This window comes from Lonchura striata, chromosome 12 (genome assembly GCF_046129695.1).
Source record: "Lonchura striata isolate bLonStr1 chromosome 12, bLonStr1.mat, whole genome shotgun sequence".
NCBI lineage: Eukaryota > Metazoa > Chordata > Aves > Passeriformes > Estrildidae > Lonchura > Lonchura striata.
Genome location: NC_134614.1, coordinates 849384 through 965596, shown reverse-complemented (window position 1 = coordinate 965596; position 116213 = coordinate 849384). Strand labels below are relative to the sequence as shown.

The window sequence follows — 116213 nt, the reverse complement described above, 5'->3', positions numbered from 1 at the left end:
CCCCTTGTCCCAGCACTCCTTTCTCCTTGAGCCACTGTGGTTCCTCAGAATTAGAGGAGCAACAGTGAATAGATGACAGCTGTGAGAACACACACCTCTCAGTCAGCAGCATGCTGACCTACAGCAGTCCATGAGTCCAGTAACCACTGAAACTTTGTAAAGTTATGCCTAAAGGGTGGCAGCTACAGGTCCATCCCTGTATATGCAGCACCCACCAGGGGTTTGATTCCATTGATGATCCTATGGGATATCAAGGAGAGTTTGCATTAGGATATGTATCAGAAAAGCAGCTTTTCTCAGAATAGGAATCGAGATCAGGAGGCAGAAACCCTCACTGCCTAAATGGGGCTTAAATCTGAACAAGAAGTGTGGGCTTATCTATCTGCCAGTCCTCTCCTGCTAGAGCTGTGCTGCTTGAACAAGGAATACTTTAGTTTTATTATTCATGTTTTCTTATATTGCCCCATGCCCACATGCCCCGTACACTGTGCAGGCACAAAGGAACAGGTCATTCTTGTGTAGAACTAAATCATGATCCTCATGTCCTGCTTTCCCAATCTTCAACCAGAGGTTATTTTTCACCACCAACCTAAAAGGGCTCAGAAGAAAGATCTCTTTGGTTTAAATAATTAACTACTTTGACCTGGATATTCTGAGAGGCCCCACTAATCTCAGCCTTCACAGCAGTTTCTAAAATAAAGTAAAAGCAATAGAATAAGATGAAATAATATAACAATAAATGAATTGAAATAAAATAAATTATTCTGAGTCACCATTAGTTTTATGATCAAGCTCTTCTGCTGCATTCACAGCTCCCTCTTGGGATCAGACCTGTGCTTCTCCATCCTGTTTGGTTTGTGCCCAAGGCAATGGCAAGACAGCAGTTCATTTCAGCTGAGAATTTGATGCCAGGCTATTCTGGGACTAAGTGAAACTTATCCTCCATAATTTCTTTACAATCAGTGAAGAGCTCTTTCTAAGAGTAGCCTGATGTGGTACAAAACACATATGCTTTAAATATTCGGGGCTTGTATTGTGTTAACAGCAAGAAAGGATGATGGCCTGGAGAGTGCAGGGTGTTCACTTGAGAGTCCACAAAAGTGCTATGGCTGTGACAGAATGGGCAGAAATATACCACTTAACCAGTCCTGAGGCTGCTAACAGGGGACCAAAGAAATCCACATGAGAGCTGCAAAGTTTATGATGTGTGATAACACATGTCTAGGTTCGACAAGACAGGAATCTGCGAAGGAGGGCTAAAGCCTCCTGTGCAATGGAGAAGGTAAACCCCCTCCCTCCGAATTACTAGGAGTTTTAAATCAAAAGGCTCTCAGGCAAAGATATGGGAATGGGAGTAACAATTCTTTACTAGGAGAAAACTAGACAACAATTTAAAAAAGGCAAATGCAATCGGTACAAACAAAACCAGTGAAAAAGTCCAGAACCTGAGGATTCGGGGTGCCAGTAGCAGTCCTGCTGGGACGATTGCTCCCCTTGCAATGGTTGATGAATTGCAGCTGCAGTGGTGATCTTTAGAAGGGTATAGTTTTCCTCTGAAGGTCTGGTGGCAGTGGGGCCGGTCTTCCTCTGCGCCGGGGTTGCCTCCGAGCTCCGCCGCCGCCGCCTCAGCGCGCTCCGGCTGCTTCGCTGCGAGTGCCGCCAAAGAGAGCTGCTTCTCTGGCAATCCCCCAAAGTAAAGAGCTGCTCTGTCCCCAAAAATAAAAGAGTGCTTGGCTTCCCCCTCTGGGTGGAACATCTCACAATAGGATGGTGTTATGTTACCAGCCCTGCATTGAATCAGTCAATGGCCCACTAACAAACCATTACCTCTTAGGAGCAAAACCGGTTCTTGGAAAAGATAACAAAACCTGCCCAACAGGTTTGCCTTCAACAGATGGCAAATAGAATACAAGCTTATCTTACAACCCAGGACATTATCCACCCCTTATTCTATTTCCATCTGCACACCATGAAATCTTACACCCAGTTCTCACTTAAGACCAAGTTTCCCTGTGGTACACAGCGGGTCTCCCCATCTTTCTTCATTACCCACCAAGTGTAACCAGGTCCTTGAGCAAAGACAATCCCACGAATGGGTTGGTCTTTGCCTGAGGTGGGATTAATCCAAACAGTTTTCCCTAAAATACCTTTCATATGTACTACTGGGACCTTATCTCCATCTACTGCGTGTAAGGGTTCTGACTGGGCAGGGCCAGCTCGATGGACAGACCCGTGGGTGTTGACCATCCAGGTTGCTTTTGCCAGGTTAATTTCCCAGTTTCTAAATGTTCCCCCACCAAGTGCCTTTAGGGTAGTCTTAAGGAGTCCGTTGCACCGTTCAACTTTGCCGGCAGCTGGAGCATGATAGGGAATATGATATATCCATTCGATACCATGTTCTCTGGCCCAGGTGTTGATAAGGCTGTTCTTGAAATGGGTGCCGTTGTCAGACTCAATTCTCTCAGGGGTGCCGTGTCTCCACAGGACTTGCTTTTCCAAGCCTAAGATGGTGTTCCGGGCAGTGGCATGAGGTACAGGGAAAGTCTCCAGCCATCCAGTGGTGGCTTCCACCATGGTCAGCACGTAGCGCTTGCCTTGGCGTGTCTGGGGGCAGTGTGATATAGTCAATCTGCCAGGCCTCCCCATATTTGTACTTGGACCACTGCCCACTATACCCGAGGGGCTTCACTCTCTCAGCCTGCAGCACACGTCTCACAGTCATGGATAACCTGAGAAACACTGTCCATGGTTAGATCCACCCCTCGGTCTCGTGCCCACTTGTAGGTGGCATCTCTGCCCTGATGACCTGAGGCATCATGAGCCCATCGAGCCAGGAACAACTCCCCCTTATGGTGCCAATCTAAGTCTATCTTTGACACCTCTATTTTTGCTGCCTGATCTACCTGCTCGTTGTTTCGGTGCTCCTCTTTAGCCCGACTTTTGGGGACATGGGCATCTACATGACGGACTTTCACCGTTAGCTTTTCCACCCGAGAGGCAATGTCTTTCCATATATCAGCAGCCCAGATTGGCTTTCCTCTATGTTGCCAGTTGGCCTTCCTCCACCTTCCCAGCCAGCCCCACAGAGCATTGGCTATCATCCACGAATCAGTATAAAGGTAGAGCTTTGGCCACTTCTCCCTTTCAGCAATGTCCAGAGCCAGCTGAACGGCTTTGAGTTCAGCGAGTTGGCTTGATCCACCTTCTCTTTCGGTAGCTTGTGCAACTTGGCGTGTGGGGCTCCATACGGCTGCTTTCCACTTCCGGTTCATCCCTACAATGCGACAGGAACCGTCAGTGAAAAGAGCGTAGCAGGTCTCCTCTGCTGGTAGTTGGTTGTATGGTGGAGCCTCTTCAGCCCTTGTCACTTGTACCTGCTTTTCATCATCAGTGAGACTAAAGTTTTCACCTTCTGGCCAGTTCGTAATTATCTCCAAAATCCCAGGGCGATTCAGGTTTCCAATACGGGCGCGTTGAGTGATGAGGGCAATCCATTTGCTCCATGTGGCGTCAGTGACATGGTGGGTAGTAGGAACCTTTCCTTTAAACATCCACCCCAGCACCGGTAGTCGGGGTGCCAGGAGGAGTTGTGTTTCTGTGCCAATTACCTCCGAGGCAGCTTGAACTCCTTCAAAGGCAGCCAAGATTTCCTTCTCTGTGGGAGTGTAGTTGGCTTCAGACCCTCTGTAACTTCAGCTCCAGAATCCCAGTGGTCGTCCTCGAGTCTCCCCAGGGACTTTCTGCCAAAGGCTCCAGGACAACCCATGGTTCCCGGCTGCAGAGTAGAGCACATTCTTGAACTCTGGTCCCGTTCTGACTGGGCCAAGTGCTACAGCATGAGCGATCTCCTGCTTGATCTGGGTGAAGGCTTGTTGCTGCTCAGGGCCCCAGTGGAAATCATTCTTCTTTCGGGTAACCAGATAAAGAGGGCTCACAATCTGGCTATACTCAGGAATGTGCATTCTCCAAAAACCTATGGCACTTAGGAAAGCTTGTGTTTCCTTTTTGCTGGTTGGTGGGGACATAGCTGTGATCTTGTTGATGACCTCAGTGGGAATCTGGCGCCGTCCATCTTGCCGTTTCACTCCCAGGAACTGGATCTCTCGGGCAGGTCCCTTGACTTTGCTCTCCTTGATGGCAAAGCCAGCTTCTAGTAGTATCTGGATGATCCTCTCACCTTTCTCAAACACTTCTGCCGCTGTGCTCCCCCACACAATGATGTCATCAATGTATTGCAGGTGTTCTGGAGCCTCACCCTTTTCTAGTGCAGTCTGGATCAGTCCATGGCAGATGGTGGGGCTGTGTTTCCACCCCTGGGGCAGTCGGTTCCAGGTGTACTGCACGCCCCTCCAGGTGAAAGCGAACTGAGGCCTGCATTCTGCTGCCAGAGGAATGGAGAAAAACGCATTAGCAATATCAATGGTAGCATACCACTTTGCTGCCTTGGACTCCAGCTCGTACTGGAGTTCCAGCATATCCGGTACAGCAGCGCTCAGCGGTGGAGTCAACTTCATTTAAGCCACGATAGTCCACAGCCAATCTCCATTCTTTGTCAGATTTGCGCACAGGCCAGATGGGGCTGTTGAAGGGTGAGTGGGTTTTGCTGACCACCCCTTGGCTCTCCAGCTCTTGAATCATTTTGTGGATGGGGATCACGGCATCTCGATCCGTCCGATACTGCCGGCGGTGCACTGTCGAGGTCGCAATTGGCACTCGTTGCTCTTCCACCCTTGGAGTCCTACTGCAGAGGGGTTTTCTGACAGTCCAGGCAAGGTGTTCAATTGCTTAATGTCTTCTGCCTCTACAGCGGCTATTCCAAAAGCCCACCTGAGCCCCTTTGGGTCTTTGTAATATCCGTTCCGGAGGAAGTCTATGCCTAGGATACACGGAGCATCTGGGCCAGTCACTATAGGATGTTTCTTCCACTCCTTCCCAGTCAGGCTCACCTCAGCTTCCACCTGAGTCAATTGTTGTGATCCCCCTGTCACACCAGCAATGGAAACAGGCTCTGCCCCCACATGTCCCGATGGTATCAGAGTACACTGTGCACCAGTATCAACTAAAGCATCATATTTTTGTGGCTCTGATGTGCCAGGCCATCGGATCCACACTGTCCAGAAGATCCGGTTTTCCCGTGCCTCTCCCTGGCTAGAGACAGGGCCCCTCTAACACTGGTTATCATTCCTTTCCTGGGCATACATACTAGAGGTCCCTTCAAGGGGGTCTGACAGATCGTACCCACAAGCTTGGTCACGGGAGGTTGAGGCTACCTTCACTTTGGTGGAACTCCCCCAGTTAGAGTTTCCCTCCTTAAGTTGACGGACCCGTGCTGCCAGGACAGAAGTGGGTTTCCCATCCCACCTCCCCATGTCTTCCCCATGGTCACGCAGGAAGAACCACAGATTAGCCCTTGGGGTGTACCCTCTCTCTCTAGCTGGGGATTGTTGGGTGCTGATTCTGGGGCCTGTGACTCTCACGGGTGCTGTATTAACCTTCCTTATCTCCTCCCTCATCTCCTCTTTAAACTCCTTAATCACAGCTGAGATATGAGCCTGCATTGGGCCATTAATCATACTCTCATAATTCCTAAGTTTGTTGGCAACAGAACCCACTGTCTCCCGGTGAGCGTCAGCATTGATTGTTGCAATGAAGGTGGTGTATTGAGATGGCCCCAGATTTGCCAGACTCCACAGCATTTGTCCTGTACACCTGACCTTGTCGGGGTCATTATTGTGTCGTCCATCCCTCCCAAAGAGTACCTCCAATACTGCCACTTCCCTCAGCTGTTGGATCCCTTCCTCGAGGGTCTTCCAGTGCATTCTATGATGGTGCTCCTGCATTCTCTCTCTGTGGACAAACCTCTCCCTGACACTCATTAAGAGCTGCTCCCAGAGAGAAAGGGACCCTGGTTCCCTTACAAAAACCTGATTTATACCCGAGTCCTGGGTCAAGGGTCCCAAGTTCCTTGCCTCACCACCGTCCAGCTGCACGCCTGTACCCATAAGATCCCAAACCCGGAGTAGCCAGGTAGCATAAGCCTCACGCCCTCGTCGCACAATGTCTTTATGCAGATTACGAAGATTTTTGTACGTCAGGGACTCGGTGATGATAGCAATCTCTGGCTCCCCTGTGGGTTGTGAGGTTCCTCCATTCCTGTCCCTATCTGCAGGGTGCTCTGCTTTCACCTTAGATTTCCTTGTTTCTACCGGGGCAACTGCTGCTGGCTGTGACTGCCTTTGTGGTTCAGCTGGAACCTGGACAGTTGTAACATTTGTGGGTTCCACAGCTGTACTATTAGACTGTCCCTCCTCAAGGCAAAGGGCTGGTTTCTCACCAGCTGGGGAAATGCACTCCTTCAGCATCTCTCGTATCTCCTTAACCAGAACCCTCACCCAATCTGGGCGGTTCATTTCTGAGGTCGGCTGTGGGGCAGGGTCAGGCTCTGGAGCAGCAGCATCTCGAGTCTGTGGTGTAGGTGTGAGGGTAGTTATCCAGGTTAATCTTCCCTTATCTCTGAATGCTAAATATAACAGGACTATCAGCAACACCACCCATTGTATGGTATCATTAGCACTTATAAAGGATCTTAACCCTTTGAGAACTGGTGGAGCAGACCCAAAAAGATGGTTAAAAGGTTGGGAGAAAGTTTGCCCAGGCGCTATTTCCTCGCAGTAGGTACCGTTATTAAAGTAACCCCAAAAACATACAGTTAGTGTGTGATAGCTATGAATCCATGTACCTGCCTTCCAGAGGAAATTAAAGATCCATGAATTCCTCACCCAATTAACCCAGAAGCCAAACTTGATAATGGACACCGTAGCCTTAGTTATAGGACCCATTTTTAGATAAGGGTCTGCAAATGGGAAAAGTATAGCTACGGTCACATGCCACCCAAACCAAGGTAAACTAGACCACATGGTGATGCTGAAGATGTTTTTACACGCAAAAAAAAACCCAAATTACTTAAGAACTGTTAATCCTTTTTCCCTCTCAATGCCCTCGAGCCACACGTTGGGCGCCAAAATCTGTCTAGGTTCGACAAGACAGGAATCTGCGAAGGAGGGCTAAAGCCTCCTGTGCAATGGAGAAGGTAAACCCCCTCCCTCCGAATTACTAGGAGTTTTAAATCAAAAGGCTCTCAGGCAAAGATACGGGAATGGGAGTAACAATTCTTTACTAGGAGAAAACTAGACAACAATTTAAAAAAGGCAAATGCAATCGGTACAAACAAAACCAGTGAAAAAGTCCAGAACCTGAGGATTCGGGGTGCCAGTAGCAGTCCTGCTGGGACGATTGCTCCCCTTGCAGTGGTTGATGAATTGCAGCTGCATTGGTGATCTTTAGAAGGGTATACTTTTCCTCTGAAGATCTGGTGGCAGTGGGGCCGGTCTTCCTCTGCGCCGGGGTTGCCTCCGAGCTCCGCCGCCGCCGCCTCAGCGCGCTCCGGCTGCTTCGCTGCGAGTGCCGCCAAAGAGAGCTGCTTCTCCAGGAATCCCCCAAAGTAAAGAGCTGCTCTGTCCCCAAAAATAAAAGAGTGCTTGGCTTCCCCCTCTGGGTGGAACATCTCACAATAGGATGGTGTTATGTTACCAGCCCTGCATTGAATCAGTCAATGGCCCACTAACAAACCATTACCTCTTAGGAGCAAAACCGGTTCTTGGAAAAGATAACAAAACCTGCCCAACAGGTTTGCCTTCAACAGATGGCAAATAGAATACAAGCTTATCTTACAACCCAGGACAACACATCACTCTCTAGTGCTACACGGAATTTTATTCCAAAAATATATGTATTTTAATAAATACCAATATTTAAATCAATATCAATATTCAAACAAATATCAATATTTAAATATTTAAATATCAATATTTAATAAATATCAATCTGTGATTTTATTTCTCTGTTGCAGAAAGAAAGCAAATAGGTAAGTTGTTGGGGTTCTCTGGGTGTGCAGGCACTGCCCATAGTGTGTTTAACCACGCCTTGGCAGGAGCCAAAGCAGGTTGGGCCCAGGCAGGGAGCCAGACAGTGAGGGGACAGTCGCCACATCCTCTGCTGTCACCTGACACCCAGTACCTGTCCCTTGGTACCTGAGCCCAGCATGTCCCACCTCCCTCAGCCACAGGTTAGACAGTCAGCTGTTAGGGACACCTGCTCTCCACCTAGCACTGAGTGCCAGGTGATTGCACAGACCTTGGGCAGGGGAAGGGACAGCAGGGTGACACAGCTGAGGCCCTAACATCTGCCTGCAGCTGGGCAAGAGGTGTCGTGGGCACAAAGGGTCTCTGCTTACCTGCCCCAGGCATGGCAGCGCCATGCCCTGCAGAAGAGTCTGGTCTCCTGCCTGTGACATGCAGACTCAGAGAAGTCATCAGGGTGGGTTCCTGGTGTGCTGGCACTCAGACACCCATCTGGTCAGTGGCAGATGCTGGTGATCTTTGGGATGTGTCCCATGACCCTGTACACAGCAGGACATTGGGACCAGCTCTTGGCACCCTCTGCCAAGGCTGAGGTCTGCAAGTGACAAATTCTGCCCAGCCCTGACCTTGCCTGTACTGTGAGGACACTGGGCAGCACCACCAGCCAGATCCCAGGATTTTAATGTCACTTAGCAAATCTCACTTGCACCTTGGTTCTGCCTGAGACCGATCTTCAGTGCTTGAGACAATGGGAAAGAAAAACAACCCAACGCCCATAAATTAGATAATCCACCAACAGGATTTTTTTCTTACTCCCACAGATAACCCTAGGAGTCTAGCAGGGGAAAAACAAAAAGTGCCTTCTGTTCCCAACTACAGCAGTCCACCAAATCCCTCAGGACTCACAACAAAAAGCCATTTTCTCCTTTCTGGAATTTTTACTTAGTTCCACAATCCTTCCACAAGCTTCTCAAACTATTTCTGCAATCATAAGGTACTTCAGTATTTTTATCCTCCCTTTACAATTAACTGTATTCCAATTTCCAGCCTGCATTAACTCAAGACTAATTGATTCCTGTTAAAAGGGAGGAGTTAACTTTTAGCTGATGGAATTCTTCCAGCCTGATACTTATCCCTAAGGGTATTTATCAATAGTCATCTTTTGCTGTGCTTTTTTTGGTGGGGCTGAAAAAGAGAAACTGATGTTTATGAAATCCTTAATTTACAGGAATGAGTATCTCCCTTTACCTGGGAGCCCAGAAGGGGTGCTATGAATGGGGTTCCATATGTCCAATTTCATAAATCACAGGACTGAAATTTAGCAGCAATTTTTAATTTGGGTATAAAATAATAATAATACAATCAAATATAATGAAGTGGTTACAAAGATTAATTTGGCAATGGTTCGGATAAAGCATAAGTGAAACTGATTGGGGTACGGGGAGGGCTTCTCACCCTGCCACGTGTACAAAGGACAAAAGATCCAAGAACAACTTTTATACTGTATGCTAATACATATTCATCAATAGTTCCTCCTATTTTCGTTTCTTAACATCTACATCACTCTACTGCATGGCTCCCATTGCTGCTCTGGAGTCTTCTTGTGTCTTTGGGTGTCTTCTTGGAGGAACACCGAAGGTCTTCCTTGCTGTCCTCTGAATGACCCGGCAGGTTGCACATGCACATTGAGCTTGATGCATTATTTTCCAATTGAGCCTTATTATTTCATAGATAAGACCACTATTTTAGGTTCCCTATCTGGAATGGTCCCAGTTTTATTATATTCAAGGTCGATCCTGCTCTGGGAGTTGCATTTTAATTTCAGTTGATGCCGATTTTGGTTTGGGAGTCAGTTCCTGCCTTCCTCCATTCCCAAGGCTGAATCCAGCTCTTGCATCCTGCTTTCCACATGTATTCTTGAAGAAACCCATCTGCTTCATAACACTAATCACAAATACTTTTCCAATTATTTTCCCAAATTATTGATATAAGTACAACTTATTCAGCACGAATCACATCCATTTATCACATGGGTCTGCAGTTTGCTAAAACACAGTATTCTCCCATGTAAAAGTTACTTATTTTCAGCTTGTAGTGAAGGTGGTCAGGTACCAGGGTAGGAGTCCTGGGCGGTGAATTCACAAAACCCCACGTTGGCAGGGAAGGGCTCAGCTCTGCCAGCGTCCCTCAGCAGCAAAGAGTCACTGCCACCTCCCTCTGCAGACCTGTCTCTATCACTTTCCTACAGTATTACTGCTTTTTAAAAAAAGTTTATGCCAGCAGATTTTGACTAGCAAATAAAAGAGCCTTTGGGAACACTTCCTTCAGTTTTGGTTAAATTCTCTGTGGTGGTTGCTGGGTTGCCCTGTCCCTGCCCTGCATTCAATTCCCTACTGCCTTCCTTACACCCTGCCATCTCTAGCCCCTGCGGTATTGCAGCGAGTTCTTGCAAGATCTGAGCTCAGCTGGGCAGGGCACAGCACTACCCCACCCCTCCCTCTGCCCCTGTCCCAAATCTCACGCACTTTGCACTTCCTCTACCAGGACAATGCCAGCAGTGAATATCTGTGGCATCTGGAGGGGCACGAGCTCCACCTGGTGCATTCAGCACCATAAAAAACCCCAGGCTGGAGCTGGAGCTAGAGAAGATAATCTCCCACTCATAGATTTGGTATATTTGGGCATCCATTGTATTTGCTCCCCACAAATATTCTGTCAAAATGTGATTAACGATAAAAATATTCACTAAGAAAGCAACCAAAGTAATTATTGCTGCATGTTTGTGGAGCAACAAAGAGTTGGAAGGGGCACATGTCCCCCAGACGCTGTGCTGGCCACATCCAACAGCTCCATGTAGGACAAGAGTATAAATTCCAGCTCCATGTGGGACAAGAGTGCAAATTCCAGCTCCTTTTGTACCCTGAGAAGGTCCAATGGCATCTGCATCTCCTCCATTGCTGCTCCCCTTCCTGGGAGGGTGGTGAGGGTTTGCCCTCCAAGGGCTGTGTGCCAGAGCGAGCCTGGGAGACACCACAGCAGCACTCAGACAGGGCTAAGAGAATTTTTAGGGTCCCTGTCTGGTTTTACTTTGGGCATGAGCTGAGCAGTGACCAGGACACACGTGAGGACACCAAATCTCCCAAACCCTTCCCTGACAGAGGCTGACGCTGATGCCACCGCTGCTGCCTCACACAGACAGCGGGGCTCCTTCCACCACTCCCAGGCTCACACAGGGCCTCTGCTTAGATTAGGTTTTAATAAAGAATGAGCCTGTGTGTCACTGTACAGCCAACCTTCCCCTGGCCGGAGGGGACACTGTGCCTGCCAGCTGCGGGGGTGTCCTTCTCCATCCTCGCACCCTCCCGTGGTGGGGCAGGAGTGAGGTGCTTTGCTGAGATCCTCCCCCAGGCATTTTGTCACCATTTTCTTTTTTTACCCAGCAATGCATAAACTCCGAAACTAAACATAGTGACCGGGTTCCTGCCCCGAGCAAAGCAGTGATAAGGAGTGCAGCACAGCTGCAACACATTAGCTCTCCGCCTCATCTTAGCAGCTCAAAAGACATTTTCCACAGACCTTTTCAAATTTGCAAGGAGCTTTCTGGACAATTAAATGATCAGTGAACTTTGCTTGGTGTTGAGAGGAATAGTGGATTTGTCTTTACAAACAAGCTGTGGGTCTGCTGGTAGATAAAACTAGCACTGAGAGATAAAAGAAACAATGGGAAGGATTCCACTGATTGATGAATGGAAAAAGATATTTTACAAATAAACTTTAAGGTTTGCTGATAAATGAAATTAGACATCGAAAGATGAAGGAAACAATGGGGGGAAAACCCTAAATTCCATAAGAGTTAAAAATTAAAAGGGAGAGTTGTACATTAGAGGAAAATCTCTGGTATCAGATGTTTTGGAAAGTCTGTACCTCTCAAGTACCTCAGGCAATGGGGAAAGAGAGAAGGGAAATGCGGCTGGAAAATTAGGATAAAAAGGAGGCTGCATACTCAAAAAATTTGAGAGACCTCAGGGGAATGCCCCATGGCTTCTCCCTTTATTTGAATAAAGAAAAAGGATTCCTCTGGCTCCTTTTTGGACATAAACCTCTGATGTTTGGGGGTTGATTTTCCTGACAGTGTTAAGGTACAAAACTCAGCTAAGGAGCTGAAGTGGAGTCAGACTGGATATTTTGGAGGACGGCAGGAATCGAGTCTACCTGATCCCGCATATTAGAAAATCAAGGCAGTCTGTTGACTGCTGCTTTCAGTTGACTTAATTAGTTTATACACTGAAACTATGAATAAAGGGGCTGTGCAGTTCTTTGGCTTCAGTAGTAACCCCGCAACCATGACAACAGCGAAGCATTGCTGATCACCATGACAAAGAGCCGAGGGCTGCTGCCACAGAGCCAGCTCCGGCCCATCAGGCATTTGGTGTGAGTGGAAAAACCCACCCTGAAAAACAAGCTCTGAAAAACTCACCCCGCCACTGCTGTAACCCACGCTCCAGTTCTAGGCCTCTGTAAAAATCAGTTTTTGGGAACGGGTTTGGGCCACTCACACATGTCCACGTCATTTCATGAACAGTAACAGCAGTATCTTGTGAAGCCAGGATGTAACACAGAGGTTTCTTTAAAAATAGAGATTTGAATAGTTAAGAGGCCAGTAACAGAATGCTGTGCCTCTGCCTGTCCCAAGCTCCCAGCCTGGCCTGGCACAGGGGAATTCTCCAGGCTCCAGCCCACATCTTGAACATTTTGTCCTAGATCTGATTCAAAAGGACAATAAAAAATTCCGTGTTTGCTCCCAGCCCTTCCCGCTGCTACACTCTGTGGTAAGAGACAGGCTCAGCAGTGAGTTGGCAGTCACAGGGCTGACATTATCATAGGGTGTACAGGCATGCATCCCCTCCAGAGCACAGTGTATCCTCTTCCACCCTGGTGCCCCCATGGAATAGCCCCAGTTCCCCAAGACCCTTCCCTCAGGGTGGGCACATCCCACACCCACAGGGATGCTCCAGCTTTGCAGAACAAGGAGGGGAGGAACAAAAAAGAGGGAACTTTGCTTTTGCATCTGGAAAACATCATCTCAGGCTGCCCCTCCACTGGGGTCCAGCAGGGACTCCCTGGCACAGCTGAGCCCCCCCCTCCCCTTGCCCACTGGTGGCCAGCACAGTCCCACCTGCCCTACACGGGGGCCATCACTCCTGGAGACACTGTGTTTGTCACTAGAGCCTGAGCTGTTGATACTGAACACAGCCAAAACTTTACTCAGAGAGATTAAATAAAGAAAATAAACAGTGCTGTGAGAAGGACATGGAATTGAGGCACTTTCCCAACAGGGCCAGCTCTGCATGTGTGTGAATGCAGATGAAGCACCCAGGGAAGGGAGGTAACTCAAAGCATCTCAGAGCTGATTAAAGAGATGGAGAGCCCAGCCTGACTCCAAGAGGATCCCACACCTCTGGAACAGAGGCACTTCTAATTCAGCTGGAGCTGGACACAGGAAAGCTGCTCATAGTGTCAGCTCCAGCTGAAGTGGAGCATTTGGGTTTGCTTTGCAGCAATTGTGTTTTCCCATGGAGAAACCATCCAGGCAGGTGATTTCCAAACAATTTTCCTTGTCTGCCTTTATAATAAGAGGTGGTAGAAAACAGTGAAGAATAAACATACAATCACAGAATGGTTTGCGTTGGAAGTGACCTTAAAGCTCTTCTAATTCCAACCCCCTGCCAGAGGCAGCGAGACCTTCCAGTAGGTAGAAAGAAATCAAAGGAAAAGGACAAATAAAAGCATCCAACTGCTGAACTCTACAAGTTGCATGTGGCTTTGCTTGTCTTTACTCATCAGTAAACAGAAATATTCTGCATTGCTAATTGTCAGCTTCTTCATATAATCTCTCAGTGTTGAATAAATAGAAAATAAATACAGAAATATGCTCCTAGAATCCTATTGCAAGAGCAAATGGGATACTGCCAGAGATTTTCAGGGTGTTCATCACTTCTCATGTGTGAGAGCAAGCCCACAGGGAGCGTGCTGGGAGGAGGGTGTCTTCTTCCAGATGCCTTCTTCCATTGCTGCATCACCAGCCAGCATTGGGACACAGAAAGTTCATTCTGCCACCAATAGGAAGCACAGCAATGCAGAGCTCCACTAACACCAGTTTATGGGGTTCTTTTTAAAAAACAACACATGCTCTAAGAAGGATAACAAACACGAGTTATCTCCCAAAGTGCCCTCAAACAAAAGGTTTAGAGCTGCAAAGCCCTATGGAGTCCCCAAGCCATCCCTCTCCCAAAGCACACACCACTGAGTCCAGCAGCTTACATGCCATCAGCAAACACTTGAGAATGATGTTGCATTTTGACATTTTTAACTGGCTCTGCATTTCCATGACTGTGTTACAAGCCCCTGGAATCCCTGTTAAACATCCAGCAGCCTCAATCATCACCACATGCCCCCAGGCATCACATCAGTCTCTCACCAAATGTATTCCTTCTTTTACTTTCCAGATACCCTCCTGCTCAGACAACTAAAGCACTGAGAAACTGCACAGAAAATAAACCATTTAAACATTCTCTAAGGTCTTTTAGAAATGGCAAAAATCCAGAGCAGCTTTGAAACATTTCCAGTCTTCCCTGCCCCTCAAAATCAAAAGCCACACAAACACTTCAGTGCTTCAGCAGCCCCTGAAGTCACAGGGAACTAAGCTGTGCTTTTGACATATGCAGGAATTTCCTTCCACTGCTATAATCCCCCAGTACTCACATCTCCAGCAGGGAGGCTGGGATGAAACATTGGGACCACAGAATCCTGGGATGGTTTGGGTTGAAAGGGACTTTACAAGTTATCCTTTTACACCCCTGCCATGGCAGGGACACCTCCCACTGTCCCAGGCTGCTCCAAGCCCTGTCCAGCCTGGCCTTGGACACTGTCAGGGATCCAGGGGCAGCCACAGCTGCTCTGGGCACCTGTGCCAGGGCCTGCCCATTCTCTCAAAGAACAATTTCTTCTTAGAATCCAATCTAAATTTCTTCTTATTTAGTTTAAATCTGTTCCCCCACACAGAACCATGGGGTGAATTAGCGGATCCCATTCAGTGGTTCATCACAGAGGAGCTCAGGGACCCTTGGCAGCTCCAAAGTATCAAGCAAGCAGCAAACACAGGGGTACCCTCCCAGAGGGAGCAGTCCTTCAGAGGAGAGATTATCCAAAGCCAGGTGGGCTGAGCAGATGTGGGAAGTAGCCACCAGTCAGGGCTTGCTGCAGCTTCCACTCCTGAGCTTTAATCCTGGTGCTAATCCTTCTTTTTAATCTGAATATTAATAGAATATTTATAAAATGCTGATTGGAGACAGAGGCCCCTTGGTTTCCTGCAACTGTGGAGGAGCTTACGGGTCTGTAGAAGCAGTGAAAAGGTTCAGAACAATTGATGAAGGAAGTTCTGGACTCCAGGAGACCCTGCAAGGGATTTCCCTGGAGAAAACCATCTTTTAAACTCAGGAATAAAAATCTGAGATGAAGGCACAGTGCTTTGTTTCTGTGATCACTGGAGTAGTGACTCATCCCTGGAAAAGCACCTTAGGGACATGACAACCCTGTCCCCCCACCCAGCAGGGAGCTGTGCTCCCAGCCAGGGAAAAGGGAACAACCAAAAGAGAAACAGGATGGTGCCCCACTCACCTGGATCCCCTTTCTCCCCGCTTTAGGGAAGGGACAAAGGTTGGTATTTCCTGAGAGCTGGGAAGCCCAAGGCCAGCAATGATTTACAACTTACCAGTCCCTGCTCCTGTGCAGGTGATCCATCCCATTTCCTCAGAAAAGGACAAGGCAGGAGGCACCCCAGAGAAGCAGAAAATTAACATAAATATGTATATTTTGGCCCTGGGGCTTCAAAATTCTGAATTAACCAAGTGTTTGAATGGTTCTGGAGCTTTACACGTACCTCCACCTGCGCTCTCCTCACCCCTGCTGGTGGATAGGAGGGGCCACAATGGAAAGGAAATAGGGAACAACAGAATCAAAATAAGATTTATTATTTAGAACCAAGATTTGGAAGAGACAGACATGGCAGATAACAAAACAGAACGCCTGGCTCCAGCTGCGAGGGACGGTGGCACCGAGAGGCCGATGGGCAGGGGAGGCTCCTGTGCCTCTGCTATCAAAAACAGGAGCGAGGGTGAGAACAGCCTGGCCTGGGAATGCAGGGGAACAAGGGAGGCCCGCGGGCACAGAGACTTTGGGGCCCAGATGGAACAGCAGAAGCAGCATTTTCCCACTTCTTAGGACAATGCTAACCCAGCTTTCTGAAAACCAGGTGAGTAGTCCTTGGATAAATGGTTACTCATGAGATTATTGCTACGAACTACTCCGTCCATCACCTCAGTCCAGGAGACAGCTGAAACCCACCACCAGTGTGTTTCAGAGAACAAAACTCCCACTGCATCAGTTTAGATTTTTGAAGGCACTTCAGAGTCTTAAAAATGGCTCCAATTACCCACTCATATTTGGAAGCATTTTAGTCTTACATTTAAAATCAGCAGTGACTTGAGACTGTAGTTAAATCTGGCAAGAAAATGTGGCCAGTCTATGAGAAAAAGAGAGAGGTAAAAAGGGAAATGACAAGCAGACTCATTCTCCGGTGAAGGATTTGGAGGTTTGTAACTTGATTTAAGTTGATTTAAAATAGAATCTCATATTTAAAAAAGAACTGTGATAAATTTAAATAGAACTGGAACTTCTCTTTTTCATATGCATGCCTAGTTTATCCCTTAATTGCTTAAATGACAATTAACTGTGTGAAACAAGAAGTATTTGAAGGAGTGCCTCCTCCTCTTCCTCCTCCTCCCTCTTCTCCATCTGCTGCTCACGGAAACCTGGCTCACAACAGAAGGGAACAATTTGGAACAAAATCCTTTTCCCCCAAAATAATTCTCCTTTATTTTTTATTGCATAACATTTTTGTATTTCCAACTATAAATAAAAAAAATATTAGAAAGAAATTACAAAATAGCATTGAATGGACCAGAACAGCACAGAATTCCTCACACACGATAAATCATTTCCCATCTTCCTCTTCCTCCTCCTTGGCCATGGCAGGGCCTTGCACTTGGCACTGTAGCTGTGGGGGCCACGTGTCAGTCACTGATGGTCTCATTTTCAGAATCTAAAAGAAAAAAATCCACATATGGATTTCACATCTAGGAAAACACAAACCAAACCCAAAAAGGCCATGTGAGTTAGGGCACCTCAAGTGTGTGAGAGGTGCTGCTGCTGGAGTGCACTCTGGGTCCCACTCCCTGGAAACAGAGGCAGAGATGAGCGCTTGTGCTGAGAGGTCAGGCGTGTAAATCATTTGTTTTGGTGGCAGAACCTCAGCAACTCATAGACCAGAGCTCTCATTCCTGTGGGGGGAGAGCCAGGCTCCCAGGAGGCAGAGATGGAAAGAGCCAGCAGAGACAGCTGGCATTTGGCTCAGTTTATTAGGAGGAGGGGAGATGGGTGTGAGACTGTGCTCAGGTGTCAGAGGAGGGTGGGGCTGCCAGGGCAGGTTGTGGCACCAGATCCCCACACCTGCAGGCTTGGCTCCCTTGTCCCACAGAAAGGAGCCAAGCCTTGGATCACAGGATCACAGAATAGTTGGGTTGGAAGAGACCTCCCTGCAGCAGGGCCTCAGGGGTGCTGTGCCCCACCCTGGCAGGGATGGGATCCATCGGCTGCCCCACGAGCAGAGCACGGGGAAGGTGCTTGGACAGACATGAAGGGCACAGCAATGGCAGGAGCAGGGTAAAAGGCAAGGCAGGTGCCAAGAGCAGCACATCACTGAGGCAGCAGCAGCACAGGCTGTTACCTCGTGTTCCCCAGCCCACACCACATGCCCACCACATGCACTGGCCACGGTGGGGACGTGCTGGGGGACATGCACCCCAGACACGGCTCCACAGACAGACAAACATGTGCACACTGCTGTGGAGGGACAGCACAGACAGGTCTGACACAGCAGACAGCTTTGGGAAGCGCTCAGAGCTCATGCAGGGAGTCCCTGGAGCAGCAGGGGAGGCAGGGGATGCTGGGGACAGTGCACAGTGCAGACACTGCCAGGATCTGGCACAGCTTCTGCTGGGTCTCTGCGGTCTGGGCTTTGTGTTTGTTAGACGCAACCCTAACTTTCTCCCTCCTGTATTGCCTGCTCTGCCTATTCATGGGAAGAACTGACTTTTAAGGGAAGGAAAATCATGTCTTCCTAATTCCTCCTTGAGCTTCTGATCAACATCAGCTCTGAACATCTGCCTGGATCTACCCCAGCACCTGCTCATGGTGGATAACCAGCATGTGGCGTGGAGTTTCATCCAGGAAAATAGGACAAAATTAACTATCTCCAGGTAACTGGGAAAAAAAAATCTGGCTGCTACAACACCCAGAGCAGAGCCAGCTCGCCAGGCACTTAGCTCCCAAAACGAACCCCCACAGGTGCTCAGCCGTTTGTTCGGTGACAGCAGAACTGTGGGAAAAGGCAGCCATGGCACACCCTGTAGCTGCTGCCTAACAGGGACAAAGATACCAGATTCAGTCTGTCTAGTCTGATAAACAAACCAGAAATGCTGAGGAAGTTTTTACTTTGTTTGCAAAGTCATTGGAAAAAAAACACCAGAGTAAATAAATACTTTTTGGAGCTATTTTATGTTAGACCTGAAGAATCCCCATTTGAAAAGGACTGGCAGCTGGTTATTTCCTTCTAAATCTCCTAAGTTTTTACAAGGTGCCAGGGCAATAAATGCCTCACAAAAACTGCAACAGGCCCAGAGAAGTCCCCTGAAGAGTGTCTGGTGAGACTCTCATCATGCCCAGCTCTTCAAAAGCCACAGTGCCATAGCTGGTGCTCAAGTGGTGCCTCAGTCATGAAAGGCAAAGTGTAGGAATATGCTCCTTTCTAAGGGGAAAGAACAATCCTAACTTTTCCCTCTGCCTTGCGACTACAACAATGTGCTCAATATTCACCACGCATTCATCCTGTTGCACAAAGAAATTCATCCAAGTGCTCTATGCTTACCAGATTTAGAAAAATCAAGAGCTTCTCACAAGAATTTCACTGTTGTAACACATACTTTATCAAATCATAGGGCATTGTCTATGAACAGCTTCTCCACAGTGACCAAGTGAGCCCTAAAGCTTCCTGAGACTTTGTGTGTCAGACTGAAACAGCCTTGATGGCACACAGCTACCCCTGAGAAGGGAGCAGAGAGAATCACATCATTCCCAACAGCAGCCACCTCCTGGTCCGAGCCTGACTTCCACCTGAATCAGGCGTAAGTGGTCTCTGTGCTCACACAGCCACTGCTCACGCAGTCAGCAGTACAGCACATCCAGACCCCTCTGAGCAATAAATTCCTTCATAAAGCAGAATTTGCAGCCTGACAGGCCCTAAAATCTATCTCATTACAATGCACTTCTGGAGCCCGGCAGCAGCATGGCTGGGGCTGGAACATCCCTGTCTCCTGCTGAATCTACAGGGAGCTCTCCATAGCCAGAAATGCTGCCCCTGCCAAAAGGCACACATATGAGTCACAGCACAGCTCCCACCAGATCAACAAACTGGGGTATTCATTTCTAGGGTATACAGACAGGAAACTGACTGGCAGGGATAAAATAGTTAACAGAGATCAGCACATCGGACAACTCCACTGAAGCTGAATCTGCCCAAGCACCAGTCAGGTGCCCAGCACCACGAACCACTGAGGTGCTCCTCAAGGACTCAGTCCATGATAAATAATCATAGCCAGAAATAACACACAATCATGGTTTTGTTGTTTTATAAATTCAATCCAATATCAGACATTCATCCAGCCATGACAACAAGAGTGTGATCTCCCTGTTATACACTCTGTAGAGAGATTGTGCCCACACTGTCCCACAGGAATCACCCAAAATCAGGACAGAGGAGGGCAGACAAAGAACTGGAGAACACAAGGAAACCTTACTGGACATGACACACAGTCAGAAACTGTTTCACGTGTGACTGTCTCTGAGACAACAATTTCAACAGCAGCAATGGAAAACTTGGGGGGAACCAGTTGGCAGCAAGGCAGAACACAAGGCAAGCTTTTGCCATAATAGCTGATTTCTGATGATTAACATCAATCTCACTCCAAAAGCCTTGAACCTTTTCCTACATTACAGTGGGGGTGGTGGGGAGAACGGGCATGACAGGGAAAGCAATATTGATGTAATATAAATTTTAGAAGGGAGACTCCTGGTTACAACTCTCCAAAGCCAACTTCCAAGGCATGTGTGAGGACAGATGTTTTTCTTGCTTAAATATGCACAAACAGAACAAAATTAACACAGACCCACAAAACGCCCATGGGGCTTCTCTGGAAAAATTCTGCATGTTCCCAGACCAGATAGTAATGCACTGGGATAATGAAAAATGCTTGAAGGGAAAGAGCTACCATTGGCAAAGCCAAGTTAAACTAATGATTAAAAGTATTAGTGATTTCCTTCCACAAACACCAAACAGCAAAACCTGCCCCTGGAGGAAGAAGCTCACTTTAGGAATCCTGACTCTTAGCACCCTGTTCCAAACACAAGTAACTCTGCAGGAGCACAGAGAATGCCACATCTCACCCATTCAGTCCCTTGTCTTGCCCTCAGCTAATGTTAAGGATTTCAGAGAAAAGCAGAAGGCACTGATGGAGTGGTGTAAAGACAGATACGGAGCAATGGGGTTAAGTAATCAAAGAATCCCAGAATGGTTTGAGTTGGAAGAGACCTTAAAGCCCATCTCATCCCACTCCTGGGCAGGGACACCTTTCACTATATCCCAGATTGCTCCAAGCCCCATCCAACCAGGCCTTTAACACTTCCAGGGATCCAGGAGCACCCACAGCTTCTCTGGGCAACATTTCCTCTTTAAAAGAATTTCTTAAAGATTTATTTTTTTCTTTTTTAAAAGGAATTTAAAAAATATCCTCTCTTTAAAGTTGTGGACTGGAGACCAGAGTTAAACATGCAAACAATCTGCAAGAGCCAGTGCTGCATCATTCTTTTGAGTGAAATCTGTTCCAGGGAGGTTGAATCTAGATTTGCAAAAGAGCCTTAAACCACTGCAGTGTTTCTCCCTGCCATCTCCAGTGCCCAGCTTTGCATCCCTGTGGCAGATGAACAGTGCCAATGGCAGCAGCTCCTCTCCATGTCCAGTCTTACTCTAAGCAAACTGTGAATGCAGTGGGAAAGAAGGATGTGGTAGTGCATTAAGATACTCCATCACAACATAAGGCAATCAGAAAGCCAAATAAAAGTCACACAGGCAAACTTCAACTACTTTCCCAACTTCCCAAACTGAAAACCACAAAATTTTCGCACTATTTGGAGGAACGACTTTGGGAAGTAAACATTTTTTCAGGATTTTTATTCAATTTCTGTAACTAAAAGATTATCTGAAGCTGAGCCTCTGTGCTGACTTCCCACATGAGCCTGCAGCACAGTGCTGGCTGGGAATGTTGGTGATGGCAGAGCAACAGGACATGCAGGACTGGAACCAGCAAGGCCTGGAATTCCACCAGCATGTTTGACCCATTTGCTGCTTGTTGAAGCAATATTCAGTCAGGAATAAAACTAGTTCAGTTCTGGGATCTGTAGGGGATCCTTTTAGGTGTCGTTTTCCCACTCTGATGGCACAGCATGGACCCCTCAGTTCTGTCTTACTCTTGGCTCACCTTTTGCTCAAAAAGTTGCTCCGTTTATCTAATGTCATGCCATTTGCTTAATTGCCACTGAGGTCAAAGCACCCTGTGACACAATCCTCACAACTGAGAGCAAAAAAAAACATAGCTTGAAGTGAACAGCCAGAAGAGCTGCAGACAAGAGGGCCATCAGTAAATCAAAAATCACGAGTATAACAGTGCCAGCAATACATTCTGAGCTCCTGCTTGGCTCCAGTGCAACAGGCAGGTACACAGCTGCCAAGGCCCTGGAAGCTGCACCCATGCCCTGCTCCCCAGCCACCCCACCTCTCCCAGGAGCACAGCCATGCAACGCAGCCACCGTGGGGCAGACGGGCACCAGCATGGACCAGAGACTTCCCAACCAACACAGTACAGGCAGCAAAGCCACATGGAGACAAAAGCAGGAGTGTCACACCTGCATGCCCTTCTCTCATTTCTCTGGCAGCCTCACCCAATCACCCAGTGATGGTGACTGCCTAGAGGGTGCTGGCAACAGGACTGAGCTTACTCACACTTAGATGATGCTAACATCCTTCAGGAGAGCTTTCCTAGTGCTTTGCAGCTCAGGAGCCTCAGTTCATGGGCTTCTTTCCCACCTACCAAACTGAGCATCCTCACCAGCAGCACCAGCAGCCCTGCTCAAAGGAACCAGCTGAGGCTGCAGCCCCTCTGCTCTGCAGAGCCCAGCCCCAGGTAGGGCTCAGGGCTTGGTGCCCCCGAGGTGCCAGCATGCACCCTGGGTACCGCTGTGGAGAGCACCCAACAACTGCTGGAGGCACCACATCTGCTCCTGCTACACAATCCAGGCACAAGAAGGAGTCTGGAAAACACACATGGATTACCTGGAACAGCTGGAAATTGACACTGCTCTATGTTTTAGGAAAACACTGGGTTTTTCACACCTTTTTCAAGCACAAAATGTTTATTTTTCTTTTTAATCTATACAATTTCTTGGGGCTTTTAATGCCACTGACTTTGTCAGTATACAAGGGATAGACTATACAGGCAATAGCGACATAAACTGTAGGATTCAGTGTGAGCCGAAGGGAACCCGGTGTGAGAACATATTTTCCATGTTTGCTCATGAAGCATACAGACATGAATCTAAAAAACCCAAACAAATTAAAGATACATGGTACAGAGAACAGAAATCTCTTACTGCAGTAAGCATTTTGCCCAGGCAGAAGACTCTGCATAATTGTCTATAAAATTCAATTCTAACTGAATTGATGGAATAATATTTTCAAAGGGTACAAACAAAGTAATTTAGACAGGTAGAATGCTTGAAGTACAATAGAACTATACAATTCACAGCTTGGCAGCACAAGACGTCTCTGCCCCTTAGCAGAGGGCTACAAAATGTCATTGTGGGGCCTTTGGGCGTGCCCACACTTGGGTCCTGTGCTTGTCATGCTGTCCGTAGCGCTCAGGAAAGGAAGGAGACTTACCGTGGCAAACCAGCTCTAGTGGTTACCTTGTGCCTTTACACTAAGTGCAGGTGGAGGCTCTATGCACAGTAAAATAGGAAAAAAGCAACTTTTGAACAGGAGAGAGAGAGGTGTCCGTGCCACCTGGAGCGCAAACTTGGGTAAAAATAAAGATTAAATAAATAAATAAATAAATAAATCCAAACAGAAGGCAGTGTGACACAAAACCTGAAGTGTCAGATAGGAAAAAGAACAGCTTCACATTTTTATTCTGTTTTAGCATGAACACAGCTGGCACACCAAGGATCAGACATCGCCCTCAAGCTCAGGGTGTGCTCTGCTCACATGGGGCTCACAGCCACCTGCAGATATGTTTGCTAGAATCAACTGTTCCATTACTTGTCTTCACTTATGGACATGCATAAGCTTGTGATTTAACTAAATTATAAAAGCCCACAACATAGGGAAAGGAAATAAAATCCAGTGTGCTGCTGATTCAGAGGAAAAAGAGCATTTGCTGCCCGTTACAGAATTAAGTTGCCATCTACAATGACTTTACCACAGGCTGGGAAGGAGAACGGAGAGCACTGCCTGAAGCTGCTCCTTAGTCCTTGTATACACCTTCCTCAGATCACTCCGTAAACGCTCCTACATTACAATATGCACATCACTACTCCTTGTACAAACACCAACAATTTTATGATGAGTGCATCAAACAAGCATGTCAAACAAACCTCACCTCACAATTCTGACTTCTAAAAGCTTCAGAAATGAAAATTCAACCCGTGAATAAAAACAAAGCATTTACAGCAGAATGAAGCAGATGAGGAACGTCAACTGTAAACCTGCAATATCTTTGCAAATAAAAAGACCTCCAACTCACAAGCAGATTGTAAATAAAATACACCTTTCAAATAATTGTACATCTCTTTCCAGCTGGTTCTGGAAAGCTGAGATTCAAGGCACTGATTTCCTGCAGGGTTAGTACAATTTGCTAATTATCAATTCAAGTACAATGATGTTAAGGATCACAAGTGTGAAACAGAACACAAGGAATAAAGTGTCTTCAGCAAGGGGACAGAAGCAGGTATTGCCTTGACAACAAATGATCTGTGGTGATGCTGCCTCACAGTGATTGCTGATGCAGGGAATGGCTGTGCCCGGGGGCTCGCCTCATCCCACACAGACCATGTACAGAGCAAACACTCCAACGTGACGGCATCAAAACCACCGGGACGCAGGGCAGGGTCCCCGTGGCGAGGCCACCCGTGACAGGGTGACCCAGGGACCCGCGGCAGGGTCCGTGCTAGGTCATGCGCAGCCGCGGGCCGGGCGGCCGGGCCGGGCGCTGCAGCGGCACCGGGTACATGGGCAGGCAGGCCCGGCCCAGCGGCGGGACGTGCACGGCGCCGGGCCCTCGGACCAGCCCCGGCTGCGCCACCGGCCCCGGCCACGGCACTCCGTAGACGGGCGAAGGGAACACGGCTCCGTACGGACACAGAGGCATCACGTATGGCGTCACTGCGCCAGCCAGGGTGGGCCCTGGCACGGGCAGGGATGGCACAGCTCCAGGAGCTAATCCTGTGGGCACGGGGCAAGCCACTGGAACAGGGCACTTGCTCCCCAGTCCTGTCCTTACTGAACTTACCTACAAAAGAGAAACACAACAAGTGTTGCTACACGGCACTGCTCTTCCCATGCCAGCAGTGTCCTGGCCCAACGCTGGGGCAACTGCGGGCAGAGGCACAGGGGTCCCATGGTGCCCTTGGGGCTTTCTTTTGGGCTCATTTATTTTTTCCTTTTATACTTTTGTTGGGGGGTTGGGTTATTTTTTTTTGTTTGGTTTTTTCGGTTGTTTTTTTTTGTTGTTGTTTTTGTTCTTTTAAAGACAGAATATTTGGAATTTAATAGAAAAGGCTGATATGAGACAGAGGGGAAAGTTACCTCAATATAACCTCATTCTTTAAGAAGAGAGGAAGCATCATTAAACAAGTGAAAATTAACACCCGCACATGTCCAAAGGAACTCAATGTTAACTTATGCATGAAAGTAAATAAACTTCACTAAATGCAGAATTAACCCAAATCCCATGCTCTTACAGCCAGCCTCAAAAGAGCTTTAAAAATTCTAACCTTCATTTATGCACAAAATTGTTTCACCCAGCTGCAGGGAGCTGATGGTGGCGAGGGTGGCAGGATTCCTCTAGTGGTGGCTCGGTGCCTGGCGCTGGTCGTGCCAGGTGAGGTGAAGCTAGTGAGGACACAGCAGGGCTGCTCTGCCTCATGGGCTGCCAGCACCAATTCCAGCCAGTTTTCTAAAATTCTATTAACATACACTTCAATTACTCAGCTTTTGCATGTAAGGGGCAGAGAAAGAGCTCTCCTCTCTCAATATGGGATGGCAGAGCTTCCCAAATTACACACGCCATCCTGCATGATGCCATGGGAACTGCTGTTGCCCCAGATGTTTGCAGCATTTCATTACATTTTTCATGTCACAGAATTTACAACCACCACACATTTATGGCATAAGGAAAAAAGGCTGTTATTTAATTCTGGGAGTCTCCCATCAATATGATATTTCATATTCAATTGATAAAACCAACATGAAGGTGAAATTTCAGCATTAAAAAAAAATGAATAAATGTTTAAGGTTGTCTGGGATGCTTACTCCATGTTTATGAACAATAAAAATGGCAATGTCCCCCAGGATGCCCTACTTTGGGGCATTAATCTCTGTTCCAAGGGCAATTTTAGAAAAATACAGAAGTATTTGATACTCTCCTTCACTTCCTTGTCTCTCATTCTCATCTGAAACCTGACGGTGAATGTTGAACTGAAGGAGATGCTTCAGGATCATTAATTTAACACCAATAATGTATAAAACCCCACCAAAATTAAGAGAAACCAAAGAACAAGAAGCAGAGGAATCAAGGATATGTTTTCAAGACCTGCAGACTTCTGTATGCTGTTATTAGAGTCTTGTTTTAACATCCTCAAAATGGTGCTTTCCACCAAACTAAGCACCTGTGAGGAATGCCAACAGATGTTTGTGAAAATGCTGCATTTTGAACAATGCTCTCAGGAATGTGTGGGGCTGTTGGGGTGCCCTGTGCAGAGCCAGGATTGGACTATACTAGTAAGAGATTATTCAGTGGCACTAAAAATACAAGGTGACATTTTTACCCTTTTAAAAAATTAATTTGAAAAAGCTTACTTTCAGCTCTTTTAAAGTACTGAGAGATCTGGCTCATTCCAGTTCTGAACTTTTTCCTTCTCAGCTGAATTCCTCAGTAAAGCAGTGGCTGCATTTAATGCTATATATGTGTGACCAGAAAAAATTGTCCCTAAACCCAACATTACACATACACATTAAACATGATAATGTCATGACAAACACATGTTAATGGTTTAAGTTTGTTTCCTCTACCTTCCTCCCATGATTTGAGTGAGCTAAATACACATTTTAAGAGCTATGGCACCTGGCTTTTGCATCTTCCCCTCTGTAGGAGCCTCTTGGCCTTTTTTAACCATCACCTTTTTAACCAATTCTGATGACTCAGCACTGATGGAGGCTTACACATCCTATCAATTCCTGCATGGATGTGCTGACTGAAATTAACATCTGCCAGAGAAGCAGCCTCAGAGCTGTGGATTTCCCAGCTCCAGGAAAGCTATGGGACTGCAAGTTCCTTTGCTGGTCCTGTTCGAAGGGCAGCAGATACACATTCAGGCGGTGATGAACGAGGTGTGTGCATTGCTCTGCTGGGATCACAGCACAGCCCTGAACAGGACTGGCTCAGCATCTCAAGCCAGATGTGGGATGACAGCCAGGGAAGCCCCAGTGCTGCACACTGCTGTGCCCATGGTTAGGAGGTCACCTGAGGAGGAGCCCGAGCTGCCGGGAGTGACAGTCACCAGTGCAGCTGTGAGCCCACGTGGGCTCCCATCACTCCTGTCTGGCCAGCTTTAGCCCTCACAGCATCCCCATGGCCTCCCTGTGCTGAGAACCCTAGACCTGCAGGCAGTCCTGAGGGTGAGGTCTCAGGAGGGCAGGGTGCCATGTATCATATGGGTTAGAAGGGAAACTCTTCCCCTCTACATCTCTACTAGGCTCCTCTGCTGAAGCTATGAACTCACTGAACCAAGAAAGACAGTGGCACCTCCACCCACCAACCTCGAACCTCTGCTCATGCCACCTCCTCACCTGCACACACCCAACTCTGCCTGCACTGAGAAACCTCTGCTCAGAGCACCTGTACAAATCCCTGCAGGTACCAGCTGCCAGCTCCTGCTTCCCCCACATCTGCCCTCTCCTGACAGTTTTTCCTTTGTGGCTGTTTATTCCCCTTTCCCCAAAATAATCACACAAACTCATAATACATACACAGAGAACAACATACCAGAAAACACTAGTTCAAATATCCCAAATCTGTTGTTTGGACTTTTATAATTTTTCCTGTGCTCCACCAGGCAAACTTCAAAGTGCCACCCCAGTGATAATCACAGCTCCAGTACTGTCAAACTACACAGCCAAGCACTGGGCGTGACTTAACATCATCATTAATATTTCTGGGTTTATATCAGAACAGAGGAATCCAGGTAATTCTGTTGTGAAAGCTGACCATAACTATCACAACCCATTTGAAAAGACAGGATTTAGATGATTTTTCTTTTGCTTGCTACCCCATTAGCATCAGTGTTTTCCTTCTGAATGGATCAGCTACCACTGAAACAAAACTGAGTCACAGGACAGAGTCAGAGCTGGTAAGGATGATAAAAGAGATGGACTCTTTTATCAGCTCTTTTATCACTTCTGCCCAGTTTGTTGAAACTCCAAAGCTTTTAGGCACTCCTGAAGAGATGTGTGTGTGCTTTTCCAATCCCTGGAAAACTATTCAGACCAAGAACTGTTGAATAGTTTCAAATACAGATTCATTTTTTATTTTCCCAATCCAACAGAGAGGGAAGACACAGTGAAGGGGCTATGGCTTGGTTTTGGCATTGTGGCCATGTCCAGCCCGACTGCTCCCAGCAGCACACCCAAGCCCACGGGTCAGAAAATGCCAACAGAGGTTCAGATGCTGCTGAAGTGTCCAAGCCCCCAGTGCCCATCACCCGGTGACACAGACCTGTGTGTTTTCAGAAACAACCTCACTATGCACTGGGAACATGTTTTAGCTTTTTGGGGATGTTTTTTCTGTAAAACCCGTGGAGCTACACACCACATGGAGAATAGAAAACATTTTTGGCAATTCCAAATAGTGTTTTTAAATACACAATATTCAGTATTCTTTGCACAGAAGGCAGCTCATATTCCTAAGCTTATTCCTTCACTAATGCTAACCAAAATTACCTGTAAAAATTATTATTTCATCATATCTTCACAAAGATCACAGAGAGAAATCACTCAAGTGGTTTGACCTCAGTTCTTTCTAATATTTCCTACTGCATTTCAAACTGCTGCTGATGAGAATCTACCTGCATTTCCACGCTTCATAAAACCATTTGAAAAGGAACATTTCAATGCTTCTGTGACTCAACTGGATGAAGGCTCCTCCCCCTTTGAAAGGTCTCACACAGATTTCCAATATGATCAACCAGGATTTGCAGGCAAATGGACTGGTAACTTCCATAGAAACAAAGCAGAATATGAAGTCTTCCTTCACATCCCAATTACATTATTGCTGTCTACACCTCTGATAGCAGAGGATGAAAAGAAAACCACTCACTCTTATTAAACACATTACCAGTTTCTCTTCTATTTCCAACCTTAAAGAGCAGCTTTCACTTAGTTAAAAAAATATATGTTATTCACAGTATACAATTTGGTGCTAATGGTAGAAGGAGTCTTGAGTAAAAAAGAGATAACTCAGGAAAGTGAGTCCTCTGTTCCAGGGGGAAAGAGAAGATTTTGAGTCAGCCACACAACTACCCTGCATATTCATAACAGTGGGTGAACAGTAAGAGAAAATAAAGCAAAAAATTTATTTTTCTATTTAAATGTATAGTTAAGATTTTGTATTTGTTTTATTGTTTAATGTATTTTTCATCGTGAGACAACTCCCTTCACTCCTACTCCTGCATGAAATCCTTTAGGGAGGCATTTGTCTTTACAAAAATCCCCAGAGACAAGGTAGAAGTGAAGGTACAAATCCTGCCACCCCCAGCCCCTCATTTCTGGCCATCACAAGGGACCACTTTCCCCAAAACAACAGCTTTTCCCAAAACTAAGCCCATGTGAGACAATCCACCCTAACAGCTCCATAGTTTGTTCCAGTTAAAAAAAAAAACAAACACAAAAGGCATAAGAATCACCTCGTTTCCTACTCATCCAGCCTTTATTTCCAACGTAAAACCTTATAACCTTCTCTGATGGGCTGGAAATCTGCTTAATGCTCCTTATTTTTTTCTTGCAAAGGCATTTTTGATCTAAAGAGGTGACAAAAGACGGTGGTACCAGATGAACTGAAGCCTGAGCTTCAGATTCTCTCTCGGAAAGCTATTTTTAACATCCTTTATGTGATTTCCCAAGCTTTTGTCTTTCTAGTTGACTTAGCTGTGATTCAGCACATGAACGTTTCCCCATGGAGCTCATCCCTCCAATACACCGGCTACTTGTCCAACTGTCCACACCAGGAGTCCTCTCATGCTGTTCCCTTCCTCCTCCTTTGGCCATTTCTCTCCCAACACCATGCAGCCCTCTTCTCCCTCAACTTCAATTTCCCTGTTAGGGTCAATTTCGGAGGGTGCAAACAGCAAAACAATGCTGAACTCCCAAACCAACCCTTGTCAAACTCTTCTATATCATGCCTGCCATTTGCAGCATCCTGTGCTATTTGCATGGTCAAAACACTCAACAAAAACTACATCAGTAGTGTTTGCCATCTGCCCTTGCATCTCTGCTGCAGCCAACACAGTCCTTACAAGGACTTCATGCCCCTTACCACCCCAGGTCTCACCCACGCCAGGGCTCCAGCTGATACCACTCCTCCACACAACAAGGAATGATACAAAATGAAGAGCAGGGAATCCCAACCTCTCCATGCTCCTTGTAAATTACCTCCAAAAAACTTCAGTCAGCTCTGCAGATTCCCTGGAACAACTGCCACAGTTGAGAAAGACACAAACCCTCTAAGATCCAGTCTACTGAGACAGGGACATTCCTGCTGCTCTCACAGTGACACAGTGCCTTCTCCACAGGCTTTGAGACAGAGACACCAAGACTACAGGAGGCAAAATCAAAACAAAATTGATACTAATAGGTGATTTAAATAAGTAAAATAACCACTTGTTTTTCCAGAGACACAGGTGGGCAAAACATCCACATCTAATACTTCAAACTTCTGCAGCAGTCTCAGAGGAAAGACACCAAAATGCTGCAAAAAGTGTATCAAAAGAGAGTAAGAAGCAACTTAACAAAATCTCTGCCCTCCTTGCCCCGTTATGGAAACCTTTAGTTTGGGTTTACTAGCAACAATTTGGATTTATTTTATGAAAACTGTTAGGGTCTTAAGTAGACATTGCTTACTCCTGAGCTGGTTAAAGCATTACTGAGTAAAAGGATTATTTATTCACTCAGGAAGCAGCAGGTACCAAAGCAGACACACTGGTGAGGTTCTTCCTTTGGTACATTTCACCTCACCAACAGCTACAGAGCTACTACTGCTACGGGATTTTTTCCCTTCTACATCCCAAAAAGGCAGTGGTTTGCTCTTCATATCTAGTTGTCTTGCTTTTAGGGCACTACAAAACAGCTCCTGTTATTTTCCTCTATTTTGGCTCAATTTGCAGTCTTTTAAGAAAATGAACCCAGCAAAAATTACTAGTCAAAGACTCTCCAGCTGGGAGAAGGAAGAGCTTTGGAAACCCAGACCAGGGTGGGCCAGAATGGTGAACTGGGACTCTGGATGTGTGCTTATTCCTTGCTGTGCTGCCTCTGCATCAGCCCTCAGTAGCACTGAACGCAGACACAATGTACCTGCAACGGCTTTGTTCTGTTGCTGAGAACAGAAAGGCACCAGTGGGGGCTTTCCAATTCCCTATTTGTTGTAGGATACTTTGAAAGCATTTCTGAGGATAGTATTGTCCAACAAGCAAAGGTTAAGCACACTCCCAGCTGTCCCCTCTCCCAGCACAGGACTCACTCCAATTCCACTCAAACAACAGCTCCCAACCACAGAGCCACCAGACCCTGCTCTAGAAAGGCTAATATTAAACATAAAAAAGAAAACTTTAGTAAGAGTTGAAACTGAAGTTGAGCAACAGATTATAATGATAGGAGTACTGTTCTGCATCACTGGTAATAAGCGGTTTGGAATTTTAAATATATATATATATATATATATATTGCTGCCCATATATCCCTTAAGATGATTCCGAAGGACAATTAAAAAAAATTTATTTAGTACTGAATGAAAAGAGCTGGACATTTATAGAAAGCATTTATCTGGAGTAATTTTAGTCTATGTCCTCCTCTACACATCTGAGTTCTGCAAAGGCTGTCAGACACATAGCAAAAGGTATGTCCTTCAAGGAGGGCCACTTACTCCACATGTCTCATTCTGCATTTGCATGGGGTTAGCCTTTGGCTCCATGTCTTGCCTTTTTTGGTTCTGCTTCAGCTGGTTCAAAGAAGGTTTTGTCTGTGCAGCTCCAACAGTTTTGCTCGTCCACTGGTCCACCAGCTTGTGCAGGTCGTCTGTGAACGTCCCTTTCTTGTTGTTACTGTTGTTGGCCTGAACCTGCAGCGTTGACTGTGGGAGGGGCTCAGGACACGTCACCAGGCTGTTGGTCGAGGATCCTGGAAAATCACACAGAGAGCTGAGATGCTGTCTCTGCCTCACCTCTCCAGCTCAAACCCCTTCTCACCTACTGCCACTCCAATGTTGGCTTTTCAGATTTCTAACCCTCCCCTTCCTGGCTGCAGAACACCTTTGCTTAAAGAAATGGTCCAAGTCCAGTGGGTTTGCAGTTTCTATCACATCATGTTACCTTGGCTATTAATTTGTCTTGCGTGAAATTAGAGACAGGGAGTAAAGCCAGGAATGCAGCCCCATAAAGCTGACATCCCATACAACATCTCCTCAGACACAACCATGAGAAAGAGGGAGGTGGGATGTATTGCTAACACTGCAAGCATTTATAAATTGAATTTACCATTTATTTCACTTGCCTAAGTTTACTGTCCTCCTGGAAAAATATTATTGAAACAGAGGTTACACGCAGGGCTGGTTCCTGCTCCTCTGGGAGCCCACCACCTCTCTAGATGATGCCAGGACCATTCATATGGCTATTTGTGTATTTTGGGGGGAAAAAACCCAATAAGGACCATGAAAGTATAGAAGAGAGAGAAGAGAGTATAGTGGGCAGGGTGACTGTTTGAGAAAAAGACAGATAATTTTTGGTATAGATAAAAGCAGTCAGGAAGAGTATTGATTGAAATTTAATTTGGTAAGTTCACTTCTTTCTAGAAGAACTAGTAAAAAAAAAAATCTGTCCTTTTTCTGCTTAGTGACTACAAGTCTGACACAGCAAGCTCAGCAGGGGACTGCAACTGAAGAAGCCTGAATCTGACTTAAGTAGAAAATGTAAAGTAACTTCTCAGCTAACATACTTCAGACAGCTAAAGATTGGAAATGAAGACCATCTCTCCAAGCAAAAAGTTCACAGAACTGTAGTAAAATGATTGTATAAGCAAACATGAACATGGAGTATTTTCTCTGTTGATCGGTTACAAGCCAATGAAACCGAGTACACTAATTAGTCCTACAGTTATATAAAATACATTAATAACCTTTAAATGATCATGCATTCAACCTGCAACATCACTTCTAAGTGAATACTGCTCAATTCCTTTTCCTTTACTTGGAGTAAAAGTGAGAAAAGTAAGGATTTTTAGAAGAAAGCTCTTCAATTGGTGTTTATTATTTCATGCAGTTCAAGGGGGCTGGAATGGTTTTAAGCTATCAATTCCTCCAGCAGAGAGCTGCAGTCATATAGAGGTGTGTATTTCAGAGACAGACACTGGACCCAGTTTCCTGGCTGCATGCGTGCACGGTCTCACACACAGAACACCACGACTCTTGCAGCATGCAAGGTTCCCAAGACATCACAGCACATGCATTACTATCAAAGTATCACAATTTATACAGTCTAGCTTCTGGTAAGTGCATCAACTGTAGTTATTAAAGAACTAGCTTTTAGTAAAAAATAATAATAAAAATGCAAAGAACATCCCATGCCATGAAGGAAATACTGATAAACAAAAATGGGATAGTTACTACTACTGTGATCTTTGCCTAGACATAGTCGTTTCAAGGTGGACCCTACAAGGTAAAACAATACAAGACACACAGAATTAGGTAAGACTAAACACAGCAAATCAGACGGACAAGCTTCTGTACTTTTAAGCAATCAAAAAGTAGTTATTATGCAAGAAAGGACAGACAAAGTCAGCAGTTCAGGTGAGTAAAGGAAGCCTAAATAACTGGACAGCTCAAACCTTTCTTAATGTGCAGCCATTCAAAAGCTTTGGGAGGTACCACAGCATGCCAAAAGCAAGGGCTCGTGACTTAAAGATGCATTTGGGTTTTTTTGGTTGGTTGGTTTTTAAATTTTTTTTTAACTGATTTTCTTTTTCTGTTTTTTTTTTTTTTTTTTTTTTTTTTTCCCAAATTGCCTTGGCTTCCTAATAGAAGGTTTTGATTTGTTTCCTATTAATGCAGGAAATAATGTCAATTTAGATTGTGATTGGAGGCCAAAAATGCTTTCAGGAACAAGTCAAGCTAGTCTGGCTGCAAAGACAAACCATATAACAACCCTAAAAATCTTGTTTTACAAGTCCAAAAAGATACATTGTTCTGCAGGTCTGAGGCCAATTGTTTCAAAATAGTTTATTTGTAGGATTTGTGTCTAAATGTGAGACTCTGAACTTCAATTGAATGGAACTGTGAATGAGTTTCCCTTATGTCTTGTCCGAGTGCAGAAAATAATCTGTCAGGGTAGTTGAGTTTTGATTTAACTAAACTAGTTGTTTTTTTAAATTATTGTCTCGTTCCATCATTCATCATGATTTTACAGTCTGTTGATAGATAGCAGAGTCCTAGAAGTGTGCCGAGACCCCGACTTGACTGTCAGATCTTGCCAGACATTGGCACTGTTGCTATTTGGGTGCCAGAATTTCCTGAAAGGTATTTTGGACTTGATAAGAAGAATATTGTTATGGGATGGGGGGGATGAGTGTCTGACATGGACTATGATGGGTTCATTGGGAAGAAGCACTTGAAACCATGAGCAAAATCAGACTGGGGCAAAAAAAGTAAGATAGAGGATGATGTGCTTTTTCTCTAGAGTCAACAGTGGTGTAACATTTTGTTACTGTGCCAGAAATGCAGCTTTAAACCCAGATATTGCAGGTCCAGGCTGACACAGGCCCTGAACGAGTCTTCAGAGGAGAAGGAGGCGATTTCAGTCAGAGACTGAAGAAGGAAGGAAGAGAAAGTAAAGAAACGAGGGAGGGAGGAAGTAAGGGAGAAGAGATGTTTGTGCTTCCATATGGGTGGCATGAGGAACAGAGGACTGCTTTGAAAGACTTTCTTATTTCATATAGTTCATATGGATTTCTACCCTGAGAAAATCAGAAGAACATGACTACAGCAACACAGGCATGACCAAGTTTAGTTCTCATCTCAAAGCCCAGATAGCAAACACAGTCACATTCACAACTCAACCATCTGTCTTGTATTCTTAAATCTTTTACCTTCTTTTCCCTCAGATATACCTTACCTTGCCTATCCCAAAGTTAGCTATCAATTCCCACAATGGATACAAGTCCCCACGAAGGCAGTGGCCACGGCAGCAATCCTAGAGGCTATTTCCTGCAGCAACAGGCACTTCTTAGCACAATAAGAATGCAAATGGAAAGCACCTGCCTGCGAGAAATAAAAGCAGGCAGCTGACTGCAGTACGTGCTCAAATGTGTGTAAAACCACCTTCATTGCCAGCCCCTCTGCTTCCTGCACACCCAGGCACGGGTTTCCCAGCACCTCAGGTGCCAAATCTGACCCAGAGAAGTGGCAGAAGCAACAATATTCAACACACTCACAATATATCTGCATGAGGGGCTCTAGCTTCGAGGAGAATATCACAGGAGAGTCAGGCACCGAGAAGAGAGCTGCTCTTTCCAGCAGCATTACTCCAGTGTGGGGCTTGGGAGTTGGGAAATATTCCCTAAGCGGTGAGGCTGCCTCAAGCAGGGACTGACAGTTATCAGCCACAGCTGGTTATGAACTCAAATTAAATTAAAAATTCACTTTGTAGATCTAATTCACCTGATAAATTGTATTACTGCTAAAATTAACACGTTTAAGAACAGTACAGTAGATGAATTGTAATTAAGATTTAATGTAAGATTGTGAAAGTTCAGCAGAGCATTTTACCTCCAATTCCAGATCTCTTATCTGAGAAATTAAATAGCAATTATATCATACAGAACAGAAAAAATCCACTGTCCCATATTTGCACTAACAGCTGCCATAAAGTTGGAAAGCTACAAAAAAATGGAAATGGCAATAAACTGCTAGACCATTTCCATAATTGCATATGCACATACCGTACATGAATTGCTACAAACCTGGCAAAAATTGCATTACACAAGATTCCAAGCCTAAGCCAAATGGAGCTTTGAAAATTCCACTCACGATCAGTGAAAACCCTTCCCTAGGGCACCCCTGCAGTTTAACCCAGGAAAGGAACTTCAGGATAAAATTATGCCAAAGCCCATAAAAAATATTTTATTTCATGAAACATACAAAGATGAAGTCAATATTGGACATGGGCAACAGATCAAAATGTCCTGCAGAACACTGTGAAAGTGTTCAAGTCCTATGGATCTTGTAACCAGAACAAGATCCTTGTGATACAGTCTTTAATCCATCTGAAAATTTATTTTTAATGTCATCACCAACTTTTCTGCCAGTGCAGCAGGTCTCTCCTGCTGGCATATCCCACACCTTGCCAAAGGGCTTGTTTTCCTTAACCAAACATACAGATTCAGAGCACTTCTGAAAATGCAGGACAATGCTGTTTCCCAGCAGCTCTCAAACAAAAAAATACCAGAGAAACCTGTCTGGAGGTGCCATTGAGCTGCTGGCACTGGACAGCTGTGTCCCAGCCTTTTACAACTGCACAGAGGATGGATTCCTACCTGTAATTGTTTGGGTTGGAAGGGACTTTTAAGCCCATCCAGTTCCATCCCCTGCCATGGGCATGGACACCTTCCACTATCCCAAGTGCTCCAAGCCCCATCAAGCCTGTCCCGGGACACTTCCAGGGATGGGGTATGAATGCAAACACACTTAGAACCTAATGGAAATGTTTGGCTTTGCCTGCCTGCTGGGTCCACTGACGTCCCTTCCAGAGGGAAAGGAGCATGAGCCAGCTGGTACTGCCAACATTATCATCTTCAACTAATAGGATCAAAGGATGGTTCATGTTGGAAGACCTTAAAAGCCCATCTTGTTCCCAACCCCTGCCATGGGCAGGGACACCTTCCACTAGAGCAGGCTGCTCCAAGCTCCATCCAACCTGGCCTTCCTTAAGCACTGCTCTTCCTGAGGTTCCAGACACAGTTGCTCTGGCTCCCAGCTCCACAGAACACCCTGCCTGCCATTCCACCAGCCGCTGTTCCAGCCCCAGCCACCGTGGGGAAGGACAGGAATGCACACAGCCCCAGTCCTGCACTCACACACACATCCCACCTGCTGTGCTCACAGGAAACCAAGCTGGAATAGCCTCCTGCCCCACCCAACCTGCCCACAGCTCAGCCATGGGGACCTGCCAAGCTCCTCAGGTGAGAGGCACCTCAGGTGAGAGGTTCCCCTGGCAGCCAAGCTGTGCTCTCAGGACTGGGACCCTCAGGGGTGACCTAGGATTGCAGTGTCACCTTACGTGCCTGAACTGCACCCATCTCCTGGTGTGACTCAGGGATGGGGGAGGTCAAACCTCCCCCAGCACTCACCCAGAACCCGAGAGAGCACATGGGCTGAGAACAGAAAGCAATTAGTCATGCTGAGTCATTTAAGCATGAGGAAACTTCACGATTCAAAGGATTTACATATTCCTTTGGTTTCATTCACAACATCCATGCACCCAAACATTTTTAATACACTCGTTTTTAATTGCCATCTCCCAGACTTTTTGCATCCTACTGAACAGTAATTCCATGGAAGATTAAAGAAACATCTTCTGGGAATTACATGTGCAGAAGAAGAAATTACTGTGGCCACTATAACACCAAACCGGAATATCTAGGAGCTGAGAATTCTCCTCAGGTTCTCATAAAAAAATCCCTAAATGCAAAATTGTCTCATGACTTCACCAGTCATTAAAAGCTTACATGGTAATAAATTCTGTAAACGTCAGTCACCTGAGTGTGCTTTCAGGGAGCTCAAACAAGAAAAAATTTCAAGATTATTTCTTAAAATACTGTTTATTCATAAAATTAGGAGGAGTGTTTTGGAGTGGTCTTGTGCCTTTGACCTGACCCACTTGGATAGTAATGAACAGCGCAGAACTTCAAGGGGAGATCTGATACTAGTGTAAACCCACAGTTATTTAACCAAACACTTTCTCAAAAACATTATCAGCCCTTCTAAGGTTATATGTAAGTGGCCTATAGTACCTGTTCAGCACAACATATCTTTATTGTACAAGCAAAATCTGTTTGCCTAAAAAGCAGCATCTACAATTGGGTAAAAAAGTCTTAATTTTTTAATTAAATAGCTTGATATCATTTGGTGGAATTGCCAATTACTTTAGAAGTCAGACAAATAGGGTACAAATAGAAGGTGCACAGTTATTTGAGACAAAATTCCTGGATCCTAGCAATCCATTTCCAAGTATCATCTGAATATCTCATATTGCTTTTTACTTATTTATGCTTTGATGAACTGCTATTTGACTTCATCTCTGAGGTCACATAAGGTCATAAGAAAATAAACTGAGTCAAGTGCTTCAGCCAGATCAGCTTACACAAAAAGTTAATGGGACTCTCCCTTAGAGTAACCAGATCTTCCTGTGCCTTATGACTCCATAAAAAAATTGCTCACTTAAACTAATTGAAGTGACTACAAGTGACTACTCTGTCCCACCTGGGACAGAGCTTTGGAAAGAACTAGCTGGAGCACTGTTGTCTCAGCATTTACACATGCAAAGAGCGGGGAAAAAAATTAAAGAAAATAGAGTGGATATAAACAGTACTGTATATCGAGTTAATACAGCCCTTGTATGGAAGTTATACCCTCCAGTGACCTTCTAGAATTGTATCAGCTTGCTACATGCATGTCTTCAGAGTCCAAACATGTGTGAAAGAGACCATTCGTCTACAGAAGGATGGATTTCGTTTGTTGTCGCTGGAACCGGGACAGCAGACATGTATATTTGCCACATTGCAAATAAAATTACTTCAACAGAACATAAAGTACAAAAGCTTTGGTACCTCCAGGGTAAAATTTTACCATCAGGCTATATATAATAAATGATGAGATCTTCCACACATGCTTTTGGTGCCCAGGCATGAGCCAAAAGCAGTGCAAAAAAAGCTTTCACATGAAAAATTAATATAAAAAAGGTGTGTTCATGATGATTACTTAAAAGAAAGAGAAAAAGAAAGAAAAGATGGCTGAGAAAAAGGGGCATCCTGCCAAACATATTAGAGATATAAACCATGGAATTGGGAAAAGGGGATAAAAGAAAGATGGACTGTGATAAAATACAAAAGAACAAATACAAACAGATGGACAAAGACACAGGTCCACTGAGGAATCTGGTACGAGGTTTGCTACTAGATTTATAGGTCACTCTCTCAGACGTTTGGTGGAAAACCGTCCAGCCTGTAAATGAATATAAAGGGAAGAAAACAAAGACACTTATAAAGTACAAGTAGCTGTGATCAGATGTCCTAAACCATCAGTCAAATCAGCTTTGTTAGTTAAAATCTCCACATCTCCCCCTTAACTTTGCCAAAGAGGAGCAAGTTCACTGACCATACACAAAGGATGCAATAACAGCAGAAGAGGACAGATAGATATTTTGTAGATTAGTTTGGCAGGATGTGCAATGAGAGGAAGGTATTTTAATAATCATTGGAATTTCCCATATGCATGACAACAAGATCAGTCAAAGCCTATGACAGGGGCAATACACAGAGGTCTCAGAACTGGGGTCATGGGAGCACAGTCCTGTGGCTGGGACTCCAAAATTATGCACAAAGTGAACCCCTCATAGAAAGGAAACATAATTTGATCCCCTGTGTTTGGTTTTCTTTTAATTTGATTTTTATTTTCTCTCATGCCCAAGACGGTTTGGTAGTCTTGGGGGGTCTACTGGAATCAAGGGGCTAAAAAAAAGAAACAAAGCAAACACTTTCCTAGGCTTTTCTATCTTATTTGTTTTCCATTCATTTTTTCTCAGGAATCCATAAGGCAGACTCTAGAGACGGTATTAGGTTAAAGCCACTGCTGGCAAAACTGAAAGGTATTTCTTTCCTAAGAATTAGGGATGTCTTGGGGCATGCCTTCTCAAGTGCTGGTAACACTCAGCAAGATACTTAAATTTTGCTCTGCTGGCAATACCACAATGCTCTTTTTAAAGATAAGCCAGTAATTTGGACTGCCAAAGGTTCACATTCCTCTATCACTCCTAAAAAGTTCAAGCCTAAGGGAAGGGAACTAATTTTAGCACGTGCTGGAAGAGACATGAAACAGGTGTCAGGAAGAATCACCTTGGCCAGAGCCTGTGCTGGTGTCGGCTGTGTCGGGGCCCAGGCCAGAGCAGATGTCAGATGACAGAGAGGCTTTGACAGAGCAGGGCTGCTGGGTCTGCACAGCCTTGCCAAAGGCGGGGGCTGCGCCGGGAGGCACCGCGGCGGCTTCGGGGAAGCCCGGCTGCGAGTTACTGCTTTCTTTGTGGGGCGAGCCTTTAGAGTCTGAAAGGTTACCTGAAAGAGCAAACAAACACAACACATGCAATGGCAAAAGCTAGGAAAACTCTGAATAAAAAATCCCTGCCTAAAAATAATCCATATCTTGACCCTAAGGGGAACAACCGTTCACCATTCCAAACTACTGGATGGAGCATAGACTATGGGGACAGCCTGCACCAGAAAATAATCCACACCTCCTATCACTAATCCTGTTTCTCCAAGAAGCTCCTGGAGCAGGCTGGATTTTTACAGTTTCTCCTCTGTGTTTTCAGATACCTCAGAAGGAGTACTGCTGGAATAAAGAGAGAGCTCCTGGAGTGCTGAGGAAGAGGATGAACACACAGAATGATGAAGCAGGACACAGAAGTCTGCTTTCCCACACCAAGGGTGAAATCAAGCTAATGGGGAAGAATAAAAAGTTTCAGCAAACACACAAGGAACTTTTTACTAATAGCTATTTGAGTATAATTGTCATTGCCACTGTTAGATACTTCTACTGATAAATTCATGTAACACATGATTACAAAGGTATTTTGGTTTTTAAGCCTCTTTACCTGAGAAATTTGTGTAGACAAAAGTACAGATAGAGACATTTATCTAGATATCTACAGATAAGTATCAATATATAACCATCTGGATAGATATAGAAGTACAGAGAGTTTCAAACACTGCTTCCATCCCTGTGGGCAAGAACACTCAGTCGCAAGATGGGCCACAGAACTTACTGCCTCTGAATGCATTTGTTTTTCCCAACTCAGCTGAAATCCCTAGCTAAAACCAAAATCCTCCTCAATATCCTGTCAATAAAGATTGATACAACAAAATTCCAAGGGGCCCTATGATGAGGTAATACTGAAAACAAGAGCCAACAGGTGTGAAATAAAGGGTGAATGCTAGAAATGCTGCTGCTCCCCCAGATAACAGCACAAACTAAGCTGAAGAAAAATTATGCATATTCTGTTCCACATTTTGCTGAAAAAATAGGTACTGGGGTTTATTGATATTTCCCAGGTAAATTATATTTTTGTACTTTTCCAAGAGATAAAAACTCAAGATTGTATTGGTGTGTGAAAATCTCACACTACTTCAGATGGTCAAAGCATCCACCACAGTTTTGTAAATGCTTTTACCTCCCATCCTTTGGGGGAGCAAATGCAATCCCATCTTTTGTATATGGTATCTTGGAGGAAAAAGGGAACAACAACAAGATACAGCGTAACAGCATCTATGAAGCGAATACAAATGTTAGTAAATTGCATTTGAAGAATGGAGGAGATGTAACCAGGCTGTTTTCCAAATTAAAGTGGAATGTTATTCCTCTGTTGGCAATGCAGAGCAGGTAGGTATATGGCTTGCCACCAGGACCTGGGACAAGCCTGTCCAAAAGCATGCTAGCTCAAAATCAACAAAAATTCCATCCCTTCCAACAGTCCCAGACATCACACAGCACAGCCACAACCGACACAAGCAACAGGTGAAGGGAAGCACCTAGTGTACCTACTTGTGCTTGATGTTCCACTCCTGAGCTGCTGGACCAGAGGGTTTAAGAGTTTTCCAGCTTTCAATTTGTTTTTGCTGGTTCTTCGGCGCCGGCTGCTTGGTGGGGCAGAGTGAAGGAAGCCCAGGTTGGGAGGAAGGGGTTTCCCCAGGCGAATATATAATGCCTCTATCTCATTCTTCTGCTGCGTCTGCAGCTCAGCAATCTCTTTCATATGCCTAAAAAGATAAAAGGACTCTGCTAGCAATGTAATTGATAAAGCACCATATCCTGGCAGCATAATGAATTGTCAAAGAAACAAAACAGTTCTTGGTTATAAAACAATCAGCTGCTCATCCCTAAGTATGCAAAGCTACAACAATCTATCTGTGATAACTCCCCATCCCTGGAAGGAGGAGTCTCTGACTCCAAGGCCAGGTTGGATGGAGCTTGGAGCAACCTTAGATAATAAAAGGTGTCCCTGCCTATGGCAGTGGTTGGAATGAGATGATCTTTAAGGTCCTTTCCAACCCAAAATGTTCTGCGATTCTATGAGTTATTCTTCCAACTGGAACTGGCAGATAAGATGATGAAAAGCAGGAAGGAGGAGGGGGAAGGTCCTGGCAATGCCTGATTTGCCCAGAACCAGTTTACTCCTTACAGTTCTGCTCATCCTAAGTTGAGCGGCTGCTAAGGTATGGTAACACAAGCTTCCCTCGCATCCCTTGCAACTCAACATACTTTTCTCTCAGGTTCTGCAATTCTTTCTTCATATCAGCATCTTCAAACTCCGAGTCATTGTCACTGCTCATGTAGGACGACTGTGAGTGGAAAGATGTGATGTTGATGGTAGGAATCTTTGCACCTTGCCCGTTGGGCGACTCTGGGCCAGGGGAGCCACCTTTGGCAGACCTCTGCAGAAAAGCAGCTGCTTTTTTGATTAAGTCCGTGGCTGTGCTGCTGCTAGGGGGGGAGAGCTGTGCGGCTGCAGCAGCCGCCAGCTGCTGTGGGAAGGGCTCATCGGCAGAGTCACTCGAGGCCTGGTCACACAGGACGTCCACAGAAGAGGCCGTCTGGACCCTGCGGACAGCAGCCTTCATGTCCGGGCTGGAGGGCAGCTCGTCCAGGTAGACGTCTGGGGGGGCCGAGAACCTCAAGCACTGCGGTGCTGCTAAAGTTAATTCATCCTGCATGCTGATGACTGAAAACCTGCCAATGGTTTTGGCTGGTGTGCCACTCTCCTGAGCCTCAGCCTGTTTTTCATAGGAACCAGAGCCTGGAGAGCCATCCCTGTGGAAGTAACTCATTGCCCCATCTGCTGTCGCTTGCCGCATTACGCTCTCTGCGTGTGTGGGCAAAGTTGTCCTCTCTGCCTCCTCACTCTTCTGGAAAGTCTCGATCTGTGGAGCTGTGCCTGATGATGGAGGTGCAACCTGGAAAAAATAAGAGAGTTTAACAAAGGAACTGTAACAATCAAACAGAAAACCACTCCTAGTTCTGGTTACCTGAAGGAGGTCTTTTGCTGGAGCAGCAGGAGCTGAAGCGATGCTTGTGGCTGGACCTGATTTAAAGTTGGGAAAAAATATTTATGTCTGGACTACTTTAATATAATAAAAGGCAATGTTTTATTGTGATAAACTGAAGTGTACCACTGAGGAATAATTTAAAAGCCCAACCTTTGTAATACAGGATTGAAAAATGCAGGAGGCGATAGCAATGACAATATAAAATACCTGCAGGTTGGCAGATCTAGTTACTTCACTAATTCAAATAATAATAGTTGTGTGGAACTTCATTACTCAGTTAAAAATGTTTAAGGAGAAAAAGAGAAGAATAATGAAACCTGCACAGTACATTAGGCCTAAACTATTCTGGTGTCCTTGGTGTCTCAGAGACACAGGGCTACTGGGCATGGATGGGCTGCTGCCCCACTTCTGCCACTGACAACGAGCAGGAATGGCTGGAGGAGCATTACCTGTTCTGCCTGCTGACCCACCTCTTGTCTCTGAGGGATGAGCAGTCACACCAGTGACTTCCGGCTTGTTCAACTTTCAGTAAAAGGAAAAAAAGAAACACAATTTCAGTCTCACTCATAAAGCAGAATGTGTTCTTCCCTCACTTCCCGTTGCTGCCCTGGCACTATCAGTGAATACTGAACTATTTCACAGTGCCTTTGGAGGTGCCCTTCAAGTCTTGCCTCCAACTCCCCCCATTTTTCCTCCTTCCTTGGAGGAAGAAATTAAGCAGTGGCAGCATTGCAGTTGGAACTGCAGCCCAAGCTACTGAAACCCAGTATATTATATATAGACACATGCTTGGGGCTTTGTTCTGGCTTGCTTTTTCAGCCAGACTGCACATTCCTCATCTGTACATCTGTCTTCAGAAGTTCCTTACTGGCACAGGTTTTAATAGGACAAATTACAATTACTAGAGAGACATAGCACCTTCCACAGAGAGAGAATTTGGTTTGCTGTAGACAGTCATTTACCATTAGAAAACAACACGCTCTAAAGAGTCACTCCAGTACAGCTGCTTTCCTATATCACCCAGCACCTCTCAAGCAGCTGGTAAGAGTCCCTCCAGCTGATGCTACACAGAACAGGCTCAGCCTTGCCAGTGGGGATGGAGTTGTCTCCAGAAATGCTACTTTTGAGTAAGACATAGAATCACAGAATGGTTTAGGTTGAAAAGAACTTCAACACTCATCCCATTCCCTCCCCTGCCAAGTACAGGAATACTTTCCATTAATCCCAGGTTGCTCCAAGCCCCATCCAACCTGGCCTTGGACACTGCTAGGAATGGGACAGCCACAGCTTCTCTGGGTAACCTGTGCCAGGGCCTGGAATAGATACTGATCTAGCACAATGTGCTGCAAATCTGATGACTTCATCAACTTTTAATTTTATCTGAAAAAAACCTAACATGGGGACTCAACTGAGACAGAGTAACCACTGCCCCAGGCTGCCTATTACCTCTTTCCCTGGAGGCTTCCATGGCAGTCTTGCTCTACCAAGCTCAGGAGAAGACAAAAGAAACTATTACAGGAAACAGAAGAAACTCCTGCCAATGGAATGCCTGTCTTTGGCTGCAGCATGTGGACAAGGCAACGGTACTTGAAGTGTTTGCTTTATCCAGGCTGACTTTGAAGGCAGTAATTGCAACCATTCATTTATACTTAAAACTGAAGCAAAATCGCCTTCATTAGAACTAGAATGACTATACCACACATGTGTTTTCCATTCTTAAACTACAAAGAAATTGACACATTTCTGCCTGCTTTGGACAGGGCACAAGAGGAGATGAATTAAAGTATTATACAACTTCTAAACCCAAAAGGAAAATCTGGCTTTCACTAACTAGCATTTCTGAAAAATGAGTTGGGATGCATCTGACAAGAAAAATTTAAGTGAGCTTTCACACTGGAAAGCAGTCAGCAGGCAAAGGTAACGCACCCTGGAACAGAGACAGGAAATGTTTAAGGAAGCAAAAGATCTACATCTGTCCTACCACAGGAGAGTGAGTCCTGAGCTCTGCCATGGGGCCAGCCCTACAGGCTAGCTTTAAGGGATGAAAGGCAGAGCTAGTGGGGAACTGACCAGAGGTGGGCAAGCCAAGACCTCCAAGGGCATGAGGGGCACCAGCGGCTCAGCAGCAGCTTTCACCTCCTGGCCGTTGTCCCGGATGCTATAGCCTTGTTCTCTCCCATCCAGTGCTGGGGCAGGAGCTTGCTCTTCGGGAAAAGGGGATAAGATACATTCACCGTCACCCTGTTCGGGGGGCACAGAGGTGTCCGGCGTCCCTGCTGATGCTGAAGAAGTTGGAACATATTCCTGGTACAGCAAATTGCGAAGCTTCTCATCAAGGCTTTTAATCGTGTTGTCCACAAAGTCCACCCTGGGGGGGCCCTCGCCATCGGACTCAGCGGTGCTGAGGGGGTTCTGCTGCTGGAGCAGGCTGACCCCTGCCCCAGCCATCCCCGTGCCGCCCTGTGCCATCGGCAGCTGCTGAGACACGGCTAGCGGCATCTGAGTGGGGCTCTGGAGCTGGGACCCCACCAAGCCCAGGGTGTCGGGGCCGGTGGCCGCAGGGAAGGACTGGGTGCCGAAGAGCCCCACGCTGGGCTGGCCGCCCTCCAGTAGGTGCGGCCCCTGCGGCACTGGCTGCCGCTCCAGCACCGCGGCGTCCGGAAGCGTGGGCAGCGGCCCCGGAGCTGCCGGCGCAGCCGCGGGTGGCCCCACGCTGCAGCAGGCAACCTCCACGTCGGGCACGCACGTCGGCTCGTCCGCCTGCGGCTGCAGGTGCGGGGCCTGGGCCTCAGGGGGCTCCTCCAGCCCCACGGCTCGGGGGGCTGGGGGGCTGGGCTGGGGGTATTCCAGCTGAGCCCTGCTGGCCATCGCGGGCTCTGCGATGCTTGGGCCAGATGCCAGCGGGGCTGGAGCTGGGAACTCTGGCTGGCTTGCTAAGCTGGCAGGAACTGCTGCAACAGGAGCTGGTGCCAAGGACAGGGTGGCTCCAAGGGGGCTGTCACTGACCCCTGTGTGCAGGGGAAGCTGCTGGCCAGCCCCGAGCCCAGGGGCCTCTGTCACTGCAGAGCTCACCGGCTGGTCATCTGACTGCTCCAGGTCTAGAGAGAAGACAAGCAAAAGATGAACCTTTAAAGGAAAGGAAATTGTTGCCCAGCCCCCTGGTCAGCTGCAGGGACAACCCATTAGCAATTCCCACCAGCAAATAGCTGTTACATACATCAAACGAGAATTTCCAGATTATGCAAAAAATATTTCACTGAGAAGACACTATAGTGATGAGAATTTCAGCTACACCATAGCATAAGGTATAGCTAAAATACTGACACTTTACTGAAACTCAGATAAAGATTCCCAATTTGGTTCAACACCTGGATCATACATAAATGCACAGCTTAACAAAATTAATCATTTTCTTCCTCTTACTAAATCAAGTAAAAGCATCACAACCGACTGAGGTGAGGACAGAAGACAGACAATACAGCAGCTCTGGACAAGACATTTTCTGGAAAGTTTAGAGATACCTGGCCCTTCTGTCTGCTGGGCACTGGGAGGCATTGGGGGAGAAAACTCAGGGGCATCTGTAGTAGGATTTTCCACCACTGGACATATAATAAACCACCTTTTTCCAGTATGCAAAACTAGGGATGAAAAGAAAATAACAAGTAAACACATGAATTTCCATTGTCTCCAGATCATGACTTTGTTTTAATTTCACAGAATGGTTTGGGTTGGAAGAGACCAAAAGGCCATCTAGTTCCAACTCCTTGTTATGAGTAGGGACACCTTCCACTCGAAATTCAAAGGCACTCTTACCGTTTTGCTGATACACAGGTGTCTTCATTTGAGACTGACGTTTCTCCTGTTAAAGAAACAACAGAAGAAATAGCTGGATCAGTGCAAGAGGACCAGCGTCCCACTGATATTGTAAGGTTTAACACAGCAAGAGCATTATTTTTCTAGTTAAGAAACCTTTTTATTTTTTTTATCACAAGATGCAAAAGTAATTTAAGAATCTGGCTGTTAAGAAAAAGGAATCAAACTAGCAATGTGTATTTAGTGTTTCTTACCTCGCTTATTTCCAGCCTATCTGCATCTTGCTGGGGACTTGTTCCCTGGTCAGAACTTCGCTCTCCTTCTGTATCCTCACTGAGCATATCTTCTGCTTTATCAATGATATCCTTCATTTGCTCAATAAAAGTCTCTTTTTCACTTTGCAAGATGAATTCATTCTCCACCTAGAAGGCCACATCAAAATACAGGGGAAAACAGACATTTTTTTCTTAATGCCTCATTCCATAGCTGCCAGACAGCTCAGGCAACAAGCACACATGAGGAGCTTCCTGAAGCAACTGGGAGCACTGAGAGCCCATGGGCAGCCACATCTCACCATGTAAGTAGCAATTTCCTCCGGCGCATCACCATCCAAGTCAAACTTGAACGTCACCATTTTATGATTATGGGTTTCAAGCTGGCACTCCACCATCTTATCCCCTGTGTTACACACCTGCATGCAGAAATCAACAGCCCTTATTCCTGGAAAGCCAAAGGAACCCCAGAGTTGCCCTCCAATAGGTTATACTTGCATTTAATATGGTCAGTTTGGGTCTGTTGGACTTCTCCTGGCGCGAACGAGCACGCGTGGATTTCTTATGCTTCTTTGAAGACTTTCCTTCTTGCTTTCCACTTCCTGTTGCTCCCTCCAAGCTGTCATTCATCTCCTTACCAGAAGCAACATCTGGACTCATGTAGCTTCACAAGGCAAAGGAAGAACAGCCCCAAAATAAAGGCAGAGTCACATACAACAGAGTCATGCATCACATGTAAGCTACAAGAGAGGCTGCAAAAAAGGGCACATTTGCACTTTTTTTTTGGCCCAAACTGAGTCAACTGGAAGATACTCAGTGAGTGAAGGGCACTACTCTACACCAGCCACATACTCTAGCTGCAACACCTACCAAGAAATGATCTATTGATGTTTCTGGCAGTAACACAGCAAAAGTCCCATCACTCTGAATATATCCCTACATCCCCTAATCCCTTCACTTAAGGGGCTCTGACAGTCCCTCTTTGAACTGTACCTCGTTTTCTAAGGTGAAGTTTTCTCAACTCCTGTCTTTCTGCCCTCCCAGCAGAAGGGCAAACAGGTTAGGTTTGCTGTAGAAGGAGGAAAAGAGAAGTTCCATACAGCTGTACATACACCAAGGCTAGGATGCTTCATCCAAATTAAGGAATTAAAAGAGCTGCAAGTGCCAGAATGAGCATACTACACACAGAACACTGTCAGCTTCTCCCTAGACATTCTCCCAGTCCTTCTCCTCCTGATCACATCAGAAAAAACAGCCTCCAAAATGCAAGCATTTCTTACGCCAAAGAGGTGGCAATACCTTTCGCAACTCTGGGACAGAGCTTGGAGTTTGTCCTGTATTGCCTGCTCCTAAAATGCAAGAAAAAGTAATTTAAGCAAACACATTATATTAGCAGATGAAAAACACCTTTAGGAAAGGTTTGGCACCAGTAACTCTAAAACCATTCTGTTTAATCAGTTCTTGGAACCTGGAAATAAAATAAATGTCCTATTTTACCCTTTCAACATCATTTCTGTCCAAGGCACCAACTACTTTTTCAGACAGAGATGCTAACCTGCCAGTTCCCTTCCTCTGCCCACAACAGATGAGATGGTGAAAGGAATAAAACAGTTCTCGCCACCGTGGCAAAACCTGAATGAGGGACAATTCCACATCAGCACCCGCTGTCTTTTATTTTTGAATGTATCTGCTAATTTGATTCATTGCTTTGTATAGTTTCCTGAAATATGCTCATTGTGTTTGGCTTAGTGGGAAAATTTCTGAGGAACTTACAAACAAAAGATGAAAATTCATCATTTAAGAACACCACATTTGCATCATGTCCTCTTGTCCTCTATGTGAATTTCCCCTAAAAGCTTCCCTCTTCACTGGCTACAGCTCTGGGACAGACATCATAGCATGATTTTCACATTGGGTAGACTCATTCTCACAGAATTTGTGACAATGCTGCAGGCCCTGCCATAACAAATTTACCATGTATGCACAAACACACACACACACACTCATACAGCTGTGTATATACACTCGCAACAGACACACCCATAAATATATATAATTTTATATATATTTAGAGAAACACATCTATAAAATCCTTCTATAGATGCACAGCTAGAAACAAGCCCCTTGACTGCCACCGCTACACTGAGCACTCAAGCAGTGATGAGCTGGAGTGAAAAGCTCTGAGGGGAACTGGTCAGCACCACTGGTTCTCTGCAGCTAACCAGCCAGGCCCAGTCCTTGGCTGTAAACACCATACGTAAGCCATGCCAAGCTTAAATGCAGTTTCAATAGAACTGCAATATCAATGAACAGTGAGAACACAGACATAATGTATCAATATTCTGGTAAAGCACTTAACCAAGTGCCTTACAAAAACTCTTTTGCCTGACTGGTTCAGGTTGGTTTGGATGCAAGTGCTGGCACGTGCCTGAACACAACAGAAGAGATAACAATGTCTTGGCAGAGTAGCAACAAAATGTAGTGTTTTGATTATATAGACAGGTATGAAACTTCTCTTACAGTCAAGGAAACTTTAGCAAAGTATGTCAGAAAACCAGCATGGAGAGGATGTGGATTGGGACTTGCTTCATTTCTTAAAGTGAATGGAAGAAAGGGGTTAACTTAGAGATGGACATGAGAATAAAATTAGCAAACCAGTGGTTAAATGTTCTGAGGGATATGAGATGTGAAGAACAGATGTGTGCCTCAGTGGCCATCATTTTCTCAAGAGAACTTGTATTCCCCATATCACAGTGCACAAAAAAAGAGGTTTGTTCATGTTTCCAGAATCTCTAATGGAATGGATCCTTCACTGAATGCACCAGCACTGACCCTGCCATGAGTTGTGCATTCAGAAAAAAGACAGCTGGAGAAGGAATACCTTCACTGATGGATATGCCTGACCCACCCTAGCTTTTCTGGGGAGTCTGCAGGTAAAGCACTGCACACAGGCTCTACCATTCCTGCTACGCTTAACCAACAGGATACAGACATTCACTAGGAAACATCCTACATCACAGCAGAAATGCTGATGCAGTAAGAATTAAACTGCCATTGATGGACAGGAAAAATGGGGAACTAGAATCCATGGTTAGTGTTAGCACAGCCCTTCAGAGCATCTTCTGGAGGCAGCATTGAGTTGTATCTCCAATGGAGTTTCAGGCTGCACTGGGGTCAAGGCATGTGACAAGCCATGGAAACATGGGCAAAACCAAGAGATTAATTTTGGAAAGGTGAAATACATACTTTGGGAGGAAACATATCTCAGAACAGAGACTCAAGAGGAACCACTCTGAATGCAGAATCACAGAGGGACATTTCCAACCAGGAGTGGAGAAAAAAATCAGACTTATTTCCTGAAATCAGGTAGAAATGCCAAAGCTTTTGTTTTCTTTTGTTTTGTTAACAGGCAGCTGAATAAAAGGAAATGTTCTGTGATGTTCTGTCAAGACTGAAGATTAAATGATTATGGGAGTGGGAAGAAAAGTCAAAATAGCAGACGAAGAGCTGACAATTCTATACAGAAAACAATAAAAAGCATCCTGTGTCTGTGACCACAGAGAATTGGGAATGCCTATGAGTATATCTTAAGAAACAAAAATAACAGGGCCACGGCAGACATCAAGGATACAATGCTCAATGAAAATGGGAATAGGGCTCAAACTGAATAGTATGAAGGGCTTCCACAATACAAAGACTCAGATTGTGGAGTAGTTTCTTAAGGCAAATGATGGTTGGTTGAACAAGTGCTCAAGACATTTAAAACAAGACTGGACAAAACATGGGTCAAACTCTACAGAACAACTTCTAACTCACCCACATTGATTTTTGAATTTCTTGATTTCTATCTCTGTGATTGTGCTCAGCTATGGACAAGGAGGTGCTTAGTCCCGCTGCCTCATGAATTCAGTGAGACATTTCTTGAGCTACAACATTAAGGTTCCTTTGGAATAGCCAATTATTTGCTGACCCAGAGCTGCTGGCATCAAGGAGCAGCAGCTCGACACACTAAGGGGATAACCTCCCTTGTGCAACAAGCCTACTGTTTCACATAGGAGTAATGAAGAATATTAAGGCTGAGGCTGGTGAGTTACTTCAGAGGAAATGCTCTACCTCTTGAGATGTCTCTGTGCCTGCCGTGACAGCTGAGCAGGGAGCTGGGAGCTGCTGGCCCAGTGGCTGGGAAAGATCAGGCTGGAGCTGCAGCAGAGCAGAGGGCTGGAGAGGCAGGCCAGGCTCTATGGGGGCGGGCGGGGCAGCTGTGGCAAGGCTGCCATGGACCTGGGCAAGGCCATCGGGAGCGACGCAGGGCGGCACCAGCTCCGGCTGCAGCTGCAACGGCGGTGACATGACCATGGAGGCTTGCACCGGCAGCACGGGCACCTGGGCTCCAGCTTCTAGAGCAAACTGAGCGTGTCCAGGCACGGGCTGCAACACAATGACAGCTGTTAGCACGCATCTCTGTGCCAAGGGCTCAACACGTACGTGACAAGGAAGCAAAGTCACCGATGTTAATGAAGAAAGGACTCAAACTTTACAGTTTTGAGTTGATTTGGTATGGGTGCTCTCAGTAACAACTACAAAGATAAACTTCCTATGAAATAACCAAATAAATGTTAAGGATTCTTTCTGTACCATTATGACAATGTGCATTGCTCAGGTACTAGTTTACTAGTAGGAAAAGTCACGTAACTCCAGAATGGTTTGTGATAGATGGAACCTCAAAGCTCATCTCATTCCACCCCTTGCCATGGGCAGGGACACCTTCCACTATCCCAGGCTGCACCAAGCCCCATCCAACCTGGCCTTGGACACTTCCAGGGATCCAGGGCAGCCACACCTCCTCTGGGCAACCTGTGCCAGGGCGTAACCTTCCTCACAGCCAAGAATTTCTTCCCAATATCCCATCCATCCCTGCCCTCTGGCAGTGGAAGCCATCCCCTGTGTCCTGTCCCTCCATCCATTCACTCCAGTCCCTCTCCAGGAGCCCCTTTAGGCCCTGGAAGGGCTCTGAACTCTCCCTGGATTCTTCTCCTTTCCAGGTGAACAGCCCCAGGTCTCCCAGCCTGGCTCCAGAGCAGAGAGGCTCCAGTCCTCAGAGCATCTCCATGGCCTCTTCTGGACTTCTTTTTAAGATCTTAGGTGATGAATTCATTCTCCCGAATACTTTTCTCTGCTTTCAACAACCCCCATTGTCCATGCAAAGAAAAACACATTCTACCCATAACCTAACTTAGGGTATTTTAAGAAATCTGTCAGATATGTAGAACCAGGACCTGGTACAAATGACACAATTAACCCTTTCACTGAATATAAACCAGTGTCCTACTTCAGTTTACTGCAGTTTACACACTGAAGTCCCAACTTAATTCTTGATGTGCCAAGCCCCAAGGCCCCAATCCTACCAACATGTCCATGTGTACAGTGGGAGTTTCACTTATCTCAGTGGATTTCTCCAGTGCATTAAAATAAGTCGAGTGTGTAAGCACTCGGTGGGAACAAAACCCAGGCAACAGGATGGCAACTACCTTAGAGTTTGGGCTGTTATTTCTGTATAACAGTCCTTTTGGGTTGTACATTTAAAAACAGAACATTCTCCTTTTAGGTACATCATGTATTTTTCCAGGGGGACTGAGCTTGTGGAAAGAGGAAGAGGGAAAGAAAGAAGCATATGGAAGAAAAAAAAGACTTTTAGTACTAAGTAAAGTGAGCACAAATTTTAATTTTTTTGAAGTATCATCACATAGAGACTTAAGGCTATTGGAAAATACACTAAAAAAATAAGACTCAGATGAGAACTAGGCCACATGATTTCACTGCTGCATGCTCTCAGCAGCTTCTGGGTATGAGCCAAAACTATTATTCCAGGTTTTAATGTAGATAAAAGTAAAGACAGGATGTGCCTCACAACACCTCGGACTTACATGGCTGCCCAAGGGGGAGTTGTTAGAATGACAAGCGTGGTGCAATGCCACAGAAGGGTGGTTTAATTTTAAATCTTATATTACTAAAATAATTCACAAAATATTTCAATGTCAAATCACAGAATCACAGAATATTCTGACTTGCAAGGCACCCAAAAGGATCATCAAGTGCAGCTCTTAAGCGAATGCCCATACAGATGTACCCAGGCAAAACAAAACTCAGAGGACCTAAACATCAATTGTGAAAACAGCATGGCACTATATACAGAAATACCTCTCCATTAGAAGTCTTCAAATCAAAACAGTGCTTTTAAAAATATTCCTCTGCACATTGTAATAGTTATTTTTTATCCTAAATTCTTCCATTTGCAATTCTTCTACATATATTTGATAGATAATGACTGTGTCAGGATAGTTTGGGAATATCGGCTCTCCAGTTCTGGTATTTGCCATGCTCACTGTGTCCAATGTGCTTGATTCCATTCCCTCTAAAGCCACAAGGAACACTGAGTAACATTCCCAAGCTCCATGCTGCTGACATTCTCAATGACAGCAATCCTGTACAAAATATATGGCTGAAGAGAGAAATTTTAAAACTATGTACTGCTCTGAAGATGCCATGACAGGTTGGGATGGGATGCAACAAATTTTAATTAGTGTGTTATGATGAAGGGATGTGGCAGAATACAGATTTTCTAAATGCTTTATTAACAGGTTGAGTGCCTTCTCCTGCTCTGGTCAGACCGTGTTTCACATTGACATATCACAGATGTGGCAAGAGAAGTATTTACAGACTCTCAGTCCTGAGGCAGTTTCTGTGTAAATACTTCTTGAGCTCATTTGTGCTTCATTTTTTTCAAGGGGGAAAGGGTCTGCAGCTAGAGCTAGAATCCATCCCTGCCCTGCAAGTCTGACAGTGCTCTTCCACAGAGCACTCTTTCCAGTGCTCTCTTTCCACTTTTCTCCCCAGAGTCCTTAGCAGAGGGCCACTTCCCTTTGCTGTTTTAAACATGTTCTACACCAAAACAACTCCACTGCTCCCACCAGCTCCCCTGTATTTGCTGTGTGTACCCAGCAGCCCCTGCATCCCACATGGACCAGCTACAGGCACTGGCAAGGCTGGTACACCCTCCTGACCTGGGAGAACCACAGCTCACACTTCCCAAGATCTGAGACCAAGAAGGAAGAGGAAATTCAGAAAGTGCTCTGCTCATTTACTGTCCAAAGCTAGCTGTATTATGCCCTATAGCCTTGATAACCCTGTCCTTGCCTGAGGATATTACCTGTTACCCCACAGCTCACAGCTTCAGCCACCACCTCCAGAACTGAGGGCAAGAAGTCAACAAAACATCTCAAGAACAAGGATTAACACTGGCGAGGAAGAGAGCCCCAGGAAGGGCAGTACCCTGGAGCACCCTGCAGCGCAGGTCCCCGCGCCGGGCGGATTTACCTGGTGAGCCGGCTCAGGAGGGTGGATGACGCTCGGCTGCAGGGCTGGAGGAGGTGGCTGTGGCTGGGACACGGGCTGGGAGCTCGGCGCGTCGCTGGGCAGCCGCGGCTGGAAGGCGGGCTGGAACACGGGCTGCGGCAGCGGCGGCACCGCGCCGTGCGGCGGCACCCCTGGCGGCGCCACCGCCAGCAGCGGGATGGTGGCCGTCGGCATGTTTGGCACAATGGGCTGGCAGGGTAGGACCAGAGAAGCCACGGTGGTGTGAGGCAGGTTGACAGCCTGCATAGGCAGGGCGGGAGAGTTAGGTGCCATGGGCAGCGCGGGGTTCATGGGCAGGCTGGGCAGGATCACGGCTGGAGCAAAGTACTGGGAGGGAGCAGGAATGGGGGGCACGCTTGCAGGAGGGATGTCGGACAGATTTGGAGGAAGACTGTCTAGTCCTGCCAGAGGAGTAATTGCAGGAATGACAGGAAATGGAGGAATCTGAAAAAAAATACAATATTGCATAAATTGCCAGTGCTTTCACTGATGGTATAAAGCAGTTCATTTGCAACACAAGTCTCTAAAAACCACCTGTGCCAGAAGGGTAATTATGTCTGTTTGTTAATCACTTCCATTCATTCCCTGAGATTCACAAGCAGTACTAAAAACTGATTTATGCTTAAATCATTATTAAAAGCAAAAAAACAACATTTGAGGGGGACACTTTTATACCTTAGAAGCTTAAGAAGCTTACGCCAGCTTAGAAGCTGGTGTACTTCTAACACCAGCTTGAAGCCTTCAAGCAACATCCTAATTAAAAGCTGCTTTCATTTTAACAGAAATTAAAAGGAATTGGGCCAGACCTAACACAAAACTCTTTCATGCAAAATTAAGTGGGGCAATTTAAACCCTTGTTTTCGAACAAGCTTCAACTCAGGCAGCATGGAAGAGCCCAGAAAAAGAGTTTTAACAAGCAAAACCTCCCAGTGATGGAGCAGACATCAGCATCATGGCAGCAGTTTACTCCTGCCCTTTGGCAGAAGCTGCTTCATGTTATGGTGCCTGTCACTACCAAATATGGTGACAGCACCATCCACCTTCCTAGACCAAGGGAAGGGTTTGTCCCTGCTCCAGAGAACAGACCCAGAGCAAACAGAGGTGTTGGGGGAAGTGGTGAAGTCAGGAGATCAGAAAATGGCAATAAAAACAGACAACTGCTCATGCCCTCAAGCCTGGGATGGGGAAGATATTGTGCCAGAGGGGACAGTCCAAAAGACCAAACCAACCCCAAAAAAATTACTCCCATTTTGGAGCTGCCATTAACTGGATGGCACAGACTTGGACACAAAGGAGATTCTGATTCACCAAACAAATAACAAAGAAACATGAAGGAATTAGGAAAGAGCAAGAATATTCTTATCGCCTAATTAAACTGGCACGCAGTCAAAATAGCTACACAAAACCTGTAAATCATGTTAATTATTAGCTGGAAATCTCTCCTCAAATAGCTGTGCTCACAGGCTTTCCTTACCTGGGAAGGGGCCACAGGCGGGAGCTGCGGCACGGTGGAGATCTGCAGGGGCTTCAGGGGGGTGCTGCTAGCGGGCACCTGCGAGCCCTGCGCCGGGAATGGCGGCAGCAGGTGGGGGGCGGGCGGCAGCGGGCACACGGGCTGGCTGCTGAGCACCTGCTGCAGCGAGGCTGCCTGCGCCATGGGCTGCTGCTGCGGGGACAAGAAGGAAAAGGTTACTGCTTGCGTACTGCAAAAGAACCAGACGGCCGGCCAAGCTCCTCATCTCTCCCTAGCTCACTCTCAGGACACACCTGGCACTTGGAGTACAGAATCACAGGCTCATTAAGATTGGAAAACACCTGTAAGATCACTGAGTCCAACCACTAACCCAGCACTGAAAGGTCCACCATTAAAACATGTCCTCATGTGCCACATCAAGATGTTTTTTGAACATTTCAAGGGATGGTGATTCCCCCACTCCCCATGGCAGCCTATTCCAATGTTTAACCACTATTTCAGTGATGAAAGTTTTGCTGATATCCAACCTAAACCTTCCCCAGCACAATTTGAGGTCATTCTCTCTCATCCTGTCCCTGTTCCCTGGGAGCAGAGCCTAACCCTTCCCTGGCTGCCCCCTCTTCTCTGGGAGTTGTGCAGAGTCAGAAGGTTCTCCCTGAGCCCCCTTTTCTCCAGGCATGGAGCCCCTTTCACAGCTCCATTCCTTGCCTTGGTCATGCTCCAGCCCCTCAGGATGTGCTCCAGCAGGGACAGCTCCCAGGAGAGATGAGCACTCTTAATTCAAACACCGCACAGGAGACCACGTTTAAAACACATTTAAATGCAAGATACAGTACCTAAAATGACAAGTGCTAATTGTCTTGGAGAGGCTATTTGTAATGACTCAGACTCTTTATTTAACTCCCAGAGATTGTTCCAGTTGGTCCTGTGAAATCCCCACCCACAAACTTCCAAGATACAGTTGATACCCAGCTCATCCTGGCAAGCACAAGTTGCTACATAATGGAGCAGGCACGGAAAATACAACACGTATTACCTGAGACACAATCAACCACAATAATTGCAGTAAAAGCTAGGTTCCAGGTATTTCTGATGTACTGTAGCAAAAATGTGGTAGCCATAAAAGCAGCTTTACTTTTCCAGAGAAAGCAGTGCTCCCCTGGCCTGCGAGGCTTTAGACAGCAGAACAGAGAAAAACTTGCATTAAAGCTGGAATCATCAGTAACAAACCCCCACATTTTATGTGCTATTGGCATCTTCTTCTTCAGTTCCTCTAATTAGCTCTGAAGTACTTCAAAAACCCTTCTGGTTCAAAAGCATGACCCTGAGGCATAGGCCGGGACCACAGGTAAGTCTGGTGGCTTCACCAGGCCCTGCAGCACCCAGAACCTCTGCCATCTCATGTTTTGGGAAAGATGTGGCATCTCCCCATTGACAATCCCAAATGCATGGGAACAGCAGCGCGGGGTCTGGCGTGACTCTGGTGATGGGACAGAGCAAACTGGCCAAGATTGAGGCACCTGAACACTGTCTGAGGGATGGAGGGGGCCCACCTGGGATGGGAGGGACTCCACTCACCCCATGGAGGAGCTCCTGCAAGACCAAGCCCCAGCTCCAGGGTGGGAGAGCCACATGCCCACAGCACCGGGCTGGAGCTCATAAAGCTATCAGCTCCCAGAGCCAGCTCTGCTCTTGCACTCCAGCTGGGTTAATCTGCAGCTCAAACAGCTACCCACAGTTCACCACAGGGACAGAGGGCACTGGCACTTGTGGCTCAGCCACCTCCCACTCCAAGAGACATGGCATTAGAGCAGGAAAACCGTGCTCATTAGAGCAGGAAAACTGTGGTGCTTCCTAAAACCTTCCTCTCAAATCCAGCTTGTGTCTTTAAAAATGCTTGTGAGTTGGGTAAGGCATAGGGAAGGGAAAATATGCAGACAGATTAGGTAACTTTGCCTCATTATAACTTTAGCAGTGTAAATGCATGGACACTCAAATTGGAAAAGTAAATAAAAGTCAGGAGATACAACATTGATGCCACATGTCTGACCTACCAGTGCATATTGATACAAGATCAAAACAATTCACTCTGTAGGTAGATGAATTTCTCACCCTAGTTTCCATTCTTCTGCTGTCCTACCCCATCCTCCTTAGCATGGACATTCACAGGACACTGCTGTCTCTGAGGAACATAGGTACTCTGGGATGTTTTGCAGAGAAACTTGAGACACCTTCCACTGTCCCTGGGTACTCTAAGCCCTGTCCAACCTGGCCTTGGAATCTTCCAGGAACCCAGGGGCAGCCACAGCTTCTCTGGGCACCCTGTGTGAAGCAGAGCAACCACAGGGAAGGACTGAGATAGACACGGCTCCATGGCAGAGCCCAGCTCTCACCTGCTGGCCGGCCAGCACGGGCGGCGGCGCCTGCCCCATTGGGAGCGAGGCCACGGTGCTGGGGACCACGGGGAATGGCATCGCTGGCTCCTGGTAGTGCTGGGGCACCACAGCAGGCGTGGCTGGCACTGCAGGCAGGACAGGCTGCAGAGAGACAGCAGCATGAGGGACAGACAGTTCCACAGATAGAGCAACCACAGCTTCTCTGGGAAACCTCTTCCAGGGCCTCCCCACCCTCACAGGGAACCATTCCCTCTCAATATCCCATCTATCCCTGCCCTCTGGCAGTGGGAAGCCATTCCCTGTGTCCTGTCCCTCTATCCATTGTCCCCAGTCCTTCTCCAGCTCTTCTGGAGGTGCCTTAGGCCCTGGAAAGGGCTCTGAGGTCTTCCTGGAGCCTTCTCCTCTCCAGGTGAGCACCCCCAGCTCTCCCAGGCTGGCTCCAGAGTAGAGGGGCTCCAGCCGCCAGAGCGCATCTTTGTTGCCTCCTCTGGACACACTCAACAGGTCCATGTCCTTCTTGTGCTTTGCTGCAAAGCCACTAATGCAGTTCAGTGCCAACACACTGACAAGAGACTGAGCAGGTCACGATGTGCAGAGGTGAGTGAGGAATACATACACATACCCCTGGCACCCATATCCTCTGGGAACAAGAGCATAAATGATAATATGAAATATGACCCAGGATACAGAACTATTTGAAAAAGCTTTGGACTTACTGCTGAGGGCTGCTGGTAGTGGCCAAGCTGGGGGAGGCTGTGGGGCACAGGCTGGCCCTCACTCAGGGGGGGGCTGTACACCCTCTGGATGGCAGGAGGGACAGTGTCTGGCAGGGACGAGTAGATGACGCTTTGCTGGCTGCTCTGTGAGTCTGAATAAACTGTGGAGCCCTGGCCACTGTCAAACGTGCTGTCAGCTGGAAAAACAGACATTTGTATTAGAAGTTCAACAGCTCCCCATGTTCAAGTGATTATTTTAGAGCAAGGTAACCATGGTTTATGTAATTATAATTTTTACTACTCTAGCCCTTTCTTTATATAAATAAATTATACAACATCATTATTATTCTCTACAAAAGGCACACACTGCTTCTCTTAAGCCAAGACCCATCGCCATGGATTTCTGCACACACTGATATTTCAGGCACATTACTATATCCTTTAAAGGGCATATGGTTGACATTTAAGAATTGCAGATGCTTATAGATTTTGTAGGATGAAAGGAGAGGAAACCCCAATTGTCATGTTCAGAGCAGATCATGGGGTCTTTTAGAGTTCCATCTTTCAGGGATGCACTGACTTTAACACTGCTTTTATTAGCAGCACTGAAAATTACAAAATCTTCTCTGGTGTAAGCTGTATTTTAGTTCAGCAAGTCATGCTGTGCTTGACTGTAGTGCAATTAAAGTAAGACACAAACTCCTGTGCAGGTTCCAGTGGGTTTGGCACACTCGGCTCTGTGGGAGTTTCTCATGGAGCATTTGTCCAGTTAACCTGTGGAACTGCCCAGTTATGGGCACTGGGCAAGCACTGGGTCCTTTGGGAACTGGAAATATTGGTATTACTGACTTAAAAAAAAATATTTTCACAACTTTTAAAGTGTGTAAAATAAAAGTGCCCAACTCTGTTTCAGCCTAAGTTACTGCTTTCTTCACTTGAGAAAGGAAGTGAGACAACCAGACTGCAGCTAGATGCATCCCAAGGACAAATAGCTTCTAATAGGGATTTAAAATTCAAAACAGAAAGAAAACTGCAACACAGTTTCAAAAACCATTTTAAGTTACAGCTAAACTTAAATACTATTTCTTTTCCCAACACCTTCCACTGTCTCTTTTTTCCGTATTCTAAATAAAGTTTTACTTATTTGGCTTTTAAATAACAGATTATTTTTCAATAGCACCAGAGATTACATTTCTCTTCAATACTCCCAAACTGTTACTCTCCCAACTGCTTTTTTTTTTTTTTCCAAAATTAAATTCCCCTCTCTATTTATTCAATTCATTTTGGAAGAGCCAACAAAGCCCTACTCTCATGATGGGATTTCTGCTGCATTAACATTCTGTTTTATTACAAACAATTATTGCGGACCTCAAAGGAAAAAAAAAGGAGAGTCTAATGGTAGAGGGCTGAACCTGTGAGTCAGTCTCAGGTTTTTACAGAATGCACATTGCACACATTAAGTTATTAATTTCACTTTTACATTTAATCTCAAATTATATGAATGAGGGCCATCCTAATTTATAGAGGTCCTATGCTAAGAAAATGTTCAAATAATCTGATAGCAAATTGCCAAATACCAAGTTCTGGTTAAAAGTTGAGGAGGAGTAGGAAATAAATTGTGGGGGTTATATTTAGTATAACATTTTGCCAACTCATGTCCAGCACAGCCATGGGAAGCACAAGTCTCTTCATTGCATTCATTCAGCACTAGAAACAAAGAGCCATAATTGCAGTGTTCCTTAAAGGAATTAGCATGAAATAAGTGCATGATCCCAAAAAATGAAATGAGCTCATTTTAGCTTGAGATAAAGAGCTTTGTGAATGTGGCAATATTGTGTTGTATGCAAATGTAGCTATTTCTCATACCATGTAAAGGGATTTTTCCTGTACAGGTACACATGGATATTTCAGTATTCGAAGCAGACCTCAATATAGCCCTTTATAAAACGCCTGAACTGAAGCAGCAGCTGTCTTGCTAAAAGTAATGCATCTTTGACTTAAATGTGCTTATGTACAAGCCCAGAATGGTAAAACAGAAACTCTGTAATCATTGTTTAGTACCAAAATATATAGAGTTATATAGAGATATCTACATAATACTGTTTTCTTTAAACTTCATTGCTTTCAAAATTATCATGCATCTGTCCCAGATGTTTGTGGGTTTTGGGCTACTGTGCAAAACCAGCCACATCAGTTCATCTGAGTTCAGGTCACTTTGTGTTTCCCCTCAGATATTCATCCCTGTGTGCCCATGAAGCCAATGTGGGACTTACAAGCGACAGAGGTGACGCTGGTGGGCAGGTTCTGCTGGAAGGGGTGTTGGTCTGCCTCCGGCTCCTCAGGCTCCGACAGGATGTGGTGGCCCGTGTGGGACAGGTAGGTGACCTGGACCTGCTGTGCCTGTGGCGCCTTCAGCTTATCCAGGCATTCCGAGTCGCGGCGCTCCTCCGACTGCATCCTGGGCCAGATGCGCTCCCTCCTCCAGAGGATCAGCGCCACTCGGTCACGGATGGACTTGGCCACGATCTTGAGATCATTCTCGTGGAAAAACCCCGAGTCAATCTGCAGAGGAGCACACACTTAGCAAGGTTCTGAGCACATGGTTGGGCACACAAGCACGCAAACGATACTGGAACCTCTTCCCAACAAAGAAAACATCCTATTGAAACAACGCAAATTTATATAAATTTATTTCTGACAAGAACAGGAACTCAAGAGCTTGATGGAGTGGAGTTCTTTCTCAGTAACTTCTAATCCTAATGAATTAAAAAAACCCAGCATGTAATGTCTGAGGCTTGAATATATACTGGCTCTAATTATCCACCACTGAACATCCATTGAGGAGAGCAAGTTTAATGGCAGATGGGTTTCCCCCTTTTTTTTTCTTTTTAATACTAAAATAATAGACAAAACAGTAAAAAGAATCTCTGAACAATGCACCTGGAGTGAATCAAACTGCCCCTAAATGTGAATTCATTGTCTTAACCTGTCCAGCATACAGAGTTAGACAAATTGTTCTACTTAATAGCACAGCAAGTCATGAAGGACAAGATGTTAACAGAATTATGTTTCAAATTAACTTATATTAAATAGTGAAGTCAGTCAGTATTGATTGACTTTTACAAAGAAAAGGCAAACTGTTCCCATTTGATGGAAAAAGGGACCAGGCTTCTTCAGAACACAACTGCTCAACAGATAAAATGGAAATTCATCTTTGTGTTATTTGTTTGCATAATCTCCTGCAGTGCAGGGCACGAACTTTCATTTAATAATGACCTACTAGAGTTCTGTCTGCTCTCTCTACATTCTTAACATGCATATTCAACAGATTTGAAAGTACTTACATCTAGAGGCTTTCCTGCTTTGCTCTTGCCCAAACATAAGACACTTTCACAGCTTAGATTTTCACTGCTAAAATTAATGGGTGTAAAGCATCTTAAAACACAGCTTCAAGAGCTAACTTCATTTTCCAAACCCACTCAAATGTTTCCAGTTCCCTCTGCCCACATCCTTTGGGCAGGTGGGATTGCCTGACTACCAAAAACTCATCAGCAATGATGAATAATTCCCTGTACTCAGAAGGTCTCCTGCATTCTTCTCTTCCACAGCACACAAAGCAGCAAACAGATGAAAGCATGTGGCTTTGGCATTCCACAATTCATAAGGACTAGAAAAAGACATTTAGGAATAAATATCCCCCTTTTCTGCCCCTGCAACAGCCTCAGGTTTGAAAACATTTAATGGGCAGTCTCTTAGGTATGCATTAATGTAGAATACAGACTTTTAAATTATTTGGGAATTATTTGGGAATGGGTACAGTATCACTGTAGTTTGGGCATGATCCTTTTAAATATACTTTTGATGAGAATTATTTCCTCTTCAAAATAAAACATCATAACTATGGATCAAGCAGCTTAGAGAACTTTGAAATTCCAAATATTTCCATCAATACTTAAATGTAAAATAGAACAGTAAGTAATGGTACCAGAGCAATATTTAAACTAGATGAGTTCTGTAATAATATATTGCTGGAAAAACATTGGATCTACTGCAAACTAATGGCAAGAAGACAAAGCAGCCTGAATTCCTCCCATTAAACATGGAGTAGATGGTGATGAGTTCCAGCAGAGCAAGGCAGCATTACCAAAATAAGTGCCTCCTGAGCAGAACACGAGTGGTGATGATATCACTAAATGGGATCCCTTGGGATTTAGAGTCTAATAGGGAGGATTCCACAAGCACGGGAATGTTTCTGCAAGCACAGGAATGTTCAGACCCTTGGATCAGTGCTTACTGACCCCGAGCCTCTGTGACATTAGAACACCGAAACAATTACAGCAAAGACACCATCAAAACAGGAATTCAAGGACAATGTGGTGAAAACGGAACACAAATTCTCTAACAAAACCCCACAGTTATAAAAGTACAAAAATTCAGCAAGTGAAACATATCCATTAAAAAATCCAAAGCCTACTCCTAACTCCATGAGTCCAGTTTCCTATCAAAGTTTGGGGGTAGAGAAGCTGAACACAGACCTTTCTCATCTACATTCCTTCTAAAGAATACAAACAGAAAAGATGGGGCAAAGTGTTTTGGAGATTTCAATGCAGAATATTTTGTGATTGAACTTCTGAACTCTTCTAATGTATTTCTAGTTGCTGTCTGGAACTAAACAGATTCCAAATCAATTTAAAGACATTCAACAGCCTATAGAAACTGGCAGAAGAGCGTGCAAAATAAAAAAGTAGACCAGACCTCTATGGTCCCTAAGCTATATAAACTGTGATTTCAGGCATCTGTTTTCAAACAATATGTTTCCATTAGCTGTTCCCTGTTCACGCCTTTCTTGCAGTAGTCATTCCAAAATCAATGCAAAGTGCCTAAACTGGATAGCCGGAGTGGTTCAAGTGAAGTTACTTCACCCAGTTTGTTCCTGTTGTCCTTTGAGATTTGTGCACTACTTACTAAATTATACACATTTTTATCAGAAGTGTATTTTACCATTTCTTGTGCAACATCATCAGGAGTTTCCTTTTCCAGATCAAAAGTAAACTCAATGGCTCCATTATCTTTGGGTTTTCCTTTCAGTTTCTTAGGATCTTCTACCCAGAGTCTTAAGGCAATAGAGGATTTCCTACCATGGTCTTCTTCCGCAAGTTCCACTCTTACCCCAGTATCTTCAGCAAAAAAGGCATGGCTTAATAAATCTTTAATTTCATATCTGCAAAGGATACAAAATAAGAATCAAACTGCAAGTCAACAATTTTAGAAAGGTTTGTAAAAAGAAACTGCTGTTAAAGGTGGAAAACATTTATACTGTTCGGTGTTCACCCATAATGAATTTGTGTTCTTTTTGAAAATATGTGGGATTTTGAAAAGGAAGTGAAACTGAAAAAGTGACTTTTCCAATTTCTCAAGGCTTTAGCAATATTCAAGAACTTAGAGAAATGCAGATTATAGCTTTGTTCAACTTTTCTTAAGTATCTGAGCTTAAAGAATACTAGAGAAGAGATTCTCTGTAGGCAGTAAGCTGCAGTCCCTAAAAACTGTATTTGTGAAAGTCAGGAAATACTCAGCACAAGACAAACTGGCAGAGACCAGTAAAAAAATAATTTTTAAAACTAAAGCTGGTAACTAGGCATAACATGTTTCCATGTCCAGAGGGCAATGAAATCTGGTACCACAGCTCGTGATGAATCCACCACATCAATTTATATTGCCCTCCCTGCCCCCCACAGAACCTTCCCAGTAACATTTTTTGGACTGCTGAACCAGAAATTGCAAGAATATCCTAGCTCAGCTCCACATGATGCTGAGCAGCTTAAAGACACAACAGTACTGTGTATCCTGACACTGAATGTCAGGAAAGCAGGAAATAATTTAGATTTGCACTTCCATGCTTCATTTTCTTCTGCACAGGGGAGACCCACAGACCAGAGCAGAAATCCACAGACAGTTCTGAAATACCTGCATTCACATTATTTAATATAAAATTAATCCCTTGAAACAAACCTTTCTTCTTTGTTTTTGCAGATGCACTCCCCAATTATCTCCTTAATTTCAGGATCAGTAACTTTCTCAAAGCTTGCTGGCTTTATACCCTAAAAGCATAAAGAAAAACAATTTAATGTGAAAAATAATTACATTATACCTTTTAATTAAGCATATTTTCTCTGCATTTTAGAGGTAATTCAACCCAGGAAGTTACTAATACTTTTAAGTTGTTAGTCTTAATGCAAAACTGAGTTGAGGATTTAGGGGTACTATATTTCTAAATATAATTGCACTTCAAAATTAATACACTAGTTTACACGAGCTCAGCCATACACAGGGAAAGTATCCCTTTTTCTTTACCAACCTTTGCAAATTTTACCTTTATATCTTCTGGACTCTGAAGTGAATATTCAAGAAACAGCTAATTTTAAATTTCAAAAATAACCATTTTCTGAAATTATTCCTTTTATGTTTTTGCCTCAACTCCCAAAGCACTAAATGGATAAAACCAGATAATTATTTTTCTTCAGATAGCTAGTACTGAAAATGAGTGAAAAATACCTTGGAATAGTCCATATGCCCGTTTCCCACAAACCTCTTGCTCTTCCATGACCCAAACAGTCTCCAACACATTCCCCTCTACATAAAAAAATTAAAGATCAACCCCAAAACCAAGCAGGGAAACAGAAGAATACAACATCTCTGCATTGCTCCTGAATTTCCTAGGATATTGTTAGAAACCCCTTGGGAATATGTGAGACAGCAGGTGCAACCTATAAATCTAGTTAAATCTCTGTCAAATGTTAGCATTTTTGCTGGGAACAGATGTGGAACAGCAACCTAGGAGCATGGCCTTTCAAGGAGAAAAACCAGCTACCCACTGCAGAAGAAAACCATAGGAAACAGAATCAGTATCCCCACATCCATGTATATATTCAGCTACAGGTGACAAGTGGCAATACAAGAAGTTCTTCGGTTTATTTTTGATGTCCAGCATAAATCCCAGAATTAACCGATTCCCTTTTAAAAATACATTATTACCTCTACCTACTAAACCAAGATGTACATGGATCAAAATATGACAATTTATTTGAGAAGAGTTGATGCTGTGGGACTCTATCAATAAGGACCAAAGTACTTCCAATGAAGGCAATGAGCAGAACAAAAAGGAAACACAATTTCCTTTATCTAAAAAAACAAAATGTGGTTAAGCACGTAACTGAATGGGAATTGGACATTTAGCTCCATATAAATCCTTTTAAAGTTCTCCTCTGAAATAACAGTAAATAATGGCTCATGCAGTCACAGATAAGGAGACCTGCAGAGTGTACTTTTGGCTCACCCAGTGGATTTAAAGAAGAAAACAGGTATTTTCAAAGAGGATCTGCAAGTAATATACAGAATTAAGTCTTGAATAAATTTTATGGATGAATTTCAATGAGGGCTGGAGTCTCTCTCAGAATTTCTGAATATTTCAGTGTTAGATTATACTTTTATCCTTTTATGAACATTCTGTTGTTATTCAAGCCTCAAATTCTACTTCAAACTTTATTAATTAATTTTAGATCAACCCCCTATTTGTCTTGATATTCGAGCGTGAAATATGTGAATTGTAGATTTTGAAAAAACAGTAATAAAAACAGTCACTCAAAGACTCAGCTCCTTGGTTTAGCTTCAGCAGAAAGCTGTGGAGATAGAAAAAAACCCATTTTTGTGAGAACAAAACAAAATAATCTGTACATGTGGCTGGCTGGCTGTGACTCACTAAAAAGAATTATTTGCTTAAGCAAACCTAATCTTACTGACGAGACAAGGGTTCAAATTTTGTATATTAGAAAAATGTGTCAGAAGGCACTGGAGTGCCCAGGCTGCAAAGCACAGGCTGGGTCCAATATGGCAAGACGAGCTCTTAGGAGAGCTCTGATACCCAAATTAGAAATGAAAGAAAACAAAGCCACATCAAAATGTATTTTCAGCAGGACTCCTCTGCACCATAATTCACCTTTAAGCTACAGGAATCTAGTGTGTTCTCCATCAGGAAGAAGGATAAATCTATACATTTCAATTCACTCTTGTTTGCTATGAGAAAACTGATTTCCATATTAGTGTGACACTCTCCGGGAAGAAAGTGTAATAAGATCTAATAAAGGCTTTAACCTAAAGAGAGGCAGGTTTAGATTAGACATAAGAATGAAATTCCTCCCTGTGATGGTGGGGAGGCCCTGGCACAGTGAGCCCAGAGCATCAGATCCTCAGTGACTGGCTCCCAATATTGACCTTACAAACTGCTTCCACAAATAAAATACAGCAACTCTTCCACCAACACTTTATTTTCCCCATCTTTGAATGGAACACTAACTCCTTTCCAAATATCCATTGTGCTAAGCTGTTGAACGGTTAAGCTATGATTAGATGACTAAAACAAATGAGGACAAAACATGCGGAGTGAAATACTGAACAGAGCTGCTTTTGCAAAGTGTTTTCTCCCTGTCCCTGTGCTATAGGATGCTTTTCTTCCTTACTCTTCATTAAACTCTCCAAGACCAGCTCACTGGCCTCCCTTGCAGCACAGTTGCCCTGACAATGAAGGGGGACACTATTTGACATCAAAGGACTAATCTCATTCACCTAAACAAAAGCCATCGGTCTTCCCTGAGCATTCCCAAGGAAACACGGCATCAAAATTCCAAGTGTATTAGCTAAGAGATTATCCATGACCATTTGAAAGCTGTACAACCTCTTATAAATTAAAATAAGTTCAATGCTGCCACATGTGAAATGCAGGGCTCATTGGGTGGCATAAGAAGCATAATGAAAATACAGATTCCTTAAATGCTAAAATATATATATACACATATGTAAACCAACAGAAAATGAGATCAAATTGAGAGCTTCTCTGTCTCAAAGAGAATGATTTATTCTGACTCCCTCACCACCACTTATTCCCATTCCCTTCTTTCTGAAGCAGTTAGATTTGTGATCTATTGCCCTCTAGTACAAGGCAGCTGAGTCTACAGCCAGACACATACAGAAAAAGTTGCATTCTTCATGCTGAGGGAAAAAATGTGCTGCTTATTCTGCAGGGTCTAAAAACGGCCGCTTGCCATTTTCCATCAGAGAGCACATTTTGGAAGAGCAGCACGTGATGTTCTGAAGGGACTCAGCGAATGCCACACAAGTCACTGGCACGTCTGACCCACGTCAGTCAGTTTTATAGAGGCTTTCCTGGCCCCTAAAAGTGCCCTTCCACCCCAGAGACAGCCTGCTCTGGGCTTCCACTCCACCTTCCACCTGAAGGTAACTCTAGGCTCATGCCATTCCTAAAAAAAGGAAAAAACTCTCTACCAAAAAAGGTGAAGCCATGTTTCCAGCTGAAACTGCATCCTGGCACATACTCTCTGAAGTCACGGAAATGAAGGTAAAGGTCTCAATTTTACCAGGCTTTTGTTCCATGACATCACTGTGTACAATTATAAACTCATCTCTTTTTCCCTCCAGAATGGGGCTCCATCTTAACTGCAAAGCTAAGAGGGTTACCTGCAGATCTAAGAAGATCTCAAAAAGCCACAAGAAGTCCATGCAATGACACTGACAGCATTATTTGCCTGCTGTCATCATGCCACAGCCACAGTAATAATTCTGTCTGTGTGCACTATGGCATACAGCCTGCAAATGCTGAAAAAACCTTAAATAGTTGATGACAACAAACAATAGGAAAGCTTTATATGCAAACCAGAACACTGTCACAGGGTAGGTTGTTCTGAAGCACATGTTTATACCACTAAACCCAAGGAGATGGCCAGGAACTATCTGGAGATGCAGCTGCTCTGCTGTGCATTCTGCAGCGCATGCCTAAGAAAACACTAGGCTGGTGCAGCCTGGGAAGGTCACAGATTCCAACGTTTCATCACTGTTGTCTACATCAAAATCATTTGGCAGAATGATTAAACACAAAAAAAATCTGAGTAAGAAAAAACATCAAGTTATGCATGAAAAATGAGATTATGGCATCAGAACAAAGGGTACTGCAAATATGCTGACCAGGAAATCACTTCAAAGTGAACTGTGGTAAATGTGGCTTGGCCCCACTGCATGGGAAAGATTATTTTCTATTTATGGTACATATCCATTTTTGAAATGTTTACACTCCATCATTCAGGCTGAAAGGGCAAAGAGAGGTGACAAGTTGGAACAAGCATGTCTCATCTGGTGGAGAAATGAACCCCTCTGCACATTCCCAAACATGACCACCTCCTTATCCTGGTCAACTGCAAACATACAAGCACACATAGAAAAACAGGAATGCAAAAATTAAAGCAACAATTTAGCCATAAGAATACAGTCAGGCAGAATAAAAGGACGCTGAAATAAATTAAATATAATAATCTTACACTACAGACATGCGGAATGTGACATATGCTGAAATAAGGTCTCAGAAAGGTAATGTTTACACTTTCTACACCGATAAGGATGACCAATGTGTGTGACTTGGAAAGCTGGGACTTGAGGTGTATCTCATGTCCTAGTAGCAGGCAAGGGCATGGTAGAGTGTTAAGACACAGAGTAGCAACTACTGAAAAAGATATTAGAGTGGCAAAACCCAAACCATACCCTGCCTATGCTAGGCAGCAGAGGGAGTATCAGTTCAGTGGGACCCCAAAGAAGGTAGGCAGTCTAAACACTTTGTTGGTTGTCACTCCTTGATGCAAACTCTAGCCAGCAATTCCAATCCCTAAGGATGCTAATAAACACCTCTGGTGGTTGCCACTGCAATGCTGAGCCCAAGACAGGGAAAGAAAGTTATTTTATTTTATACTTTTTAAATAAAGGCATCAGGCAGCTAGACACGGCAAACACATTTCACAATGCACTGACTCTCAATTTTAAACACTAGAAATAGTATTTGTATTTCTGGGGCAAAAAAGCCCGAGCTTCATAAAGTAGCAAATGTCCCACTGAGAAACTGCAGCATTCAGGGGCTCTGCATCCTCTCCATCCAAGAAGGTCAGAGCCACCTTCTGCTTTAGTGAGAGCCCCAAAACTAATCTAATACTGGAAGAAAACAGTCCAAGTCAGCCTCTTATGTTATGGAGTGTTCAGCCTACACCACATTTTCGACTGTATTTCAGTCTATAAGCCCCAAGGCTCACACAGGCTGCTGCATCACCAAACCTAACTCTTCATTGAAGTAATCTTAGAGTAATTTTGTCTTTTTGTAGCCACTGCCCCAGCTTAGGGCAGACCCCACTGCATGATGCTGGCTCAGGACCCCACAACACAAAATCCTCCACCTCCTCCTCCTCAGACCCCACAAGCCACTCACGCTGCTTGGAGCAGGGTCCCTTCTGTCAGCAGCTCCCCTTCAGATGCAACTCCACTAGAGAAGCTGTAGAGCCCACCAGAAGGTTCCTCCTGGGACAATGGATCTCCCCCAGGATGAGGCTCCTCCTGCACCCTCACCCCAGAGGTCCACCCCCTGCTCCTCCTTCCTGCCTGGCAGTTCTGGAGCTCATTGCATTTGACAGGGCTTTCTCCACTCCACAGGGAGCTGGTTAACCCTTTCCTTGGAAAAATGTAATGCCAATTTTGCCATCTAAGGAATCTTGGTGCCTTTGCTCCCACTGCTACTACCCTAAATTCAGGTGAAAACTGCAAACCCTTCATGCTGGTACCTGATGCTTTTGTCTTCAGTTTTCCCTGCTAGACAGTTCTGCTTCAAAAATACCCCCTACAAGGACCTTTCAACAGCTTCTCTGCCATTGCTTCTTCTATATGATAAACATCACCTCCCACCTCCTTGAAGCTGCCAGTATAAAGCCAGTTTTACAAAACTATAAGAATTTACCATCTAATCCTGAGCTGTCTAAATGTTACTGCCATAGAAAACCAGTTGGCTCAGGCTTCCATCAGTTGAAACTAATGTCTACTTAAGTCTAAAAACTGAAATTTAACATTTAATTAGGAATCCTCTGATTAATCATTATTCTTTGCCATCTTGGATATTGCTTTGATAAGTGATGCTTAAGAGCCTTGCACAGTCTTAATTACCAATATTCTAGACAGCTATGAGGTGTGCACACAGCTTCTCTAGGTACATGGAGCAATGAAGAGCTCGATGTTCTCAGTGGCTCCAGGTGCACACACACCTTCCCAGTAACACCAGCTCCCACGGTGATACTGAGTACCTGACTGGTCTTGCATGCAGGACATGAGGATCTAGAGCCAGAAATTAGAAGAGCCTCTTGTAGCCACTCTGTAAAGCTCTAGCACCCAAGGAGGTGTCCCCTAAGCTGTCCACACTGGTAGCATTTAGGCCATATCTGAAGTACCATACCAAAACAGGGCCAGCATCCCTTGTGCCAAAGCTAATAAACACTGTGATAAAGATCCATGGAATAACAACATGGAGTAACCATGTGGCTCTAGGATCACAGAATGGTTTGGGCTGGAAGGCACCTTAAAAACCATCTCATTCCAGCCTCTCTGTAATGGGCAGGGACACCTTCCACTAGACCAGGCAGCTCCAAGCCCTGCCCAACTTAGCCCTGAATAACAGAGATAAAGGCAAGGAACTCCCCTGAGCCATCAAACCCATTCCAAGTCTCTGAGAAGCAGCAGCATGGTTTGCAGCCAGCGCATGGTGCAGAGCATGGTCAGCAGCCAGCAGATCCATGGCTGCACACATTTGCCTCCCTGCAATGCCAAGGTAGCAGCTACATCCACAGGATGAAGATAACTGCACTGCCGAGCAGTTTCTGAGGCTTTTGTGGGCTTTAAAATTATTTCTAAGTGGCTCTGGATTGAAAGCAAAACTCTAAGAATTAAACTCCCAAGCATCAGTCCATTGGGCTGCATTTGTGGCCAATGAAGATAAAATCAGTGACAAAGATAACTGAAAATATTTGCTGTAGCTGCATCAAAACATACTCCAAGTGTCGAATTGTAAGCTTACACATAAGCCTGAAACAGGTTTGTGCAACCCAGAGCTCAGACACCTCAACTTCTAGAACGTAGTATACACTCAGCAGTACTGACACCTCATCAAAATATGCTTTTGAACCTTCCAATGACAGGATCCAATACCAGTTAAGGATGTGTACTCACACAGGTTACTTTTCGGTAGATTTGAGCAGCATTCTGGCATTCTGAGTAAGGGTATTCTGAGGTAGCCATTTCCAGCATGCACATTCCAAACGCGTAGACATCCACAGATTCATCATAGTGTTCCTCGTACATTTCCGGGGCCATGAATTCTGGTGTTCCTACACAGACATACAAAGATAATGTTGATTTTTACAGGAGTCCAAATTGCTTTAACCACAAGCTTTTTCACCTGTGAGAAGTGTGCCCAGTACAACTGTGTATAGATGTATGCAAGATGGTTTCAAAGAGCTCAAGCATCCCCCAGGGAGTAAAACCAAGGTCAATGTACACACTTCCACGCCCATGGCTTACTGTCAATAATCCAAAGCAGGGAAGCAGGGCAGAGGGGAAACACGACAGAGGGGAGGGGGAAGGAAAAGAATGAAAAATGTCAAAAATTAACAAGAAGATGAGCTATGGTTCATTTCCTGCCCATACTGAAGTGATAGAATAGTTTCTGTCTGGCTGAAGAGAAGGATGTGTACAGTGCTGGGAAGGTGAAAAGGGAAGAAGAAACGAGAACCTTCATTCTTGTTTTTATCAGTGAGAATTTGCCTTTTTTTTTTTTTTGGGTTTTTTTTTTTTTTGGTTTTTTTTTTTTTTTGTTTCCTCCAGAGATACAGAGTAACCACCAGCAGGCAGACAGCACTTTGGAAGTCAGTAGTATCATAAATCACCTACAGAGTCATGCACAAAACATCAAACCTAATTCTGTCACTGGTTTAGTGGGACAAATCAATGAGGCCACTCACAGAACAAGGTCCTACTCAATAGGAATTAGGGTGTCAGGAATCTGATGCAACTTGGTAAATATGAAGTGAGGCACTGGGAGCTGCAGCTTGGAGACAAGCAGCGACTTCCAACACCTGCAACATTTATTCAGCAAACTATTCTGAAAAGGTGGGGGGTGCTTTACAAAGCAAAACAGAAAACCATTAACACTTGGGTAATTAATTCCAGGACCTGTATCTCATACTGTAATTCATTTATTTCCTTTCTACATAGAAAAGATGAAAGAAAAGAGATCAATGCAATGGTGTGTCAAGGGAGAGCAGCAGCAAGCTGTTGGGATGCCAAAATAAGAGTGGCAGGTCTTGGGCCATGAGAAATACCCAGATAAACTCTGCCTGTCCAGCCTCAGCACCCAAACTGCCTCCAGCCCTGGCAGATCCCATCAATGCTTTGTTATGTCATCACTAATCAACAGCAAAAGCACAACTGTAATTAAAGTAACATATAATCAGAAAAAGTAGTTCTGGCATACCCCAAGATGGTTTGGATTGGAAGGTACCTTAAAAATCATCCCATCCACCCCACCCATCTCACCCCCTGAGAAGCAGGGACACCTCTCACTATTCCATGTGGCTGCAAGCCCCATCCAGACTGGCCTTGGACACTTCCAGGGATCCAGGGGCAGCCACATCTGCTCTGGGCATCCTGTGCCAGGGCCTTACCACCTTCACAGTAATATGTTTCTTCCTAATATCCAATCTAAATCTCCCCTCCTCCAGTTACAAGCCATCAGCCAAGTCCCTAAAGAAATTGAGGAAATGTCATCCCAGGCCAGGCTGGATGGAGCTTGGAGCAACCTGCGGTAGTGGAAGGTGTCCCAGCCATGGCAGACAAGATGATCTTTATGACCCCTTCCAATCAAAACCATTCTAGGATTTTCTGACTTGTCCTAAACTCTTTTTAAATGGCAACATAAAGGACAACCCTCAAAATTAGTGTCTGCTTTTGCACACATTTCTGAAGTAGACTCGACTTAACTCATGAACAAGCATTTCTGTAAAATTAGTTTCACAAAATTCAAGCTTGATCTCTTCCCTTGTTTATGTTCTTCCTCCTTGTCTTTCTACCTCAAAGACACTCATTCCTCCAGCCTTAGCAAATCAGCCAAACCCGTGTCATGGAGGCTCAGTCCCTCTCTCTGGACGTTTGCTACAGCAGTCACCAAGGTAGAGGCTGCTGCTAAGAAAGGGTTAACAGCTGCCACAGGAAATTATTTTGGAGCTCCTGCCTTGCTTTAGAAGGAACACCACTCAGCAGCAGGAGTGAATTTCATGAATTACAGAACATTTTAAACAAATCTGAAAAAGTGATAAGCAATAGTCTAAGAAGCAAATTGAATACTTGGCAGCATTCCAAAACAGGACAAAAACGACATTTTCTCCCATTCCTGGGAGTGGAAAGGAATATCTACAAGCATCCTTCAACATAACAGCCCAGCTAAATGTTTAGCTGTTCACCATCCACTCAGCTGCTCTTGGCAGGAGCAGGTTTGCCCTGGCTAGGCTCCTGCAGAGACACCGCAGTGTGCTGATTTCATCCCTTCCAGCCAATGTGAAATGCAGCTACTGATACACCTTTAGAGCTACTCCCTCTGCAGAGGGGGCAGCATTACTCATCACCAGTGCTTCCAAGCCTCCTTAATTTTCTCCTTGGAGCATTACTACTCATGAAAATTATAAGCTCAGTTTTATTGTCAAAAGGAATGCAGACACTTTGCCAGCATCTTTCAGACATGAGTGTATTTTGATGGTGTTCTGTTAATAACTGATTTTACAAAAACCTGTGTAAGTATTACTAATATGCTTACCAATATTGGTATTATGACTGATACTACTCCTTGGATTGGTACTACTGATACTATTCCCAGTATTGGTATTACTGATACTATTCCCAGTACTAGTACTTCTGGAATTATTTCCAATATTGGTATTACTTATATTATTTCCGCTATTCTTATTATTGATATTATTCCAGTATGTCCCATGAACAACTGTTACCCTGCAAAAAAATTATTTGAAGAAATACTGACCCTCAAGACGGAAAAACACCACCAGTTACTAGAATTTAGAAATGAGAGAAACTTAACAAATATAAACAAATACGAGTTCATTAAAATCAATGAAATTAAGTAGATCCACAGCAGCCAAGCACATATCTGAAATTTCTATTGTTTTGACTTCACTGGTTCTGGGCTCCCTATGCATTAAGGATGATACAGGAGGAAGGAGAAAAGGACACTATTACTTACTGATTCCTATTTTTTTAGGGGTGTAGAGGCAACAGTCCCAAACCCACTTTAACTTCCACTATCAATCTGTAACTTAAAAACCACTACTGCAAAATGGGAAAGGAAGATCTTAAATAGACAGCCACAATACTGACCGAGGGAAGCCAAGGTGAACAGGAGCATTACCTATGACACTTTTGGCAAATGAAGCTCTTTTGAGTGTTGCCAAACCCAAGTCTCCTATTTTCACAGATCCAGTTGGTCCAGTAATAAAAATATTATCACATTTCAAGTCTCTGTGAATTATTGGTGGAGTTCTTGTGTGTAGGAAAAGAAGACCCTTCAAGATTTGCCGACACCAACTCCGCAGGACTTTAGGTTTCATCACTTTAAACCTCTTCAGATACCTAGAGCACAACATACACACAAGTGGGTATAAAGGAAGTGAAAACATTTTGTTAGAGATTTAAGGGGCTTTAACAGGATAGCTTAACTTTTCTGAAACTCCACTATGGATAAAAGCCTCTTATTAGATGCCACAAGAACAACACAGAAATATCCCAAAATTGAATGAAATAGATCTTTTCAGAGGAGGAATTAGAGCATTTAGGTTTCGGGAGGATGATAACATGCATTTTTGGTGCAAATACAACCAAATACTTTGAAGTCTTATAGTTCAGCGATTCATTTCATGCAGAGAAGATCTTTAGAATATATTTTGAATCAGAAGAATACCAAAGTTTAATTTTAACCACAAGACTTAGACCTTTGTACCACGCACCTGCATTTCTTTCTATTTACCTGAAGCGCTGGTTGCAAGGGAACTTTTGGGGAAGACATTGGGCCTGCTAATACACTGGCAGAGGAGCACACTGGTTGAGTACTACTCCCATTGGGGCTGAAAATCTGTTCCAGAATTCATGCCAACTACTTTATATCAGCCTTAACAAGACTGTCAGTACCAGGAGCTATTAATTAGTATTGTTTAGGAGACAACCTAGAGCACCTTCAGCTTCTGAGAGATTCTACCATTCAAGTGCTATTCCATTTGAATTCCGTAACACAACGTGCAAATACAAGCCCAAAAGCAAGCACAAAACACACCCTGACAAATCCAAGCGTCACAGGCAGAAGATGAAGCATACCAGAGAACAGCTTTGAGTTGCATAACCAAAACAGGGAAGCAGGCAGAAAGAGATGAAGGCCAAATTCTGCCTGTCAAACCACTGCGGTTCAAATGCAGGGACAAATGACAGACACCAGAGAACAGCACCATTTTTTGCTTTTATCTGAAGATGGCTTTTTTCAGCATAGAAAAGTAGGATTTTGCTATAAATGTCTGCTGCTATTCTTAGCCCTTTGCCAGGAGCGCAGTACTTACGTCTTCAGCGTTCCAGAGGTCATCAGCTCGGTAACCAGCACGATGCATCTTTTGGCTTTTGCACAGGATTCCCAGAAGTCATAAAACCTCACGATGTTTGGGTGCTGTAGACCTTTCAACATTTCTGCTTCCTCTTTAAATCTCTGCCTCTCTACTTTTGTGAGTTTTCTGTCCTATAAGCCAAAATGAGACATTATTATTAGTGACGGACAAAAATAAAGGCTCTGCATTGCCAGGGTATTCAGAATTTTAAATTTGTTTTATGCTTATGTGTCAAGGGCAATTATATGTAAGAGACCAGATGCATTATGAACTAGGGCACTCGGCCTAAATCCAGTATCAAGAAGACAAAGAGATGCCTGTGCTATGCCATGCTCATGACAGCACTAATATTTAAGGCACCATGAGCACACCCATGGCATGCTGGATCAACCCTCAGCTATTTCTTCATGTTTGGGTGTTGTGAGGCTCCTCATCCAAGGGATTAATACCCACAGGATGCCATTTCCAGGTATTGATGTTCTCACAGCCAGGAAGGCTCCCACTGCCCTCAGCTGCTCCTGGGATGCTCTGTTACAGAGCATCAGCTGAGGTCCATGTTGCTCACCACACTGGGCTCTACAGCCCCTCCTGTTTACCTCAGGCTAAATTAAAACCATGTTACCTTCCAAAAAAATTCAAACACATCAATTTTTCTATGCGTTTGCCCTTCTGCTTCATTTTACAGACTTTTCCCTTCTTTTTGGTAAAGGAAGTGTTTGCAGCTGTCCTTCAGCTTCTTGCATAGGCTGCATATGCATGGAAATTTTTAGATTAGAAATGTGAAAATGTCATGTTCTACTACTCTGGTTTTCCTAGAGAATTTCAGGGCATTTCCCACAAGCTCCAGGCTGTCACATGAGCCCATCCAGTGCATGCAGAGCCTCTCTTCTCTGTCTCTTCCATGGTTCAGGAGAAGCTCAGGAGCTGCCTGGACCTCCCCACCACATGGAGATCTCATACGAGCAGCTCAAACACTCGCTCCAACATCTCAGGATGATGAAACAGAGCAGCAGGGGAATTCCACACCAGACCCCACCATCATGCCTGCCTGTGGTTTGCCCCGCTTGGCCAAAGCACTGCCCAACCCTACCCTAGAAATGGAGTTTTCGGGATCTTTAGAAGGTGCTCTTACTCAGAAAGCCAAAGGCTCACCAACAATCAAGATTAATTAGTTTATATTTTAACCTCATATTTCTTCCTTTTCTCAAGTGACTTAGGCACATCTATACGAGCTGCACTTCTAAGCACACAGAGGGAATTAAATGGGAACACAGCTGACTTGTAGCCAAGATGCAAAAGGATCAGCCACTGCCATTTCTACAGCCTGTCTTCACCCACAATCCCAGACAGTTCCAAGATGGGAATGAGAATTCCCATGGCTACAAAGGCTTCACATGGAGACTTCATCAGAGGAAACAGGGTTAGAACTATGATTTGGCTCTTGGTAGATGACAAAACCCTGCCACAGCTCCGTGTGTGCATGGTGGGAGCATTCACATTGGTACTGGAGCTGTTCAGGGTGCTCTCTGTTCCCTCTGAGATCTGTTGGAGCAAACCCTGCCCAAGCAGCAGCAGCAGCCCTGGGGCTGGGCAATGTAGGGTGCCTATGGTCACCTAGCCTGGGTCCCCAGGGCAGCCAGAGCCCCCAGTGCCCCACAGGGACAGCAGCACATGGAATGCCCACAGCTGAGCCAGGCAGCACCTCTGCTGCTCTACACCAGCCGCCTTTCTTCTAAAGCAAAAAAAAAAACCAACCAAACAAAAACAAACAACTAAAAAAACAGGCTGTCTAACAAGTCAGACAAGAAGAGCCAGAGAACTGCTCTCAAATCCATCACTTCTTCCCTACTGCTGAGTTTCTGTCTAATTTAAAACCTGCAGGATAAATCAGAGACACAGCTGTTAGGAAGGAGAAGGAGAAAGTCCCTGTTCAAGGCAGGAAGAGCAGAGTGGGAGCTGGCTGAGAAAAGAAAAGGTGCCCACATAGATCCCAGCAGATTTGAAAATATTTTCCAATCTAAAAAAAAAAAAAAAAAAAAAAAAAAGAAAAAAAAAGAAAAAAGTAATACCATAGTCCTTGACTCTCATTTCCAGGTTTCTGAGCACTGAGAACGTTTTTACTGCTACTTCATTGGCAACTTTAAAAACTATCCTTCAGTACACAACCATATTCTGTATATTCTAAATATTATGAGCAGGATCTTTTTGGTAACTGCAACAAAGTGATTCTGGAAGGCAAATGTGTGCTTTATTTGTAATTACAGTAGAAAATAAATAAGGATTTTTTAAAATCAGATTGATGAAAAAGCATTGAACATTGCTGAAGAATTGAGCATTGTTTTCCAGCTGGAGAGGCAAGGCAGGGCCAGGGCAGAGTGGCCATTCCTGCGGCTGCAGCCTCCACCATGGGAGGGGTCTCTGTTGCCATCTGGCCTCAAGCAGCCTCCTCTAAATTCCTCCAGGCTGAACCTGACACATGAGTCACTGGCAAAAACATAAGCTGATTCTGAAAGGGCTTAAGGGTCAAAGTGTTTTCTACTCTGAAGCAGCAGAAACACCTGTTTAACTTCATGACTCAGGGTTTAAGCCAAACCCATGAAACCTTCACTGGGGTCACAGACATTCGTTCCCTGTCATATAATCCACACAAGACAAAATGTCCTCATCCTGAAGCCAAGGGTATAAGCCTGAAACAACCTCCATACATTACATTTTAAGATAGGGAACAGGATTGTTTGGAAAGGTCATGACAAAGAAAGGTGGTCATAGACTCATGGAATAGGTTGGGTTGGAAGGATCATCTGGGTATGAGGAAGAAATTCTGCATTGTGGCTGCCCCTGGATCCCTGGAAGGGTCCAAGGCCAGGTTGGATGGGGCTTGGAGGAGCCTGGGATAGTGGAAGGTGTCCCTGCCCATGGCAGGGGATGGACAAGATGAGATTTAAGGTCTCTTCCAACCAAAACCATTCTGTGATCCCATGAATTTCCAATCAGCACTTTAGAGCTTCAATTCTGGTAAATCCCACACTCATTTAACTGGATTAACATGATGTTTGCAGCAGGAAGATACAAAGAAGTGAATAGCCTATCTATAATCAAATTTCTGCTAATCCAACACATGTATGTTCTCTGCTTCTCCCTACTCATCAAGCTGGGGAAAAAAATTCTTCTCTCTGTTAATATAAAATTTATCCCTTCATTAAGTTCCTTATGAGGAACAACAGCAAAGACAGGAATTAGTAAGTAAATGTGTTAACAAAAGGAAAAGGAAAACTTACTAATTAAATTTCTGGAATGACATCCAAATTAACAGCAGGAACATGTTCAGTTAGTCATCCCTAAGCATCATTTCCTCCAGGTTGTAACATATGGGCTCTGACTAAGGATGTGAAAATTATACAAGCAGGAGACTGGCTTTCACCTGAGCCTTCAGAAGATTTCCAAGATTAACAAATGAGGTCAAGTTTCTTGCCTAATTCCTTACAAGGAGCAAAGAGATTTGAGAATCAATTCCATCCCCCCACTATGAAGAAAGGGGCGCTTGCAAAGACTACATACATTTTTCACATTCACACATAGAACTGTTTAGGTGTAGGGTCTGGAGGACGGCTCTTGCAAACTATAAAGTTGTGCTGCTTTGCAGTTTCACAGAAGTTTTAAAATTTTCTCCTTTTAAAGTCTTGAATTTCCACTAATGTTAAAAATTTTAAACTACTTTAAACATGTGGATATCTTACATACTTCCTGGCCTAAGGACTTCTGTGTCCAGCTAGCCTATAAATACTGTTTTCTTGAGAATTTTGTGTTTTGTTTTTAAATTCTTAAACTGACATAGCTGCATTTACTGATAGTTATTTAATTTTCTCTCATTCTGAACAGATGAAGGCCTGACTGTAAGGCAAGCAGGTGCATTAGGTCAGAAACAAGGGCCGGGCTCACCTCCATCATGCAGAAGCCTGACCCATGCTGGTGATGAAGAAACAAAAACCAGAAGCACTTCTGAGCCAGGGACAGAAATCAAATACCTACAGCAGAATGAACATCTGTTCAGATCATTCCATTTTCACATCTGCATTCCAAGTACGCACTTTTGGTCATGTACCACAACTACTCTTCTAATCAGAGATGGTCTCAATTGTGAAATCAGCCACAGGATCCACTGCCAGCTGTCTCCTGTAGAACTCTATTGGTTTCCCATGGATTTATGGACAGGAGCACAGTTCTGCTTTCATGTACCAGCCCTATATCTTTAGTATTATCCTACCTATGCAATAAATGTTTAAATAGCATCCAGAACCTTTCATTCCCACACCCCGCATACTGAGTTATAAGCACTTATGACTTACAGCAATCCTAAAGGAGATAAAATCCCCTCTCTGTGAACAAACAGAAGATGCCAGGAGAAAACTTGCAAATCAAGAAAAAAATTTTACAGCTTTATTCCCTATCAGAATCCAGCCAACATTCTTCTTCAGTCAGTAACCCTCAGCCAAGTTACAGCCTGCTATTTGCAGCGTCACTACTGAAGCTGGGAGGTTTTCCCAGGGGGAACTCATTTTCCAAAGGCATAAAAGCAGTCCTTGTCCCCATGGATACTCACAATTCAGTGAACTGGAGCTGTGGAACAGGCTGAGGAAGATTTACTTATTAGCCTGAGTCATTGTTAGAAATCTATGGAAAATTAGGAATTGAATTCAGACCTTTATGGCTAAATTTGGCACAGTAGAAGAGGCTGAGTGTGCTTTATTGCTGAATGCAATCATAGCTTGCTGCTTTCTAAATTGATTAAGGTATACCTCAAAGCCTTACAGCAGAGGAACAGTGGGATTTGTATCTTCTATTGAACCTCAGAACTTCAGCAGCTCCTCCTGCAAAGGTAGGAGGAAGGGGAATCAATACCCAAATCTCCAATCCCAAAAGAGCCACAAACACACCAAAGAAACACAACACCATGGACAGACCATGTATTTTAGAGGCGAAAACGCCCCAACATAACCACACTATGACAACTAAAGCTTAAACAAAAGAAGTTCTTGCCAGGAGCAATTAAAATTAACTTCAGGTAGCACCTCCTTAACCTCCTTAATTACCAGTGCTTCACAGGTTCCACATAATCTTGTGATTGATGACATACCAAAACAGCTCTGACTTGCCTCACAAAACACCTTTTTCAAAGGAAACTCTGAAATCAATGCGTGAAAAAAGCTCCAGGATACTAGATCCCCCCTGAAAGGAAAAGCCCTAACCACAAAAATCCACTTCAGGCATGTCATGAGAACCTGGTGTTTCAGTATTTTCTGGAATTCCATCTGAGCCCAGCATTTACTGAAGTTTAAGCAATAATTGGTTGTGTTTTTAAAAACCGTTTTGCTTCACCTACTTCCTGTAACCCACAAACATAGTTACTGGGCAGATAAATTACCTTCATTCCAGTGCTGGACTTGTCAGCACAGGAGGCATGCTCCAGCTGCCCCTTGGAGGCTCAATCCTGGGCTGGACCACGGCAGGGAGTGGAGAGAGACATTTCAATGCTGCTGCCTAAAAAATCACCTTTAGAGAGGTGGAAATGGGGGAGAGGAGCCAGAGAGAATCCACTGCCCTTGAAGGGCTGTGCTTCCTAGTGTGCTGTGACCATTAAAACCCATCTCAGCACCAGCCCAGCAGCAGTGCTCATGTACTGGGAGGAACTGTCTCCTTTGTGCTTCTTCCATGTCACCTCCTTACTCTAGCCAAGTCTGCAAATTAACTTATTGTATAGGTATGAAATCCCCTTATATTTTCTAGTCTAGTGGAAGGTCATGGGGGTTGGAAGATGATTGCTGAGGTCACTTCCAATTCAAACCATTCAAGGATTCTGTGATTTGCTTTCCTGTGTGTTTGCTACACAGACATGGTATTTTTCCTAAAGAAGAGAGATGCCACCCCTTGCCCACCAGAGAGCCTGCCAGAGAAGCCCTACCATCCTCTGCAGCCTGAGAGGAGGCACCAAAACTGTTGTTATTTACCCAATGCTACCAAACAGCATGCAGACATTAATGCTCCCTTGGCCAATGAGTTTCAGCCACCAAAATAAACAGTGTGAAGAATTACCAGAACAAGCCAAGTTTGATTTAGCTTTGGTCTGGCAAGTTTAATCTTGGGGCAGCGTTCAATCCTGCCTTTCTAATAGGAAAACAGCATTTTCCTCCCATTATTGCTACCATTTCCCATCTAGTTATAACCCAGCAATTGCATACTTCAATCTGTAAAACACTCTTAAAGTGAAATATTTGTACCAGTGAATTAATCATAGTCCACCAGGAACCCTAAGCAGGCAATAGGATGCTCAGTTGTCTGAGATGATGACTTAGGAATGGTACACCCCAGACCAGTTCCCCACTATGAGACTCTTCAAGCCAAACACTGCTTTCTCTCGCTCCCGTTTCCCCCTGCCCTCTGTGGCAGGATGGAGAGTAGAATATGTATTCTCTGACTCTCAAATAAAGCCCTTGGACTGTGTTGCATTTGTCAGTGAACCCCAGGTTAGGCAGCCTTACCAATCCTAGAAGATATGCATGGAATAGCCCTTCAATCCTTGTGATGACATCCCTGAAGGGCTGGCAGTCTTCAATTCCACACTAAGTACATTTAGTTTAAGAAACTACCTCAAGTTCAAATTAGTAAGAAAATCACCACAAACCCACAAAACACCCTAAGACTCCCCACCAAACCAGACACATGGAGCAAACTGTAGGTGAGATTTTCACAGTTCCTCAAATCATCTTTCTTCACAGCCACAAATATACCTCTAATGTGACCACTCTTCTAATAAAACCACCTTGTGTCAAATAAAAGCAGCACTAAAAAGCCATTTCTCACTTGATTCTGTGCTGAGCCCAGGAGAGCACTGAGTATGAGATCCCCTTGGCCACTGAACCACCGAATCCCCTGAGTTGGGAAGAACCCACAAGGATCATTGAATCCAACACCAGCTCTGCCCAGACACGCCAACAATCTCACCTGGGCATCCCTGGCAGTGCTGTCCAAAGGCTCCTGGAGCTCTGGCAGCCTCGGGGCCATGCCCATTCCCTGGGGAGCCTGGCCAGTGCCAACACCCTCTGGGAAAGAACCTTTCCCTGAGATTGACCCTAAAGTTGCCCTGGCCCAGCTCCATGCTGGTCACTCAGATCCTATCATTCTCTTCCAAAGGGAAGAGAACAGTGACTGCCCCCTCTCCTGTCCCTCAGTGTTGTGGTGTGTTTTGCTTTGAATCCATGTTTGCCCCCTGCTCTCCTCCCCAGTCTGCCTCCTTTACCCAGTTCCCAATTTTCCCAAGCCCTTCCCTAACTGCCTCCCTTCCAACTTGTCAATCCTCCCTATCCCTATCCCTTTCTCCAGAGAGTTCTGTGTCTGTCTCGTTGCCCTCGACACCCCATTCATTACTTTGTATTATTGCCCCCATCATTTTCCCTGATAGGCTCATAAGTTATTTTCCCCACCTTATACTCCTCTCTTACCATATCCTCATTGGTTCACTTTCCTACACCCCTACTCCTGAGCTGCTGTATAAAATCTTCTGTTCACCCCCATCCCCCCCGCCCTCCAGTCTTGTCGGGGAGCCCAGGAATAAATCCATCCTGTTCTACACCAAGCCCCATGTCCTCGTTATCTGTCCCCATGCCAGACCAGCAGTTGCTGGGAATTGCAGAGCTCGCAGGGGGACAGTCGCACCCCTACTGCAGCCGCCCAGCACCGCGCACTGTAACAAATGGTAGCAGAGGATGGTTCCCTCCTTCGTCTTTTAAAAAAAAAAGGGCCAATCTGTGGGGGCACCCGCCTCACTGAAGAAGTGAAAAGAACATCTACAAGGAAGAACATCAGCGAGCTCTGCCTTGGACTCTAAGAGCAGCTGAGCGGAAGATCTGAGATTCCAGGATTCTCTCCTCATCCTCACCAGTGTGCTCTCTACCCCCCTCCCGGGCTACCAGAAATGTCTCCACCTGCGCTCTGAGGGTAAGTGAGCCAAAGGAGGGATTTTCCCAGCGGGTGTGTTTAGTCTCCACAAGCTGGTAAGCAAGTTTGCACAGACCACAGGGTACCCTCCTGACCTGAGGGGATCCTCACTCTTCCCCAGAAGGTTGGGGCGTCCCCTGAGGGTACCCTCCACTTATCAGGAGGGTGCTTTTCTATTCTCTCTCTTACCCAAAACTGGGCTCTCCCCCAAAGGCTGGGGCATCCCATGAGCACTGAGAGAGTAGAAAATACAAGAATAGGGCAGAAATGTTCCATCAAACGACAGCACATTCATAAGAATGGGGAGAATCTAATATTATGCAAGAAGCCCCTGGTGTCGGGCTCCTCCCCTGTAAGTTCCCCTGTGGCTTCTGTGAAGCTCCCTGTACCCTCTGTCCCTCAGACTTCCCAAAACCCTACCCTATCCTCCCTTGGGGATGGTGTTGGCCACAGCACCCCAAGCATCCCGCCGGACACTGTTCAGAGCTCTCGAGGGAACTGCAGTGCACCCAGCACTCCTTTCCAAGGTGGCGCTGGCCACGCCGCTTGGAACCCCCTTTCCTGCCTTGACCTTTCTTCTCCAGCCCCAAGTTTCCCTCCAGCCCCACCCCTTCCGCAGAGGCCCCTGCACGAATCGCCTGTGGGGGCCAGTGCCCTTTGTTGGAAGGTGGGGTTGGACCATCCCCATTCCTTATTCCGGCTCCTCCTCTGGGAGGAGGATCGCCTATGGGGCCTCCCATCAGGGGACCCTCCTTCTTGGGAGATCACCCTCTTTTATGGAGGGACCTCCTTCGGAGGAAGGTGGAGCTGAAACCCAGACCTGGAATCCTCCATTTTGTCTCTCTCTAGGATGGCGGTGCCCAGGTCCATCCCCTTACCGATACCCCATAACACTTGTGGCAGTCACCAAAGTAATCAGATTTCTTCTTATGAACTGAATCAATTACTAATTCAATTGGCATTTAATTTTTGGAAGAATCTCCCCAAAGCCCTTGACCCTTCGAAGCCTTTGTGGAAACCATTCCAGATCATTAACAAGCTTCCACAGTTGAGATGAATTGAAAAAAGGAACCGAAAAGAACAATTTAAAACATGTTTTAAGTATAGAAAAAGGAGATATGAGGCAAGTGTTTGCCCATCAAAGTCAAAAATTTGTTTCACCTGTAAAAAGAAAGGTCACATAGGATAAAACTGTCCAAATTTTTTAAAAAATACTATCATCCAAATAAAAATAAACAGTTGAATATATATAAGAACAAAATTATTCAAGAGTGACCGCCCAAGTTACCCATCTATTTCCTTAATTATACACTACCAAATGTTCCATATAATTTTGAAGTTTTCACAGTACGCTTTGGAAAAATAGTTCATTAATTTAACTTCAGACCTTATTTAAACTTCATGATCTTTGTTGATTTTTCTTTAACCATTTTCCTATGTTTCCAACTAAATTTCTTGACTAAAAAATTGTTCATTATATTCTTGATACTTTAAAATAATCTGCTTGTTAAGTTATATATTATAGAGAGGAGTCATTCTCTCCAGTTAATACCCACCGTTACATAAAATTAAATGAGCAAGACCACATCTCCATTCCCGGATCACATCCTACAAGAGGAGTGACCTCCAAAATCACTTTCAAACCCCAGAAATCCAGATCCTGCAGATTCCTCGGTGATTCATGCTTCAAGCCCAGTCTTGCTTCAGGATAATTCCGCTGCAATTCCTACTCTCAACCCTGATTCTGTATATAATGACTTTGTACATCTTATAGTAAGTTTCTTATACTAAGAAGATCCTTACCCCATGCATTATGGTCATGAGTAATTCATTTTTTCCTGTTAATTTTTGAATTCTTTTCTGTTGCTGTAATAATTTGTCATATGCTAAAATATGTTTTATGATAGATTATGAATACAATACGTTATATAATAGATTCATTAATTTGTTTTGAACCCCAGAACTCTTCTTTCTTTTGTAAAAAGAAACGGGGAGATGTTGTGGTGTGTTTTGCTTTGAATCCATGTTTGCCCCCTGCTCTCCTCCCTAATCCCCTCCTTTTCCCAGTTCCCAATTTTCCCAAGCCCTTCCCTAACCGCCTCCCTTCCAACTTGTCAATCCTCCCTATCCCTATCCCTTTCTCCAGAGAGTTCTGTGTCTGTCTCGTTGCCCTCAACACCCTATTTGTTATTTTGTATTATTCCCCCCCCATTTTCCCTGATAGGCTCATAAGCTATTTTCCTCACCTTATACTCCTCTCTTCCCATATCCTCATTGGTTCGCTTTCCTACACCCCTACTCCTGAGCTGCTGTATAAAATCTTCTGTTCACCCCCGCCCTCCAGTCTTGTCGGGGAGCCCAGGAATAAATCCATCCTGTTCTACACCAAGCCCCGTGTCCTCGCTGTCTGTCCCTGTGCTGGACCTGCCGATAACCGGGAACTGCAGCGCTCGCAGTGGGACAGTGCACCCCTGCCGCAGCCGCCCAGCACAGCGTGCTCTGCAACACCTCAGGAGGAAGCTGCAGACCACAACAGAGTCTTTAATCGTTACCACCATCATTACCATCATCAGTCTCACTGGCCAGAGCTGCAGCAGCTGCCTCAAGCGCTCTATGCAGGAGAACATCTTGCAGCATCTACATCTTTTATCACCCCAATGATTGGAGCCTTATTGAGCTGGACGTATTTTATCTTGTTCCCAGTGAAGAGCTGTACTCTTGCCAGGTAAGCATGGAAAACTTGCCCACACAGCCTTCAGTGTAAGTTCAGAATCTCAAAAATTTTCACATCCCTAATTTCCACAAAACATGTAAGACTGACCAAGTTTATATGTGCCTTTATACAGACATGCTGAACTTAATTATACTGAGGGATAGGAACATAAAATAGCTGGAAAACATAAAAGTGATGGGTCTTTGCATAGATAATTTAAACTCCAACAGTGGCTCAATGAATCCTGGAGAGAAACTTTCTCAGTTCTTCCCTCACACTGCAGCCTACTGAGCCTCCTACACTAAGTCATTTAATGCTTCTCTGCCCACATTTTACATTTCTAACACACACAGAAAAAGGGTAAGGAGTTTCTCACTGCACCCTGGAGATCTATGGAAGATCAGCACCCTAACCAGCAGTATTGAGAGGTCTTCTCATCCCAACCTGCTTCTAGTTTTACCTAGGGAACTTTGGGGGGAAATACAGGAAAATATTCCTTTAAAATAATTTGCTCTTTCTGTTTTGAAAAAGAAATCCTTGCACAGGGCTATATAATTGCAAAGACCCAACTCCCCAGGAAATGTCCAATGCCAGGTTGGACAGGTCTTGGTCTAATGGAAGGTGTCCCTGCCTAAAAGTCCCTTCTAACTCAAACCATCCTGTGATTCCATGATTCTATAAACTTCTGCACCTGAAAAGTCATGAGCCTCAGAGGTCCTGAAGCTGCTCCAGGGACACTCTGCTCTTGTTTTAGCCCAGCTCCACAGCACACAGCACCCAAGAAAGGACCAACTGCTTACAGCTGCTGCTGGAGGTAAAATTCAAAAGAAAACATGAGTGAGAAGAATATAGTGTGGAGACGAAGGAAAAAGCAAATAGCCCAACTGCCATAACAACTCAAGACACTGGACAAGCATTCCTTACTGCAATGCTTGCAAAGCTCTGGGAAATTGAGGAAAGGGACCTTTCACCATCACAAAGCCACTCTTCAGATTGGGGTATCCCAGCTCCTAAATACTTAACAGAGCTACTTGTCTGGAGTTTGGAAATGTCTTCCTTGTGAACCTTTCTAAGTGCTGTAAGGAGTTTCACTTTTGGTGCATTCCTAAAACCACTTGACAACCTGTTAGAAAACACTCCAAGGCAAATGCTGCACTCCCAGACAGGATACATTCGCTACAGTCTCCCATAATAGTTAGGAATTAAGCTGAAAGCATCCCATTTGTAACAAAATAGTTCATTTTCCTTGATTTTCCCCCCAGCAAAGATTGACATTCTATAGTCCTGCTCAAAAGAATATTAGGAACTTGTCAACTAAAACACACTAGTAGTTAAAAACTGAACTCCCCATCCCTTGGACAGCAAGGTATGGAAGGGTAACATCAACATGGGTATGTGAGAAACAGATCTGAGCCATTTTCCAAGGAGATTATATTTGGATTGATAAATATAATAACACTGACAAAATAAACTCAGATTTCTGCAATGAATTTGCTTCACATTAAGAATTATAACAAAACAGAAAATATCTGTTTACATAAAACAATTAAAAATTGTGTAAGCAATAAAAATACATGCCCTTGAGATTTTTCAGGAGGTTTTGGAGGGCTCAGGTTTTATTCTAACGAAGTGATTTGATATTTTACAAAAAACTGTGGAAAAAAAGCTCATCACTATTAAAAAATGTGACACTTTAGAAAGAATTAGGAGAATTTGCAGCATAAAAGTGACAGGCCACAAAGAGGGACTGGGCTTCTCATGTAAGCTGTGTGTGAGGACCCCAACAATGCTGGGGCTAGACAGCCAGCCTAGTCATGGACTGATCCCAAGAAAGCTGGGGATGCAGGACAGGGGCTGGACAGACAGCCTGACCAGGGACTGATCCCAACAAAACTGTGAATGCTGGACAAGGCTTGGACAGCCAGCCTGGCCATGGACTGGTCCCAACAGAGCCAGGAATGCAGCACAGGGGCTGGACAGACAGCCTGACCAGGGACTGATCCCAACAGAGACTGAGGAACCCTCCTGCTGAGAAGAGCAGCTCTCAGTGCAGAGACCACTGTGCCCTTTAGCATGGATCCTGATCTAAGGACTGGCTGTGAGAAACAGTAAAGCACTGGGCCATACTGTCCATGCTGAGGAGTTCAGGCTGAACAGTTTCTCTGACAGTGTCAGAGATTACCAAATTCACTGAAGAAACACTTAGAAACCAAGGCACATACAGGAGGCTCGATTAGACAACCACAGAAGTACTTTGTAACCTGAAGTCTGTGAAACTATTCTGTTACAGCCCCCCATTATGTTACAGGACACATGACCTTGGCTAAGACCCAAAATACTGATCCAAATGGTCATTATCAAATGCAAACAAGAAAGTTGGCTAGATACCACCTATGAAAACACAAAGTCAGCAGCCCCAAATCTAAACAAATGTGAGTGATGCTCAGTGATAGGAGTCCCTGAAGCTCATCATGACAAGAATTTGAAAACTGGATAAGCAAAAAAAAAAAAAAAAACACAACAAAAACAACCCCTGTCTCTTACTTGTAGATTCCCAACTGGTGGGCACAGACACATTCCTTACATTGGTCTGTTCAGCCCTAATCACAGGTGTTTCAGAATTTAAAATCTGTGGCCCACAGCAGTTTGGATTTTACAATGTGATGCAAGAATTATTACATGGACTGTAGTTAACAAACAATATTGGACAGAGACTTTATGGAAAGCAACAATAACCAGGAAACACTACATTTAATTTTCCAAAATATTTCAAGAACAGAATCACTGAATGATTTGGGTTGGAAGGGACTTTAAAGATCATCCTGTTCCCCCAACCACAGGCAGGGACACCTTCCACTATCCCAGGCTGCGTCAAGCCCCATCCAGCCTGGCCTTGGGCACTGCCAGGGATCCAGGGGCAGCCACAACTTCTCTGGGCACCCTGTGCCAGAGCCTCAGTACCCTCACAGGGAAAAATCACAGGGAAAAAATCCTTCCCCGTATCCCATCCATCCCTGCCCTCTGGAAGTGGAAGCCATTTCCTGTGTCCTGTCCCTCCATCCATTCTCCCCAGTCCCTCTCCAGCTCTCCTGGAGTCCCTTTACAGCCTGGAAGGGCTCTGAGCTCTCCCTGGATCCTTCTCCTTTCCAGGTGAGCACCCCCAGCTCTCACAGCCTGGCTCCAGAGGGGCTCCAGCCCTGGAGCAGTTCCATGCCTCCTCTGGATCTCTCCAGCAGCTCCACACCATTCTCCTGTAGAGACCACAGAGCTGGGTGCAGTGCTCCAGGTCCCACCAGAGGGGGAGAATCCTGTCCCTCAACCAGCTGGTGACACAGCCCAGGAACCAGACAGTTAAAGAATACTCAAAAGGCTTTCAAATGGGAAAACTAGGTTACTGCCTAGTAGTTTGAGCTTCATGCTCAGATTTCATGGAGCAGTGCAAGAAGATAGTGTTTACAGAGACCATTTGCCAAAAATGGTGTGTTTTATGTTTAACCACATATTGTTTCCTACATTCATAAAACCCAATACAAGTTAGAAAAACACATGGAAATCTGCTCTGTTCTCTCTCTCTCTCTCCTCAGCTGCCAGGAAAAAGCAAAAGCTGACTTTATCAACTCCCTTAAGAGGGAATCTATAGAGATGACACTGCTTTTGGCTACTTTGACATGCACCTACACAAAGCAAACTAAAAATTCTTCCCATTTGGCTGCTGTTTGACTTAAGACACACCAAGAAGGTACTATGGAACTGAAGAACCCACCCCCAGAGAGACAGCCCAACAGAAGGATTTGCCCTCTATCAATTTAAGTAAATAAAAGGACTAAAATCTCTTCAAATTAGACATCTGAAGAAAAGAACAGTAGTGCGTACACATATTGGAGTGAACAGCACTTAATTTCATTGCTTGGATTTGTTTATTTGGTTTTTTTAAGAAAATTGCATTGCCAGCAAAATGTAGGATTGAAGAACCATTGGGTTCAATGCACCTTAAAATGGTTCAATTCATCAATCCATAAATAGCATTACTGGCACACATTCTCACTAAGAAGTTATTTTTAAAAAAACTCTTTTTTTTCCTCTGAAAATGGATCTCTTTGCTCAGTAAAACTTTTTAGTTTTAAAATACAAAATACAGCATCATGAAAAATATGACTAGAAGTTTGGATAAATGATCTAGGAACCATGCCTAGTTTCCATGTGACTTTAAAAGGCTCTGGAATTATTTTTTTAACTTTACAAAATTCAGGTACTTCATCTCTCCTTAGAGGATGAAGGCTTTTCTATTAATAAAGACCAATCAATATGCCCATTTATGATTGTAAAGACTGGTCTCTCTGAGGTCCTTGTGATTGCATAGAATAAAAGCTTTTTCTGACTGTGAAACCAACAGCTTAATTATGACTGAAAGAGAAACTGCAATTGGAGTAAGACTTTTTTAATTACCAGCAGTAATGGACACCCACTGTACAGAATTTAAATCCTGGGACTGTTTCCCACAGTCCCCGGGATAAGTGATAGGCGAGTACATGAAAGGGCTTCATCAGTCAACAAGTTATTGTGCAGTCTTGGGGAAAATGGTACTTGTACAGAAAAACGAAAGCACAGATACAACACAGATGTCTGCAGCGTCCCCTGAAAAAAAAGCAAGCAGTGTATTAACCATGTATCACCAGTACCCACCTAACCCAGGGAAAAAAGAAAGGTTGTAGGATAGGACCTTGCAGGAAACATAACCGTTCTGAATACAGCAGAGGAAATGCAAGTAAGACACCATGATAAATAGCACAGGACATGAAAATGCCTTAAAAGCTTGCATAAGAGGACAGGGCTGTCTTTAAAACTCACTGGCACATTAAAACCCAAAGCCACACACTCGCCTGCCATGGACTGTACCCACGTACAAGGCACACACAGCAGTATGAGTCCACCTGGAAGTCCAGCTAAAGTCAGGAATAGCAGTTTTTGCTTTTCCTCACAGCTCATGCTGATGTGTAGCTGGGGAGAAGTACTGAAAAACAAAAGGGGTTTGTTTGGTTGGTGTTTTACATCACTGTGCAATTTGGCAGCTCTTTATCCTCATGGGCACACACTATCAATAGGCTTCACTCCCTGAAAGCTGCCAGCGATTTCTGGGCCTTCATACTCCTTTCCAAACAAACGCTTTATTACAGATAAAGCTGTGCACTGCTTTAGTGTTCCCTTCACATCCGCACCAGGATCACAAAGGGTTTCACAGATGCTAATTTTACCAGGTCTCAGTTCTGCAGGAGGAGAGAGATGCAGCAAGAAATGACCACCAGCCTGAACCCACCTGCACTGTCTCTCCATACAGCTTCCATACAGGTCCATTCTCAGAGAGGCAAAGATGTCAACCTGATCCCACCCTGTGAGCGTCATCACCCAGAGCAGGCTGGACTTATGTGCATGTACTAAAAATTAATATGCCCACACCTGAGAGCTGGACTGAGCACAGCCTGCCCAGTTGTCTCAGATCCCTGTGAACCACGCAAGGAGCCCTCAATTTCCTGCACAGAATGTAAAGACTCATCAAGAGGAGATGCCCATGGAAATCTGGGCATTTGACAGCTCTACTAACCTCACAAGAAATATACAGGAGCCCTGTTTTCTTCCTCCTGGTGCTTACCATACCTCCAAGCTCTTCATTCCACAAACTACTACCCTGTCAGCAAGCCAGGCAGCACCAGATTGGACATACAACACTTCTTTTGACTGAACACCATCTGCTTCATGTACCAAAGAACAATTCCACTCACAGCCAGCCAGCACTACTCTCTAGAAGAGCACCAGTGGAAGTGACTCATGCCACTATTAAATAATACTGCTCATGTTCTACTAACAGAAGCACAAGGACCCATTTTTGGTTACAAAAACACTGACAAGGTCCACTGGTTTAATTTTATCCTGAAATGGGAGCATATGGAAAATGGTGCCCTAGGGAATAAAGTTATTCTTCTCAACAGATGTTCTTGTCAAAGGAAACATTTGGAAGGAAAGCAGGTGTGATTGATGAGATGGCTCACAACTGTAAACCTTGGCCACAACAGCAACACCATTTCCATTTCATTTTGGGCTATATCAAGAAGAAAGGAAAACAATTATATTACTGTAACAGAAAGGGAGGAGGGCAAACACACACTCATTCTGTGTCCTTACAGAAACCATATTGTATGTTAAAATAATGCTTAGTAAAAACAGTAATAATGTAATAATCTTTCCAATAAAGTGTTATTATTTCACAAAAAAACCCTTCAACATAATGATACTACAGTAACAAATTTAGAGCTGATTTACCACAACAACAAACCAGATTAGTTCCTCTTTTGTTATTACTGCTGTCTCTCTTTACCAACCTTAAGTTAATTACCAACAATTTCTTCTAGTCTATTGACTTGGTTTCTTCACTAAATACACACTGAGCCAGGAACAGACCTACCCTCAAGAGATGGTTTTGTGAAAAAGCAAGCATTAACCTCAGTGTTTTAGCGTCAGCCAAAAATGGCGCCCTAACACTTCACTGCTTGTGAGATTTAAGTGCTGCATTTTTCCTCTGCTATGACCAAACCCCACCGTGTAGGCTGTGACACTATTGCCACTAGCTCGACACTTTCAGATTATACTGAACAGAAGGGAGCAAGACACTCAATACAGCATCCTGGGGAAGACTGTGTTCTTACAAACAGTGACCTTGGCAAATGCTCCCAGACACAGCATTTCTAGAAGATAGCAAGATAAGGCTCCTTCATTTGGCAGGATTCTGTATGATGTCCAGGTATCCTTGCAAATTAAGTCATAGAAACACTGGTAGAAAACCTTTTTTCAAGAACCCTGTCATTAATAAAAAAAGGAAAAAGAATCACCACTATTTAAAACAAGATCAGAAAGACAGCAGAAAACATCCACATCTACTGGGAATACCCTACCAGCACTTCCACAGTTGTAAGAATGAAGGTTAATAAAGTAAGGATGACAATATCAGTTCACATATGACCCCATCACTTTGGGCTGGAAGGTGAATCCCAGAGGAATGGCAAGACCCCAAAAGCCAGGGGCAGGCACCGATGATGTCCCCTCCCTTGCTCTGAGGCTTCGGTGTTTCAGCTGACGAGGCTCTGTGACCATCTCTGCAGACTGAGCAAGTCACACACTCTTCCTGTGCAGAGCAGTATTTTGGTTAAAACCAGTCCAGTCCTCCAGTACTGGATAAACTGCTATCAATCAGGCCACATCAGTTTATCTCTGCTCTCAAGTTCAAGGCTCCACTGGCATCAGACATTTGGGTGAGTTTTCTGATTCTGAGCCTCCAGCCACCACCAACAACTCCAACAAAAATCAAACCTATAAACGAAAGTGTAATTGCACAACCTTAGAGGCACCAAGGTTCATCAGCAGAAAAAGAGCCTTTTGTCCTGTTTCTTTTTAAATAGGAAGCACACTCTGGAAAACAGACATCTTTGTGTTACCAGTACATTCAAAACTCAAGGATTCCTGCAGGAGCAAAGTTGACATAACTTCAGGATACTACAGATCCTAAAAAAAAAAAAAAAAAGACAAAACCTCACAATTCAGAAGCAATTATATATTAAAAATTATATTAAAATTATATATAAATTATAAAATAAAATATTTAAAATATAATTATATATATAATTATATATAAAATTATATAATGTAATTATATAAAAATATATTTACAAATTAAAGTGGGGGGATTAATCTTTCTCTTTTCTAAGTTTCCACCTTCACTAGTACAAAGTGTTGGATGAAACCTAAAAATTTTGACAATATGTTCCTGACATTTGAAAAAAGAGACAAGCAGTAGCTCAAGATCTTAGAAGAAAGTGCTGCTTCTTGTGGAAGCCTCTTACAAGAGAACCAAAGTCAAGTGCAGGACATGCCAGATAACAAATCTTGTTCATAAACTTAGCAACCTGCATAGTAAAATTATTATAATTCTTGTCATGTTATTGCTAAAGCAAAGCTATGCTAAACTTTTACTTCTCCTCATTTAGTTTGTTTGAAGTCAGTCCTTCCCAAGCCAACTTCATCCTCTAGCATTCACAGCTCTCTTCCTTATAATGCCTTTTCCCTGCCTTTTCCTTTCTACAGAGTTATTACAGACCTCTTGGCTTGCCAGGCTAACTGAGCTGAGATCCAGCCTTGCTTTATTTAGAAGCAAGGTTCTCCTTTCACTGACTCACTCTGATGGCCCTTCATGATATATTCTTCCATTTTAAAGACAACTGTCAGGGCAGTCCCTGCACCCAGACAAGTCACTGCTGCTCTCGGATGCTTGATTCTTCTGCAGCAGAACAGGGATGATTTTTGTTGACTAGCTGTTATTTGCAGTTATGCACTATAAGCCTTACTCTATCTCAAACCAGTTCAACCCTCTGTTTATGAAATAATTTCAAACAGAATTTGCTAACATCTCAGTTTAAAGATGACATAACTATTCAGTTCAGGCTGGTTCCTTACCAAATGAAACCAAACTTGTATTATCCGTGTGCTGGTTGAAATAACAGTGCTCACAGGACTGGCCATATCAATGTCAGTGCAAACCCTGTGACATTGAGTGTGTGACCAATGCCATTAGAGAGTAAGAGAATTGCAGCAAGTGGATGTGGAAGTCACTAGGAAATATGACATCTGTTCCCTTGCTCCAAGATAGGAGCAATGATCTTTAAACTGTTCCTGACAGATCTGCACACAACTCCAGTGAGCCTGCCTACAGAATATTTGTCAGTGCCTAACTGCTCTTAGTTAGAAAGGTCTCCCTGTTCTCTAACCTGCATATCCTTGGTTTCATTTGAGCCCGTTAATTATTTGCCTGTACATGGTGACCAGGAAGACTCATTCACTCAAGTCCTTTAAGAAAGTGTTTGGGTTGTTTTTCAGATACTAGTCTTCAAATGGACAAACCATCTCTCACTATCAGACATGTATCTGAGATCTCTCTGTGGTGTTGCAACCATGTGCTGGATTCTGAAGGACCAGTCCCATATCTTGCTTGAAGTGAGATGCATGCAGTGGTTTGCACCAGTAGCCTGTGGCCAGTTATCCAAGGGAAGTGCCCAAAATCTTGTACAATAAGGTTGGGGAATATCATCCGAGAGCAGAGTTCATGGTTCACAACTCTCTTACTGATATATATCCCTGCTTTTGGGAAGAGCAGAGCCCCAGCAGGTGTTCAACAGCTTCTTAATTAAAATGAATCTGAAAAGCAGACATTGCAACACACAGCACCAGCCGAGGTTAACGTGAGTGCTCAGACTTTAAGCCATAGGTTTAGTTTACCTGTGGGACTAGGTACACAATACAGCACTAACTCATTTTCTGGAAAACCTTTTGGATCTTGGTGCACTTGCTCTGCCTTAGAACCATGGGACAAGGCACTCCAGTTAGAAGGAAAATCCAGGAAAGGCAACAGGCACTGCAGCATTTGGGATATTAATCTTTCAACAGAAACTGCTTTTTGGAACAGCCTGAAGAAGCTCATACATCCCAATTAGATACATCCCTCCTAAAGCAACACCTCAGAGGAGGTTCTACATCCTCCTCTTCCAGCAACTGCATTCATATCCAAGCCACCTGGGCCAGCCCACTTGTGTATATCTCCTCCCCAGTCCCACTGCTGTATGCATGTGATGCCAGCTGTCCCTGCCCACCACAGCAAGGCAGGTGGCCAGGCAGACACAAAAGGTGCTGCTCAGAGCAGCAGCTGAAGGGCAACACCAATCCTGCATCCCACCTGGAAGGCAAGAGAAAGGACAAGGACTTTCTCCACGACTCACTGCAAATGTAATGCAAAAGGAGAAAGAGCAATTCAGGCAAAATCTTACCCAGAGGGAAGAAATCCTCCAAGCCCCACCTCACACTGAAGACTCAAGCCAGCTCCACTTAGGTGAAAACCAGGAGAGAGGGGGATAAGAAGGCACCCCTGCTCTGACTGCATATTGCTGGCAGCTCCTGAACTGTGAGCTTGCTCCTTTCCACAACCATCCATCCCAATACATCCCAACTCCTCCCTCCTCCCCTCCCTCAGTCATCCTGAGTCCCTGAGTAACCCTTCTTGCAAGCATCCATTTAATTCCCTTATCTTCCCTGGAAAAACACTTGGAGTGCCATCCCAATTTTCTGCTGCACTGACATTACTTTATTATTTTACCTCCCAAAAAAAAAAAAAAAAAAAAAAAAAACCAAAAAAAAAACCAAAAACCAAAAAACCCAAACCCAAAGAGCCAAGCAGTGCGACATGATTTCCAGCAGTAGCCAAATTCAACCTGACACAAGCTGGGTGTGTGTCAGGTTCCAGGCTACTGCAGAGCCCTAAGGATAACCTGCCCATGAGACACCAGCCGGGCAGAAAGCTCTGGAGTGCCCAACAAGGCAGCGCAGTGCACAGTTCACTCATCTTAAGACCTTGATTAACTTTCCCAAGCTGCATTTTCCCTCTGCTGTGTCCAAACAGTAGTGAATACTATGCAAACATCTGAGACATCTGAGATCAAGCAGACCAATCAGTGTCTGGGACAATCCCAATGCCCCTTGCCCTGTGTGTTGGTGTGGAATGCCAAGCTCACTGTTCTCCACCATTCATAGCTTCACCACAGACAACAGCTCTTGTTGCTCCTCATGCCCACATCGTGTAACTGTGCCTCTGCATGTGGACAGAGCTCTCCGGGACCAGCTTTCACTGCATTTCCCTATGCACATTCACAGCAGAACGTGCATGGGGAAGGAACATTAGGAACTCACTCCTATGACTCATTCTCTTCCTCAATAGCATAGGCAATCAAGCAACAACCTGTGCAAGAACAGCTTGTGCATGGGAAGAAAAGGTCCTAATGGCAGACTGACCTGCAGCCCTGCTTTACAAGAGGCTCTGTTACTATTCCCTGTTTCCAAACAGCTGAAAGTTATTCATGCGACAAGTTATGCAGGTAACAAGCCAGGCAACAAATGAGACAAGAGATGGCCTAAGGTTGTGCTAAGGGAGGGTCAGGTTGAATACTAGGAAAAAAATTCTTCACAGAAATTATTCAGCCCCAGCACAGGCTGCCCAGGGCAGTGCTGGAGTCACCATCCCTAGAAGTATCCAAGAAATGTGTGGATTTGGCACTTTGGGACACAGTCCAGTAGCATACATGGTGGTGGTGCTGGGGATGGTTGGACTTGATGGTCTTAAGAGATCTTATCCAACCTAATGTGTCTATGATTCTGTTTGCCTGTGCCAGTTAACAGAGCAGGAGGGCAGTGCACACAGGGCCCCCAGGAGCCTCATGGCCATCACCACCACCCACTGATCCCATCACAGCTTATCTCCCATTCCCGAAATACCCACACATGTCTTGCTAAACAGATTTCACAGCAGGTAACCCAACTAATCCTTGCCTTCTTGCTCTGCCCCATGACCCCTACTTGGCCAGACCCCTCTCCCCAAGCTGCTGCCCTACAGATACAGCTTGGTCCCATGGAGATACCCTAGCCCATCTTCACACCAGGCAGAATGGGGAGATGCAGAGGCCACACAGGGAGACATATCTGCAGCCATCTCTGTCCAAGTTGAATTTCTGATGACAAAAAAGATAACTGAATACAGTCCTCAGAAGACAGCTTCAATTTCTCAGCAACAGCTGAGAATTGCTGTCACAATAGAATCTCCTTGACTGTTTTCATATTTTTAACTTCAGACAGATCTTTCATTAACTGCAGAATATTATCTGGTACAACCCAGTTTTACAGTGCACCTTGCATTCATTATAATAAAAGTTTGATTTGATATGTAATAGTTTGTTTAAATTGTTATGTAAAGTGAAGAAAATATTTCCTTACTCAATTTAATTTGCAGGCTCTTGATAAAGAAATTCAGGAATACTTCAGCCTAAAAAGTTATGCAAAACAGATGGAGAGAATATAAACAATCTCTTACAAAAAATAGGTATGCACTTAAATCCAGACAAAAAACTCAGCAGAACTTAACCAACTTAAAATAGGACTTTGAAGAAATTACAGGAATAGGTCTGCTCAGAATAAATAAATATTTTCAGTGGCATTAGTAATTGGAATCCCTTACAATAGGGATACCCATTGCAAAGAACAATTATCTGGAAAAAAAGAAATTAAGTGCAATGAGTTATCCCATACAGCCCAGACAGCTTCTCATTATTTATTAAAATGTTAGAGAAAAAAAACTAAACCGCATTTAAAGGAAGCCGCCATAGGCCCATGTAGGTAAGTTTAGAGGACATCCCATTAAACAGAGAGGAGGATATAACTAATAATTTCCTTATTGTGGCTTTTATATGTTGGCTGCTGTTCCAAGGACACATTAAATACCATGGCTGCTTGGTTGGATATCAAATTAAAAGCTCTGTGATAACCCTTCATTACCAATGGGACATTTTTAGTCGGTTTTTCTTTTTTTAAAAAATCTATTAAGTACACAGTAGGTCCTTCAGAACACTACTCTGAATAAAAATAGTTTCAAATGACACAGAAGAAAATAGGTTAGGAAACAAATATGTCAACAGAGGTCTGGGCTATGATTCAATTGACAAACATCCCAGATGTGCACCCTGCAGGTAAGCAGAGGGAGTCCTTGGTCTTGCTATGACACACCTGGAGCCCTACAAGCACCAAACACAAAGAACATGCACCACAATATTAAGGCATTTCACATGAAAACAACATTTTGCAACTTGACAAACACACACAACAAATTCCTTCTAAAAATCTTGTGGGCTTGGCCTGGAATAGGATTCAGTATTTCCAACTTTCAACTATGCAGGTGATAAAGGTAAAAGACCAGTCCCAATCTGCAGCTTCTGAAAGGAACCAGGAAATACAAGATGAAAAATAGATGCCCTTACCTACTGAACATGAAAAGGAAAAAACTGAACTACACCACGGTAGTTTCTTTTTTGTGCTTAATTCCCATAACCTTTCCTAGAGTGGGAGAAACTCAAGTGAGGGTCAGGGAGTTTTCTCCCCTGAAAACTGAGACAAGGCTGGTTGAAGAGATTTTTCTTATCACACCCCTTTCTTGCTAGACATTTCCATGGGACAAAACCACATTCATTCCCTCTGTAATAATATGCACATGAAAAATATGTTATTAAAAGAGCATTGCAGGCACTGGCCCCCAGCATGCACTCCCAACTGCTGGCTACCAAGACACAGCACAGGCCACATCAGTCCTTCCCACTCTCCCTTAATTATAAATCCAGAAAAATTATCCATCCCCTTTCCATTCTTTCCATAGAAATAATCAGTGAGATTTCTCTGCTGCAGTGCAAAGAACTAGAGCAGTGGGCAGCCTCCCTGGGTATTCCAGTAGCAGTATCACACTATGCCGAGCCTTTCATTTGGAAAAAAAGCTTGGTTTTCATCAAGCCCTAGATTAGAAAGTTCTCAGAGACCACTCAGTTTATGTTAGCACTTTTGAAACAAACAGAATATGATCTACTGCAAATAGCATTCTTTTACCAGAACATGTTTTTTCAGTCTGCAAGGCTAAAATTCAGGTAGAGTACTTTAAAATATTGTCTGTGACATCAGTAAGCTGGATTCCCTTTATAATAGGGATATCCATTTGGTATCCCTATTTTAGTCTACAATATTAAAAATACACAAAATATTTCAGCTCTTGTAGATTATGTTAGTCTATAAGATTAAAAATGTACAAGTTGGAGCTCTAAGAGGTTCTAAGTATCTGTAGTTAAATTCTAGACCTCCCAGGAGAGGATGCTCAGAGGGATTCAGCAAAGGGCTTTTTGCAGCAGGAGACTGGATTAGTCTTGCCATCAGATTCAGCTGATTTTCAAAGTCAACGGTTTCAATATCACAAAAATGATAACAATAAAACATCAAGACATGGATTACCATCCCATACTAAAGCTCAGACATTTTCAAGATGGGAAAAAAACTTTTAAGTAATGAAGTGATTCACTTAAAATATTTTAAAGCTTTATCTTCAGAAGCTTTCAAAATTAGAACTGTCATGAAAAATTTATTGACTGCAATGAAACAAAAGTTTTAGCACAGCCTTCATTGGAGCTGTAATTCCATTTTAAACCCCAAATTTCTTAACTTTCTAGCACCTTAGAGTATGACAGTGAATGTCAGCACAGTCTCACACACAGCACTCAAGGGAGAGCCAGAGCAAAGACACTTCCAGATGTTTGTAAAAGCCTTAGGCAGAACTACCTAACCAGTTTACAGTCTACCTAAATTACTCCAGGCACTTTTAAAAGAAAACACTTGAGCACTCACAAGCTAAAGATTTGGGATTTTTTTTAAAGTCATTCAACCTACCAGAACCACATTACCTATTCCATTATGAATACCATGTACAGCAATTAATTTTCAAAGCCCATATGCCTCAAAACACTTTTAACAAAGAATAATACTCATTGCCATAATCTCATTTACTAGTTCTTAAATTTAGGAGGACACTGACAAATTTAGATTCTTGTATTTATGTCACCAGTCCAAACACTTTATTATGGTAATTATTGTGTGGTCTTTTAAAGTAAAGCTCACATACTACTTAAAGACAAGCCTTAAGCAAAGCCCAAGAATACAAAGGGGAAACACTTGCCATGAGTATGGAAGAAAACAGCAATTCAACAGTGAGACCAAAGTAACCTAAATCAAGTCAAATCACTCCACAGCCATCTCTTTAGGGATTCCATCTCCACTTGCAGCGTTGTTCACAGATTTATCCCACATCAGCTATTAAAAAAGGTGTTACACTAAAAAATGAAGCCAGAGAACAGCTACAATGTTCCTTAAATCAGCTTCAGGAAGAAAGGTAGAATTACCAGAACATTCTCTGAAAAGCAAAGGAAGCATTTGAGCCTGTATTTTCACCTCCATATCTAAGGTTAAGAAGTCAAGCCCCGGAACCACCAACTCTATCTGTGTTATAAAAATACATGTATTTGCAAACATGCTGATTTTGCACTGAGATTTCCCCTGTGAGAATTACAGCCCGAGTCCAGGCTTACACACTATGGCATGCTCTACACAGCTACAGCATGGCTTCTCATGCCTTCCATCCATTTAAAACAATTGTGTGTTCACTTTGATCGTGCCAGATTCTTAAGACCTGCCACCACCCCAGCATGATCAGTGCATGCAATTATTTTTAAAGCAGGTAAATTTACATGGGAATTTTGGGCAACCTAAGAATAAAACCTTCTGTTCTGAGAATGTAACCACATTTCAAAATATGGCACATCCTTAAAGAAAAGACTAGACAGAATGCTTACTGAAACATGTATAAACCCTGCCTCAGGGGGGTTTAAACTTTGGTACACAAGCATCTTACATTTTTAAGGTTTTTTTTGGTTGTTTGTGTTTTTTTTTTTTTTTTTAACTGAACACCTTAAAAACAGGTGATCAGGCTTTTATGACTAATTATTCATCTTAGACCTCTAAGACCAATTAACATTCCAGCATATGTAAGATCTTCCAGTTAAACCAGTCCATCCATTTTTTTCAGTCACACAATTCAACACTTTGCTGCATCACAGACTATAGATTAGTGAAGGATGTATCCTCCAAGAAAAATATATACAAAAACCACTGAGAGTTTGTTATCTTGCATCAACACAACAAACTTATGAAGAGTAAGAATTCTTTTATGGGACAAATTGTTCCCTCTGAGGGTGGGCAGGCCCTGGCACAGGGTGCCCAGAGGAGCTGTGGCTGCCTCTGGATCCCTGGAAGAGTCCAAGGCCAGGCTGGACAGGGCTTGGAGCAGCCTGGGACTGTGGAAGGTGTCCTTGCCATGGCAGGACACTGGATGGGCTTTAAGGCGGCCTCTAAAACAAACCACTGTGTGATCACAGGAGTAAGAAAAGTCACCCATTCTTGTTATTTCTAGTGGTTGTCAAAAACACATTCAAAGGTTGATTTTCAGCCTTTGCTTCTTGAGGAAAATATGTTCCACAATACATTTAGTGAGTAAATAATGGTAGCAACACATGGAAACAAAGCACTTCTCAATTTCTGGTAAACTTGATAGAGCACTATCAGAAATAACCAAACTGTTGAAGCAGCCACAAAGGGAGTTCACATCCTATTAGGCACCAAGGACTCCACTGCCAGAGAATTTCATTAGTTACCATGCTGTCAGAAATCCATTAGGAAATACGTAAATCTTTCAAGGCACAAAAGTCACAGTTCATAAAACATTATACTGTTATCTCTTTTTGCACTCAAAAATTAGCTTTGTGAAAATGTTTTAATGACTACTTTTCTTTATCTAACAGAAATCGTAAATTACAATTTCAATTCTAAAACTCAAGAGATATTGCAATCAAGATAAAGCCTACAAAAATGCAGAATATATAAGCTTTATGGAAGCTTGGTTTTAAAAAAAGCACTTCCAGTATGTGGACTGTACTTGCAGAAGCAGAACTGCAGTACCAAAGCATCAACAAGGCAGGCAGGAAGGTAACAACTATCAGTCACTGCTAAGAATCAGAAACAATTATTGCACCAGAAGTTATAAATTGCCTTTGTATCTTGTCTCACTAGCTGCCACCCTACTTTCCTTTGTTTCTCTGCAAATTCTGATTTCTCTCCCAGGTTCATCAGGATGTTCAGAGACACCAGATGCTGTCCCAGCTGTCACTGACTGATGGTCCCAAGGCTGCACAAAGCAGCGCCCAAGGAATCACCCTGCACAACTGAGAGGCTCTCAGATAAAATAGCATCTCATCAGATTAATCACAGGAGATAATTTCATGCAACTGTTAAGATGACCCTCTAAAGTAAAATAAGGAATGTGAAAAAAGGGTAAGTGTATAAACCCTGTGGCAGTGTAGAAGGTGTTAAGAGCAGAACTGTGTCCTTTTAGCTTTTAGAGGGGTGGCAAAAGACAGGAACAAGAAGGAATGAGAAGGAAAAAAGTAATTTAAAGTGCTTATTAAAAGCCTACTGGAAAGCTTCTGTGAGGTGGCATCCATTTGACTAATAAAGCCTTCCTAACAAGGCAGTGAGGGTGATGAGGCACTGACACAGGTTGCTCATGTTCAAAGCCAGGGTGGATGGAGCTAGGGACAACTTGGTGTAGTGGAAATTGTCCAAAACCCTTGGAAGGGGACTGAAATGAGATGGTCTTTCAGTTCATTTATAACCCAAATCCTTCTGCGATTCTAAAAACGTCAAAAGCAGGCAGGAAGGGGCTGATGAAGTACCCTGTAACCCTTCCCTAAACTGTAACAAATCCAGACCAGCACCAGTCACACCTATCACACCCAGAGAATGCAGGGTTCAGCAGCAATCACTGGAATTAATTTTCAGGGGCCAAGTTTGTAAAGTGTGTATTTTTTTGTGGTCTCCTGCTTAGACAAAGTCAAGGGCCCCAGGCACAGACCTGCCCATTCCAGGCACTCTCCATCAGCAGGTCCATGCTTGGAGATTCCCTCCCAACATGGCTACAACCCCAGTAAGTAAAAGGAAGTCTGGATACTATTTGTGTGGCTAAAATCAAATCCCCAGTCCCCTCCTTGTGGCAGTTGCTTTTGAATACCCAGGCTTCATGATACCAAGTGTCTCATTTCACACTGAAGAGCCTCAAAACACAGCCATGCGGCAAAATGTTCTTTGAAGCCCACAGGTGCATAAGCCTGAGCTTGTTATGTCCTTCTCTCAAACAAAAAGCACACTAAAAGAAGTATATCCATACTTCAGTAAATGAAGCTGTATTTAATGTTTTTGTGTTACTTAAAGAAAGAATTGCTCTTTCTAATAGTTTTGTAGCTTTACTAGTTATAAACTTGTCATTATGGATTCATTCAAGTGAACAGATAGACACACATTTTAATCACACACTTTTTAATCACTAATAGTTTCTCATGGTCAGGGATGTCAGTCTCTCATCAAAGCCTTCAATGTTAGCAGTACCTGTGGAGGGATGTTGTGTACCTACTGCATGGCAGGAGAATGGCTTCTGGCAGAGTGCTCATGAGTGAGGACAGAAATTCAACCAGTCAAGCCCTAAACATAAAAATTATCATTTATTCCAGCAACTTAAAATGATATTTCACTCCCCTCTTTCAACCAGTTATTTGCTACAGGTTTCTTCTTTCTATACTTTGAAAAGAAGGCTTAATCCTCTTGCTCACAGAGGAATTCAGAGCTGTCCACAGCCTAAAGGAAGCCACAGCATGCCTCCACAGCAAAATCTTGTATCACATCGGAATCTATCCAGTCAGCTTAATTTAACATGAGACTGTAAAAATAAGGCATAAAATTGACCTGAGTCCAAATGAACTCAGCTGAAGGTACTTGGGACTCGGACAGCCAGTCCTCAGCTGCCAGCACACTAAGGGCTCTGTGCCTTTCCTCAAGATAAGGTGCTTGCACCAGCTCCCGCCTCCAGCACACAGCCCAGATGGCTTCAGCCTTGGAACGTGCCCCACCATGTGTGAGCACAGCTGGGATCCAGAAATTAACTCTTCAGCCATTCCTCAAACTACACACCCATCACATGGAGACAGAGCTGAGTGATGGCAACTACTCTCCTCTGACATGACACCTAGAAGAGGGTAGTGCCCATCTCCCCTCCTATAATGGCCAAACTTAGACTAAAGAACTTATACCATGAGGGGAGATTCACTCACAGCTCCCCTCACATGTATAAGGCTCATTGGAGCCTTTACCAAGCTGCCTTAAACTACTGCCCCGGCAGCTAAGGAATGAGTGAGGGGCACAGCTCCTGCAATTTCATGCTTTCAAAACAGAAGATTCTGCCATTCTTAGCAATATAAGTGTTATAACTGAGATAAAAGCAAGTCCATTTCATTAGTGTAACACATGCTTTACTATCTACAACTCCCCAAGCACACACTGATATGAAAGAGAAACAAAACAAGTTCAGATGCACACAACCATGCCTGTTTTCCTTAATCAGCAAAGCCTGGAACAAAATGGGCCTATTTTGATAATATCTGGCTCTTGTAAAACTGATTCCAGGGTTTCAGCAGAGTGCAGCACAGGCCTGAGCAAAGAGCTACATCCACTGCAAATTTTGTGATTTCCCCACCGCCACATTCCCAAGCATTCTGTTTGAACAGTAGGATTGATTCTGCTCAGTCAAGCACCACAGCTGCACCAGCTCTGGCCAGCACAATGGGGCACCTGAAATGCTCCTCTAACTGAAGCAATCCAGCATTGGGAAAGGCAATGTGAAAAAGATGCTTACTGTATAAAAATCTGGAATAAACACCACAACTATAATCCTTTGAGCACGCGCTAGTGAGAGAAAGGAACATCCATTTCGGAAGCAGACAGAGGCAGTGCCTGGTCCAGATAGTATTTGTGTGGCTAAAATCAAATCCTACCTCTGTAAAATCAATACTCAGTTCTCAATACATGACGTGACCAACTGTCAACTGTTCTTTTTAATAAAGTTTTATTTTATAGAATATAGAACAAATTTTATTATTCAGCTAAAGAAAAAAACCCTTCATCTGTTTAGTCTGACTGGGTTATAGGCAGTTTAAGCATGTAAGAGGCACTGACACTGCCTTTGGACAAGCCCTGTTAATTCAGGAATACAGAATATCACATTACCATGCTCAGTTCTGAACCACCATTTAGAGACTCATGCTTTGCACAAAAGTTGATGGAAAATACTTGACAGTTCCACAGAACTACATAAATAAACAAAAAATCCCCAAACAAACTATAAGGCAGCCATCATCCATACAGGTTTACTTTCAAATTCTCTGAATTTTGATGAAACAAAAGGCCTTTAAAATAGAGAAAGATTAACTATGTCAGGACTTCAAGAATCTGAAAAATATATTAATTAATAGCTTTAGCAACCAGCTACTATACAGCCTCCCCCAAACAAAACCATTACAAAACAGAACTGGTGTGAACAAAAAAAAAAAAAGCTAATTTCCTTTTATGTTTACTTTTTTTTTTTGCAAAACATATGAATCTAATCAATGTCTAAAACTCAAATTAAATTTAGTAAGGTGGTGCTGAGATACATCACAGGATCAAATAGCATTCTAAGAACATTTAATTTTCCTTTAAGAAGGTCAAGAATGAAGATCAGATTGAATTCACATGGCCAAGTTAGAATCGCCCACAGTGTTACTTGACTTTGCCTTCTCCTCTCGGTTTTCCCCAGAGTTCATGAATAAGTGGTTTAGAGACCTCTGCAGTGAACAACTGAGGAACAGATGGTATTAGGTCTTCAGTTACTCCTTCCTCAACAGATTAAACAAGATGGACATTCCGAGAACATGGTCTTTCATTTTGCCCACTACTCCCACTGCACATTTAACCAGTGTATCACACAGCCATATTACTGTAACTAACACCATACAGTAAAATAATTTTCCAGTGTGTATAATTTTCTTTTAATGCATTTTGGAGATTATGGTGAATTGACAGCACAGGTAAGACCATTCAAGACCAAGATGGAGCATCTCCCCTAAAATATCTTTTCCCTCTAGTGCCACTTATGGACAGCATGGGTGCTATCCTAGTGTTGATTTTGATGTGTCTGAAACCAAGGTTGGTCAAGAAGGGCAGTAGATACTCAAGATGAGTACAGGCATGAGTTTACTTATATTTCTTTGAGGGACTAAGAAGAGATATCACCACCCCCTACAACCTGCACATCATAGAAGAGTCACTCCAGAAAGTTTTCAGTGCACATTTTTACCAGCTGATTTGAAACTCAATCCAGGTTTACCAATTGTTACAGACAACCAGCTGGGAAATAAGATGCTTCCTAAGACTTAGAGGGGTTCAGTGACATGTCACAACTTGTATTCACAACACAGTGGATAGGGGAGAACAAGCAGGACTTGTGATCCACTCCATGTCCAAACTCCCATTGTCTTTTACAGGGCATGGGTATTTGCATGTGAATCTCTCAGAAGCTAAGTAGCTAATTATGAATGGGCAAAATTCCCAACAAGCACACTGTTTAGGATAAGCATAAAGCCAGAATGAGATACGGACCTAATTCCATTGGAGGATGATGAAATTTTAATCAGGGATAGAGGAAGTTGCTTGTGGTTTGAAGATCAGTTCATTCCAGAGCAAGGGACCAGCCACACATAAAAGGGGCTCTATTTTGTGGTTTATGTAGAAACTGGGCTTAGAAGGACATACAACTACTCTTGTACTGGTGCAGAGTCCAGGCAGAAGCAGCTGTAGCCAGGCAGTGCTGGAGAAGGTGGCTGTGATCCCTCCTACAGGACGGCTGACCTCTGCTTCCCAGGTGGCAGGAGGCCAGCACAATCAGGGAGCTGCTCCCTCCTTTCAGAGCTACACATGAATAGCAAGGTGCTTGGACTGAAGGTTGTTTCCATTTGACTTTTTAACACCAAAAGGAAAATCATCTGCTGCCCTTCTTGACCAACCTCGGTTTCAGACCCATCAAAATCAACACTGGGATAGCACCCATGCTGTCCACAAGTGTCTCTTGAGGGAAAAGATACATTTCCAAACATAACTTCATATGTATACACTTAAACATGAAGCAAACCAGTTCTGCTTCCACATGACCCTTCTGGATACCCTCCAGCTGCTATCTACAAGCCCCTCCTGCTGCAGCACAGTGAAGATGCCTCTTCCAGTAAGAGTGCCAAATGTCACATATCTTGTGTGACACACCTTTGGCTGCCCTTGCCTTACACCTACGGCCTGTCCAGGCATCACACATCAGCACTTAGTTCATATTTATGCCTTCTGGCGAGCAGACCCAGTCCAGAGCTTAAGGCACACACAAGTAAGTGTCCTGCTGCTACCCATCAACAGCCACATCGTGGCAAATCTAAAAACCAAACTTCTCAATTGTCACTGAACCCACATGCACCAATGCAGTAGGCTCCTGAGGCAGGAGCCTCCTTCCTCAACAATGCTTTAACACCTAACCCTTACAGTGGGTCTTCTACCTTCCAGGAGACATTCTTTCAAACCTATGCAGCATCTCTAGTCCTTCACACTACCAAAATGCATTAACTCCAGTAGCCAGCATCTTTTAGCACATCATTACCATTGCCTCCAAACCCTTAAACCTGTTACACCCTAGCCACAAAACATCACCAGTGTCAACCTCACTCATGTCAGACTGCATATCAATTGCAAGGATCACCACAGTGACAGCTTGCAACATCAACTTTTTCCACCCCCATCAACTGTGGATATGAGATGACCAAAGGGACCAGAATTATCCTTTACACCTAGCTCTGATTTGAAGTAATTTCTTCTTATGGCATCTGGACCCACACATTTAGCATGAAGAGTTTCACCAGAACTAAGAGTACACAACCAACCTTGAGGCACAATGTGCTCAAAGCAAAAGAAAGGAGTCTTGTGTGATTCACAAGCAGAATGTGAAGCTTGACCCAGCTCTATTTTATTTACTGAATTTGAGAAGCAGTCTATTAATAGTTCACTACCATATCCCTGCCCTGCTTCTCCATGCCAGGGCAACAGCTCTGCTAACAAATACCAGTGATACAGGGAAACGCAAACATTTTCATACTGACACCGTAGAGCACAGCTAAACCAATTGTTTCCATTTAAACAGAAGTCACAGTCACAAGAACTGGAAACAGACAAAATTGGTCTTGAAGTTCACTTAGTGTGAGCAGACTTCAGATATAGTCTCTGTCTCTTCTCCCAGATTTTCTAAATTATTCTGCTCATTTACACTACAAAGTCTATCTGGCCAATAAATTACCAGCACAGATAGTAACTTGCTACTATTTTGATATCAGATGAATGCTGCCAGTCAGCAAGGACACTAACAAAAGCCAAACTACCACACTACGTGAAATCCTGGAGTTACTACCCTTTTCAGGAAAAAAAATCCTGGAATTTTGATACGGGGCATAAGACTGTGATGATCACCAGGCATCTCGCACCTTCCTGCAACAGCAGGATTAGACAACTCAACCTTTCCCCAGCTCTCAATTAAAAAAAATGAAAATTAAATACAATGGTGCTATTCACAGTCCAAGAAAGAACCATGTAGTACAATGAGGCCTCTGCATTTCACAATACCAGGTCTGACTCTTTGCAGAATCCCTATATATTCCCAAAGGGAAACATGATGGGCATTTTGAAACCATTCATCTAACTAAACTGAATATCTGTCTTGCAATCAGCGGAGTGGCAAAGGCTGTATTCCTTATTCATGACCCAACACTTTATTTAGGAGTACAACACTGCAATACTGTTATGCCAAAGCCCCACCACACAGCAATTGTACACCATCAACTAATATTAATTATAGCTGCTGAAAACCTTGGAATGCAAACTCTTCCAAAACTGCAGGGGCACACTAATCTTGCTCCAGCACTTCAGCTTCATGAAGAAACAACAGCCTTATTTTCTAGCTGGAATTCAGCTACAGCTTTCACCATTTCAGACAGGTCTAAAACCCAGATCATTTGGTTAGCGCTGGGGTCCTGCCCTAATCAGAGTTATGACTTCAGTTCTGAACCCTAAAGCCGTCTTTTCAATGAAATAAAGCCATTGAATAAGAATAGCTTGCAAGGCCTTTGTACAGATGGACAAAGACACACAGGCAACAGCACAAGGTTGCTGAAAAACCGCTGAGCCAGGACAGCATTAATGCCTGCATGGAACCTCAACACTGTCCACTTTAATTTCCCAAGTGGAAACAAGTGGAACAAGCACAAGTGCATCTCCACAAGAAAAATACTACAGGTTGCAGCAATTTTTCCACAAAAAGTCTCTGGCCTGGGTTGTGATGGTGTAGCATTCTCTGAGACTGCAGAGTAAGGCATTGTGTCTCCAACAGCATGGTGATATGATGGCTTCCACTCAGTCTCCTGCTACCTATAGGGAACTTCAAATTTGTGCAGAGAAACACAAATCGAAGCAGATCTGACACAGTTCACAGTTAAAAAACCAAAAATAAATAAATAAAAGCAGCCATGAATAAAGTGACTTACTTGACAGCACCCTCTGAATGTCTTCCCCAAAATTCCCCAGCTGAACTGAAAGTATTCTACAAGTTAAAGAGACAATACTGCCATTCACACCTTCTCCCATTGCCTCCTCCATGCAAATCCAGTCCAGAGGCACAGGTTTTAATCCTGTAGTCGTTAAAGGCTGTTGTCATTCAATGAGGCTTTCCCAATCCAGACAGAAGTACTGGCTTCCAAAGTCGCATACGAACTCACCTTTACCTTCGGCATCACTCAAAACTGCACACAGTAGAGTTTAAAGAGACCCAGCAGCCCCTGCCTCCAAGGGATTCACACCAAGTTCTCTAAAGCAGCCAAACAATAGTTTTCTTTCCACAATTAGAAGCCTCAAGCAAATCCTGTATCAAATTTAAAATATCTACCAGTAAGATCTGCTTTGGGCTGAAGCATATATAGTGAAAACTAATAGGAATTTAAGTATTATACAGATTTCTTCACACGCAGTCAGTACAAGAATTCCTAAACAAGTGTAATTAAGAATATGAAGGCCATTCACCAGGAAGAAAGCTTTCACACTGCAGTTTTCCCTTCCCAGTCTCCTCCTTAGGTGTACATGATCCAGACTAGCACTTCCAAGCAGTGTTCACCAATACATTTGACAGGCTTTGGTTGTTAAAGCTGCTCCGTTACAGAAAACACGTGGAAAATCCATCTATGTTGATCCCCCTGCTAGAGCACTCTGAGAAAACCTGGCATCATGCTGAATTCTGGGTCTGTGCTACGGCTGTGCAGTGATGGGGCTGGCCTGCGCTGCATGGACTGACAGAAGCAGCATCAGCCTCTCCAAACCTGCCCTCCAGCAGCATCTCAGCCTCTATCCCGCGTGGATTTCGGGCTGCTGAAGTAGAAGACTTACACACTCCGGATTCAATTCCCAGCAAAGCCAGACAAAAGCCCAGGCCTGCCCCCAGCCTTCCTCCAGCAGCTCTCTTTTAAATCCCCTTAACAATCCCCCAGATCCCCTTTCCCCACAAACCACCAGGACCCCCAGGCTGGAGGACATAGGAGTTCAGCCCCTCACCACCAGCCCTCCATACCTCACCTGGCTGCTGTGTGTCCCATTCTGCATCTCTGTCTGATAAAAGCCAGGGAATGCACGACTATGAAGACTGAGAAGTGTTCCCCATAATTCTTATTAAGAAATAACTGTTGCAGTGAATTATGATTATGTTGTGTAATGAAATCATCAGAGAATAAAGATGTAGCTGTACATCCATCCCCAGCTATCCCAGGCAGCCTAGAGTAATTTGCAAACAGATTGGGCAACATTAAAATACAACCAACCAACCAGGAGCTAAGACATACAATAACACATTATTTCCATGTCAGTTTCAAGCACTCTTGTAGGCCATAAAGCTCAGCTATCCAATGGAAGTTTAAAGATCCCAAATTACAATGAAGAGTTAAACCTCCTTTCACCTAAGTTGCAGAGTAACTCCGTCTGAAAATAAAATAATATTAATTCTGTATTAGGTTTTTCTCTTAGCTAGGTCTCATTCCAATGGATGCCAACAAAAGTGAGGCAACAGGCACTATAAGCTTCACTATAAGCAAAAAAAAAAAAATAAAAAAAAAAAAATTAGGTATGTACTACTGTGACTTTTACCAAAAGCTACAAACCCCAAGACAGGGTAACAGCAAAAGATAGCATCTAAAGCTTCATTCTCTTTAGATACTACTGAATGATACTACTTCATTCTGAAGATCTAGAACTTGAATGTAAAAATACGTCTTTTCAAAGGTATTTGTCTTTGACCTTTGTCTCTCAAAGATAAGTCTCTGACCTAACCAAAGTACTGCAAAATGGTGCCTAAAAAAAGGCAAGCACCGGGGTATATTAGGAGGTTTGATTCACCAGGACAGTGACAATTTCATGGCAGGGGAGAGGGAAGGTCGGGGGGAGCAGTTCCTCAGCCTTTCTAAAGCCACAACACAAAAGGAAATTTTCCTCCTGCAAACGCACTCAAATCACTGACGGTCGGTGTCATTTTAACCGGGAGCTGGTGCCCCGAGAAGGGCTGGGGCCGAGCCGAGCATCCCCGCTCCGCCCTTTCCCACGCCGCGGAAGCCACGCGTGACCTTCTCTGCACCAGGCGGGTCCCGTGTGGCCCCCGCGGCGGCAGCGGCGCCGGACCGAGGGGGTTAAAGGTGGGAGGAGTGTACATAAGGTGGTGGATCCGGAGCCAATGGGGATATTGCGCTATAGTTAGACACTGGATTCTAAGCGATGGTGACCATAAAGGCTGCTCAGGGCTGAGCTGCTCTGAATGACACCAGCACGGTGCCTTTAGTCCCCGGCTCATGAGACAGAAAAAAGCACAGTAGGATCAGCTGGGCTTACCTGCAGCTCACACCACGCGACTTCCACCCACGTCTCTGTGTCCAGACCCTTGTAGACCGTTTTGAAGGATCCTCGCCCGAGTTCAATATCAAACTTTAGGAACCTGCCATCCGGCGAGGTGGCAACCGCTTTCATATCAGCCTCCTCCTCGGGCTCCTCTTTCTTAGCCTTGCCCTGGTCCTTGGCAGCATCCTGCGCCTCTCTCCGCTCCGCATCCTTGCCTGGCTCCTTCTGCTCCTCGGCGCCTGCGGCGCTGCCCGCGGCCGGCGTTGCCCGCGGCTCCCTGGAGCACTCAGCCTCCCGGTCCGCCGCCTCCTGCCCCGTCTTCGCCCGCTCCGCGATTATCCTCCTGGTTTTTGGGAGCAGGATGATTCTTCGCTGGTGCTCCGCCTCGGGCAGGTCGAAGGCAGGCTCCTCCTGGTCCGAGTCTACCACGCTCCTCCGCAGGAACCGCTGATGGACCAGCTTGGTGTCCCTGGAACCGGGGCCGCGGGGAGGCGGGCGGGCCCCGGAGGCTGCCGGCGTTGCAGGAGCGTCCGTGTCCGCGGCGGCCCCGCTCCCGCTGCCGCCGGGCCCATCCATATTCACGCCAGCCTCCGCGGCCGGGGGAGCGCCGGGCTCGGCAGCCGCTGGAACCCCGCCACGGCCGCCACCTCTGCTGCCCCGCCGAGGTGCCGCTCTAGCATCACCCCCACTTTCCATCCGCGCTGAGGGCTCAGCGCCCGCCGCCGCCCCGGCCCGGGGGAGTCGCCGCGAGCAGCGCCCGCGCCACCACCTCCGCGGGGCAGAGCGCAGTCCTGAGGCGCCGCCACGGCCCGGCCCGGCCCCCGGGCACCTCCCCCGGCCCCGGGGCTCCGACGAGCCGGGCCCCCGGGCCGGGCCGCGGCCGCTCTGACCGGGCTCCCCCTGTCCCCGGTGCCCGGCAGGGGCGCGGCCGAAAGCGCCAGACGACCGGTGCAGCCCCTCACCTGCGGAGGGCCCGCGCACAAAGGCGCGTCGGGGCCGTTACTTACGTGCGGAGCTGGGGGCTGCCGCGCTCAGCGCCATGCGCGGAGGAAGGCGGGCGGCGGAGGAGGCGCGGCTCCGCCGGGCGTGCGCCTGCCCGGGTGCGCGGCGGGGCCGGGGGAGCCGTTGCCGGTGCGGGGCTCCGCGGCTCGGCTCGGCCCGCCCCTGCGCCGCAGCCCGCCCCCGCCGCAGCGCTGGCCCTGCCGCGCCTGCCGCTCCGCACCCGGCGGCTCCGCGCCCCTGACCGCGGACACCCTGCGGCAGCCCCACCACGCCCCCCCCCCCCCCCCCACCGCCGCTTTTTTGTCAATGGCAGCGCTCCAGGGCAGCGCCCATTTAGGACACCGGCGCTCGGCGGCCGCCAATGAGGCTGCGGAGGGAGGGCGACCGCCCCCCGTCCTCGGCGCCGGCTCCCCCGCCCCGCCCCGCCGCAGACAATGGGAGGGTCTCGCGCCCCGCCGCTGCCTCGCTCCCCGTCCGGCAGCTTCCGCCCCTCGGCAGGTGCCCCCGCGGGCCTGACAGCATCCTCAGAGAGCATCCCCCGAGAGCGTCCTCCCATGGCATCCTCACGACAGGCGTTCCCCGAGCGTATCCCCTCCAGAGCATCCCGCCGAGAGCATCCACCGAGAGCCTGCCCTCCACGGCACCCCTCCCAAAGCGTTCCCCGAGTGCATCACTCCCAGACAGCTCCCCCAGAGCATCTCCCCGAGCGCTCAGCACCCGCACAGGTGTGGGATGGGTGCAGGGCACGGGCCTCAGCTCTGATTTCTGGATCCAGGAGGTGGCTGTGCCAAGCAGCCGATTATCACGGCTTCAGGCAAAGGGAAGGTGACTTGAAGGGAAACTGGATGCTCTTTGCACACAGCGTCTTTTAGCATTCCTCAAATGCAAAATGTGACCAGGGACCGACTCGCATGTGGCCACTGCAAACACCACATAGCCTACCTATGTACTGCATGGCAGGTCACAACACATGACAAGCCTCGGAACCTTGGGTTATCTTTTTTGGGTTTTTGCTCTATTCCAGGCAGTTCAATAATCACTCTGTGGATATTGACCCCATCATTCACTGTGACCAACACTTCAAATTAGCCTAGATAAAGGGAAACTTTGATCTCGACACCTATCTGTGCTGTGTTAGGTTCAAAGAACCCAACTGAAGCATTGCCTCCAGTTCTGGTGGCCTCAGCACCAGAAGAATATTGACCTGTTGGAGCTGGTATAGAGGAAGCCACAAAAAGAATTGGAGGGCTGGAGCCCATCTGCTCTGGAGACAGGCTGGAAGAGCTGGGGGTGTTCACCTGGAGAAGAAGGGCTCCAGGAGAGCTGGAGAGGGACTTTGGGCAACAGCCTAGAAGTCCAGGACAAAAGGGAATGGCTTCCCACTGCCAGGGGGCAGAGTTAAATGGGATATGGGGAAGGA

The 116213-nt window shown here is 44.7% G+C and overlaps 1 protein-coding gene across 2 annotated transcripts; it reads right to left on the bottom strand.

The window, feature by feature from the left end:
* Positions 1-15933: 15933 nt before the first annotated feature.
* Positions 15934-114549, bottom strand: WNK2 (WNK lysine deficient protein kinase 2). 2 transcript variants are annotated; one of them, XM_077786035.1, is made up of 28 exons: positions 113786-114546; positions 76672-76844; positions 75477-75697; positions 72233-72390; positions 65147-65235; positions 64136-64355; positions 61408-61696; positions 59135-59331; positions 58416-58559; positions 56023-56214; positions 54510-54992; positions 51249-51563; positions 48435-48484; positions 47634-47799; positions 47438-47554; positions 47118-47285; positions 46864-46909; positions 46572-46688; positions 45121-46148; positions 43521-43572; positions 43030-43085; positions 42266-42957; positions 41549-41763; positions 39847-40062; positions 38858-38956; positions 33347-33391; positions 31613-31866; positions 15934-17079 (listed from the first exon to the last, which is right to left on the bottom strand). In XM_077786035.1, the coding sequence occupies exons 1-28, from the start codon at positions 114485-114487 to the stop codon at positions 16972-16974; spliced, it is 6612 nt and encodes a 2203-aa protein (XP_077642161.1). In that variant the 5' UTR covers positions 114488-114546; the 3' UTR covers positions 15934-16971. The 2 variants fall into 2 exon arrangements, with proteins under 2 accessions (XP_077642161.1, XP_077642160.1); XM_077786034.1 differs by lacking the exon at positions 15934-17079 and adding an exon at positions 22541-24712 and having other exon boundaries at positions 43500-43572; positions 113786-114549.
* Positions 114550-116213: the final 1664 nt, after the last annotated feature.

What these genes read in the sequence shown, in the direction of transcription:
- WNK2 (XM_077786034.1), bottom strand. Translation starts at nt 114,487, where the DNA reads ATGGAAAGTGGGGGTGATGCTAGAGCGGCACCTCGGCGGGGCAGCAGA. An exon ending in ACTACCAGCAGCCCTCAGCA is followed by an intron (nt 58,560 to 59,134) that starts GTAAGTCCAAAG and finishes GTCTCTCTGCAG; the next exon opens with CCTGTCCTGCCTGCAGTGCC. An exon ending in ATAGGCTGGAAATAAGCGAG is followed by an intron (nt 46,910 to 47,117) that starts GTAAGAAACACT and finishes TTTCTTTAACAG; the next exon opens with GAGAAACGTCAGTCTCAAAT.